The 138,535-nt window shown below is 40.1% G+C and overlaps 4 protein-coding genes across 4 annotated transcripts; 1 reads left to right on the plus strand and 3 right to left on the minus strand.

Annotated features, from left to right (window-relative positions):
- Positions 1–8,995: 8,995 nt before the first annotated feature.
- On the minus strand, positions 8,996–35,511 carry fndc1 (fibronectin type III domain containing 1; the record flags this gene model as incomplete). The annotated part of the gene is made up of 22 exons (XM_079180697.1): positions 8,996–9,773; positions 10,333–10,455; positions 10,543–10,704; positions 11,495–11,524; positions 11,798–11,877; positions 14,587–14,695; positions 17,362–17,598; positions 20,794–20,931; positions 21,918–21,974; positions 23,390–23,743; positions 23,916–24,027; positions 24,593–24,708; positions 24,890–26,677; positions 26,777–26,965; positions 27,337–27,444; positions 28,035–28,222; positions 28,340–28,457; positions 28,712–28,810; positions 29,025–29,270; positions 32,446–32,514; positions 33,844–34,035; positions 35,505–35,511. The coding sequence occupies 22 exons, from the start codon at positions 35,509–35,511 to the stop codon at positions 9,658–9,660; spliced, it is 4,638 nt and encodes a 1,545-aa protein (XP_079036823.1). The 3' UTR covers positions 8,996–9,657.
- An 8,120-nt stretch (positions 35,512–43,631) lies between these two features.
- Positions 43,632–109,112, plus strand: otofa (otoferlin a; the record flags this gene model as incomplete). The annotated part of the gene is made up of 46 exons (XM_079180494.1): positions 43,632–43,710; positions 49,793–49,851; positions 65,224–65,312; positions 71,210–71,309; positions 72,608–72,807; positions 81,987–82,060; positions 82,464–82,590; positions 82,858–82,912; positions 83,641–83,772; positions 85,371–85,433; positions 86,596–86,680; positions 86,843–87,002; positions 87,377–87,563; positions 88,598–88,784; positions 89,614–89,837; positions 90,870–90,978; positions 91,113–91,299; positions 91,410–91,530; positions 92,406–92,506; positions 92,848–92,938; positions 93,518–93,634; positions 93,783–93,935; positions 94,378–94,570; positions 94,825–94,949; positions 95,190–95,324; positions 96,024–96,185; positions 97,873–97,992; positions 98,064–98,225; positions 98,446–98,608; positions 99,264–99,334; positions 99,519–99,548; positions 99,671–99,808; positions 99,921–99,996; positions 101,272–101,417; positions 101,513–101,647; positions 101,738–101,875; positions 101,975–102,102; positions 102,295–102,465; positions 102,759–102,919; positions 103,412–103,554; positions 103,639–103,727; positions 103,967–104,065; positions 106,387–106,628; positions 106,733–106,911; positions 107,264–107,364; positions 108,932–109,112. 46 exons carry the CDS (start codon positions 43,632–43,634, stop codon positions 109,110–109,112), a joined length of 5,988 nt encoding a protein of 1,995 aa, XP_079036620.1.
- Positions 109,113–112,724: 3,612 nt separating this feature from the next.
- Positions 112,725–118,583, minus strand: drc1 (dynein regulatory complex subunit 1 homolog (Chlamydomonas); the record flags this gene model as incomplete). Its single annotated transcript, XM_079180698.1, has 16 exons — positions 112,725–112,765; positions 112,964–113,025; positions 113,564–113,650; positions 113,745–113,894; positions 114,094–114,239; positions 114,331–114,435; positions 114,524–114,613; positions 114,922–115,354; positions 115,451–115,585; positions 115,698–115,825; positions 116,023–116,145; positions 117,058–117,195; positions 117,361–117,544; positions 117,730–117,857; positions 118,255–118,333; positions 118,507–118,583. The coding sequence occupies 16 exons, from the start codon at positions 118,581–118,583 to the stop codon at positions 112,725–112,727; spliced, it is 2,106 nt and encodes a 701-aa protein (XP_079036824.1).
- Positions 118,584–125,248: 6,665 nt separating this feature from the next.
- ostm1 (osteoclastogenesis associated transmembrane protein 1) lies at positions 125,249–129,367 on the minus strand. The gene is made up of 6 exons (XM_079180545.1): positions 128,901–129,367; positions 128,529–128,643; positions 127,680–127,777; positions 127,484–127,594; positions 126,903–127,068; positions 125,249–125,627 (listed from the first exon to the last, which is right to left on the minus strand). Exons 1-6 carry the CDS (start codon positions 129,297–129,299, stop codon positions 125,572–125,574), a joined length of 945 nt encoding a protein of 314 aa, XP_079036671.1. The 5' UTR covers positions 129,300–129,367; the 3' UTR covers positions 125,249–125,571.
- Positions 129,368–138,535: the final 9,168 nt, after the last annotated feature.

The following is a 138,535-nucleotide window of genomic DNA, read 5'->3' on the forward strand; positions in this document are numbered from 1 at the left end:
CTCAATGTAGTCAGTTAAACTGTGAGGTCATTCTGCAAAGTCAAATTATTTTTAATTTAATTTATTACAATTTGAGTCTTATTTATGTGGTTTCGTCCTTCATGTCAATCATTGATGATTACATTGTAACTGCTGACTGGTAAATACACCCATAAAGTGGGTAATAAATAAAGCTTGGTGTGCACATAACCATGGAAACAATGGTGGGTCCAGATGTACCAGGAAGTGGGTCTGTAAACTGTTACTGGATGTTTACAACAGTAAACATCCATCAACAATAAACATCCATCCGGCAGTTTGGATAAGAATTTCATCATTTGAACTTTGTGGGGGTTTATTTCAACCTTTATGATCTGACTGCTTTCTTGCCACGTCAGACTACTTATGATGGTGCCACACTCCAAATAAAGTCGGTAAGCGCCCACGAACACGACTCCGAAAACGAGATAATATAGGTTTTACGAAAGGGAAAGTTGCCTGATATTCTGTCTTTCATTTTGTCGAGCGACAACAGGCAGGCAATCAAGCATAAATTAAACTTCATGTTCCCTCTCTCAAAGAGTCTGGCTATTAGTAACGTACAGCTTCAGTTCTGTTTCCCTTCCTTTAATTACTCACCTCCTCCGTACTGAAGACCAAACAATGTTCCCTTTTTAGTGAAGTCAGCTTCTCAATACGTCACCTCAAACCAATGATTTATTTACAAGCCCTTAACTCTCATCATCTGCTAAAATGCACAATTTTTTTCTGTCGCTGTAATAGAACTGGATTTTCTAAGTCCAAGACAGAAGAAACTACTGCATCTAAAGTCCCTCTCGTTGCTGGTTGTGAGGAGGTTTGGAGCCTCATTAATCAATCATAGTGTCTAACATTGACTTCATTAAGGGTTTAACAAGAACTGTAAAGACACCACAACTCAGTCGAGCTCTTTCACTGTCTGCTTATCAGATCTATATAAGCCAATCATGCCAGGTAGGATGACATAATGTTTTAGTTAGCCAAGAAAAGCCATGGAAACAATTTCCCATAATCCTAACCACTATCTTTGTGGATTATGGGCCAGTATAAAATCATTTCTAGTTGCTGGATGAGGGATTTGCTCATATATCTTGAGTAAACTGAAGTGTCATGAAGATGTGCATGTGTGTGCTATGTATTGACACAAGTGCAGTTGTTTATGAGCAGCATATGAGCAGTCGGTATGTGTAGTTGCATATGACTCGCAGGGCATGTTAAATGCACCTCAGACCTCACACACAATCAACGTCAGGGCTTAAGTGTGAGTAAATACCCTGCTCTCCCAGAGTCAATGATGTTTAAAATCTTCTTTTTTTTAAAGCTTGTTTCCCTCACATGGTGTAATTTAAACATCCATGTCATAAAATGAGTTACTGAAATATGCTGCAGCACTTTCTCAGCCTGACCTGATTACCTGGAAATTAGTTTGCCTTAAAAAAAAGTTAGGCTGTCCTTATTTGACTGCCTTATATTGTGGTATGCCTTGTGTGTGCCCAACACCTAAAACAACAGGTCTTTCATAATCCACTGTGTTTCCTTTTTAAAGTTGAATGAATGTTGGCAACATTTTCTGGGTAACAGGAGCTGAATTTAAATACTTCCACAGTTTTTCACGACATAAATAGTACCTCTAATTTCTAAGCTCCCTGTCACCATATTATGTTTTTTTACTCATGCATCTCTCATGACAGAAAATGAGACACTGACATATACATACAGTATATTGTTATATTTCAGACTCTCACTTCTTCTGTGTAACCTTTTAAGAAATAAAGTCTAACCACCGATAATCTGAAAAGATAATGGTGGGCTTTGACTCCCGTACGATCGCCTCTCAATTCCCCCTGCAGAGTTTCTTCGGTCTATGCGTGACCTATTCACGTGCCAAAAGAATGATATAATTGCAAGGTACCACAGGCTGAGTTCCTAACTGACTTTGACAATGAGCTCAGAGTAGTAGAACAAAAAAGAACCCTAACTTTGGTCCAAACCCCATTAAAAGAACAGTAAGCTCAGAGCACAACAACAGAGTCTCTGTCACTGCAGCCTGCCTGTTATGTCATCTTGGTGTTCGGTAAATATTTTGTCTCTGAGCAATTAAGAATTCCCAGATCTTGCATTTTGATTAGACCTTTTTTTCTTCATGAAAAGTTTGTTTAGAGGGACAGACCATTTTCCCCGTCTCTCCATTGTTTATGGCTCCAATCATTCCAACGGATACTGCTGATGATACTTGATATTCCCCTGGATTCTCTGCCTATCCCCTCTTTCAATGCATGTAACATTTATTTTAATATAACCTTACAGAGCTGAAACCTTACAACTGTATTGTCTAAGGGTTTTACAACCTCCTTGTCCATCATGAGTAGTATTTACTGTGACAGATTCAGGTCCTTAATAAAACAAAACTGCTCAAAATTGAACTCTTTGAACCAAAAATCTATGTTATGTTTTACCAAAATCCACAGAAAAAATAAAGTAAACAGGAAAAATGAAGGCTTTTGGATACATGCCTCATAGTTTTACTTATAGTATATTTGAAACGGATGTAACAAAAGGAAAACACTTCTATTAAGTATCGCTTGTCTAAACATTTCTGAACACAACTAAAATTCTTAATTTTGAGTACCTGTTTCTATTTCCCGTCTCTTTTGCTTTTCTCTCTTCAACCTTCAACTGATTCATCTTGCGATGATTTCAGCTCTCTAGAATGAAGTCTAACTTTTTCCAGCCCAAACAGCGTGTGACCCACTTCTATCAAAAAGCAACAAAAAAAAGCAACATGTGGAAAACAGTTAGAAGACCTGCATTCCTTCACACCCACACATTTCTTTCACAAATGATTTTAATGTTCCTGTAATTAAGCATTTTTGCGGTGTGTTCAAATAGATGGAAATTAGCTTTTTTCTAAATCAATACAATGACAGGAGGAGCTTACTGGCATTGAGCAGCCGGTTTAAAAAAGTATTTATAATGTAAGATCCACGTGGGGGAAAGTCAGCTGAGCCTGGACTCAATCAAGCAAGCGTGGCCTTTTGCCCCTTTTTATATAAAGGATCTGCAGTTTGCTCTGTGCGCAGACGCTGACAGAGGATCTGATAATAGCTGACACATGATGTTTTAGTGCCGCATCATTATGGATGGATGTCTTGGTGTTAGCTTGGCTGAAAAGAAGCACAATTCCAACAACTTTGGGCAAATGTTTGTGTTTATGTGTACATGAAGTCGATGTTGATGTCGGTAACCATTTCGTCTTTCTGTCTTCTGATGTCAGGTTTTGGCATCTTGATCAAAGCAGATGGAACAAATCTAAATCCAATTTTTAATCAAGTAAAAGTTTGATGCATGAAGAATGAAATTAAATGAAAATGACAATAACATCAGCGATCCTACATTTGATTAGCCAAACTCTGTCTTTATGTGTGAAGTACATTTTACCCTGAGGACCACCCTGCCTAGAAAAACACAGACTCCACCTAATAGAGTGCATACATGATGTAATTGGTCTTAAATAGGCTTTTATCAGAATGAGATTCACTGTTGTGGATTAGAGCTCAGGGGCCATATTCGTAAAGCTTCCTAGTGCAAATAATTGCTCCTAGTGATATAATTCAAAGACATTTTTTTAAGTATGATGTTTTTTAAGAATTTCCCCTTAACGTTAAGACAAGATCCTAGTCAAGATACAAGTTATTCACAAAGCATCTTGGCCCCCTAGAGCTCCTAAGGTGAAAAACTGTAAGGAGAAAGGAGGAGGACTTTCAAGAGGCTTAAGAGTTTCTTAAGTAAAGGAGAAAATGGCTCAAAGACAAAGAGGAAAATAAAGCAACAGAGTTCAGTGGTTTATAGATTTACATGCCAACCAACGGCACTACTTATATAGACCTATATCCCGACCTCCAAAGTCTCTAAGTCTAATTGACGAGCGTGCGGATTGTCACTAAAATGACAATAGCTGGTTCACCCTAAAAGCCTGTACAGGGGCTAAGCCCCACAATCAGCAGGTGGCAAGCAAGACACGGGAGTTGTAGCATTTATTCACTGACAAGTAGCCAAAACTGTACACACACTGCACTGCTATGCTCACAGCTACTCTGTTACTGATAAATTCATATTCTCTCTGTCTCTGCAGTTGTCTAGCTGTCCGACTCTGCATCCACACACACCTCATTACAGAAGTAGCAGCCGTTGCTCTACAAAAAGCCAGAGTTCAAAATGTGTCTCTCTTTCTCTTAATATCAGTGTTGATTATCATCTGCTCACAAATTTGCTGGTTTCCACTCCACATCAACTTATAAATGGAACAATGACAGAAAAGCGATGTCAGCAGAAGCAGACAGAAGGGTCTTCAGGCCAACGCACAACGTTTAATCATGACTAGCGCAAAATCCACAAAAACAGCTTGAACATGAAGAAAATGTGAAACGATTGCATGAGAGTCTGTGGAGCAGAGCTGTAGTTGTCTGTATTGACCAATGCTACGCTATTATTGATCAGTCTGCGTTTGAGGGGCGGCAATTAAAGAAAGGTCAGTTTAACACTAAATTGTGATTTATGTTGGCCGCATCCGCGAATGTCGCAATAAAGTTTCAGACAATTCGTGATCCATTGAACAGCGACTGGTGCGTTGCAAAAACAGTTGCATACCGAACGTCCTGTAAACGATTCAATACAAATATAGGTATTGTTACACCCCTACTGCGATCTATAGGCTTTAGCTTCCATGGTCGCTCTGACAGCTTGACGGAGTAGCAGCGAAGCTTGCCGAAGGGTAAATTAAAATGCTCTCAAAAGCTTGAGTGTTTCAGCTTTTCAAGCTTTTTTTACACTCTCTTTTTCCCATTTTCTTCCCCTCTTCACGGCACACAATCACAGCAAGTTGAAAATCACTGACAGGTGTAATTAAGTAGCTAGCTGTGGGGTGTATAGCAAATCAAAAAGACATGGTTCCTCTGTAGTTAGTGCACCAAAACGATGACATAGAAAGCTGAACTTGCCTTTGACAGTAATGAGGATGAGACACTGTATAATATGCCTAACATGATGCCCATTGCTAACATGTAAGCTGGAAAAAAATCTTATCTGATCTGATATATTGGTGTTGCAGTCAAAACTTGAATAAAACAGCACTTATACCAAGTGACATTGAAACCCTTCAGTGTGTCAATCATATTTTTACATCTTGTCTCCATAACTGTTCTAAAAGCAATGTGATCTTTTCCCAGAAATCTATGAAACATCAATATTCGTTAGTGTGAGGGCTGTTTTTAGTTTCTCGAGTTCAAAACTCTTGTTTAAAGCATTGGTTTGCATTTTACAAGGATAAAAAGGCTGTTAAAAGGCCTTAATTAGGAGCTTCAGCATCACATTCTCTAAATGTTGTGTTTCAGGTATTTCCAAGAAGCAATGTCTGTGGGAAAAGCAGTTTAAGTCTTGGACCACCCTCCTGTTTCCTTCTTTGTAGATCTGCTTCATCCTGTTGTATTGGTTACGGTTTATCTATTTTTCTTCACCCCCTGACAGCAGTCATCATTTCTGACCAGGACATACACGCACACATACAAGGGTAAGTGTGACTATATTCTCTCTAACATCTGTAGCAGATGTGGTAGCCCTCCGAACGTCTTAAAGCGTGTTGGTCCTTCTTTTCCCTGTTTCTCTTTTCTTTTGTCGCTTTGTTCCTCTGGTCTTTTTCTAAAGCACAAAAATCTTCGAGAGATAAATATTCACGTTTTGTATTTTTAGAATGGTGGTTCCACATAGTGAATTGTATTGTGTTATTCACTGCTCAGGTCAAATGGCAGTGCAACTTGCAGCCAATGAAAATATTTTGGGGCAAAGAGAGGCTCATCATTCACTTAAAACAGGTGATAGCAGAGGCTTTCATCCACACACTGCATACCTGGAAAATATGTTTGAAAATGAGAACCATAACACAAAGTGTTAAGAAATTGTTCAGTTATATCTCCAAAAACAACCACGTTGGAGCCAACCTCAACAAACTACTGCCCGTGCTCCTCACATAAGGGGTTGCAGGTTAGACCTTTGATCCTGTAAGTTAAAATAAGGGAAGTAAGAGCTGCATTAACTCTGCTCAATGTAATGGAATTAAAGTAATGTTTTTGGAGAAATCCTGCACTTCTATAGCCAGTATAGCGATTTGTTAATCTTTAACGAGGAGGAGGACGTGGTTCGTTTCGTTCACGGCTATATTTCTTGCACTAACCATAGTTGACTTCTAGCCCCATTCTTGGCTTGAATACGAACAGAGTAAATGTATAATTAGGTGTCGTACTGATAGATGTACTACAGCATATTGATAAAGTTGATTGCCCCTTCTGGGTTATAAATATCCAATTTCATTCTTGGAGGACTGATGGGGTTTAATAGGAGTTATACATTGGGTTTTGCTATGAGGCAGAATTGTGAAGTATGTGTTGAAAACGAGTAGTGCTGCTACTGGATATAACACATTTTTCTCACTGAGTCAAGACTGACAGTAATACATTTTAGGCAAACACTGAAAAGGGCAGCACCGGCTCTGCTGTTGGGCTTTACAGAAAGAGCAATCAATTTTGAAAATGATTGTGAAAATCCCACGACTGGAGTAATGATTAATGGCAACCCATAGAAAAAAGAACCTCTCCATTCATTAAGCCTCATCTGTTTTCCATATGGTTTGCTGTGGTGCTGACCCAGTTATGATTGTACGTTTTCTTTTCTTTGTCAGTTATTTTACACAGATGGACAATAATTTGTGTTCAAACAACACATTAAAGTCTGAGCACCATAATTGGCTATCAGCATGGAAATGAAATTCCATGTGAAAGATGTCATCTGCAGTTAGCAACAACGCAGCAAATTCTTACTCGTCCGCCATGCAGACGGGAAGAAGCTGCTCATGTGGTGTGAGGTCTTGGTCCTGATGGACCTCAGCCTCCTGCCAGATGGAAAGGGCACGAACAGTTTTTGTCCAGCTGACCCCTCTCACCCTGGACAAAAACTGTTCACGCCCTTTCCATCTGGCAGGAGGCTGAGGTCCATCAGGACCAAGACCTCACACCACATGAGCAGCTTCTTCCCGTCTGTAGTCGGGCTCATTAACAGAGCCCGGGTCCCCCACTGACTCTGTCATCCCCAGGACATTTCCTTCTGGTCACTCCCCTGCACATCCCTGTTTCTTTATTTAAACACTCGACACTTTTAACATTTCACTTACATTAACTTGTCTTACAGTCCTGTATCTGTTTTGTTGCGTACTTTATTTTATTGTAAATTTCAAAGAATTGCACTGTGTTGACTGTTTTTGATTGTTTAATGTTTCTGTTTATTGTTAAATGTTACGCACCACCCGCCACGACAAATTCCTTGTTGGCGCAAACTTCCTTGGCAATAAACGGTTCTGATTCTGATTCTGATTCCGGTAATCAGTTTAATACTCAGTTTCAAATGATCCAGGATATACAAGTGATAATTGGTTCAACAAATGTGTGCGGTAGGCCTTTCCAAATCTAACACAGCAGATGAAGATACTATTTCAAGCAGAGGTGGATGAAGTATTCAGAACCTAAACTTGAGTAAATATAACAATGTAAAAATACTCCAGTACAAGTAAAAATCCTGCCTTCAAAATCCTGCTTGAGTTACAGAAGTATTATTGGCAAAATGTACTTTTAATCAAAATCGCCATGTTCTGAGCCGTGTGGACGCAATCCTTCAATCACTGATATGTGATGACTTTGAAGTTTAGCACCGTATGTACAAATTTGAGGTACAAACTTCTACTTGCAACTTTAACCTTCTACTCCATTACAGTGTATCGATACATACATATTTTACTTTAGACGCCACTATTATTTGAATAGTTACTAGTCACATTGCAGATAACACAAATTTTAGACACAAAACACATGATGATTTTATCAAATATTCTTATATATTATACTATCTGAAATCTCACTGCCAGAGGCAACTAAATCCTACACACTGGTCCTTTTAAGTATTGCAATAAATACATTTAAAGTTACTATGAGGAGCTTTCATTTTGGTGGTCCCTGTTGATGAAATTGGTAATTCTTCCGAGCACCAGAGTCCCTTAGAAAAACACGTTTTGCAGCAGGGTCTGACAATCTGCTGCGCAGTCCTGACTCTGGTTTTCCCATGCCTCCCTTTTCTGCAGCGGGCCCAGCAATACGGTCTGGGTCTCCAGCAGCGTGGTGTCAGTGTTGGCTCCCAGCGGGGACCGACGGAATAGCGAGGCAAAGCTCCATCCCTAGCCGAAGAAGGGGACGATAATGCCAGGCGCTGAGCTCTCCTCCTCCCACAAAAGCTTTCGACTGCAGGTTGAAGGCAGCAGCATATCGGATCTGGGTCTGACCCTGCTGGAGTCTGAGCTGAAAGAGTTTCTGGTGAACGTGCTTGATTTTGTCTGATTTTGTGCCGAATCCGACCTGGTGGCGCAGATGACCAACAATGAGAATAAATATATAAAAATAGCCAATCTTCTCGCTGATTTCTTCTTGTTTACTTATGTAGGTCATATAGAGGCATCAGTAACTGAGACTGTTTCACAACCAGTTAAAGGTTTGTCACAGTAATTTGAAGGACAGTACTTGAGTAAATTGAATCTGTTCCACCACTGACTTCAAGGTAAATCTTATCACGGTACAAAAGGTATGCATTAAAAGAACTATTTGGATATTTATGGGGCAGTGTGTTAATACGCCCCTAAACCGGTATTCTCTCTTTCCCCCTCACCTGATTCTGTCTACAAGATGTCAACAATATGTTGTTTATGACATTTCATCAGATTTTAACGAATGCTGTTCCAGCTGGCTCGACCAAACTTTCTCTGTTACTCAAATCTTTCATTAGGTTGATTAAGGAGATCTGGTTCATGTTTGGAAGCTTTTACGAGAAAAGAATGTGTCAGCAGGAGAATACGATATGATTCATGTTTTTGGATTGCTGTGGTTTCCATAACCGTTTATTCAGTCTCTCACAATTCCTGAGCAAATATTTGGTCTTTTATTCTTTGTCTGTATACATACAAAACTTACACAGTAACTTTTAATGAATTCTGGTGAATTCAAAAAGGATGTAAAAAACAGTATGATGGTTTAAGAACACAAATAAACAAAACAAAAAGTAGCTGTCAGAAGCCATTACATTATGAAATACAAATCTCACGATTGAAAATTAACAGACCGATACACACCTTAAGTGCCCATTCTTACAGTTTGCTTTGCAGCTTGTGCTTTGGTCCAATGTCACTGGTTTGACTGTGCGAGTGCATTATTGATGAGATAAATAACACTGGGTGAGGACCTGTCTTTAGGATAGTTGGAAATAGTACAAGGACACTTTAAGGCTAGAGTTACACTAAGCAAAAGCACACATGCTTATTTTTTCCCCTCATATACAGACTGCTTTATATAAAAAAGTGCATTGTAATGATATACATTGAGTTGTTTAAAAAGTACTATATTCTCTTTCTGTGATGCTGTTATGAATTCGTAGTGGTGTCATTTCATTGTGGAAGGCAAAAGTCTGTTTTTACTTTTGGCAGGACCAGAGACGGTAAGAGCCTGCGGCAGGATACAGAAGCCCATGGTAACAATGTCTCCTACTCCTCCTGTTTTACCACTTCCCGGGGATGGGCACCCCGCATTCATACCAGCCCACGAATGGATGGGGTGTGCGTCGACCAATAACTCCAAATGAAACCGGCTCCTGTCTGTAGGCGCGATAAAATCCTGCAAGAGAAATAAATGATAATGCTGTTCATAGCCATTTACAGAAATGTATCGAGAGCAAAGAAGAGTGAGCATGTCTTGATATCATCCGTATTGAGCACTTGTAGAGGAAGGGAGGCGGTTAGCAATTACAACGAACACAGCAACAAGAGAAGGTTTTCATAACTACTTAACCTTATTAGGCCAATGGGACTTTGATAGAAAAATAAAGCCAACTACCAGCAAATGATGCTCAAGTTTCAAATATTCACATTGTGTACTGATATGACCTGAAACAAATAATGGCCAGGAAGCTATGACATTAATTTAAGAAGTTACGGTATAATGAGGAAAATGGTCTGCAGTAATGAAAAGCAGGTGACATTTGGGCTAACACATGCTAAACCCTTTAAGGTCCTTTTTAAAAAGTATTCATTTGAACAATACAATACATCTGTATTCTCCATAGATACGATCAATGCATCTGGTCCACTAAGGAGCCAGAGAGCCAGACTGCATGGAAAAGAAACATAAAAGGTTAGCTCTAAATATCAAGACCACAAATGTGCAACTTGTTTACCTTGTGCTGAAGGCAGACTATTTGAGAGGTACTCCGGACCTGTCCTTCCGTCCCTGTAGGAATCCACAAACTGGCAATGGTCTTCTCCTTGGCCAAATGTATCCCCTATACTGTAAAAGGGCTCTGTCAATAGAAAAAGGGAAGTGGGTAACATCATTCGGAAAAGTACTGACCATAACAGGTTTAAATATAGGTGATGTCATACGTTACCTCTAAGACCATCTCCCATGAAGATCTTGTATCGCAGAGAGTTACACAAAACCACACCCACAAACTTCCTGTACCATGTCCGCTTGACGTACTGGCTGCCCTTACAGCTACTGTGGGCTGAGTTATACTTGAAGGTAAAGGGAATCCAGATTGGTTCTCCACCTGAGGAGCAGAGGAGGAGATGCATCATGCTGTGGCAAAGAATATGCATCCTATGAATAGACACATCATGAATACACTGAGGAGGATGAGACGATAGAGAGAATAAAATATTTTTTGTCTGTAAAGCTGAACATTGAAGATCATATTTAACAGTATATCAAACTTAATCAAAAACAGTCGTTACTCTTATGGTCAGATATTAGATGGCGAGGTCCTAAGGTGTTTTATACATAGAGCTAAATTATGCATATCTCAGATCGTCTGGGGATCATTGGTTCACTGTCTCCAGAGGCAAAACTAAACATATTTAAAACAAACTCTAGAGAAAACTTCAGGTTAGCTTCAACTCTCAGTTCTTTAAAATCAAGGTTTAAAACTTTTCTGTTTGGCAATATACTTTTTTTTTTAAATTTGGGATAATTTATTGATATCTTGCACTGCACTGTAATTTCTATTATCCTTCCATTTATATCTTGTCTTAATGTATTTTCATATCTCATGTGTCTTTAAGGAAGATTCAGAGAGGGAAGCAGATGAGGTTATGCAGTTGGTTGAGTTTTGTCTTGTTTTTTTGTTTTGTATGCAGTTTGAGTGATTATGTGTACGTTATAAAAAAAACGGAGAAAATACAGATGTCTCACACTATAACATTTAGCAGTAAATATCAATATCCAAATCCTATTACAAATTAAACTTTACAAAGTATACCAATACAAAGTAACAATACTGCTCACTAGGATATGGCTTGTTGACCTTAAACTAGAGATGTGCAGTCGGTGTATGGACTTACCAGGTGGTCTTTCAATGAGAAGAGGATCGTCTGAAAGAAAGAATGCGATCATTTCACAAGGGAGGAAAAGCAAACAGGCAGCACTGCAGGTTTAATGCATTCTCCTGATACTGAGAATGAAATACCCTTTTATGCTTTTACTGCAAGGATATCTTGCATTGCAATACAATGAATGTCACCATAACATTGTCGTTGTATGCTGCAGTACAGCGGAAGATCTAAAGCTAGTTCGAGTGCGTGTTGAACTCTACTCAATGAGGCATCTCTAAGTGTTATCTTTGCAGGCGTTGACAGGTTACACACCTGATTCGGTGACATAGGTGAGTGTATTGCTGACGGGTCCCAAACCAAACACATTCTTGGCCTGCACTTTGAAGTAGTACCTGAATAAATAAAAAAAAACACGACATAAGGATTTACATGAGAGAGTTAAAGTGTAATTCTCCCTGTGTTGTTGTGACTGTGTGAAAGTGGGAAAAATGTTAATGACCATAGCAGAAGACTGGGCATGCTTCAGTCTGGCTGATTTAAGAGTAGTCTGTTTTTTATTCGTACGAATCCAAAGTGAGCGCAGCACAATAAAATGGCTATTTGGCTTGTGTTGAAGGGAGAAGGAGGGAAAGGCGCTGAGGGGAAAAAGAGACATCTAGACAAGTGGAGATTAACAGATAGAAGATACAAATGAAAGACAGAAGAAAGGAGGGATATGGAACAAGTAAAGCATAGGAATATATATATATATATATATATATATATGCTGAAAGAAAATGAATAAATGTCAGGAGGTTGAAAGAGATGAAGAATCCTTAAAAGAGACATTCATTCAGAGAGCTCACTTAGTCTCCGGGTGGTGGAGGAATAATTAAATCCTATCAGATTAAAAACTACCAGTGACAGAGAGTTTGCAAACGTTTCCACTGTAGCTGGCTGGTGTGTTTGGGCAAGTGCGTGTTCATTAATGCAGTATATGTGCTCCCTTTCACTTGGCAAGGTCGCATACAGTAAGTTCACGGTCAGTCAATTCCTAGAAAAAAACCTTCAGGACGTACAGCCCCGAGGCCTGGATCCAATCACCATAGCCACGTGACAACAGTGACCAAAATATATATCGCCAGAGAGAGAGAGAGAGACGGCTGCCAGGCAGCTGCAGAGAGATGATGTAATGAAAGAAGAAATTGGAGAAGGTAAAAAAAAACGTGAGTCATAATGTAAAAACAGAGAATGGACCACGAAATTCTACATTGAGCCAAGCTAGCCATTTGAAACGTGCGATACAGAGGGCTCTCAGCTTCCTTCAGAGCATCGATCTTTGTCTTCGCTTCAGATGAAACTCTATGTGGCATATTATATGCTCCTCAGTATACAATATATGATAGTTCAGCCACAAAAACTATAGCAAGCTTGTACGCTCGTCGATATTCAATGAAAACTGTTCTAAGACACACAAAAACAAGCATGAACCAATGTTTCAAATTAGCTATGTATATATTTAATCAGAGGTTTAGATCGATTTCGCAAGAGAAACCTGAATACAGCAACAACTAAATGATTATCTTCATCATCGATGAGACCTCATCTGGTGAATATGTACTGAAGGATTCTTTTTGGTCAATAAAACACCAAAAACAAACGTTGATGACATCAAACGCCTTGTTTTGTGTGACCAACAAAGAAGAGAATCAATTTTACTAACGCAGCAAATTCTCTCACAAGCTGGAATCATTAAAAACAAAGTCATTTGTAATTCACTCCATTTATCAGCAGGAAAACTTGTGGATCCAATTTGTCCACATGTGAATCTACATACGTGCGCTGAGGCCTAGTGCAGCTCAGCAGGCAGAAGGAGCCTGCAGCATAGGAAATACCAACACTGTCGCATAAGCCATCCCAGGATCAACCATGACCACGCGAGACACACTATCATGAATACAAACTGGTTGCCAGGGAGGGAATCCCTCTTTGCAGACTCTTGGAAAACTTTACCCATTGCACACAACTCTGTTTGTGTTCAGCAGCAGGTGTTTGCTTTTCTAAGGCCCAAGATGAGACACATATCATAACACCTCAAGCAAATTTGTGCCTCCACTGGGTGAGAGGATACTTCTATCCCTGATGAACTCACACATCTGAAACTGTTTTTCCACCAGATTCTTGAGTGACATACAGCTTGCAAGTTCTGAGCTAGTACTAGAAGACAATTTATAACTTGCTTCATACGTTGACTAAAAAACAGTACATTTGCAAAGAAGCTAGAGGATTTTAAACCATCATTTACATGCACAACTTGCAAGCGAAAGGTGCTTAATGCACAGCTATAAATGAAACAAGAATTTGGGCGGTTTGGAGTAACAACTCTCCCTTCCTCTCATGGGCCCAAGTGCTAAACGCTGTTTCCATGCATTTATTTTGAAAACCGTAACCCGTGTCTCATAAAACAGGGTTTTGAAAACACGCTCTAATAATTGAAACAGACCCAGGTGACTGTATACTGTGTGGAAGTGTCAGATAGTGTGTGCTGTATTTATGTTCAATTGAATTTCCAAGATCTCTACAGAGTTTTATAGCATGTCACATTCAAATGTTTTTGTACCTGCTTCCATTGAGCCAAACGGATTAACTTCACTCTGAGGGTTTTTACAAAACCTTATATCAGTATCCAACTCATACTCTGCTGTGATCAGTGTCAGTCCGGTTCAATATCACAATTGGAAACATGTTCCCATATAAACATGGAATAACACCAACAGACACATGCATACATGAAGTCACATACAAGACATCCAGACAGAATGCATGTCCTGTGCATTGTGTGATGACAGTTTAATGATATAAACACACAGCCAAGCACCTGCACCCGAGGCAGCAACCTCATCGTAAATATTACATGCAGGTCAGGATAAGGGGGCTCACAACAAAGCATATCTTTGTTTCTAAGTTCAGTATCCCTTTTTGTATGACTCCCATGTGTGAAACGATACTGTGAATCATTGAACATGACAGCGTGATGTACGTGCTAACATCAACCGCCCTCTAAGCATTGTAACCATGCATACACAATGATATAAACACACACCGGGTGGGTTATGTGTTACCTAGAGTTTGGTTTGAGATTCTCCAAAGCCAGGTGGGTCCCGCTGGAGGCTTTAGAGGACCACCTATTGTTGAGGACATCATCGTAAGAAGCGCTGTGGACCATGTAGCCTGCAGGGAACAATACAGAATAAACGGGCAGCGCTTATTAGGTGTTAGAAAAAAACTGAAAAAGAAATCACTGTTGCGGACGATAAGTTAGGAAGACATTGTTTACGTTTGTATCAATTTTAATGTGAAACAAAACAATACCCTGAGGTTCACCATTAACGGAACACTTTCACATTTTGAGACTTAGACACTTACACGTACACTTACCAATGAGACAGTCGACAGCACTCTCTATAAAGTAAATATGAGGCTAAAGCCAGCGGATGGTATGGTTGGCTTAGCACAAGTGGGGAAACAGCTACTCTGGCTCTGTCCAAATGTAACAAACCCAGGACCTCTAAAGCCTGTGCAACGCTTTTGCATGATCAACCTTGGCCTCACATGACCTAAGTATGAACATTCATTTTATGCTTTCAACTATTTTGTGAGAGTAGGTGGTCCGCCATATACATTTAACTAAAGAAAAACGGTTGCCCTGGCAAGTCATGCTGACTCTCCTCCAACCTGGCAGTGTGTTTTCTTCTTCTCAGAGTAATCCTTTAGAATCCGGAAAGCAACCTCAAGTCACGCAGCTGTCAATCACTGACTTTAAAACTGTGGATAACAGCTCTGCCGCACATCAAACTGTTTCTATTGGACTTTTGAGTCTGAGTTTTTATTTTTACTGGAGCCATACCAACACAGCTGGCCGCTGACAGGAGAGGAGGGAAATACTTGCTACTTTGTTTTTCTTCTTTTGGTTTTTTATTCATTCACCGTTCTACATTGTTAAACTGAGGTTCCATAGAGTAGTATGTAGACTCTTGCCTACTCTTCTTTCTCTGCTTTAGGTGTACACGTGTTAAGTGTTTCCAAAGGAGTTGGACCTTTGAGCCAAGTGCAACACTAATTATACTCAGTGAATAATTAGCACGTCTCGCCCAAAACCTTCAAGCAAAAGGTCGTCGATGCATCAGAGTTAATGGAACCAGAAGTTGGGTTTAGGTTAAAAAAAAAAAAGTATGCCAATGTCCCTCGTCTCTTGAGTCCACTTGCTAATAGCTGTTTCCATCCACTTGTTTTGAAAGCTGTGACCCATAACTCCTACTGTAAGACACGGTTGTGCAAACACGCCCTAATAACTAAAACAGCACCTTGTGATTGTGCATGTGTGAACTGTACCTGCAGATGATTTCAGCTGTATTTACAGTGCTTATCTTTGCAATACACAATACTTACATTCACGTAAAAGTTAGTATGACTGAAACTGTTTTATCACACATAAAAGCATAGAAACCAACCGCACATCATGACACTTCAAATAAATAAATTAGTTTATCTAATGTATTTTAAATGGGAGAAAATAGTGATGGCGCAAATAATTTCCAGACAAATTAAGTGCAAAAATGCATTAAAGTTATGCAGAAAGCGTCAAGATAGTGTGTGTGTGTGTGTGTGTGTGTGTGTGTGTGAGCAGAGAGGATACACCAGGGAGAGCAGATGGAAAGAAAGTGGGGAAGAAAACAGCAGTGGTGGTAAAGACCAACTATCTGTTTTACACATCTGTGGACAGACCAGCCCAAAGCATGACCAGGAGCTAGTGTTTTCCTGCCAAAGAAAACGTACTGCCTCTGTAGCTGGCCAGGCTGCTACCTTTGATAGCCCACCACGTCTCATACGCTATGCTGTTATCTTCAGTCTCTGCTCTGTCCCAGAACACCTCCCCCCCCCCCCCCCCCCCCCCCCCCTCCTTATTTTTAGGTCAAAGGAATTTTGGTTTTCCCTGAGAAACTCTGCAGGAGCTTAAGAGCCCTATTCCCTGTGTTCAATGCGACCGTTTCCTGATTTATTCACAACAAACTGCTGGAATAAGATGCTAAAATCTGACTCAGGAGGGATGTTGGTAACATGTTAACATGAAAGGTTGATGAAACGGAGCCAAATACCAGTGGCAGACAAAAGGTACGTGTTTACTGCAACGTTCCTCCAATAAATACCATGAAACAAACAATAATGCCATATTTACTTCACAATTTTATCAATTAAAGCTCTCTTCTTTTACAATGGTTTAATGGCATATGACTGGCGCGCAATCACAGCAGAGAACTATAAAAGTTAACAACTTAATACATTCTTGACGACAAAAAAACACCAAGAATGTACTGTGCTTGCAATAATTTCTCAGCATAAATGGTTCAACTTTCAAGTATAGATGAAGGGGAAATCAATATGAGTTTGTCACATCACAGAAAAATGTGTTGTTAACCACAGCTCTCTTACGGTTAAGCCCTATAATAACTTGAATGGGATGCTCTTCTAGACTTTCAATATGTTATCTGACCGAATTGATTAAATTCTGATTGTGAAACAAGTCATTTCATGTGGGTTGCAACGCTCAAAACAATTCCTCCACTGATAAACATCCGCAAACAGTAACAGCGGAGTATAGGTTACGCTGGAGACTATGACGAAAGCACAAGTTTAACTGGAACACGCATGCAGCATGCTCTCATGTGCACCCCATATGACAGGAACACAGAGAGGGCCAGACGGCTGGTAAAATCTTTATGGATTTTGTGACGGTGCACTGGCCCACCAATGCAGCGGCCCACATGTATAATGTGTTTAGAAACACATCTTAGAATTTACTTTACCTGGACTTTAAGTTATGACAAAACATCTCCTACCTGACACCATATCACCCCTCAGTGGGCGACCCCAGTCCAGGATGATAAATGAGTGGCAGCCCTCCATGGCGACCACAGTGAGGTTATGAGGCTTGTTTTTGGGAGGCTGATTCTGATTGGCTGCCAGGCTGTCCTTCTTCATCAGGTCTTCCAGGACGTCAACCTGAAGATACTCCAGAGCCTCCGTCAAGGAGCAAGGAGAAGCCGGGTCCTTCTGGATGTAGTTCACATAGGGAGCTGATGTCAAGAAAAATGAAATGGAAAGTTATTTATTATAACTACATCATTTTTTCATATAGGCAATATATGGTAATAATAAATACCAATATTTATCTTGCATTATTTATTAAAATCGTTGATTTTAATGTCATTAACTTTTGTATGTAACAGAATTTAAAAGGTGTTAATACTTTTCTAGGTCATACTATTTAAAATTTTCAGTCCCATTCAGCCTAATTTGAGGTTTGTTCGTAGTATTTGGGTGGGAACCTGCCTCATGTGAATACCCACAATCTTTCCTTTGTTTCCTCCCCAGCGCCTTTTGTCTTTTTTTGTTCATTTTCAAAGAACTCTGGAAAAAGCCAGCTGGACTTACAGCGGTGAATACTTCAGTTATCCCACTCTTCCTAGTGTGACTGTGATTTAAAGGGAGCCACTGAAGCCTGGAGTCGCTCTACCTCCCCAGATGATTGTCCCTTTGCACACGCCAAGAGTGTAACACATGTCAGTAGCCTATCCACACAACAACACACAGTCTGGAAGGCTGTATGGGTCTAGGCTTTCACAAGCTCCTACTGTATGTGTTTACGCAATCATATGGCTTATGTATTATGCACTCATACACTGAAATACATGATCTGTCGTCAAGGTAAGCAGATTTATGTGTCTGTCTATACACAAGGTGCTTGTAAGGCTGCATTTCTGAACAGCATCCACATGTCAAGGATCAGTGCAGGCTCATACACACAGAAGATCCAGATGTGTATTTGTCATTCTGTCTGTCTTATTCTGCTTGTTTAAAAGCCAAATCCAAAAACACAGACAAAAACTGTCGCGTGTGAGCCAGACATGGATCAAATGACACTGGGAAACAGCATCAGGACAGTTCACATAATGTCAATTCTAATATCAATCAAGTAAGGCATAAATAGCATTTTATTTGTCCAAACATCCTGGTACTGATTTTCTAGTCCACTGTGGCTACGTTCACACATCTGGATCTAACTGTAAAGCAGATTCATGCAACTGCTAATAATTATTATCTCAAGCAGCACAATCATATAAGTGAGTGATTGAGAGTGATACAAATCATGTCAGTCGACTGGCAGAATGCTGAAGTGAATTTAAACTATATTAAACTAATACATATGAAAGTGGATGAGCCAACAAATGCTTCTCTCAGTGCTGAGCTCAGCACCCTTAACTTTTTTGATTTCGACTGCTCTTTTTCTTTTTTTTTTATAAAACAGCTTTCAGATGGCTCTATGTGAGGGAATCACAAGGCAGTCATTGTTTACCAAGAAAGATGGTGTCCAGAGTAAGCCATGTTATTGGCCCACTGTTGCATCTGGAGCAGATGATACTGATAGCTCTGACATTGCACTGGTAAAGACACAGCCATACATCTACCCATATAAAAGGTTGCACACTAAGATCCTTACAACTGTGACAGTAACAAGTTGCATCTAATCCTTCAATGTATGATGGTGACGCCGTTACTAAAGGTTTTATCCACTTTGTTTGACTAGTAACAGGCTTGGCACTCATTTGCATCCAGAATGATAACCACTGATTCTGATTGGTCAGAATGTGTGCATTACTTTACACTCCGTCAATTTTTAATGTCAAAGTCCAAATACTTGCTATGGGATGTGTTACACAGCTTGTGAAGTCTGCCATGGCTCTGGAACGATCTTTGTCGAGTCTGAAAAAAATCATTGATGCGTCATCTGTCATGCATCTTGGCCTGAGTTGCATTATGGGAAGTGTAGGTAGGATCCAGCATTTCTGGAACATGACCAATCCTAAGGACCAAAAGCCATTATATCTTGGTTTTTACTGCGTCGATAAACTTCCAAAGCTATATAGTGAGTGCTTACTGGTATTTGTCTAAATATGTACTATTAAAGTCTGTGGTTGCACTGCAAGATACTGCAACCATTGCAGTATCTTTACAATTGTTATTTCAACAGCTGAAACACAACAAAAAGTGCAGCCATTAAACATAGCACTATTGAAAGGACCTCTGACATTATGTCTTTTTTTTAAGGTTGGAATCGAGTAGATGCTGTCTTTCTTTCTGTCATGAGAATAATGTGGACTGTTTGTGCAACCAGATGAGGTGATATGGTATGAGAGGCCAATGTAACCACGTAGGAACAGTAAAAAGAAAGCAGGGGGCCGAAGTTTACTGAGATCACGTCTGGAGAATCTGAACAGTGTGTCCTCAGGGAACTTTGGTATTTTGATCTAATTACAGATGGATGGAACCAATTTGAATCAAATATTCAAGATACGCTTATTACCCGTTTCCATTAAGTTATATATGGATGTATAAATCAGTGGTTGATTGCTTAGCTGCAATGATCTACATTATGATATGGAAGAGGAAATAATAAGTTAGATCTAAGATTTTTTTCTTATTTTGGGCCGATGGTTACTGTAAAGTAAGAGGGTCATATATTTATCAGGTATTGCTGAGAAAGCCAAGTTAAAGGTCCAAATGTATTACTACCCCACGAAAAAAAACAGAACTGTCATCAACCTATCATTACAGCAAACGAGACAATTATCACACACACTCACACTCACAAATGGGGACAAAAAAACAACTGCGTAATACTCAGAAGCGAGCATATATTATTAATCATGCTCTATGACTTTCTTAGCAAGAGACGTATGCAATTTATTGTTCTGTCTGGTAAAGATAATATGTGCCTTTCTCTGGCATTATGAGTCAAAACTCATTGGCACAAATAAATAAATAAATATATATATTTATTTGTATATGCTCCTGGTTTCTGGGAGAGGATGGTTTGTCATACATCAGGTCAAAGTATAACTTACTTTATATTAGAGGGGGTTAGGTTCCTTCTTAAATCTAAAATCTGGATTTGAAGCTACACGCATACTCAAAGCTTACTCAAACTGTACAATCTTGCTCCTTTAGATGAAGGATATTCTTCACACATTAGGTGAAAGTATGACTTACTGTATATCTGTCTGAGGGTGTTAAGTTCCCTTTAAAAAAAGATAGAAATGTGATATTAAACCTGAAATTTAATGTATAAGCCGCACAACAACCTTAAGGTTAAACTCTGAAAGAGATTACATTTAGTTGTGCACGAAACAGTGAAAGAGGGGAGAGAGAGAGCAAATATACATGAGAATACCCTTGTTGATTGACACACACTCATTTCAGTCTTTGAGTACCTGTGAATCGCTTCTTCCCACTGAGGTCAAACTCCGATGATGGACCATGGTTGGACGGTCTGGTGTCTGGCTCTGGAGTCGGGATCTCTGTCGTGGTGGTGGTTGTTGGGGGCAAGGTGGTGTGGATAAAAAGCTCATCTAGCAACAACACATGTGTCAGTGAGCTTTTGATTCAAATACATTTATATTATCTACATCCAAATTCTATAGCATGCTGCTGTGTTTCATTAATCCTTTGTAATTGGCACCATGATCTGTGGAATAAGAGTGTCAAATAGATTTAATGAACTGTGTGCAGATGTGTGAGCTCACTTTGAAATAACCCCTTCTCCCCCGAACACCCAAAGATGTATTCCTATGTAATGATTTGCTGCCCATATTTTCCATATGAGGGGGGCTTGACGACAACGGCCATTTCACAAGTCTCCAAGACGGACAAATGGGGGATATCCAATTAGTTTCTTCTGCTTTCATCGCTGTTTTTTCCCCCTGTGCCGCATCAGTGGGCCTTGGCATTACATCATGGTCCACACACATGCAACCAGCTTTGAGCCATGGCAGGGAAACGCTAAGAAAATATTGTAATGCTCAAGGTGTCTTCTCGAGCAAAACCCCCAAAAGAAAGCAAATATCAAATGCTGCTCACATGCAACATAATCATTGATAGATCCTAACACATGTAGGGAAATTAGAACAATGGCTCACATCAACCAAATGCTGCAGTTTTCCACTCAGCTGGTGTTCAGCTGAAGCTGAGGTTCATCTATCACATTACAAAGCAACATTAACAACAGCAAATACATTGCATTCGAACATAAGCCAGGGCATTCTCTTCAGCTTAGTAATGCAGTTCACATGGTCTAGTTTTTGGAATAAATGTGATTAAAAGCAGACCATAATGGAAAAATATCCAAAAACCCCAGCTGTGAACCGAGACCAGGCCAAACAAACATACAAGCAGAGAAACAAAGTGAAGACCACTGGCAAGGCAAAGAGGAAGAGACAGGATGACACATAAACAGACAACAAACAAACAGTGCAGTAAACAGTCAACAAACAATGAGCATGTAGTGTAGTTAAGCCCAGTAGCGGTAAGACGGTCCGAAGCCAAACTCAGCCAATACCTTTCTTAAGAACTAAAGCATCAGGCATGTAGTCCATTTCCATTCCTGAGGATTCCTCTGTCAGAGAAGTAGAACAAGCTGTTGCATCAATCTCACATGACCATGTATATATTTCTGAGCTAGCATACATACATTGACATGTACACCCAAGCTTCCATATAGACAAACCTACTTGAATACATGCTGTAGGTACAATCACTAATACACATGTTGACACTAATGTAACTCTGGCTAGATTTCAGTGAACTTAATTGTGTGATGAGTTATTTTAGACTTCAGCTGTATCAGTTTGCAGTATAATAAGCATTTTTCGGATTTTATCATTTGTTATAACAACAACAAACAAGAAGAATATCCCAGAAACTACACTGCAGATATAAATCATCATAACTTAGTTTCTTTCTCAAATAGAAAACAGTGCTTGCAGGATCCACACACTAGAAATCTATGTATTGCTTGGCAAGATTTTCTTGTGTGTTAGTCCCAAACCAAATACTTCCTTAAAATGTCAACATCCAGTTCCTCACTATAGCTGCAGCTTCACTTCTTTTCTGTTTATAATTCAAAACCTAAAACTAATATGGATTATGGGTTATAATTTGTACATTTACAAATTCTATTAAGTTCATAATGAAACACAAATAACAATGGAAGCTCTGTGCTCACATAGTGAGATTTGTTTTGGTGTATGTATGGGGTGCTTTTATGTTTTAAATACTTTTGAGTGTTTTTGCTTTTTTGCAAATCTAAAATTCTGACATTACAGGCTTGGTTCAGTTCAGATATTTTCAAATGTTCCACCATGTGTAGTGTAATAACTTTAAAACCCATGGTTCGTGTGTCCATGCATGTGTTTTAAGTACATTTCATTCATTGTCTTTGTACAATAACACAAATGGCAATGTGCAACTGACAGCTCGTAGTATGTTTAAACCAGCAGTACTCTGACCACATTGAGCCACCAGATGTGGAGTCTTGGATGTGGTTTCTGTGGTGTCACATCTACACACACAGAAACACACACACACACACACACACACACACACACACACACACACACACACACACACACACACACACACACACACACACACACCTGCACACACACACACACACACACACACACACACACACACGCACACACACACTGTCCACAGTTAAGGCACACACAGTTGTAAAGTTATAGGACTCTGTAGGCACAGACAGGAAACACTCATGGCCTTGGCCTGGATGGATATGACAAACAATACAACCAAACAATTTAGTGAAGTCACTATTCTGGCTCTAAAATGATTCACTGAACTTGAATTCAGTTATGTGGAAAATCTATTTACTAAGCTATGTTGCAAGTTGGGGCACTGCCGTATTTTGTTTCATTCCTTTAGCATGAATCTCTTTCTAGAATAATCTTTTAAAATGCTGTCTGCAGTGCATTATAATGACTTTCAGGCATGTCTTTCTCAAAGTCTCACCTTCTGGATAACAGTCCAATATTCCTTTTGCATCCAGTGCTGCATACCCGTATTCATCTGTTTTGGAGAAGGTTCCAGGTGGACAGGTTGGGAATGCCGGTGTAGTGGTAGACTCCTCTACGATCCAGTCAGTGGTGGTGGGTTCAGGTGTGGTTGTAGGAGCCCTGGTGGTGGTGGTGGTGGTGGTAGGAGCCCTAGTGGTGGTGGTTCTGAGGTGAGGAAGGTCCAAGCCAAGTACAGGTTTCCCTCCAACCATGAGGACCTTGTCTTTGGGATTGACCACAGGCAGGCTTTCTCGGCCGTGGCCAAACAGAGCTATACCTTCCTGGTTTAACAGAGGACTACCCATGTGGTCTGGTGGAGTGGAGAAGCAAAGAGTTGGGTCAACATAAAATGTATTCTTGCAGCTTACTTTTGTTGTTAACAGTAAGCGAATAATGAGAACGATTCAAGCTATTTGTTTTCATATATTCAAGCTGTATACTGTTTGTTTAAATGTCGTGCAAGATTGACAGAAGCTTATCACCAAAAATTGTGCGTCCGTCTTCTCCAATCACCACTCTCTTAGGCCTGCCCTGGGAGTCCTGGAGAACTTGACCATCCTGGTTCATAAGAACCCCCTGTTCCAAGTCTACTACCTGGAGAGAAAAAAAACGTTTGCCAAATCTATACAGCAATTCATATAGATACAATTGTAATAACTGCCTCATCCTGACTGTGAAATTTAGTGAAGTTCACAGAAGTTCGCTATTTAGTATAAACAGATTCAGTCAACCATTACAATGGGAAATATAGATCTGTGACATTTTAAAGACATTAGTTCAACGTTTTGGTTTCGTTAGATGAGTAGACCAGCAGCCAAAAAACTATCTCAGCACAAAAAACTGGAAACAGCCTCTGTCTACCAGGGGAGACTATCCTTTGACAGATCCATGCCTGCTGTTTCCCCATTTCCAGTCCTTATGCTAAGCTAAGCTAATCATCTGATGGATGTAGCTTCATATTTACTGCACAGATATTAGAGTGGCACTCTTTAAATCAAACTCGGCAAAATACTGAACAAGTGCATTTCCCAAAATGTTGAACTGTTCCTTAAAATGATAAATTAAATCAGTATTTCATGCTACTCCAGAAGAAAATACTCCAGAACCATATGCATCTTACATCTATTGTTACAATCCCTAAACCATTAAACATAGTTACCCATTTGGTTCCATCAGGTCCTGTGATAAACTTTTGACCAACGGCCTTGCTGGTTCCACGAGAGGAAGAGGAATCTTTATCATTTGTTGCTGTCAGGTTTGGTCGTCCATTTTTACCTAACAATTATACGATTCAAGAAAAGTTATTTTGTTGCTAAATAATTAACTGATTATTGTACCATAACATCTACAAATGATTGCTCAGTTATCTTTTTGCCCAAGCAAATCCTTGCACCTTTTGAGTAATACAGTAGCAGGCAGTGGCACTGGCAGCAACTTTAAATCACATGCACTTTACCATTTTGTTGTCCTCCATTAGTTGGTTTCCCTCTGGCAATGGGATTGCGAGGCCTACCTCCCTGGCCCCTGGATGATGATGAAGATGCTGAGGATGACGATGTAGACTGGGAGTTGCCTCCAATTAATCCCCCTGTCTTTGTCACAGTAGTACCACTACCAACATCACGATCTGAGGTCAAAACTGGCCGTGGCAAATTTGAAGAAGAAGAGTCAGATGATGATGAGGAGGAGCCGGACGTTGAAGAACCCATCCTCTGTGCTGGTTGTGGTCTCATGGGAAGCCGAGAGTGTACCCTACCAGCACGACGATAAGTGCCTCCAGACGGTGATCCAGGTCTTGTCCTGGAAAACGTTTCCCTTGTATCCACACTGTCATTGTCCTCTACATGTCTGTTAGGGTCAGCTGAATTTATAGCAACTTTATCATTTTTTCCACTGATTTCTCTACTCTTTTCATCGAGATAATCCTCATTATGATCATTTTTATTGTTATTAGAGGTTTCTCTAGGGACTGGCTCATTTGAGGTAGTTGGGTTTATAGCAACACTAGAGACTGTATTTATATTGGTCAAAGAAGGCTTTACTGAACCCACCCCATTCTTTAATGAATCATGAGTCCTCAGATCGTCACTAGTTTCCTGTACCGTGGATACACCTGCAGCACCTGAGGCCCCTGACACCCTAGTGGGTGTCCCCCTCAAGACAGGTCTACCAGCCCCCATGGAGGATGATGTCCTGGTCAAGGAGGTCCTACCATCCTGCCTGGGTGATGAAGCTCTCGATGAAGCTCTAATTCTGGTACGAGAAACCACAGGTTTTTCATTACTGCTCTCCTCCCCTCTCTCCTCCTCTGTGGGTTGTGGTTTAGAGTTTGAAGTAGGCTCTTCAACTTTGATTACTTCTGCGTCTGTGTCTTTGTTATTGCGGTCATAATTTCCCTCCATGTGTGTTGTATCTCGCTCAGGTGATGTCCTGTCTGGTAAAGTGGACTGTGATGTTGCTGAGCTATGTGTGTTTGAAGTTGATTGGTTTGGAGTTCTGCTTGGTAAATTCAACTGTGAGGTAACGGCAGGTTTGTAACCATTCAGCATTCGAGTTGAATTCCCTCTAAACACATATCCAGGTCTTCGACTGTAACCATATCTAGGCCCCTTGGTGCGCCCCGCTGAAACCGAACCTCTTCCAACAGATGTAGCCTCTGTCTGCTGTGAATTAGTCTCCTTTGAAATGGGGGAGGTGACAGAAGATGAGGAAGCAGCTTTGGATCCTGGCTTTTGATGGACCCTGACCTGAATGGGCCTCCTGGGCAGAGGATTGGGATGGGGTTTAATTGGGGAGAGAGTCGAAACCTTGAGGCTGGGGCGCTCAGTAGTCAGAGGCCCTTCATCATATCCCGCTTCATCTTCAAATTCAGGGGAAACATCATTGTCCGGTTCTTTTGTCTCCGGTACAACCTCCATGGTTGTCGTCTCTTCTACTGGAGATGCCGTTGTGTATATATTCTCTTCTTCTTCCTCCTCATCCTCTCTATCTTGAGCTCTTCCTCTGGATGACCCTCTGTTCACTGTGTTCCTGACTGAGCCGTGATTGGAGTGTGACTGGGAAACTGGGCGTACACGCCTATTGACAGGTGCACCAGAGCGTGGCTGAGGGGGTGTGTTTGGTTCTTCTGTCACCTTTCTTGACTGGAGGTCAGGTTCATCATGGTCGGTATCCTGTTTGGAAGGAGTGTGGATAGTCCTGTGGCTGTCCTTGGTTTTTGAGAACGACGAGGCAGCGCTGCTGGCTGACAGTAGACAAAAATTGTCATGAATACAGGATTAATCACATTTTGAAGCATAGGGCTACAGGCCCACACATACTGTTTATAGTGAAATGGGCTTACATCCTGGCATGACAACACTGAGGATCTTGCTCTGTGGTCCCTGACCCCTCCTGTTGGTGGCTCTAATCTTGAAGATGTACCGATCTCCCGGTGTGAGACCATCTACGGTGGCTGTGCTGCTGCTGGCACGGTACGTCACACTTTTCATTCCAAATGGCTTCATAGCAGGAGCATAAGACAGGATGTACTCTGTGTGTAGGTAGAGCATACATTACTGTTGTGAAGAGAGGTAGTGTGACCATTCAGGAAAAAAACTTAAATTCAAAAGCATACAAAAATTGTTGCCCTTTTCCCAACAAACCCATATAACAATGGGTACGCATCAAGTAATCATGTGACCTCAGCTTACTGTACATTACCCAGATGTTTAGTATTTAGTATTTACATTATTGCATGTGCCAATCAATTACAGTACCAACATTGTCCGTGGGAACCAAATATTTATGACCACTGGCAAACTTTAATTTTGGGGGCACTATCACGGCAAAAAATAAATATCAAGGATATATTTATAGTTATGTCATTGCAAAAGTGAATTAACTTATTCTTCCCGGCCTAACCTCTTATCCTCCCATTGGGTTCTTCAGGTGGATCCCATGTTGCTATGACAGCAGTTCCTTTTCCACGTAGTGGCTTGACCTCAAAGTTCTCTGGTGGCCCAGATGGTGCTAGCAAGTGAGGAAAACAAGTGAATGTGAAGACAGCAGTGAAAGGAGGAGCAGCAGGACAGAAACCAGAAGCAGAATAGAGGGAATAGGGTGAGGAAATTGCTGATTAAAGAATGTAAAAACAGTGAGCGTGTGCCAGGAGGCTTCAACTGAGAGAAGTACTGTTGCCATACGTTGGGAGGAAACCTTCCTTTGAGATTATGAATGGAACTACAGATTGATATCTAAGCTGCCAAGCAGTAAATGCTGACATTCCAATGAACCGCAGCTCAGGATCTGCTATGACATGTTTAAAAGCTGCAATCATGACAGAGCTGCAGCCAAAGCTGGAATCAAATATCAAATAGGCATTGAACGCGATGAAGTGTGGCATTGAGGACATAAGTAGACAAGAGCTAACTGACAGAGTTTTGCAACATTTCAATTTTTTCCACAATAATTAATTCTCTTTTTATATTCTAGGGAAAATGCTGGGCTTTGGCTTTCTATAGCTTTTCCTCTTGACTCACAACTCTTCACTTTTCCTAAGTTGACCTACAAAATGATATTCTATAAGCAGTTCTCGGCAGGCAGTGGCTGCATGTGCGTACCTGACTCAGGGGTCCTTTGAAAGACAGAGACGCTCCACTTTCCGTGATTTTCTCCCTGAGAGATTCGGACAGAAAACTCATACATGCCGTCAGCAGACAGGGTGTCTATCATCATCCTCCTCTGGTTGCTGTCCTTGTACTCCCAGCGTGCTGACTCGCCCTTCTCCCTGTACTTAATTGTGTAGGATCTGGGTGAAGAAAAAAAAGTATGTTTTACTCCAGTGGAAGGTCAAGTGCTCTCTCTTACTCAGTCAATCTTTTTTATGAATTCACTTTCTTTCACACACACGTCAACAGATTCCCACCTGATTACCCCAGGGCCGACCTTTCCCATCTCAACAGCAGGATCAAGCCAGGACATGAGGACTGACTGAGGAGACATGACCCTGACAGTGATGTCCTGGGCCTCGTACTCCGGTGGCTCTGGACAACAGACATAGACACACAGAAAGACGTAAAGAAAAAAATGTCTAGCTCCAAACCAATATTAAAATCACCCCTAAGGTCATTAAATTTGGTTATTGGACGGCCTGTGGTTCTCACATTTATGCCAATGTGACAAACAAAAATCATGCACCTACATAGATATTGATGAGGTATTTTGAGATATTTATAATGCAAATAAGACAGATACATGTGTAGAGGAATGCAGTGATTCTCTGTAAACCGGCAAGTACCTGGTGTAGTTGTTTTGGTTGCGATTGCTCTGTTGGCGGCTGCTCTCTGGCCCGGGGCTTTCTGTGCCTGCAGTGACACCACATGAACGGACTCAGATGCTATGAATAGAAAGGGATACCAGGCACGGCCAGGGTTTACACTATGGACACTAAAGATTTATACATTTAGCTAATTTTCATAGAAAATGTAATGACAACATCTGCAAAATGTAGTTTGGAATCTGCCGGTCTTTTTCAGCCTCATATTTTACTTGAACTGAAAGCTTTGCTCTTCAATCTGGTGGTTAAGGGTGTAGACTGTGAGTCCTCTTACTTAGTTTTGGTGTGTTTCGGTTTCTCTGGTCAGATTGAGGCTTGGTGTGGTGTTGGCGTCTCCTTTCCAGCGGGGGAGCTCCTGGCAAAGCTCTCTCAGGCTGCCTGGGACCTGAGGAAGACTGAGGGGCCCTCCTGTGTGTCCTGGTATTTGACACTTTCAATGGGTGGGTTGTTCTGTTCACCCTGGTGGCCCGCTGTAATGGAAGCTGATTTCTGGCAGCAGTTTGTGGAGCCCTGGCTTGACCTGTTGGTGGACGATAATGGAGGGCAAAAGTCAGAGGGCACCAGAGTTCATGTTACCTTTATGACCCCGTATTTCAATCATAATCTGTTCTGTGCTGGATTTGTCTTTGGGGTCTTGTTGAAACTAACTGCCATGGAAAAATTCATTGAATATAATTGCTCCACTCAAGACACATCCGCAAAGCGATAAACACATAATTACATTTCACTTTCATCCAACAGTGTCAGTTTACATGCCCAGTTGTCACACAAGAGACATGCCGCAGAACTGCACCATGTCCCCTGTTATCTGCTCCAACTTGTCCTGCTTCCTGCTTAAATTCCACCCTATTAGTGACTCCATCTTGAATAACGACTCGGACATTGACTCAGACAGCCAGACAATCTCCCTCATCTGGCTGCAGTGTTGAGCGATAGCATTGGCATAAAACAATAAAAAGTCTTCTTTCTTTCCTCTCCTCCCTCCATCCCTCATTCATCTGTTTCTCATAATCACTGTCAGATGAGAAGGATCTGCCCAGTTTCCCACCAGAATAGCTGCATGCACAGCCTCGGTAAGTACTGCTAGGTCAGCTCATGTAAGAAAATGGATTTGACAAAATTCTAAATGGTTATAAGGACAAAAATGCTTTGATGTGTTTTTCCTTTGCCAGACAGAAAGAAAGAGAACAAACAGGTAGGGTGGGCCAACTGTGAAAAGTTTTCCAACATAGGCCACCACACCCAAAAAGTTTTCTTCAGCTATGGCTTAAAAAGGGAGAGAGGTGGAGTTTTAGTGTTGGTGGACTTCCACCACAACACCGTGTATGTGGGGGATACAAACATGACACAAAGAGGATGTGAAGATGTGGATTTAACCTTAGTTAATTCAATTTACCTTCATTTTGGGGGCCAGTTAAACTTCAACTTCAACTTAACAGGATCAAGCCATTCTTGTTGCCAGTTTTATTTCATTTACTACAAATCACATAGACATACTGTAATGTTTTGCTTGCATGCTTGCTTGCTTTTAAATCTTAATTTCTTAAAATTCAATTGTGTATTTCCAGTCTGCAATTTTTTTCCAATCATTTTAAAATGACCTGGAAATAAATTTAGGAACTCAAGATTTTAGGAACTCAAGATTCAGGTACTTGAAACTTGCAAACTTTGTGTTTATTATATGATCAGTTCAAGACATGTTTGACTGCTACTGAGGCAACACTGTAAAAGCAATACAATGGGCCAATCCTCTTTCTCATATCCACTGTGCCTCTTTGACCGTCTCTCCTTGTACTAGCTGACTTAAATAAGAAAACATTTGGTTTTAATCAGCCTAAATCTCCTTTTCCTTATTTTCTTCTTCCTCTTTTTCTCTCTCTGGAAAGCTGTCACAGTGCATAGTTTGGCCCCGGTGACCATGCCGCAGACCACTAAACCATTGACTCCACAGAGCTCACACTTGCCAAATCCTTTCATTCTTTTCCTGGAAGCTCGATGGTCGGAGGTGCTGTGAGGCTGGCCTCAGACAGACAGACATACCACTGCTATACCGGAGACCCACCTCAGTGTGTTCAGGCGGATGCTAAAGAATGTGTGTGCTTACAGCTGAAGAAAGCAAGGTTTTTATCCACCATCTTTGACATTTCACCAGCTTCAAAAGCAAACATAAATTACTGGGATTGGTTACATTGCTCAGTTTAGCCACAGTTTAATTATTACAAACAACTTGCAGTGGCCGAAAGTCATTGGAGGCAGGAATAAGTCTCATCTGACTAAGACAGTTAGTTAGCTAACTGGCAAACCAATGGCAATGTTTTAAGTTGTTCACTGACTATATATATACGTATGTGTGTATATGTATACGTATATATAATACATGAATATATATATACATATGTATATATATATTTGCTAGTCTGACGATAAACGTTAACAGGGATTAACATTAGCCAGTAGCTTGCTAGATAATTTAAGCTAATGTGCTAGCAAGGCTTCATGACACGCTATCTTCTTTTGCCCTTTCCTTTTCACTGGGCGTTATTCTAGAATTTCTTTGCCAGAAACACAGTGGGTCTTTGGCTCCATTCACTGAGGTTAAACTCAACAAATATGATTAGCTGTGTCTCCAGAGCGGCTCTGCCTCAAACAAATAACAAATAACTGAAAATCCAGAGTGGCACGGTGGTTCAGTGGTTACCACTGTCGCCTCACAGCAAGAAGGTCCTGGGTTCAATTGCTGGTCCTGATGCTTTCAGTTTGGAATCTGATGGGTTTTCTCCATTTTCCCCACCGCCGCCCAAAAATTTGCCAATTCAAGTGGTTTGGAGAGACTTAATTGTCCATGTGCAAGACTAAATTATCCATGTGGAACAGTACGACCACGAGTGTTTATTTGTGTCATCCTGTGATAGACTAGTAAGTGTTTACATGACATATGGTTATATGTCCAAATTACTATGTCCATTAAACCACACAGAAATAAACAAATTACATCATATTGTATTGACTAAATGTCAAGTATGAAGCTTAGGTTCAGCTTAGCTTCATTTAGTGTGTTTCACTTCAATAACAATACTTTTTAATTTCCTCTAAAAAGCGCAAGTTATTATTATTATAAGTTATTCAATTTATAACGATATAAAACGGAAACAAATTAAAACAATTTCCACAGTTGAAAACTTGCTTGGTGGTTAATTTTCTATTGCTTGATTAATTAAATGAATTGACTGTTCACATGTGCACAAAAATATGTGAACACCCTACACTTCACTATATGGATAATCAGGGTACAAGCAATTTTGTCTGCTACTAATTTCTCTGCATTTTACAGTCTGTTTGAAAGCAGTGACCATGACTATGTGATAATTAAAATTACCTTCAATACTAAAGGCAAAAAAAAGAAGTAAAAGTAAAGTAAGAAGTAAAATTTGGATCACCAACAAGAAAAACGGACCTAGCTCAATAGATGGGTATTTATGAGTCATTGGCAAGGGAGTGTATAGAACAAGTGAACCCCACGACATTGCATTGTGAATAATCATCCCATTAGATTCGGCGGTTGCTTTTATACAGCAGATCATATCAACAAACCACTTTTAATGGATTTAACTACATCATTTAAAATGTACGGCTGTTAACTGAGACAAACCACTCCAATGTAATGTTGGTAAAGAGGGCTTGAGATCAAAGTTTACCTGCTGATGAGTTCCTGACAGGTGCACCGCCCAACACAGCGAAGCCATCCAGGTTAACCCATTCAGGGTCTAAAAAATAAAACAAAAAAAATGTTAAATGATGTTGTCAATAGAAACTTGGTAAGCAAGCCGTACATTATACAAATTTAAAAAGAAACTCAGATTTAAAGAATAATTTCAACCTGATGAAGAAGTATTCAAGTGAACATTTTATTTTTATTTTTTGTGGTCAACTTTAAATATTTGTGATTAGTTTTTTCACCCTTATCAGTGAGAAAAGTTTGTTGTTCCTGGTAAGTCATCTCTCCATTTTGTTGTTTTACTGTAACGGCGGATGGCCAGTCACATTAATGATATGGAGGCAAAACAGCATGGTGTTATTTATGAATACTGATGCTGCTCTCAAGCTGCTGAGGGAACAACATTCGATCTGCAAGGAATTTCTGGAAAGGCAACACAGAGACGCTGCTGCTCGGTCGCAAGAGCATTATGGCAAAACTGCGCCAAAGATGGAGAGACCACAAGGCCGCCACAGCACACAAACACACACACACACACACACTCTCACATAAACACAAAAGTATCAAGATGCTTATTTGACCGTACAAGACAATGCATGAGTCAACACTTCCACCCTATCCTCTACCACAATCACCACCAAACATACTCATGTCGAAGCACACAGCGAGTGACCACAACAGAGGGGATTGGTTTAAAGGAGCTGAGCTGGGTTTGGATGTGGAAAAGAAGGGTTGACTGCAGACTGCTCTGAGCTGCTGATGAAGTATGGCTTTAAGATGCCAAGGACAGAGGAAAATGGAATAATGACAAATGCAGGCTAGACTGTGTCAACACTGCAAACTGTATAGAAACAACTGTTTTACAAGGCAGGATTAGGAATAAAGGAGCTGTTAAGACCTAAAAATAATGTCCTTCTTAAGCTTAAAATAACCGCTGTCTGCAGAGCCGGAATGACGATCGCCCATCACGCACACCACCACCCCCAAGTGCTCTTTCTTTCTGTCTGGCAAATTTGGATGACAACACATCCAATGATGATGTAATCCTGTAATAAAAATCAATATGCACATGCGTGCGTGTGCGTACTCTTTACCTCCCGGCATCTCTGCCTTGTACACAGCTTTGCTCATCCCCCCCCTTAGTCTTGGCACTTGTCTTGAGAAAGTGCAGAACTATTCTGAACAATTACTCCATAGTTTAAGCCAAACCTCATTTTCTTGCTCTCCAAGCATTTGTTTTCCTCTTAATTACTTTTTGGGTTTGCAGTACGACATCATAGTCATCAGCTTGTCTCTCATCCTTGTCTCTCATCCTTGTCTCTCATCGTTGCCTTGCTCTCACCCTGTCTTTTTAACTTTCTCTATGTTTCTGCCTTACCTACATCCTCCAGTAGATGCGAGCGACTGTCCTTTCCTTTAGTGAAGCGGTGAGTCCTCGTGGGTTTGTTGGAGCTGATGACGAAGCGGTCCACAGGTCTTCCATCTAGATGAATTGAAGGCTCCCACCTCTCCCTCAGGCCCTTATCCACAGATGTCTGTTTCCCATTTTGTGACCGCAGGGGCTTCTCTGCTGCAAAACAAATGACGTCAGGATATATTGAGCCTGTAGAAAGTTTATTTTACCAGTCCTCCGTCTTTATCCCTTATCGTAAAGGCTTGCAGCCCCAACACATTGTAGCAGCAGGTGGTTTTATGTTCAAGCTCAGTAAGCTATAATAAACCTCTTCTTTCATGCCACCATTACAATTTCCTATGTAGTCATTATACTTGGCATTTAAAGTAACTCTGATTCTGATGAAGCAGAAACTTACATGTAAAGCGGCCCTGAAAAATACAAACTATTTTGATGGTTAAATAAATATATTAAAATAAATAAAACTCAACACATAGTAAGAAAAGTGCTTAATACTTGTTTACAACCCTGACCCACATAATACCCATTATTAATGTATGTGAATTTCATTGTCTTGCTCTCTTCAAAGTCAAAGAATTGATCATTTTTAGCAGATGGTTATACAATTAGAGACGGTGTTATAATGATTCTGCTGGGAGATCTAATTAATAGCATTAATTAATAGCACAAGAACGAGGTTAGGGTGGTGCAGGGAGCTGCGGCAGCAAATAGTGTTGGTGTAACAGTAACCATGATTAAGTGACAGATAATATTGACTGTACATCAGCATGAATCTGATTGGTCGATGCCAATCAGCCAGTACAAGACAGATTTTATAGTTCATGTTTAATTTACGGCAGCATGTTAGAAAATCGTTGTCTATTAACATATATAATGGCAAATACGGGTAATATTGGCAATCATTTAGAGCCTTTTTTCTGTCCTCCTGATGGAAGTAAATCCAATATTTGCCTTCATTTAGCTCTGCTTTCTTGGTCTCCACTGACTCCTGGGGGAAACATTTCTGTTCCAGCTAAACATAACATTACGTCTAAAAGCAAACTGCTAATTTATGTTCCTGTTAGCTTTTTTTGTGCTGGGCAGGTAGCGTACGGTCGGTTTATCAGAGCTTTTTTTTGCTGAAAATAGCAGCTGAAAAGGTGCTAATGAGAGCGTTGAAGGTATTGTTTTGGACCAAAAAGGATGAAATTAATAATACTTAAGTGCTCCAAACAGCTGAGGGGAAGAGCAGATACTTGTGATCATGTAGTTCAGGGTTTATTGGCAAGCTGGTCATTTATCGCTGTCACAAATAATTGTAAGTGTTGTCTGGCCGCATCATAAACAGCTGGTCTTTTGTGACTGTCTGTCGATGCTCTCCAAATGTTTATAGCAGCCGTTTCAGTTTAGCGTCATCACAAAATGACTTTATTGCTTTTAATTCTTGTTGTCTGCAGGTGTGTGCCCAGCTTTAATTTTTCAATTTTAGAAATAATTGTCTCGCTCAGGCCTCCTGTGCTGCAGCTTACAGATGGTCGCTGCTCTTCAGAGACCTACATTGTTTTCTCTTTATCAAGTGCGGAAAGATCGCCTCCTTGCTGTTTCTGCTGACTGCAGTTAGCACGGCCCCTGAGATACAGACTTACATCGCATTGTGCCAGAGTGCATAAAGGTGTGTGAGAGGGCTTCCCAAAACCAAACACAATATCTCCTTATTATATCCTCATTAATGCCGGGTTATAGTGGGGTCAATTTTATCAGCTGTTAGCAGCAGACTCCATAGACACAAGCCTGGACAAACTTCAATCACTCCGAGCCTGTTTCCAATAAGAACATGTATTACGTAGGAAGGGCTCTGCTCCTCTGTCCAGACATCATTCTGTGATTTGGCCTCTCTGGAAATGTATGATCCAAGGGCAAAACAGATATTTCTGATTAAATCAAGACTCCTTCGAGCACAGCAGATGCATGATTGCCGTCCAAGAATAAACAGTTTGGGAAGCAGTTAAGCAACTGAGCTGTTGTAACATCATAATCTTACGGAGGGAGGCTTGGTTTCAGAGTGTTGCCATGGGAAACTTGAGCAATAATATAACATTAAAAGATGGACAGAGTGTGTTTGAGTTAGACATTGGAAAGTATTAAGTATGTAAAGAATCAGGGCAGGGCCTGAGGGTCATTGTCTTTTTTAAAAATAAAAAAATAGTGTTAAAAAGAGAGTCAGACAGACAGACAGACAGACACACATGTATGTGCATGTGTAGTTTGGTACAAGTAGCATATGCAGGTAAGCCCCGAGGTGAAAGGACTCCACAAAATACTTGTGCGCGTGCACCTGCAATGTGCTCCACTTTTACAAGAGAACCCTCTCACCTCGCACACAGACTCTGACCCCCGGCTCAACCGTAATGTGTTTTAACATTAACTCCTAATAAGTGTCTTCTTTCACAAACTACCATCAGGATCGGCAGTGAAGCTGTGTGTGTGTTGAAGGAGGTATGTGTGGATGTCAAGCTAAGACGGTCCATTCTGTAAGTTCTGAGAAACAACACCGAAGTCACCAGGGATCAACAAAAGTCTTATATTGTATTATAAGTGGCTGGTTCACCCAAATTATGTATTTATTTATATTGTGGTGCTCACGTCTTGAAAACATTCAGAAGCAAAGTGTCTTTTCCCGAAAAAATATTACTCTGGACAATTCACTGACTTCACTGTCAACAGTTTTCACTGGAAATACAACAAACATTCTTTATAAAAAGCCTATTCTGTAGATTATCTTGAGTGGATGTGACAGTATCTAGGTTGACGGTCTAGTGATTGATGTGCCAGTGTGCCTATGGTCATGGTCTCAGTCTGGTGTGTCGGCTTTATGACTATATTGATCACTGGGAAGAGTTTACTGAAGGTCAGAGGTCAGAGGGAGGCTGACAGAGGTGCTATAAAGAACTCTGCAGCCTCTGGTAAGCTCGAGACACCAAGCCCCCCCCCCCCCCCCCCCCCCCCCCCCCCCCCCCGTCAAACTAGATACTCTGATTTTGATATTGGGAGTTAAGCCTTTTTTAAAAAGGAAATGTGACTGAGAACATATTGTATTTGAAGCAACAACCTGAAGTGAGTAATTGTTTAACTTGGGAGGGTTACATGCATACAAAGACGACATGACATGTGACATTTACCAACAGAAGCCGACCAGAACAACAACAGTCTAAAAACATACCTTGCGTTTCAGTGTTGGTGGTCAAAAGCTTGAACCAACAAGTCTGTTGGTTCAAGCTTTTGTCCAAACGTTTCAAATGTTCCGTCTCTGATGAGGACTGACATCTTACACTGTTGGTTTAAGCTATATCGTCCTTAAAAACTCTTGGTATGCTGACATCTAGTGTGCCGTGACAGGTGTGCTCATGGCCCAGGTGGTACTTGTTTAAACAACTGGAACCGCACTAGAGATGACATCATGACACGAGACACGCCATCACTGGCAGGTTTGACAGGCAGCCAAGTTGCAGGTGGGTGGGGGGTACTGGGTCAGGCCATGTCAGGTGATCAGACAGTATTGTGGAAAATATGAGGACTATTTGATCTGCGTCATATTTTCCCAACGCAAAGTTATGAAGTTCCTGATCCTAAATGTTTTCTGTAAGATCTGACACCGGGAGCTCCTGCAGAATTCCAGCATGTTAAGTGAAGCAGAAAAATTAAATTCCACTGGCCTGCAAAGACATGATTCCCTCTTTTCCCTTCACTCTCAGTCCCAATTACTCTCTACACTCAGACGTTGATGGACTGTGGCTGCATGGAAGAAGTGACATTATTTATTCGCCAAATAAACTATGTTTCTTTTCTCTCTATTTGCACTGTTGCCGCCTAGGTGTCCAGATATCCCCAAGTACCCAATTGCATCCACTTTTGTAAAGAATTTTAGACTGACAAGCTGCTGACATGTAAGTGGAGAAAGTTAATGAGTAACACTCTCCTCTCCCTTGACTACTGTCAAAACACCCGAGAGGAAGACATTTAACAGCAAAACTGCTCAGTGGCCCGCAGCAGTGAACGGTGTTTGTATAGAGTAGCTCCCAGGTGTATGTAAGTGAAGGAATGAGAAGCAGGGTGTTGCGGAAAAAGTGCATGACCGCTCTGAAAATGCTTCCTAAAAGATGGAAAAGAAAACGACGCAGAGGGAAAGACCACAACAAAAAGCAGCATGCCTATATTTAGAGAAAGGGTCATGCACCAAGTACTTAGAGTTGAGAAGGAGACATATAGAAAACGTACAGATCAACTGACAATATATGTGGACTGAGTATGTTGAAGAAAAGAGGGAGAAAAAAAATGAAAGGCTGGCTGAAACGTGGCTTTTAAACTCGGTTGGCTCTCTGCCCTCTAAAACTGATCAGGCCGTATGGCACTTTTGACTGTTTTGACTGTCTGGAGGATGTGGGTGACTTCTCCTGAAAATTGATTTTACAAACAGTACTTAAGAAACTTTAAAACATGTGTGCTGCGGTCTCTGTGCTTTTTTTTTTTGCGGGTAAAATAACTTTGAATCATTTTGTTATCAGGAAAATGTCACGCTCCTTTCTAATAGCTGCTGATTAATATGCAACTCTGTCCAGAGGACCTGTGACAGAAAGAAAACTTAAGCATCCACACTTCTACTCTCCCATGAAAATGAATTTTACAGGCAGGTTATTTATCAGCCACACATTTGGCATGATACCCCTCAGCAGAAAGCAAAATGATGCAGCCTGATATTTATCATGATTTTCTAATTGTTGATCACAGCTCCTCCAGCACGTGCCTACAGTATGAGGTAAGGACTTGTTCCATGACTGCTGCTAAGAGGCCAGCTGCCAGCATCATATTTTCCCCCCATTAAGAAACAACAGTGAAAAAACTGTCAAAGTCCTCATTTGCTAAAGTTGCTCACTCAAACTAACTCTTTCACAACTGTAAATGATAAATCAAAAACTCTAAATAAAATAGGTCAATGCATTCTAAATGGAAACACTCAAACTATTTCGTTGTTTTTAATTGCATTTGCAGCAACTGGGAAAAGGTTTATGCCCCACGCACACAGAAATGGATGTGCACGCGCGCACTTAAATAACAGCATTATTCTGAGTTTGAAAAAAGTCATTACATTTTAACTTAATGCACTAAAACTCGCAGATTGCAGCTAAAACTGGTCAATGGCAAACGTCAGCTGTAAGATCAATCAAATTTGAACATTTAACCACACAAGGAGAAAGCAACATTGCCTCAGCAGTGATCAAACTGAATAACATATCAGTGCAAAACATGCACTTGTTATTTTGTTTTTTAAGTATACAAATCTGTTACCTGCCCATCCGCATCCTGGTGCGCAAAACGTAACGATTAGCGCCAAAAGCGTCCTGCTTGCGGCTAAAGCCATATTGAGAGTGGCGCGCTACTGCTGCGGAGCGACGCACCAGCTGGATGCAGAGGGCTGGGACACTCCAGCGCTCCCTCCCCTCCCCTCATCCGATGCGGCGGCAGCTTCTCACCGTGAACTCTCGGCTGTTCTATTTCAGCAAAAAGCTTTTCAAAAAAAGTATAAGAGAAACAGCGTGAATGAAGACACATGTTCTCATGATTTTATTTAATGCAAATACAATGTTTTATTCCGTAACAATTCTTTTCAGATCTTCATGCAATCAAAGACACTTTTTAATAAAATGTCTCCCTCTTCAGGGAGCACCACTGGTTATATTCCAAAACCACTAATTAGTGCCAGAGTTATTCAGATCTGAGGATTATGAACATTATATCTCCACTATAGTGCTCTTTTCATTTCTCAGCTCAAACCACCTTTTCCTGATAATGTTTAGGAATGTGTGTTTTTCTTTTTTTTAAACTACAGGATTTTTTAAAGGTAGGTGCAGTATTGATGCTTATATAAAAACCTTTATGCAAGCAGTCCAGTTGCACCTGTCCTGTTCCAGCCTCATTCTTGCAGACCCGAACCACTGCAGGATCAAACATTTCCATGACATCATCGCTTCACCAGGTGTTAGAACAGGACTGTGGGCCAAGACTTCATCACATTATCGAATCTGTGTGTGTGCACAATTACATTCCAAATAAGTCACTCAACCACCAGATGGAGCAACAAGACACGTTTTTTTTAAATATTGGCTTTGGTACAGCCGGTGTGCAATGAAGGTAAGATTGTGATTAGAATTAGTGATATTCAGCAGCAGCAGAGTTGAAGTTTCATCTCAAATGTCCTCGGTTAAAATGACTGAACAGTAATTGTAAAGGATAGTCAACTTGTGTATTACTTGTTTGTGCTCAGATGGAAGGAAGAACAATGTGGCATAGATAATGCACATGATGTTTTGCTTCTGTTAAAGATAAACATCTGTGATGTGCCCGATTTACAGCTGTACGGTGGTGATAATTATGCATTCTAATTTACTATCACACTAAAGTCAAGAGTGTTCCGCCTCACTGGACACCATTGTAGCACCTTCTGCATGTCAGAGCTCTTAATGTTTACAATACATTCCCTGGACTTTGCTGTAAAACCTCTTGACGTTTTCTTTTATAACTGCAAACGACCAGCAGCAAATTTACAGAAGGGCAATTATTTAATGTATTATTTTTTCACAGTGTCTCATAGCCCAGGGGTTAATCTATCAGGAATTCATACTGACATCATTTGCATGAATATGCTAAGTAATCGTCTTTTTATTGTTGATGATCTATCTATCAAAGTTAGTGTATGGGCTCATCACGCAACATCAAGTGACAAAAGACAACTCTGATCGCTTGTCTGTTGGTGGCTTTAATCCAGACCAACATCTCCCTCTGTTGGTTAGAGCCTTTATCTACACTGGGGAAAAGAAGTCAACGGTCACTTATCCATTGCCTCTAAAGCCAGATTCTGTGGAGGTCAGACAGGAAATCGGGGCTTAATTATAGCAGCAGGTTTTCACCACTAGCTGCTCTGTAAAAACTACTGGAGACTACTCAATCTCTTCAGGCTGCTTTGTATTTGTTACAGAGAAAAGGGGCCAGAATTGCCACAAAATCAATACAAGTGTCAGTTCGCATCTCTAGGGCCCCCAGGGGCCAGTAAATTAACTGTACTTCGTCTTTTTTATGTTGTCTCTGCCCTCTAAACAACAACATCATAAACTAATTACTAAAGGTGCTGATTGAGTCTCTTGAAGCAACCCTCTCTCTCTCTCCCTCTCTCTCTCTCTCTCTCTCTCTCTCTCTCTTTCTCTCTCTCTCTCTCTCTCTCTCTCTCTCTCTCTCTCTCTCTCTCTCTCTCTCTCTCTCTCTGACACAAACACACACTACTGCAGCAGCTTGCAATAGTGCATGAGTCAGCACAAAATGGAATACATTTTTAAACTGAAAAAAAAATTGTATCGAAGTAGATAATTGTCTCTTTCACTCCCTCCTATAGCAAACCTGCTAAATGCGCACAGACACTGTCATTCATTCATTCACACACACACACACACACACACACACACACACACACACACACACACACACACACACACACACACACAGAGGGGGGGGGGGGGGGGGGGGGGGGGGGCTCCTCAGGCTTCAGTCGGCACAGTATACAAAGTACAAGGTGTCCAATCTTGTTATATGCATGCCTGAGGTTATTTATGTCAAGTCCTAATTCCCCCAAGTGAGTTGACATGATGCTTGTGATGAAATGGTTCATCTCTGCTGATATACTGTATTAAGTTGGACTGCATGTCTAGCTGAGTTATATGAATAGAGTGTTGTGTTCCAGTTCTATCAGCTCTTTTGTCATTTGTGTATACCAAAAGTGTTACATTAGGCAGTTAGTCTAACCATTCTCCTACATGTCTGTCACATGTGTTGGTTCTACTATAACAGTAATGCATTGTTGGCTATATATTGTTTTAAGCTGATTGCAGCACTATTGCCCAAGCAAAGTTTCCCCCTTGGAGACAGCAAAGTATATTTGATCTTATCTTACTCCTTTGGAGTATCTCATATACAGAGATGATTAATTGCTGAATCCCCTTCCCATTCCACAATTGTTTTGTATGTTTCCCTTGTTTCCTAGAAGAGTTGAGAGAAAGAAAAAAACATCTAATTAGACAGTAACTAAAAATAGAGGTTCAGTAGCACCGAGCTTTGGGGGAAAACTGCATCTTAACGTTCTTTAGATGAGCACTCGGTATCCACCTAGCTCAAACGAATGTTTGTGGTGCTGTTGAGCTGTATTGTGTTATACTGAACTGTTATTTTCTGTTATTTTGTCCACCCCATTTATGTCAAAGAGGAGGTGCAAAATAATGGAAACCCCAATGACACACTTGTGGAATAAACATGCCAAAGTGATAGACTACAGACACGGTATATGCAGTTTTGTGTGAGCAGATAATTTGATTTATATCTGACAGTTCCATATCTTGTCAGGACCAACAAGCGGTGTTGATAGCCTGGTTTTGTCCCTTCGTCTGCTGGGAAATCACATTTCTGTCAGAAGGGCTTCTGCTGCCACTAGTGCAACTATATACTCCTAATAGTGGCAATTCTAAATAAAGCCCCTGCACAGTTTAGCATTTTATACTTGCCATATGCTGTGAGGTGAAATTCTGTATTACTCGAGGATTTGCATACTGTTTTTTCTCACACTAAACATGTTGCAAATTTTAAAAAGGGCAGGTGTTCATGTTAAGTACTACCACACATGGAAAATACAAATGCCACAGTGCTCTGGGAGGGCGTTGGTATTTCAAATGTCTTTTAAGTTGTAGCATCTGGTGAACCAGTGGCCATTTTCTACCTGGGGAACCCTCTCAGGACCCACCGGGTACCTGGACTCCGTTTTGAAAACTCTTGGCACAGCTGCCTACCTGCTGGTCTTTGTAACAGATACATGAATTACAGCCAGCAGGTATACAACATGGCAACATGGCCCAGCATCAGACAAGGACCAACTGGCCAAGCTCATGTGACCCTGCCCTTAATTTATCCATAAAAAGGGGGGAAAGATGTTGCCTGGCAACTGTATTTTACAACGGTCCTAAAGAATAACATTGTATCCTACAAAACAGGAAGTTTATGAAAGCTAATGATCATTTTAAAAGAAGTCTTTACAGCAATATTAAATGAGACATGTCATTATTTATGAGAAGCAGAATGCCATTACTATCCAAGCTATTTAGTACCACATAAAACCTTTGAATACATTTTCTGTAAGACGATGGAAATTACACTCTGGGTCTTGCTGGAATAGTCTATTGTTATAAATATCTAAATCAATTCAAGAGTCTTTTCTAACTAGTCTGCAGAGAAGATATTAAATCTGGTATAATGACTAGAGAAGACTTTTACTCCCAGAAAAAAAGGAAGCAGTGGATTTTCCTCAAATCTCAGAGCTGGACCTTTTACAATTAGAGCATCCACCATTCATGCCCACGCTGAAGCTTAAGCACACCCCCACCCTTTCTGCACGACGAGCAGAGTAAAACCAAGTGGCAGCGCGGAGATGCGCGACAGACCCAGAGCACGGAGCGAGAGGAAATGTTAACAGGAGCATATCATTAATTCGCTATTTTTGCTTCTGTTTGTTTAAAAAAAACACAATATTCTACATGCTGCCCGTGTGGAAAACGATTAATGTGTCCAGGCGCAAGGAGAGGATCACCTAAAGATCGTTATAACACAGATTGCACCAAACCGGATCAAGTTGTTTTTTTTCCCGTGTGGGGTAAAATTACTCCTATGACCAGTGTGGACTAATGATGGCTCTCATGGTTCACCTGAAGACGGCAGCTCACCTTCGGGGGAAAGGTGACAGGATCGCCAAAGTTACATTCAGAGGTAGGACAACGTTTCTGAGTTGTAGCCTGTATGTTGTGGAATTGATACAGCCTGTGTGGTGTGGCCAGATTTTTTATTTTTGTTTGACGATGTGATGGGGGATAATCAGCGGTCCCGGTTGCCTGAAAAGTTGGGGAAACCCCTTCTGGATAGGTGGTCATCGGAGCCGCGCTGCGCTCTGATTCATCTGTGCCATTCATGCGCTTCCAAAGATGGAAACTGGACTGATCTTAAAATTAGGAAAGAAAGAGAGTAGGCTACAGCAATCCGAAAAACTAACTCATTATGCGATTTGAAAGGATATCCCCCAAATCCAACCCCTACGTTTATTTCATTATTTGGCACTTGTTATATAATAATGTGGTGTACTCCCCTCTCATATTTAGATCCTAAATGCTTAAAAGTACTATAGAAATAAACTGCATTTGACATACGATATTTACACTCCTGTTAATGGTAATTCATTTCATCACAGCTATTATATCCAGTTTTTTCCTAACTGTCAGGACATGGACTTCTCTTATGAATTATTAAAATATAAATTATTCATTATAGCCACAAAAAGCAAAAGCAATGTGTAACTGTCTGTACATCCCTGGGAATATCGTGTTATTACAGGGATTCATGTGTATAGGTAATTTTACACCTAAACCAATAAGGGCGAGAAGCCAGCACTGTAGATAACAATTAACTATGTTGGTGGCATTGATTACTGAAGATGTTGGAGGTCTTTTCTTCATACCTTCGGATAATTTCCAATCCACTTGTCCTTTGGCGTTTTCTAACTCCTGCGGGGTCAACACCTGATCTGTTCTGCCTCTCCTATACTGTTCAGAGGAGAGAGGGATCACTGTAGGATAGGAGGGGAATTTGGAGGGAGTTCAGTGGATTTATTCATCATTCATCAAAGGTTTCTTTGCCTGTGAGAGAGAAACAGAGTCAGGAAGAGAGAGAGGTGTGTGTTTCAGCACCTTGGATGGATCAGTCCACTATCTGACAGATGACAAGTGTTCAATCCCACCTGATCTCTGATCAGACTCCTGCTGAGAGCATCAGTTTTGTGTGGGGTGTTACAAGACCACCACCCCATCTTCCTCTCTCCACTGCTATGTGTGTGCGTGTGTGTGTGCATGGCTGTGTGGCTGCATAGAAGATGGCTTTCAGTGTTGTGCTACAGAAAATTCACCAGGGTCTTGATATTAAATGAACCGTGTCATCCAAGTCAAGGATTAGGTCGCGCAGCTCTTCCCCCGTAGGGCAAACTGTCAGCACAGCAGCTGCATCTCATCTGTTTTCTAAATTGTTAGCCAAAGCAACGATGTGTGTTTGTGTGGCTTTTCTTTACCCCATTGTCTGCCCTATTGTATCTTATTCAGTCAATGCTAAAATTCTGCCAATAACACACATGTGACTTTCATTGATTTCCACTTAGGCCTGTCAAGAAAAAGCAGTAATCTCCTTTGCAAACAGTGGTTATCATTAAAGGTGTAAATACCGAGTAGATGCACAATAGGCTGCATGCCTGTTTAGTTAAACCGGACAGGGCTACACATTTTGATAGTCGTTAACCAGAAAAAAATGTGGCCCCTATAAATCCACATAGCCTATTAGTTATGGAGAGAAACACAGCTTTTAATAGCCGTGATAGTGCGGACCTTAGTGCCTATACTCGTTTGCACTTTGGTCTTTTTCATCCTTCAAAAAGATATTAGATCAAACTGTATGACCCCATCTAGCTAAGTATTCAGTCAATGTTGTTTGGCAACAGCTATCGAAACATAATGTGACACAAATTGTGATAAAATCGTAAAACCATAGAACAAAATAGTTGATATTCCCATATAGGGTCAGATAATCTGATGCGGGTCACAGATTCGCCGTACCTGCTGATTTTGGCTAGTTGGGGGCTGCAGAAACAAGTTATGAACACGAGAGTGACATATCACGTGTTAGCAATCAACAGTTTATTTACACATCCAACAATAATCCAGCAACACTGTCACTCATTTGGTGTCGTGTATTCTGGCCACGCAGTAAATGTAAGTCACAACACTCATTTGAAGCAACTCTTATATATCCGGGTCTTTAGCTGCCATGTTCACCAGATAACGTTAGCTAGCTAGTTGCTAGTTGTGTATTAGCTTAATAACCATGCTGAATTACATCCGGTTCATCAGTTCGGTTTCTCCGGAAGTTGAAACAGGCGATATTTGAAGAACCCAGAAGCTATAGTATAACACATTTACCATTGTTACCACAGACAGTGTTTTAAGAGTCAACAAAAACTCTTCATACAAACTGGATGAAAAAAGATCCTTTCTGATTAAAAATATATATTCGTTTCCCAAATTACCAGTCTGTTTCACCTGTTACACCGACTGGCTTCCGCCTTTGTTTTGATTGGGAAACAGTCTCAATTTTGGAAACGGATTAAAAATCTTTTTTTATAATTCAGCTGATAGAATATTTTGTAAGATGTTTTGGGATTCTGGAAACAGCTTCAGCTTTTTTTCGCAGATTGAGGTAATAATTGTCAGCAGGTTAATCACTACGAGCCACCCCTTTCACATTGTCATATTTCTTTTGTCTCTGATATTTGATGTGACAGCATGGTGAACTTCTATTCATTGAGAAGTTGGCCCTTCTGTTTCTAATCACATCCTGTTATTAAATTATATGAAAACACTTAATCTGACTATGAAACATAGATGAGACTCGTAAAAGTGTAATCCCATTATTGCATCTCATATACGCACGTTTACGTCTCTGTGCTGTATTCCTATAGCTGTGGCTCCTCTCCTCTGCTCTGCCACAAGGTCCTGTAGGGCCTCATAAATATATATCATTGAATTGCTCTGTCACATTGTTATCTTCAGGCATTGTCCTTTGTCCGGTCAAATAATATCTTCTTTCCACATCCGCAAAGTAGGGGCTCTATGTTCCATGTTGGCCCGACTGTGATATCTATGTTACATCATATTTTAAGGCATCATGAAAGCGCTTCTTTATTTAGCAAATTGTAGGTAAAAACTTTTTGGTGGAGGGTTGAGATTTAATTAGAAAAGGAAAGGAATGAATCACTTCATCTGAGTGGTCAGATGTTAAGTGTGTGTTATTCATTTAGAATATTGTGGGTGACTAGATAAGAGAGTGCAGAGAATCACAGGAAAGATGGATGAGTGAGAGCAGTGCAACAACAGATAAGAGCTGGGATCAAACCCATTGCACACTGAATCACCACGCTGCCCACCATTTAATGATTTCATTAAAACAAATACTGGTTCATCTTTTTTATTGAGTAATTGCTCAGTATTTTGCTACACACTAGGAGAATGTATCTTCAAGTCACTGTATCTCTTTCTTCTTCCCTCAAAGACTTTCATTCATTGAAGACATAATAATCTATATATAATGCTCCGATCCCAATGCTGATTCACATTGCATGTCAGTTCTTCTTCTACTTACAGTATTTGTATCAGTCTTGCGTCCCCAGTCTCTTGAATTGTAGTGGGTTTTTGAGTGTTTTCAGACTGTTAGCCTGTCAGTCGCGCTTCCTGAGTGCTTTCACCTCAAACAACTTCCTGTCTGGAGAGGAAGAGGTCTGGCAGGAATTCCCAGCCCCCGCTGAACTTATCAAACCATATATGACCCCTTGAAAGGCTGGTGGAGCGATGTTATGTAAGGCAGAAAATAAAAGACATAACTCAGTAAATCGATACCATTCAATGTGTAATACAAAGATAGCAATAAAAAAGACTGTAGAGTTCCCCGTCCGGTCAGGCTCAAAATGGTTCATTATTATCTCTTACCATGGGCTATGAAGTCTGCTTCAAAGGGGAGGCATGAAAACTTAATTGATTTTGTGGCAAGTCTTTGATGGATCCTTGCTGTTATCTGTAGCTCTTGGATTTATCAAAGAATGACACTCCAGCTCGTGTTGCTTATTGGCTGATTCTCTGCACAGTAGCCTGCAGGATCACACACACACACACGCACACACACATCAGCGTTATCTTAGAAATTAAAGCTTCATTTCCACTCTTATGATATTCCACTACAGCTTGCTTCTTTCATCCCAACACTTTCTTTTTGTTTGTCATCCTTTTAACTCTAAATCTTTAATATTTTCTGGGCTGAAACAAAGCTTTGTGGTATCTGCGGTATCTTACACACATCATTAAATTCCCTTTCTTCTCCATAGCACACTGAAACTCTTTTCTTTATGTCCTTTGCTGGAGCAGATATTTACCTTGTCTTAAGTTTGAGTTGTGATACTTATTTAGTATGGTTGCTGTATGGTATGTATGGTATAGTATGGTTACAATGTGTTTGTTCTGTTTACCCTATATCCATCTTTCACAGTGTTTTGCATCCTTCTCTTTTAATCTTTTCATCCCCATCTGTCTGCTCGATAATCAAAGTGTACACTCCATTTCCTTTCTTTCTTCCACAACAGGTCGGTTCTTTCAGTGCCCTTCTGTTTCTATTTCTCACTGTTTCCACCAAGGCCAAACGGCACCCTGATTAGCAGAATTTAGTTTTTTAGTTTGGTGTGGAGCACCTTACATAAGCCTCTACTTTTCTAAACCCACGTCTCGGTTAGATTAAAACACAGTTCTAACAGTGATGCTTCTGTTTTGAATAATGTAGGAGGAATATTGTCTCTTTCCCTCTCTCACATATATGAGTGGTGTTTATTTTCTCAAAGATATTTCATAGGAAAGGGGTTTTGTAAGGATGTAGAGCGTGGGGTGTGATGGAAAAGAGAGATTATGTGGTTATGAATTCGAGTCGAAATGGACTCTAAGCATAATATACTTTAAGTTTTGCTTTTGCATGTCCGCGTGTCTTTTCTTCTCCAACTAAACTCAGAGGTTGTTTGCTCTGTGAATGAGTGAAAAGAATCAATCAGCACAAACGACAATAACGCATCGTAGGAGCCAGAAAGAATCATTTTTTTATTTCTATTCAAAATTACAATTCCAGCCAAACAGGCGTAACAGGCTGTAATCAGCTTTGTAGGTTCCTGTGCGTGTGTGACTATATGTAGATATGTATGAATGTGTGATCTGTACAAATCAGCTGTCCACATGCACCCAAACAAACACCCACACAAAGCCTCTGATACACAAAGCAAACTACCGCAACAAAGCAGAATGCGAGCAGTCCGGCACCATTCATGAGCATCACAAAGCAACCAGGTGAAAACGGGCTGCAGCACGCATGAGTGAATGGCTCTCTGCCTTGTGTATAACCTTAAATACACACTGCACCAAGAACATTCTTTTTTTCACCATAATTAAATCTTGTGGAAAGTATTTATGATTGGCAATAATCTCACTTCTATGTTATTTCTGTTCAGCTGAAGTCTTTTTCCCTCCGTTTGTTTTTATTCTGTCGCATAATGAGTCATAATGTAGCCATTCAATTGCCTGCTTTTCTTTTCTGTCTCCTGTGGCTCCACACAGTCTCATTTGAGTGTTTATCAGATACTTAAGGCATTCATTTGTCTTTTCACTTGTCTTTTATGCAAACCAATTTTTGACAGGGATGTTGATAAATATCTCTCACCAAATTGATCCTTATCTTTAATAGAAGTACCAAAACGACAGTGTTAAAATACTCTATTACAAGTAATAATCCTGCATTTAAAGTCTTACTTTTATTATTTTGGTTCATTTTTATATTTTATTTCTATTGTAAACATGACCCTATAAAACATAGAAGACAAGTGATTATCATACATACAGAGAAGTAAAGAAAAAAAAATCAGAAGTACTAAATGTAGTAGAAGCAAAGTAGCACAAAATGGAAATACTCACGCAAAGCACAATTTTCTTCAAAATGTTCAAACTGTTTCCGGCCAAAACTTTGTATTCATTTATTTATTACACTGTGACTGACAACCTACCTGACACAGTCTCATTATGCAAGCAGATAAAAAGAAAATACCAAGATAGATAGATTTTGCATACATTGCCCATGATGTGTGTGCTGTCTCAAACTGAAATGACAACAAATGCAATGCTATGAATGAACCATTTATCTGTTTTTAACCTTTACATTCCCCCTCACTTTCCAGGTCTGTCCTTCTACAGCCGTGTGGCAGAGAACTGTGAGGAGGTGGCCCACTTTAATGAGGTCAGTGTCTTCATTTCTCCTTTCATACACCTTGATAATGACTGATAAGCAATTAGCCCTCAACTTAATGGAAATTATCCCCAACCTTCCAATCTTCACTGCAGATAACAATATGCTGATTTCACTGACTGCAGGTTTTCTTAATGAACCTTTTAAGTCAATAAGTAGGAGACATATCGGTAATGGAGTCTATTTTTACTTTTATCTCCTTGAGCCCGATGGACCCGGTACCGAGTCTACCGCTGTGTTGTAGTTACAAAATGCTGCGGTGAAGGATGGTCTATTTATAGAAGGTATTCATGTTATACTGTTTTGAAATCATGGAGTCTTCAGCTGTCTGAATCTGTAAACCAACTTTATGTTTTTCAAACTATGTAAAGGAATGAGTCCTAAAACCTGAAAATGAGTCAGTATTTTTGCACAGCTGGTTCCCTCGTCTAGGAGTCGATAGGTTTTTTGAATGGGGTTATTTGTTAGATATCTGAAATAAAGTCTGTGATTAACACAAGCTTAAGAGATTTTAAAGTTTTGCTCTACAACATAACATACGTCAGTAAATACCCCTCTCGTGAATTTTGCAGTGTTTACCTGTTAAAAGGGCGGTAACTAAGAAGTGGCTAAATGAGTCTACTGAACGTCATTACGCTGAAAACCAGTCCGCCTGAAGCTTAGTAGTGGTGACGTGGTGTCACGCGACCGAGGTGTAGTTCATTTATAGCCTAATTTGAGCTTTTTACTTCTGGTGATTGCATTTATGCTTAAAAAAATAATTGAACTAGTCTTCATTTGGGAAGAGTATCTTGTAATGGCAAAGGAAAGAGGTTTATTTACAATGGATTCATATTCCTCAGTTTCTTAACTTTCAAAAGAGACCATATGCTTGAGGAACTAATCCTGTTTCCATTGGGGTATTTCTTAAAACAGTTATTAGATTTAAGTGATGACATTAATGCAGCTAAAACCTAGTTAGACATCATTAGACATTAATGAGAACAGGAACATTTCACATTTATGCCTACACGGTCAGGACTCAAATGCTGTAACTGCTACAAAGGAGGCATTTCATAATTTGATTGCTATTGACTAAACAGTTAATTTGAATAGGTTTTGCAAAATCAAATTTCCACCAGGTTTCAGTTCTTGGTATTTAATAATTGAAAATTGCTTCTTTGGAAAATAACATTAATGCAAAAGTACATAACATTACGAATAAAGAACATCAGATGAAGTGATCAGATGATGTGAAATCTAACTATCGATGTTAATCTTTCTACATCTTTGTGGAGGATAGGTTCCATCCATTGATCAATTTTGATCGACCCTATCCCAGCATGCATTGCGTTAGAAGCAGGGTAGATCCTGGACAGATGAACATTCACATCTTAGAGCAATTTACATCTAATAGCAATTTGAAGTTACCAGCTAACCTAAACTTCTTGTCTTTGGACTGTGGGAGGAAACTAAAGCTTGACATGCTACACGCCCATCCACTTCCTTAACTTCCACTCTCTTTACTTCTGGTTTGCTACATACAGGGCACCCTTCTTCCTGCGTTGGCACTTGAAATTGGCATTGCATGTAAAAAGCAAGGTGCTGAATTCTCCAATGCGGATGTACTAACCAGGATACTTGACTGCACATATATAGACACAGGGAGAAACATACAATAAGAACTGCACACGAGCGTTCACGCTGTCAGGGGACAGTGCTAAACAATGAGCCAGCCAAGGATTACGTATAATCACCTTAATGTTCCTACTGAAAATCTAACTTATTCTCACTTGTAAATGGACAATGTCCTACCAAATGTCTTCTAATGACCATTTCCTGTGCACTGACATTCTTCAGGTTCTGAGAGGCAAGGCAGAGGTAGTGGTCTCCATTCATGCATGACATTAAACACTTGCTCTGTTTTAATTAAACTAGACACTTCAATGCTGTAGAGAAATAGAGCTGGTCCCCTAAGTAGCTCTTCATCCAGAACTTCTATTTCTTTTAGCTTGAACAGTAAGTTAAATAGATATGAACACTGACCTGAGGATGCCTCTCAGAACCTGAAGAATGTCACTGCAGCCCAACTGGTTCGGGGTTGGTACATCTCATGTAGCTGCTGTGGTATTCTGGGAAATATTCCCCATAGGATTCCTGCAGGGTCCTGTCACACTGAGAGACCAGCGGTATGAAGGATTTAAATGCAAAGAGTCCTATAAGAGATGAGGGTTGGAGGATCAAGGCAGAAGTGCTGGAGGACATCCTTTCAGAGTGAAAGCAAAAGAGACAGAACAGAGGTAGGGGATATTAAATCAGAAAAATAAAAGAAAGAGGGCCTCAAACACATATAGTACATTCCCAGAGGAGTTTTTTTTTTCCTCTTTAAGCTGCCTGCTTTTACAGAGAAAAACATTTTTCCTTTGATGGGCTCACAGGCAGAACGCTGCTTCCTTTGCTGATAACAAGGGCTTTTGTTTTGTTGTTTTCAGTCTAATCAGGAAAAAGGCTTAATGAGTACACATTTTTAGTAACTTGCATAAACACATACATAGCCTACATATTTTATTTCACGGTCACTGCAGAAATATTTTAGTTTTTGTAGCATGGTGAAAATTTAAGAGACACAAGTAAGCAAAAGTGAGAAAGGTGTCAGAAATATCTATACAGGTGCATTATATTATTCTTGTGGCCTGATTAGAGTAACTGTTACAGGACCGAGTGGCTGGCACTGATGTGTGATCTCTTGTGATTCGCATCACCCGATGCTCTCGTCTCGGTCCTGTTGTGCTGGCGAGGTCGTTAGCATCACTCAGCATCAATGAAACTGCCAGGCTTCCCTTGGGACGACTTGTGCTTCCAGTAGTTCCCGTGTCGGATTTGTGTGTGTGTGTGTGTGTGTGTGTGTGTGAGTGAGAGAGAGCGTGCGGGGGGGGGGGGGGGGGGGGGGGGGGGGGGTTACATGCTGCTGGTGCCTGAGCATTCATGTACTGTTTTCTTAGCCACCACCAACCCCCACCCCACAAACTCTTGAGCAACTCCTCATCACACCCTCCTCATCTGACATCTTCATCCTCAGCACTGGGACATTTGCATGGCTCAGTAAGCTCTGTCCAGCCCCCAAAGTTGAGGACCATTAGCATAGAGTTGTGTGTCTTGTTGCTTCATGCATGGACTAGCAGGATGCCTTTGAACTAGTTTGCAGATAGACTGGATGGGTATTCTGTATTCATTATTTATACCATGGTGGGACTTGGCTTTTAGCTGCAGTGCACCAGGACTTCCCCCTCACTAGTTAGACATAACTGGAGCAAAGAACAGAAAGCCTTGCAAGTGCTGTGTGTGATCACAGGGTACATTCGATGGGCCTGTAGATATAGCTACTGTACATGTGTGTGTGTCTATGGCAATGTGTCTGGATGAATTTGATCAGGAATGTGGTTGTTTGGTTTTCAGACAAGATGTCAAGAGATTTGAAGCATGCAAACATAATGAGTGCAGGAATATTCCCTCTCCTCTGGCCCGAAGCTGCTACATTCCTACAGTGTGCTAAGTGCACAGTCTGACTTTTTAATGACAAACTTGGGATTACGTAATGCTGAATTTAGGATTTTTCAGGCCATTCTATACTTACTATTTTTAGCCCTGTCTCCTGCAAATTATGTTTGCAACTTGGGAGCCGCCCAGATTACATTATTTATCGCTGTAATGAGGAATCATTGAAGGAGTACTGCAACAATGTAGCATTACTTCCATAACATTGTCAAAGAAATTGTTAAAAAAGTATAAACATTGAGGTAGATAATGATTTTATTAAAGTTAAGAGTTATTAAACCATTAACCATACAGAAAAATACAGTAAAAAATGGAGAATGTCTCAGCGGTTTACTCACTACAAGGGAACCAGTGAACACACCTCTCTGAGCATGAGGTTGAGTGATTTCGTTAAGTGCTGAGCTCATGAAACTCACAGAGTGTGCTCATATGTATTGTAATTTGTCTGTTACAGCATGTGAGGTGTATATATAAACAAACACAGACATTTTCTCTTAAATATGCAGTAAAGCTCTAGTGAGACTGTCATGATTTCAGGAGGGTGGATGTGGATATTGGGGCTGTGGAAAGAAACATTGTATGAACACTATTTAAACATTCATCTTTTAATTAATTATCCGAGAAAAAACACAGAATTTCCAAGGTTAAAAATTCAAGTTTCCGAGAAAACACTTGAGGAAAAAGAAATGGTGGTAACGCCAGGATGACCTCTGAGCACGGCTTAGGTCCTGAAAGATACGTTCGCTTTTTTTTGTGTGTTATTTTATGAACATATACATAATAAAAGACAATGGTATTTATTGTACGTTATGCTTTTGTACATTTTATTTTGCCATTCAGGTTATCAGATAAATGCTTAAGATTGCTATATGAGTATGAGTAGCAATTCGGGGTGTGTATATGCTATTTGTCAGTGAATAACACATTTTCAAGACCCAAGCCAAGTTCCTGTGTCTTCTTTGCCAACTGTCGATTAAAATGAAAGAGGTTAGCCCTGAAGTAAGTGACAACTGAACCCTCAGGTGGGCTGATGATTAAAGTGGGCCATATATTCTTGCCAAAAAAATGTCCAAGTTCTTTTCCTGTAAATTTACTACTTACTATTCATCTCCGAAATTCATTTTTTCTTTTCTAAAACCTAGCAGAACCAGAGATACTGTCTTTTATAGTCCACATTCTTCTTCCAGTCAAAACCTACATTACCCACAGTATTCCCTCATAGCATCTAAAGCATTGATTCCATCTTTTCATGGTTAATGTTTAATATCAACATCAACAGCTACTTGAAGCAGGGGGTTGGTACTTTATTAACATGTAACTGAACCTGGATCGTCCGCTAATCTTAGACAAAGTGCTTCTGTTGCCTAGATGTAACCACATAAGGGACTCAGGATTTGAACCCTCGCCTAGAGCGCCAGAAACCTGTGGTATGTGTACCAACCACCCACCCCAAACACACTTCGTATGACTTGCACACAGACACATTGCCTGACTGACTGAACTGACCTAACCGTAACCCTTTAGGTTAGTAGTGTAAAAACTATTTATAGGGGACAGGGTTGCTGTTTTACTATTCGCTGTGTCACTGTTAATGCTGTTGCAGTACTTCACCACTGAACGCCTCATTAGTTTGATCAGGACTCTGAACTCCGGGGCGTGCTGCGGCAGACCAAAGAGAGTAGGAAGAGACCACAGCGAGGTCACTTCCCCTAAACTTCCCCGACTGCCTCTGTAATCAGGTTTGGGAAGTTAGTGGGCTCAAGGAAGGCGTGTCTGTTATATGAGAACATACCACCATCGGGGTTAGGTTTTTAAACTAATATAGATTACACCCAGCAGTACAGGATTCACATCCAGCGAGCCACTGGAGAATAAAAGAACATAACTTCATGCATTAGGGCGATCCACCTCTGGAGGTCATATTTCATCTGATACTTTATTTACCACTTTACTGATACTCCGACCACTTGACCACAATTAAGAAGAAGAGGAGTAGAAGTTGCCTCCGGACAAGACACAAGCTGGAATATTGCTGGTGCTAAAAACAGTTTATGAACTTCACCAGTTTTTAAGATTCAGGGCTGCTCGAGGGAGGTGATTTCCCATCTCTGCATATACTGAATAAATGATGACGTGATCAGAATATTTTCTTTGCCCGCTTAGAGTTTGGGGGAAGCTGAAAACTGAAATATGAGGAACCAAAATGAGCACAGTAGAACCTACAGCTGCTGTACTTACTGTATGTAAACTATTCTAATGACTTTTTTGTTTTTAGGCTGATTTACATATATCAGTGTTGTGGATTTAGAATGACAAAACAGAAGAATTAAACAAGTGTGCTGATATGCACACAGTGTTAACAAAAACATCATTTCTGTAGGGAATGTTGTATTTTTACTTTGTTGTGTGAGCCCTTAGGAGAAGATAAATATATAAGCTCGCTTTTGCTGTTTCTGTGTGTGCCCATGTGCATCAGCTTGTAACTCCTCTGCCTTAATGAGTCTCTCTGAAGAGTGACAGTGCCAAACACACACAAGTACACAAAGCAATCCACTTACTGTAAAAGTTCCCAAAACTATGAAATATGATCTGGTATTATAAAAACAAAATACACCCAAAACTGGAATATCTCAAATTCAAAAGTTGATTAACAGATTTCTTGTTAAGTCGGTGTTTTTTGCTTTGTGAAGTTTTTTGCTAACATGTTGATGTTTACCAGGTAGAATGTCTACCATGCTCCCCACCTTGGTTTAGCATGTAAGCATGCTAATATCTGCAAATTGAATTTTTCGGACAGTATCGCACAGCCACCGGCTCCTCACAGCTCCAAAAACGTTGATGTAAATTTCCAAATAGCTGTTATTTGGATAAACTGACAACATATTGGGAATGTATGTGGTTCATTTCTTGTCTGAAAAGTTATTAAAACTTAACAGATTTTTTGAAAGGTTAAAAATCAGATTTTTTTGGCAAGTAAAGGATGATAAAGGTGGCGATGCTAATCAAAGTAATCACACTTACACTCTAAAACAGAAGTAATATTACAAAATGAAGTCAAAGAATAAGGTGAATAGCTGTAAGCCTCGGGGGCACTGCACTGTATATCTATAAGAGGGTAGTGCTATATTACTGTGAATAGCTTATGATTGTTTAAAGCTTTGTGTCGGCGCAGCTCAGCTCTAACAATAACTGTTATCATCGTGTTCACAGATTTTCTTGTCCTCCTTAAATACTTGCTTTTTAATTAATAAATACAATAAATTCTCCCCCAGCTTTGGCTATTGTTTAGCCATTTGTAACTTTGCAAAGTTGGAAAAATAGGCACAGAATAAACAGAAGGAAGAGGTTATGTAGTTGGAGGAAAAGCATCCACCTCAGCGGGGGCGACTGTGGCTTAGTATAGAGCAGGGTCGTCCTTCAATGAAAGGGTTCGTGCCTACGGTTTGTGTGTAGTATGAATGTTAGTCCTGATGGGCAGGTGGCACCTTGCATGTGTACGAATGGGTGTGAATGGGTGAAATATGACTAGAAAAATGCTATACAAGTACAAAACATTTACATTTACCATTTAGCAGAAACGTTTTTAATTGAGGGATGAGTGCTATCACCCAGCACAACACTGTCTATTCAAGGAGTTGTGAAGCAGCTTACTGGACAAATGTGTTGTTCTTTATCTCTTCACCATCTGGTTTTTCACAGCAGAAACTGGTGAGCTAATTGCTGTTGTATTTTAGAGTCCAGCTTGCAACCAAATGGGATTTCATTTAATTACCTGGATACAAACTCTTATTCCCGCACTGTTTCTCAATTTCAAGAGAGGAAAAAGAGTTAATTCCATATTGAGATATCTACCATTTGGTTTAACTGCTACCCTGCTTTTATAAAAAAAAGTAAAACCCACTTTTTAATGGATTAAACTATATGTAGCAGTGGTTTCCCAAACATTCAGTAGGGATGTAACGGTTTCATGATAAGCTATGGTAAAATTCCTGATAGTTAGTATTACCATTTCAGAGAGACCGCGAGAGAGAGGCTGATCAAAGTGAAAGGAGTAAACCTTGAATTTAACGGTTAATTTAGCCTTCAGTTTCATTTAAGGTGGACCAGCTATTCTGCAACGTGGGTTGACTCCTTATCAAGAGTCCTCGAGTCCTTGCTGGGTGCAATTACTTAAATGCAAATAATATTTGTCACTTTAATCTTGACATGATAATTTCATACTGTTTCGTAATTGTTCGTATCAAACTGTTGTCAACGGTTGATCTTGCATAGCACCAATGCAGTAAGGATTAATAACGTGGAAAACAGGGCTTGGAGCTGCTCCAGTCATTGATAAATTGCTTTCTGGGTGAATGACAGTTTCTGACTGGATTAATGTCAATATGTCTGCACCCATGGCATTTAATTTGACACATATTGTAAATGAGACTGAGATGACTTCAGAAACATTGCTGCATGTAGCCTCGATGAGCTGACATCCGAGGAAACAGAGCGGGGGTGGAAATGAAAACACGGATGGACAGTCCAATTGGGAAAAATAAATTGAGACTGGGTTGGTGTGGTGGTGGGCATGCAGCGATGTCAGTGAACTGAATAAGATAGAGTTTCTCAGCAGACCCATCTTATTAGAGATGCTGTTTGATGACATACATACACATCTAGTTTATGTGTTGCAATGGTGGAATAGATCCTTTACTCAAGTAAAACTGGCAATACTACAATACTAAAAAATATATCCTTAATCCACAACACTAATGCGTCAATGAATTAATTTCTATACAGCAAGTATGTCTACTGTAAATTCTAATGTGCTAATTTTTGTTGCACAAATTTCAGTTTTCAGCCACCCTTCAACTCTAAACGGGAAAAGTAAATATTCTGCTTGGACTATAATTTATTCAGTATGCTTAGAGATGGGAAATCCCCTCCCTGGAACAGACCTGAATCTTATAAACTGGTGCTGTTCATAAAATACTTTTAACACCCTTGGCTCGGAGAATAAAAGGCTCTGGAGAATGAGACACAAAAAAAACGACTACAGTGACAAAAAACGATCACAATAAGAAGCATTTTAATGTTGTAACTGGGTCAAAGTGATGCTCATTTTAAGTGATGTCAGTATAGTTCTATTGGGCAGTTTAATCTGTAACAATGCATCCTGTTTTATGAATTGATCATATGTTTTGATTGTAAAATTTAAATCTATGGAGTAAAAAATACAATTTGTTTTTGAAGACATCTCTACTTGATTGAGTCTTAGCAGTCATGTCGTGTCTTTCCCAGTTTCATCATGCCCCATCATGACCTTTTTCCGGAAGAACAGAAACAACAGAAACAGCCTTGATTACTGATCGACTACCAGTACTTAATTCAACATGGATAACTCATTACACCGTTGCTGACCTTGTTGTCTATACTCGCAGCTGTTGTGCAGTTAAATTCAGCATTTTATAATTCTGCTACTGCTGACATGCGGAGGAAGCAGCTGTTATTAGGGTGATCAGCGAGCGGTGTGTCAAGCAGCATTATCGGCCATATGGAGCAGACGTCTGAAGCCACGGTTTGCGGTTTTGAGGAGGGAAATGGACAGAAAACGGAGGACTTTCCTTTTTTTAATAATGCTTGTTGTGTTCTGCACAACTATTGTGAAGTCCACACAGAAACTGTAAACGAACAAAAGCATTAATCGCTCTCCAGTACGACACGGACTTCAGACACCCGGTAGAGCTATGAGTGTAAGAACAGAGTAAGATGGACACAGTACCCCTCCTCTGTATATTCTCAGTATGTTAAAAGAAAGGAAGAATAGGAAAAAGTGGTGCAGTTTCAAATATTTGAGCTCAGTGTCATTAAATGTTCTGAAGCAGGATTTTTTTAGAAGATTAACAACAAAATGAGTGGCTTAAGGGTTTCACAACAAAACTGCTAGGTAGTTAAAGCCAAACTCACATTGGTCAAAAAACGAGAGAAAATGTGATTTAAAGAAGCAGAATAAAGATAGGTTACTGTATGTAGGCGAGTGAAGTTTCAGCAATGAATAATTTACTGTTGCAGAGATGGACTCTATCTTTTATCATCTTGTTCAGCAAATTCAGAGAAAACCCAGAAACCCTTTTCTCACCATCCTAAATATTACATAGCATTTTTCAGTGTGCTGGTAAAGCCAAGATGTAATGAAAACGGGGCTTATATGGCCTCTTTCTTCAGTCTATCCGTATCTTTTTTATCCTTTAAGTAAACATCTAAGCCTGCACAATCAAAGTGCAGAAGACTGCACCACCAGAAAAGATCACAACAAGCCTGTAAACTCAACACAACGACTGCTGCATAAAGAATGCTCCTGTAAATATAACATATTTCTCCCTTGCTGTGAGTGAATATGAAAGATGGAGCATATTGTTCATAATTAAGCATAGAGGTGTTTTAATCCTCCGTGTCCATGGCAACAGTCATGAGATATGATGCGCCGGGGCAACTGAGGACGGCGTGGTCAGTGCTCCAGCGTGGGATCACAGCAGTAATAGCTGCTCTTCAGTTGAGCATTTAGCCCCTCTTATTGGCCACTGTGGCCTCGAGGCTTCTGGTTTGTGAGATCATACCTGTCACTTTGAATGTTCGGCCTCACGCCGCCAATTAGGCTTTGTGTACAGTAGAGAGGGTTGGAGGGGGTGAGCTTGGAATAGTAATGTGTGGTATTCAGACAGGCTTCAGTACTGGAGAGGAGAATCTTATATTTATTTCGGATTACTGTTGCAGATTTCTATAGCCACATAATCTGTGATACATTTTTATGAAGTCTGATTGAATTTCAGAGTAGGCGCATTGCAGCGGTTTTACGTCAGTCAGTGTTCGAGGCACAGTGACCACTTGACAGCTTCAAGTCTGATCTGTGCAGAGCTACACACTGTACAAAACAGAACAACAACACAGTGAAACCCATATTTTAGTTTTTTTATAGAAAGCCCTGCACACTTTCACTGGTGTTTTCACATATTGTTGATGGTTCGACCTCTGCTTAGATTGAGGTTGGGTGCTTAGCGAGAGAGAGTGGGCCAGTTCACTGGCCGCAGGTGGATGAAATAATAGATTTCCTACTGGCGAGTATATGAGTATGAATGTCTGTGTAGACATGTTTATCATAGCTTTTCATTATGAATAAGAACACGCGGTTTTTATCTCATAAACATTTAATTTATATAAGACACAAGAAATGGAATAAAGTCTCTAAATAGTTTTTGCAACTACTGACTTTGTTACATTTGTACCATTCTGATATAACATGCTTCATCAGCTATAAACACTATTTCCTGTAGCCTAATGCTCCATTCACATGGAATCAGGCAGACAACAGACGGCAAACCAGATCTCGTTTTACTGGACGACAACAGGACGGTAAAATTAGGTGAGTCCAACATGGGTAACAGTAAATGACATTGCCGTCCAAAGTTAAAATATTAAATTATACTTTTTTGCCGTCCTCCGCAAGAGAATTTACAACTCGAGGTTATGTAACTTCCTCACAAAAGGAGAAAATTGTTTAATTTTGCAATAAAATATTAAGGAGAGCTGCATTGTATAGCTAAATGCATTACTGAACTAATTAAATTATATATTAGACACAAAATAGTTGTATTCAATAAACTTATTTCCATCATCATAGCAAACATATCGTCATTTGTCACGTTTGTTTTTCCGTTACCGTCCAGAAGGTGTTTGTCCGTCTGCCTGGATCCATGTAAATACAGCATTAAGGTTGTACCACTTTTAAAGATGGGTTACCATCTCTGGGATCTTTATCAAAGTTAATTTTTCACGAGTAGCCTTTTGGTCTTATGTATTTGTATGTCCACGATTGTCAGCTGACTGTAGCTGTCCCATAAAGTTTTTTGGGGGTACCGTAGCGACACTGAATCAAATGACGGTCCATACATTTAATTCGGTGTGTTTCATCCCTTTGCCTGCAGGCTGAAATAGCATTACAATGTGCTCAGCAGGTTGAAATTAGACATTTGGCTAAACTATTCATGTATATTGTACCTAAATAATTAAATAGAGCTGAGGAAAGAATATTTTGGCTGGCTGTGCTTTCTACCTGGGAAAATAGTCCTTTTTAAATCTTTAAACTTGGCTTTTAGATAACTCTATTTCAGAAAGCAAGGAAAAACAAGCGTATTGGAGAACTTCTTAGCTTGACAAATGTGTATATTTTGCAGCTTAATGTTGCGTAGCACTATCTGAAATTGCTTTCTTCTGAGAAAAATTGCATCTTTTAAAAAATGCAGTAGTCAATATTGAGTGTTGTATTTTGATTTTTGTAACACTGCAGCCAAATTCCATTTGATTGTTTAAAACCTGTGCACAGCTAAACCTTTCCACTTTCTCACCTTAATGGATTCTCTGCTGTCATTTTATTCGTGTGCACTGTGAGGGTATTTAAACCAGTCTAAGCACTCTGGTCCGTCATGGTGGCTGTGAAGGCATTAGGCAACATAAACGACTTACTTCTTCAAGTTGTGGAATCCTGCATGTGTTATTTCAGAGATAAGCAGTCTTGTACAGCAGAGAATGAAGACAAGCAAAGCTTAACGTTTGTGCGTCTGTGTTTGTGCATGTAGTAAAGTGGAATTGTGTACCTGCAGCAACACATAAATGTACCACAGAGATGATTAAAGTGAGTAGTTTTCTTACTCTGGGGAAATTAATGTGGCTTCCCTGAGTCACTGGTGTTGGATAAAGAAAACATAGCAACGTTTGCAGTCGTGTTTGTATATATAATTTTAGCTACAGTGTGAGTTATCCTCTGGTATGTATATTAGGCATCATTTGCTCCATTAGCAGTGTGAGCTGTCATCCGTGCATTAAAACCATGCTGAGGCCTCATTCTCTTCCCTCTCTCGACTATTCAAACACATCGGAGGAGATTTAGATGTAAATGAGATGTGGCACGGCTGTGTTAGCCATAATCGTAGCAAACCACCATCACTCTGATGGTGTTTGCAGGCGGAATGTTGCCAGTGACATGCAGCTAAGAAAGAGGCAGGAGCACTGGTCATGCCTGGCTTAAGCTTGAGAAGAGAGAACAGAGACTGCAGGGCCTCAGGGCGGAGAGCTCAGAGTTACGGTTCAATGCGGCGCGCACATGCAAACACACAAGTCCACAGATCCTTGAAGGCAGGTCCACCGGTAGCAGGTGGGAACCCCAGGATTCGGTAATGGGACAATCCTGATGGATCGCTGGCCTGATAGCACGCAGTGTTCTCCTGAATGAGAAGCCAACATCAGCAGGGGGTGAATGAGTTTTAAATCACCTGTGCAACCCTCCTGCCCGTACAGCCTCTTATTCAAGATACTAAAGTACAGATAAGAAGGCTCTGGGGTGATGCAACAAAGTAATTCATCTAGTCTCTCACCTTATTAATAAATGTTGTTGTTCTGTACTTCATTTTGCTACCTTGTCAGAGTTAATCAACCCATGAGAGATGGCAAACTGCACTGCTGTGCATGTTAATGCCTGTAGTGGCACTTCGATGCTTTTAAGACAACTATCACATCCGTTTCTCATAGATTACTTGATATTTCAGAATTTTCTATAGCCAAATTATAGCCCAAGGGAAGTCCTTTTAAAGTGTCTATCTTAATTAAACTGATTCATGGTGCATGAACTATTCTGTCTGTCAATGTAAAGCAAGTACCAACAAACCTGAAGGGAGTCCTGAATATATTTCCATGATCATTTTAGCTTTAATTAGACATCTAAGAGGGTTGTTTATGTGTGTTTTAATTTTCTTTAACTGTGGACCATTTCCAGAAATATTGAAATTGTCATTTAGTATATAAATTGTTCTGAAACTGTTTGGGATAAAAGTAAAATTGAGTACAGACAGACAACAAAACAGTACAGTAGAAAACAATGTCACTTAGATATTTATGATATAATATTTCTGCCATACTAATGTCAACAGGTTCTGATTATACATTTCATATTTGACCTTTCACTTATTTTAAAACATCATTTTGTATTTTTTATTTATTATTTATTTTCACAGAAGCATACGTGATTTGTGTCGTTTTAATATCCACCACACCATTAATATGCAGTTTGTTTCTGCTGATGATGCAGACAAAGTTGATGACATTATTAGATAATACAGTTTCAATGACACTCACGGGAACAGTTGGGCTAAATTAGATTTACAATTCACTCACAAAGCTTGGGTGAGTGAGGCAGGTACCGAGTTATATCACAGTCATTTAATCCCACAGGATCCATTTTAAAGTTAATAGGAGAAGTATAAAAAACTTTAATTCAACTTGAAGATTTTAGGCTTTGAGTGTTGCGTTTCACCCTTTATGAAGACGGTACTTGTTTTGAATTATAAATGACTTGTTTCTATAGCTGATCTTGAAGAGAGATGTACTGTGTGCTTACTGGTGTGAAAAAACAAGGAAAGTACCATCCTGAGTGTCCGATCTGCCTGACAAAGCCCATTAGCAAATACATTAGAGATTTGTGCTGAAAAGAATTTGAAACAAAGTCATCTAAAGATGCTTGAAATTAGCCACCTGAAATCTATTTAAACGCTAATTTCTGACTCTAATTTATATGAAAATGCCAAAGAAGGGTTATCCTTCAAAGCTGTTTGTCTCACAACCTGGGCTTTTTCTCAAGGATTTCCAAGACATAGTCAAGACATTCATTAGCACACAGTTGTGTTTGTTGGTTGCTTTTTCTTTCTTTCCTTTATTACCTTTATAGCTAAAAAGCTAATCAATATTCTCAGTCCGTGCTATAGAGCCTGGAGACGTTTATGGTGATAAATAAAACATTTTAGTCCCTCAAGAAGAGCTCCTCTGTTGCTGGAAGGGATTATTTTAATCTCAAGGACACCTCAGAGGAACATGTGTATGCTGACATAAAGAACACGAGACCTTTTGTTTGTGGACTCTGATCGACTTGCACCAACAAGGTTCTAACTTTTAAACCTCATTTAATCATGGTTTGACTCAATATCATGTTGCACCAAACTTTAGAACTATCTTAAATTCTGAAAGGTTAAATGCAAGCCTCTCTTTAAAGGTCAGTTTTTCTCTGAACCTAAATTGAATTTAATTCTGTTGCACCAAAATCTTAAACTCTACATTTTAATGTGATCCAGTATTAACTTTAAACTTAAACTTGAGGAGCTTTAACTTTTAAAATGGCTTTTTGAGATGGATTAATCAAAAATAATAAAATGATTCAAAGAAGGTTAAGGGACAGACTCCATAGTGTATACGCCATAGTGAGCGGTAGTTGGAGATTTCAGACACTTACTAATCAGCATCATTTTGCATCATGACCGCTAAATGGTGTAAAGTAGAACAACAGTTATTCTCATCTTTAAAATATGCAGCATTGCATTGCAGAATTGTAAGCAGAAAGTAGCTTAAATGCCATGGACTTTGTTGGTTCCATTGATGGCTAAATATATTAATTTGGAAGAATTTGGACACTTGGACAATTTGCAAATGGCAGATGGTAAATATTGTGAACTTTATAGTACATTAGGTTAGATTGCGCAGCCTGACTATGGTCACCGGCTGAGACACAATTACTTTGTATTAACTGACAACTAAAAACAGGATGCATAATGTTTTGTTTATGATTAATCATAAAGGAAAAATGTCCAACTTCTTCTGGTTCCAGCCTCTCAAATGTGATTGTTTTTGCTTTTCTCTGTTATATATCTTTGTAAATGGATTATCTTTGGGTGATTCACTGTTGGTTGGATAAAAAAAGACTTTGAATAAAAACAAAAATTGATTCATGGTCTATCTTTTCTTTCCCAGATATTTCGGTGGCCCATTGCCAGCAGGCTGGATGGAAACGAGATGCTGGAGATCCAAGTGTGCAATTACAGCAAAGTCTTTTCCAACAGGTAAGGTTGCACTGCTGCCCACAACTGGTCCTTAAAACAGCATTTCAAAGTAAACTGTTTGTGGCCCCAGTGCCCTTTCTTTCCTCCTGTCACAGCCTGTGACCAACTCAGACCGACACACGGTGCGTGTTTTTAGGATGAAGGAGAATGAGCTCGTATTCCCAGAGAGCTTGTTCTAAATTGACTCAATTGTGTGTGTAACAGACTGCAAACCACAGAGCTGGCCATGAATGAGTTTCACGTCAGGAGGGAATGAAACTATTAGATCTTCAGTAATGGGCCTATTTGTCACTTTACACTCACAAAAACACACAGGGTGTTTTAGTGCAAATTGTCGAGTTCGTTTTATGTTGGTATTATTCAAAGTGTGTTTTTGATATAATACTGGTTAATGAAATATTTGCAATTCAGACACATTTTGCTGTCATTGTTTGTCTGATTTTACAAAAAAATCCAAAGCTGAGGAGAAAGTATTCCAGTTATTCAGTTATTTACAGTTGTTAAATTAACGACCAAAGGGCGCTTGAGCAATGCAATGATACTCAAACCTTAAGCATCTGCAAAGCACTCCAATTAAAGAAATCATTTGTGCCGAGTCGATGGTTGAAACTGGCTAATTCCCCTTTTGCTCCTCCTCATCTTCTTTTATTTCTTGTTTTTCTACATCTTAGTTTCCCCTGTAGTGTGTTTTTCTCTGGTGTTTCCAGATCTGATAAGACGTGGGCTGGTTGTGCCAGGAAGTCTGGCCATATCTTGTGTCCGTAACAAATCCAATCAGATCATTACAGCTGCTGCATCTAACTAACTGGCTCACTGGTTGATGTGTCCAGACTGAGGACACATTATGTCGCCCACACAGTCATTAAAACTTCCCATGGTTGTCTCTGCGTGTTTGTGGGTGGATGTGTACTCTCTGTGTGTACCACGACCTTTGTATTTTATCTGTATGGCCTTATCTTGTCAGCCATGTATGAATGTAGTTGTGTGGGAATGTGTCTACTGTAGGTGGAGACACATTTATCAATGTGCGTCACATGTTTCTTAGAGCTAAAAGAAACATGTTAACTCTTAACTGTAACCACCATTTCTTTCTGGTACCATTGTGTGGAAGAGGAAAACAGAAACAGGACAGCCACACATAACAATTCAAAGAGGGTCAGAAAGTAAAGGATAGCTCAACATCTTCAACTCAAGTAGCCTGATAATCAGACTGAATTGCCATTTCTCTTCATTATTCTTCATTGTGTTCATATTAGCACATTTTCTGTTAAAGCTAGCGTGGCTCTCAGGATGGAAATGTGGGTCGGTCTGTCCGTCAGTCCAGCACTTTGTCCAAACCTCAACAACTATTAGATTGACTATCTTATCATTTTGTGCGAACATTCAGGTCCTCGGTAGGTTTATCGTAATGACTCTGTCAATATCCTCATTCTTTTATCAACGCCACCATCAGGTCAAAGTTTTCACTTATCCTGTGAAATGTCTGTAATAGATGGATTGGCCAAATATTTTTGCAAAGATATACGTGGTCCCAAGGGGATAAATCCTGCCAAATTTGGCCAGCGCCACCATGAGGTTCACGTTTGGGGTCATTAGTGAAATATCTCGACGACTATTGGATGGATTGTCATGGAATTGTCTACATGCATTCATGTCCTTTATCTTTCTTCAGTTCAAAATATCAATCTGTCCAATGCTTGTATTTATGACCAAACACCTGCAAAACGTATGACATTCGACATTCTCGTTTCTCTCATTCCAGAGAGAAAATAAGCACAAAAAAAAGAAAAGTTTTACTTTTTTTGCTGGCATTTGACATGCTCTCACTGCTTGATAACAGCACAATCTCAATGCACATGCAAGTGCACAAGCACAATATATGCTAAAACAAACGTGTGCACACAAACAAGTAAAGTTGCATTCAAAGACCCTTACCCACACACACACACACACCTGGCACTCATTGAAGTGGGTAAATAATTCAAGATGAGTCATAGCTTGTGTTGTTCTCACACCTGCTCCTTATGTCCACACGCAGCATCATTACCAGGGTAACTGATCTGCTTCATCACTGCCTGCACCAACACACTGTAAGGCCAGTTTGTCACACTCTGCGACCGTACTTGCGATCTTATTACCACAACAAATAGAGAAAGCCATGATGCGGGATGGTCTCTGTGCTGTCGAGGCATATAGACCATGTTTTATGATCGGTTCTCCCCTGTGGCAGATAGATATGCTTTTATATTCTGCATGCTGTGGAGTACACTGGGTGTGAGTCTGAGCACTTATATGATTGTATATTCAAGGACTTCAACCTGATGCACCTCATCAACAATTTCAATCAGTTTTTTTATCTTTGAAATTTTTATTCTGGTGTTGTACAAGCGCTGTATTCTCCTTTGAAAAACATGGGAAATGGCAACACTTTTGAACTACTTTCTTGTTTTGTTTTGAGAGTGAATATGTTAGACTTATTGACATTTTATTACCAGAGACTTTCTCATTGTCACGCCTCAATTTTCAGGAGAACCTTGAGGCACATAAAGAAAAATTGTACAAATTGAAAGGGAAGGGAGCTCTGAATTATAAAGCAGATGAAAGTAAATTGTTTGCAAAACCTCGATCAATAATGAATGCACCCTTTGAAGTGCTAAAAAGGTGAGCCAGAACATGATAGGCCCTGCTAAGTTCAATTATTCAGCACTTGTACACACGCTACAATTGCGAAAAGGAAATGACCGACCAATTGCTGGACATATTGAGCACCACTGTCTGGGGGTAGGAATGAGTATCATACTGGGTTAGTATTTTCAGTGATGTTGCTCAGAGGTGCAGACGTTTCTACTCCTCTTCACAGAAAACGTTGACTGCAGAAAAAAAAACATGAATATCCTAACAAACTCTCTTGAGTCACGTCAAGCCTGGAGAGTTGAGCATGGAGTGATTCAGTGGTAAGCCTGGCAGTCATGCACCTTCACAGAGAAAGCCTCTGCCAACGCCGTAAGGGAAGCACACGTTTTTTTATCTTCTTTTTTTTCATAACTGAGATTCAAAGTGAAGTCAAATTGTGGAATTCTAAATGTACCTCGTTATTAAGTTTTGAGGCACTGCTGACAAATGTAGCCTCACTTTCAACTGTGAGTTCAATTCATCACCACCAACTCCAGAGGAAGGACATAATATAGGAGCGCACAGAGATGGAGATAAAGACAGAGGCAGATGGACAAGAAAATACATTTACTGAAGAAAATGGATGTCAGATCTGGCAAGATCTCTGGACACTGCATCTGTATTCACTGGAGGAAAAAGACAGTGTAATTGCTGACAGCTTAAGAATATCAAGAACACGTGAGAAAATGTGAAAGTTATATGTTCTCTGGCTTTACAGCGACTCAAACTTACAGTGCTTGTTCAGCAAGGTGCCTGCTGTACCGAGGGAGCTAACGCCTGAGACGGAGCTGAAAGCTCTTGTGGGAATTTCATCCAATCAACAAATTTCAATTATCAGAGCAGTGCTGTGAAGACCACTGCTCTTAGAATGGATGCAACTCATGACCTTTATGACCTCACACAGGATCCTGATTAGGCAAACACAGCTAGCCACTGAGCAGACGGGCATCCCAGAAAAACACACATTGTCTTGAGGAGAAATTAATCCACAAAATGTTGCCGCAAGAGCAATTGAGCATTACAAATCCTTTCCGTACAGTTTATGTATGGAGAGAGGTAGAATAATAGCAGGGGATAAACGGTGTGCTTGTTATTTGATCACTGATAATTAACTTCTGCCTTTGTTATTTTTCTTTGGTTCTAAATTTAATAATATGGTATATGGAATATGGTTTTATGTATTGAGGTGTGTTTGTGTACACTCTATGTTTGTGTTTCCTGTACTCATTCACTCTCATCTGACTGTCGATGCCCTGTTTGGAATCTCACATCATTAGCAGCCATCCCTGCAGATTTCTTCTGTGTGTGTGTGTGTGTGTGTGTGTGTGTGTGTGTGTGTGTGTGTGTGTGTGTGTGTGTGTGTGTGTGTGTGTGTGTGTGTGTGTGTGTGTGTGTGTGAGCGTGAGCATGCCAAGTGGTAAGCTATTGATTGTATGCTCTTGTTTTATGTTATTACTCTCCGTGGACTCATCAAGCCTTGTAATTGTGTGTCTGCTATTTCCAATGACTGTCCTGTTGCTCCATTTTATTCAAGTAGTTTATTATCCTGTCTGTCACTTATAGATTGAAATTAAAAACACCGCTGGATTTTCAGTCCATGTGTATGTGTGTAAGCTAGTGACCATTAAAGTACAGTAGCAATAACACATGGCTGAGTACAGGCTGCGCTGCATGCTTTTTGTGTGTGGCTGATTGCTCTCCGGACAACACACAGTTTTGGGGGGAAACTCATTCAATTATTCACCAGCTCTAATTGGCTAGCTGAATGGGGACTGTACCAGGTTTCTTCCCACTGTTATGTCCTGTGACGGATTCTTTGGCAGCATAGAAATGTTAATTAATATTAATTCAGTCATGAGGTTTTACTCAAAGAAAAAAAAATGCTGATTGATAGACATTTAGTTAATATAGTCATCTAATTTTGTAAAATTGTTTCCTTTTAATGCCAATTAGAAGAAAAAACGTTAACAGTTAAATGCAAAATGTGACGCACTTAAATCTAAAGGTCTCTGTAGCCTTCAGCTTTTAAATGAAAGCAAACGGAGAGAGAACTTCTTCTTCTTGTCATTAAATGGCAACTTTATAAAATAGAAGCAACGGATAACATTTTCATTCAGTGTGCTGGGTGAATGAATGGTGTTGCAAGTCTTTATCCAGTTATTTGCTTGTCCTTGGGGGCATCAGATTAATTGGCTGATAAATTGCTGCCTGGAGCTGAAATGTGTTGAAAGCTTTTGAGAAATAGGTGTCTGAAATGTTTGAAAAATTGAGTCGCAAAGTAGAAGCTTCTGGAATACAGCATATGTTTTAGCGTTTACTTAAATGTGACACCAGATAGGTGGCATTTACAAATCAAGATAATTAGATACAATAACAATTGTGCTAATTGTCACACCAACGTTTTCAAATGTGTTCTTAATGGTGCTTATTGTATATTATAAGGAAATAGCACGGAATGCAACTTTGTGTGGGAGGTAGTTTACAATCAGTTGGTCTGAGCTGGGTGCAGCTGCCCATGGTTTTATACAGGCAGGTCATTGAGCCCAGTATGGAGGCAGCCGTACGGAGCAGCAAAACCAAACCAGTAAGATGAAAGCAGCTAAAGCTACAGAGCAGATTAGATTATCAGTGGCATAAGTAGTATATAAGCACGGTATTAAAAATGTCCACACTACAGCGAGTTTTTAAATGAAGAGTAAATATGTGTTCCAGACGACCTGTGGAGTTTTCTTCTAATCAAACACAAGTTATGTTTACCTTCAGTACGTCTTACCACACTTCTCACAAGGAAGATTGATCGACAATATATGTGTGTGTGTGTGTTTGTCTAATTGAGCTGCTACCTACTTTCTTTAAAATGCTTTGAGGACTGACATACTGCAGTAGGCTGACGGCAAAAGCAGTATGGCATTTTCTCAATGACAGTCACATCACATATCCCTCACCACCCACCACACAGCAGTCTGTTCATGACTATCACTGACACACACTTAACTGCACACTATGACACTGAGTGGTGGAGACCCGATGCTTTTGGTGAATAAAAAAGTACTATTTGTCAGTATTTATTGTGTAACTGAAGTAACAATAACGAAAATAACGCTAGGGAAACAGATGGGCAGCGGAGGTTAAACAAAGGACACCGTGAACTGATGTAATGCCTTGTATTGATCTCACAGATTTATTTGTACGATGTGTGACTCTCTTCTGGTGTTTCCCTGCAGACTGGTGGGGACTTTCTGTATGGTACTTCAGAAGGTGGCTGAGGAGGGACACGTAGAGCTGACCGACACCCTCATCGACGATAACAACACTTCAATAAAGGTAAAGGTCGTTGCATTGGTGGCCAACAAATAATCAGTTAATGCAGGTTTACAGCTGCCAGGACATCCAAAATGAGGAGAAAACACCATGTACATGTTGGGATGAGATGTGTGGAAATCTAGAATACTTGCATATGGGCCATCCATAAAAAATATGGTTTGGACTTTAAATGTTGTAATTGTATAGCTTCAGTGAAGAGCTGATACAAAATATATTTAATAGGTAAAATTATAGTCCAAAAATAGTTTTAAAATGCTGAAATCAAACAGTTTATATTAGTAAAATTGTACTCTGATTGCATAGTAGAATTGAAATGAAATGTCATTAGTCAACAAAATGCATTTTCAAGCAATCAGGGGAACATTAAATGGATAAATAAATCTAAAGACGTCGGCGTTTAAGTTCTGCTCATCATCAAGGATCTGAGCCACATCAGCACAATAGGACACTTGCCATTAACCTTAATCCAGATATTCTCTATCGATTAGAACATATTGTGTTTAGAACAGCTGAACTGGGAGCAGCTCAGTGGTGATGATGAGTGTGAGGAGGATTTGAGGTGTTTAAAGCACCCCGGGGTGCAGAATTGTGTTAGTGGAGCTGGCAGTGCTGATGTGATGTTTCTAACACACAGCATGGAAGTGCTTTAGGGCTTACACACACACACACACACACACACAATTAAGAGAATTTCAGTACATTTACGTCCCTGTAGGAAGAAACTAAATCCAACATAGCCTGAGAGACAACACTTTATGTACAGCTGCACTGGTGTGGTTGCCATAGTGACAATATGCTCGTACTACTCGGAGCAATCTGCTCCTCGTGGACTACAGGGATTGTCTTGAGAGGTTGTAAGAACGAGAGCGACATCGAGAGAGAAAGGGGAACGAGAGCCCCTCATCTGTCTTTGTCAGTAGAATAAATTGGGCGCTCTATAATAAAGTTGCAGTCATTGTCAGGAGGATATTTGTTCAAACACGACTTCCCAGAAGACATCAAAGACAAACTCCAGAGTCACCGATATATCTGGCCCGGATGAAACTAACGCTCGCTGTCAGTCTGAACTGACAAACAAACTAGATCAGTTTCAGGGACATTATTCAGAGTTCCTAGGTTTGACGTGTCAGATAGTCGTTTTAGATTTTGGTGCAGAGATAATTCATCAGAAGCAGCTAATGTCATCTGCTGAACAGGTGGCTTTAGATGCGTTGGCACATTTTATTAGTATACACCGTGACCTTTGTGGAGGTGTCAGCGTCTTAATCATCCTTTTGCTCATTGTCATCTGTTTTCAGACCAGCGTAACCATAGAGATCAGATACCAGTCGATGGATGGAGCAGTGGGAGTGTGGAGCGACGGGGAGTTCCTCGATGTTCCCGACGACCGTGACGGGATGTTTGCCTTTGAAACGGACAGTTTACTGTCAGGACAAAGCCACGTGTCGGGGACGCCTCCTGGACGATCCTTGCAGGGATCCATACCGACCTTCAGGAAGTGAGTCAAACACAAGCTATCTCCATGAGAACTCGACTTCCTGATGTAACACTGAATCAAGCTGTGAAATGCTGATGATTTGCCTCTGAATATTTAATGAGCCTCCACAACAGCAACAAACATGTGTCGTTTTAATTGTGTACTTTAGTTTTTAAGAGCTCATTAACAGTAACAGTGCTCACACATGGGGCAGACAATATCTTGAATGCATTGAAGTTGACAGATGGATACAACATTCGTACATTAAAAGGGGGCTTCATGCTGTCCAGCTGATGTAACATCTGTCACTGTTATGGTGGAGAACATGTAGGGGTCTAAAGGGATAGTTCTGGTCCTTGGAAGTGGGGTTGTATGAGGTACTTACCCCGACTCAGCAGTAGTGTATTATGACCTACAAAGGATGGGTCGCCAAGCCCCCGCCTGGAGAAGCAGACAAGGGTTACTGTGACTGCGGACGTCAGCAAAAGGTTTTTTTAGCCACAAAAAAGAAAGAAGTCAAAATCAGTTTAAGTGTGCGCTATATTTAGAATATATTCATCTGTTTATTTTGCCACAAGACAACAGTTTCCATCTGGGCTCTTGTCATAGCCACCAGACACTATTTAAAAAAACAGATCAAGATCACAAGGGGTTGCTTTTCTATCGCTGCCTTCATCGCTTAGTTTGTTTGTGTAATTGTGTGACTCTGTTAGTTCGGATTCACCAAAGTCACACCAAAAAAACAAACAAACTGATATGTTAGCTCATAATAATAGACAAGTAGTCCCAAGCTGTACAGGGCTTTATAGATTTAATATGAAAAACTGTCAGAGCCTCTGACCCACAGCGCTGCACTGTTAGCTTGTCTTCTGTGGTTTGCTTGTCGTGTTTTTGCTGAATAGAATATGAAATTATTCGTGGGTGGTATTGATTTCCACTGAGAGTATCTGCACCACCAGACCTTTAAATCCTTCCTTACACTGCATGTTGAATGGACGCGTGGAGACTTGTGTATGTGTGAGGCTGAATGTTTGGCTGCATGCTTTTCTTGGCAAAGTTACATTGTCTTTCAGCATAAAGTTGTTCAGAGTCTGCCGCTGTGACACTTGAACAAGCCTGAGGTCATTTTGACTAATCTAAGTTTTAGAGCGTCCCACGGGTGTTATGTAACAGATACAGTGTTTGGATTTTGTCAACAAAGAAAATGAAGTACAGCTATGGAGAGATACTGTATAAGTGGGATGAAATTAGTCACTAAACTCGTGAAGCTAAAGCTTTATATCAAATTGCATTACATTTCCTCACCTTTCTGCAGGTGGAAAAGCCTTCTCTCCTTGCTGCTTGACAAGGGCACCTGTCATCTAGTTGCAGTGGTTGCACAGAGCTGTCAGTCAGACTTTGTAATGGCTACCGTGGGGCTTTCAGGCGAAAAAAAAGGTTCAGAGCTGCTGAGAAAAATACCAACTAGCTTCCAGCCTAGCCAACAAATCCACTTTTAATCTGCCTCACACTGGCATTGGACAGACTGATGGGCTTGTAAAAAAAGTTTTAATAGCTTTGCCATTTCTCGCCCAAACTCCCTTAAATCCTGAAATTTCCAGCCACTCACTTTATATCTGCTTGAGAGGTTTTCAGAATTAAACTTTGTAAAAATGTTTCACTGTGTCCTGAATTCTGACACTATGCAGTCAGTGTCTATTGTTTTTTTTCAGGTAATTAGGGGTTAATGGGCAGGAGATGATGACTCTCCCATTCCTCTTGGGAAGAGGAGGGGGAGGAGGAGAATGTCATAAAGAGTTTAGCTTCAAGGTATATTTCCTACATCCTTCCTGTCTGCCAGATTTTCACATTTTTGTCTTTCTCTTTTCTCAGCAATGTCACCTCCACAATCTTTTTATTCTTTAAGCCAAAAACATCTGACGACGTCGTGGAGAATTAAGTGTCTCTCTCAGGTGTTATTATGATCATAAAACTTCTAAAAGTATTTTCATCAGTTGTCTGAAGTCTTTCTGAGTCTTTAACTTTGAGAGAACAGGACTTATATTATATTTGTAAAACTCTTCAGAGACGATCTCCTCTATTATTAATTATTCCCACGCAGTATGTTAACTGTTCTGAGGTAACGCATGAATTCAGAGTGGAAGAACAAACAGAAGAACTGTATCTAGATGGTACTAGGAGCTCCACCTACTGCTGTCTATTTCTGTTGTAGCCTAAAGGTCATGCATGCTGCTTACATGAGTTTGTGCTCTTTGCCATTTTCATGGGAATTCCATTTCATTTTAACTGTATGACTGCAAGCAAGTGTAGGTGGCTTGTTTGGGAGTATTTGGTTCCTCCTCCCCTTAATTGAGTGAAATTGCATCCGAAGTTGACCATCCCACTGCTTCCACCTCTCCTTTCTGCAGCTTTTACGTTGTCTCTGGTCCTGCAGGATGATTTATGGCGGTGCCTGTGAAGCATTTTGTGCTATCTACGATACCACGATGAGCCGGCTTTGCAGGGGTTTTATTATTCCTAATAAATAAATCACCCCCTATGTGGTTTCACTGCCAGTGAAGCCGTGCATGCAGAAGAGCAAATGAGCCAGACATGAAGAGAAAGGATTTAAGACTCCAATTGTCATGTGGACATCAAATACTGTGGAAAAAAAGACAAACAATGAGATGAAATGTGGTTGCACGTTGGAGTGTGATCATACTTTAACACTGGTGCAACAGGCTAACAGAACAGGATTTATATATAAAAACATTCATGAATTATTTTAGCTTTGCCTCACTAAGACATATTGCTGTAAATAGTCATTGTGTTTATTCAAACCTTTTTAATATGCATGATTAATTTGCATAACATCAAATAGGCACTCAAAGGAGACAACTCGGCTCGGGCAAAGCTTCTGTTGAAAGGATCGTTTACTGAAACAAGTGTTCATTTATTTATTATGATTTGTTGCCAAGTGTGTGATTCATTTGTCCACCAGTGTAAATAGCTGTGTCTTCAAAGACAGCTCTGGCATCACTTGTGGATGATGTACCTTCACTCGGCGCTACGGTGCAGATGTTGCCAGGCCTTTTATCTCACTCGCCTTTGTCTCAGTGAGTCTGCGCACTGCAGCACTGACTCCCTGTGGAAACATTCATAACAACAGATGTGTCAGCTAGTACAGAAGCATGCCATTCTGATACAGTATGAAAATATTCATTTTAAACAGAGATTTTGTGTGCTTATTATTTGGATAGCTGTCAGCTTTCAAATGTACAGCACAGTACGCCCTTGTCAGCAAATTAAAGATCTTAAGATCAGTGAGTCGACACAGATGCTGACACAGATGAAGCTTTACAGAATCCATTTCTGCTCAGGCAATATATATGGCATGAAAAGATAATTCTTATCATCCATACAATCAAATAGAAATGTAATTTTACATTATCAATCCTTCATGCTAGGTTTTGAATTAGCTAAAGGATGCATTGGTCATGTGTTCTTCTGCTTAGTTTCCTTCTGCAGAGGCAGGGTTGAAGCAGATGTCTTTTGAGTGTTTGACATTCCTTGTCTCTTCTCGTGTAGCTGTATTCTCTTGAGAGGCTGCTCTGTGTCTGTCGGCTCCTCTCTTGTGTTTTGCTGTGGTTGTCATTCTCAGCTCGCATGATAGTACGGTGTGTAAATTTGAGCACAGCAAACGAGTGTGTAAGCTCCTCTCTTGTTATTTTTCTGTTTCCAAGCCCTGATGTGGGAGCAGTCGATGACGACATGAGGACATGCCTCTTGGGGTAAATCCCAGTTTCTGCATCACCTGTGTTTTTTGCAGATGCGAGTTAGGAGCTTAACTTCTTATAAGAGATGATTATTTATGAGATTACATAAAAGGAAATGTCTTTGGAATCCCTAACCTTCCACACAAATGCACCATAAAATAATGTGGTTTATTTATGTGCGCATACACAAAATCAAAATCAGCCTAAAGACTTCTTCAAATGTTTTATTGGCACTATGTAGGCCATGAAGGCTCAAAGCACTCTTATTTGTAGGTGTGAGAGCATTAAACCTGCATTAGCTCCTAACTATGTGACAGTAATGAGGGTAAAGTGATGAGCATTCATTTGCAAGATCACAGGCAAGAATATCAATTGCTGTATCAGGAAACCTTTTTTGTTGGCAAATTAAGCATCTACACAAAACCACTCGAGAAGAGATGCCAATATAACGATATATAATATTGATGTTCCATTTTATCTGTTGTGGTCACGTAGAAGTTGTCGACGTGGAAAGTTAGAAAAACATTACTTGATGCCTTGAGCAGCAGAGGAAGAAATCTGCCAATGAAGTAAAGTACTGAGAGTGAGAGCGAGAGGACTGCAGAGCATTCGATAAGGTTTCACCACAGAGGGTTCTGGTTTAGTCAATGTTTTTATGCCCCAACTGTGTTATCAGGTAAAACCGATCTTTCTCTGGCTCCAGTCCAGAGATATATGCATCCAATCTAATGTCTATGAGAGGGAGACAACGAACAGAATGACTATGTGTTGGATATCCCACTGAGCTCCATTAAGCAGAGCCCCTAGAGCAGAACGCACAGACAGTATATGACAATGAATTATTGATCGCTGGTGGGTTATATTTTATCTTCCATACTTATGAAAACGCATGCAAAAGGACAAAACACAAGCAAGCTAAGAGAACTGCTTCACCACTTTGACAATACATACTATGTATCACATTTAGAATAACATTGTAGGTATAAATAAAACACAGGTACATTTTGAAACACATTCAACAATTTGACAGCATTGAACATATAATTCAAAAATATGAGCTACCATTCAAACGAGTTAAACCAGAAGTATTTTAACAAGAAACAAAACAACTGGATTCATAACTCTCAAGTTATCGTACCTCATTACAAGAAACAGAGAACAACCAGTGAAAGAAAAACATAAATTCTTCATAGAAAGTACAACACATTCATTTTTCTAGTAAAGATACACAGGCTACATGATTACAAGTTCAAATAACAATTTAATACGTAACAGTAATAATGCTATAATATTATATAATGCAGAGTACACGTCATAAGAATCAACAGAGTCTCCTGAGTTCTGCTGGATCTGAGACGTTACGGAAAGAAACCATTGGCAAAGCCACCATTCCTGGCAGTTACATCTAAATATATTCCAATATTAGTCCAATAGTAATGGAATAGATTCTGTTAATATACAATCTCGAGAGCTATGCACTTTTTGTTTACTCCAAATATGTAACAAAAAAAGGTAGATAATTAAGGCTGTTTAAATGTTGTGGCTACCAGGCTAACAGTGGGGTAACCATCTGGGAATAATAAGTGAATATTCCCAAGTCGGAATAACAATAGGTTTTCCTGTCTTCCTACTCTGTTGTTCTGATGTTGTCTAAATGCAGCATGAGCATAAAAGTCACAAAATCAATATTTGTTCTGTTACAGCAGTGGCAAATGGTGGATGTGACCATGTCAGCTAAAGAGCAGGTGTTGTATAACATTCAGCTGAAACCAACTGACGATGGCAGAACAGTGACCTCTTGTAAAAGTGCCCACCCAACAGTTCTCCACACATACAGACATGTCCATGTTTGACCATATTCTTGCAGCAAGTTCAAAGCCAGGTCTGTGGAGTTAACTGCAATTTACACACCCATCATGTACTCCATACCCCACTGCTCGACATGCACATTAGAAATGAATTCATAACTGTGGGGAATATGTTTCATGCTCAGTTTTATGGAGGAGATGGAAATGAAGTTGCCAGGTACTGGAGAATATCCTTGGGAGTAAATCTGCTTCAGTTTGATAATTCATCTATGCGATTTACACGTGTAATCAGGCAATGTATTCGTGATCTCGTAGGTTATTGATTCTCGCACAATCCCCCCCCCCCCCCCCAGATGCAGTACACTTCATTGTCAGCTTTAAGCACAAATGTGCATATGTTGCCTGAGATTTATTTTAAATATGCAATAGCTGGCTTTGCATACAATAGCGAGCTTATTATCTCTAGATCTGCTGTACAAAGCTTGAATGATCTTAACGTCTCATTCAAGGTGAAGTGTGTGTGTGTTTGGTTAATGTGCAGCGCTGAGATGTTGCAGTTAATGAGATAGTCACTGATGCATTTATGGTTTTTATTTCAGATCAAAGGAAAAGAAGGAAAGAGAAAACAATAGGTATAAGAACCTCTTTAAGTCTCTACTTTAGCTTCTCATCAAGTTGACTTTTCTCTATATTTTCTTTCAAAGGTTGACATTTTGTGACTTTTACCCGCAAACTTGTGTGAATTTGCATATTTCCGTTACTCTAATTGGAAACCCCACTTTTGAACTCTCTTTGCCTTCTCACTGACATTTTGAAAGTTTTTGTCATTGAATCAAAGAGGGAGGAAGAAAAAAAACTTTTAAGGTACATCTCATTTTAAACTCGTCTGATGTTTGTCCTTGTATTCACTCTTAATTTGGCTCAGCAAAGTGAAGGAAAAGAAAGTGAAGAAAGAAAAGTAAGTAAAACATTGGATGGCTTTTACTTTGAATTTTCTTATGAATCTCTTCTCTCTTTTTGGTTGAAAGTCACTGTTCTTTTGCCAAAGAGGTACTTATTACTGCTGGCAGAAACTGTCTTTACCTGCCATAACTTCATGGCCTTCTGCCGACAACTGTTCACAAAACAATCAATGTTCACACTTTCCTGACATCTTACTGTGGTGGTTAATCCACCTCAGAAGCAAAGGCAGAGGTAACATGACATTTTTACAGTGCAAAAAACTTGAACTGTGACTGACTTTGACACAGAAGACAACCAAATAGCTCTAGTTATACAAACTTAACAATACTTCAAAGGCTCTGTGAAGTAACAGCTACCTGAGCAGAGACTGAGGCCTCACTGTGTGTTGTAGTTCGAGCATCGCTGTGCTTTGTTTACATGGCCGTGCATGCAGTCTCTGTTGTGCTGTTAGCACCTTTAGCTGCTACTCATTGGCTCAGCTGCTGCCATATTGAGAGCCCTATGGAGGCAAAAGATATGGATATGGAGCCCCTTTACAGTCATCCATCCGTCCAACCATTATACTTAACAGCTTATCCTGTTCAGGGTCGCAGGGAGGCTGCAGCCAATCCCAGCTGAGATTGGGCGATGAAGGCAGGATACACCCTGTACAGGTCACCAGACTATCGCAGCGCTGACACATAGAGACAAACAACGATTCATGCTCACATCTCCACCGACAGGCAATTAAGAGTGATCAATTAACCTAAGCTGCATGCCTTTGTACTGTGGGAGGAAGCCGGAAAACCCGGAGAGAACCCACGCTGACACAGGGAGAACATGCAAACTCAACACAGAAGGGACCTTTAAGATCAGAAAACATGAATTATTTTACTGAGGGTAATGTGGGTCTTTTTCGGTTAGTGTCAAGCATGTAGTTGTAATGTTATGTTTAGTAACCCTAAAAGGAATGTTTAGTAGAGTTGTACAAAATGAAATATTGTCTTTATATATGGATGCAGCAAAGTAAGATATTAACATTTCAGATTTGTTGTAAAACATATTTTTTCCCATTTGATCTAATTTAAAGGTAATTTTGTTCAACTCTGGTGTTACTCACCAAGGAAAGGAAGCACTCACATTTGCATATTTCCAAACACCGAGTTGGTGCCATTAAGATTCACAGTTTTTTTTAATCAGTTGACCAAACATTGTTGTTTTCAAAGTTCAATATAACATGAAGTTCAAGTGAGTTTGTTATGAACTCTATCTTCTTTGGTGGTAAATAGAGCCCAACCCACTCCATCCATCCTTCCCCTCTTCCTCCTCTTATCTCCAGCCATGTACCTCCATCTCTCTCTCTCTCTCTCTCTCTCTCTCTCTCTCTCTCTCTCTCTCTCTCTCTCTCTCGCTCTCTCTCTCTCGCTCTCTCTCTCTCTCTCTCTCTCTCTCTCTCTCTCTCTCTGTCCTTCCCTTTCTCTCTCTTGCATCATCCACTCATCTGGCGAACTGCTTCCTTGCCTGGCTGGTCTGGATGATCTGCACCTGACAGGTGAAGACTATGGAAATATAGTTCAGAATAGAAAAAAGCTCTGGAAGGAATTTTGTTTGGGCAGATTTATGGTGATCTGACTTCTTTGTGGAGTTGAGTAGGATCAGTGGTGTCCTTCATGTGGTATGTATTTCACACTTTGTCGCAGGTGTGTCTTTTGTTTTGGTAGTTTATTGCTGAATCATAGATTTGATTTGATAAGACAAGGAGTAGGGTTGTATTACTGAAACATCAGATTTTGCGATGAACCATGGCTGCAACTCACTATAATTAGATTATCTATAAATTGTTTTTCAATCAGTTAGTTTGATTGTCTATGAAATCAGAGTCCAACGCCCTTTTTTAATTGCTTTACATTTCTGTGGATTGACAAATGAATTATTTTACTGTTTCAGCGTTTCAGTTACAACAGATGTTACATCTCAAGGTATTTTTTTTATTCCCATTCACATGCCTCCAGGCTTTTTCTTTTAAAGAACTCTTGGCGCTCAGCCACATACCCAGCTAATGAGATGGAAAACCATCCAGTTGTCCTTATTCCATCAAATGAGGTTGAAGGAATTGCCTTTAGAATAACTGGGGAAAGATCAAAGCAGAAATTGAACTCCGATGCACTCGATTCTGAATGCTTGAGGAAACAAAAGGAAAGCCTTCCTATTCATTAATTTGTTGACATGTATCCATATCCGCAGCAGATTGAATGGTCACACTCATTTTTAATTATTAAGGCCCCTCATTTGTCGTCCCGCTGATGACATCACAAGCTCTTTGTTGTTGTGGTGACATTTAATCCAGATAATATCAATGTGGAGACACTGGATACTCTTGTTTTGTGATTGAGGGTTTGGTGGTGTGGCGCAAGGGAGGGGGATTAAATCCATTGGAATTAAGTGTGTAGCTGAGTTACATAGATGTCCATGATATAAGTTCTGGTGTTGGGTTGCAGTTTGATTATAGCTGCGAGCGAGCCTTGGAGTTTTCTGCTTAAGTCAAGTTCAGTAGTTATCAATTTCTCCAGTGGTTCTGAGTCTTCTGATGGAGAGTGAACTTCATGAGACAAGAATAAAAAAGTCTACTTTACAGATACAGTATAAATTCCCTTTTCCTTCTCGCCCCATCTGCTGTCTCTGTCTCCTCCACCAGAGCAGGGAAGGGCGTTTTCTCAGCCATGAAACTCGGCAAGATCAAGAGCTCGAGGGACGATCACAAGAAAGGAGGTAAAGCAACATCTATTTAACCCAAAATGAATCCTTTAACTTTTTGTTATACTGCAATCCAGCAAGTTAGTTGGAGGCAAAGTACATGTTGAAGCCCATTTGAAGTTATTAGTCATATAGTACATGGACTGTCCTAGTTAGGGCCAAAGCCAGGAATTACTGAGGTCATACGTCTGAGCCCCCCTCCCTGAGAAAATTAGGCCCGTGTAAAAAATAAAGTAGTGTAATATACAAACATAAGATAAAAAATACTGGAATCAGGCTATTATTATCCACCAAGTGTTTTAACTCCCCCCAACTTTCACAGAAAATAGCGCAGACTTGACCTAGTTACTGCTGGTGCTACCATCAAAACATGTGTGGTTGATTCTGGTGATGTCACGATTGTGATATTGTCATTCAGATGAGCCGGCGGTTCTGGAAATGGAGGACCTGGACAGGAAGGCGATGCGTCTTGCTGGAGCCCAGGACCCAGACACCATCTCTCTGGCCTCTGTCACCGCCGTCACCACCAACGTCTCCAATAAGAGGTCTCATTTTTGCATTGAGACATGCATGCACACACACGGTAGAGAAATCTGCCCCAGTCAGTACTGTACTTTGAAGCTGGTTGCACAGTGATCCCATTTAATGGCATATATTTTCAGGAATAAACTTATTCAACCTGGGAAGATGGAAGAATGAGAGCATTCCCAATTTAGGATTCAAACTTAGAATAGAGTTTTTAATGTGCCACCTCAATTTTCGATGTTGGAGCACAGGAGTATGTAATCCTTGATTGTGTTGTGTTTCTTAAGGTCAAAGCCAGATATTAAGATGGAGCCGAGCTCTGGACGCCCAGTGGATTATCAGGTGTGTATGCGTGTCTGGGTGTTTGTGCATGAACACATATCTGCACATAAAACTGTATGCAGGTTCATTGATGTGAGGTAAATCTTCCTCTCCACTTAAGTCTATTTCTAATGTGATATAGAATACACTTCTTTGCTTTCTTGCATAGACAAAGATGAGAATATTGAATCCATTTTCATATATATTTAGTGTTAAGTAGAGATGTAATAGGCATCTTTGTTTTCTTTTATTTATTCATCACAACACCAATGAAAAGAAGTAAAAGAATAATTGTGTACACAGTGTACCTGTCAACCAATGCTAGCAAACGGCCCATTTTGATAGCCTATTTAATTTAAGAACATGAATACATTTGTCCACCAGACTGAAATCCTCGAGTAATTGTTGGCTTTTGACGCTTCCCCGTTTCCTCTCTTTTCCTCCTCATTATCCAACGACTAATTAAACCAGTGGGATATTATTTGGACGTAGAGATTTTGAGCTCAGATCTAGTTCATCCATCCGATGCTACATTACTTTATCCAAGGGAGAAAAACGTGTAATCTGGCTGAAGCCCTCACTGACTGGAATCAGTATCACTATTTTGTGAAAGATCAATTGGTTTATTTTGTTTTTTTTGCCTTTGAATTGTCCTAAGGGTGATTACTGCATAGTTGCATGATTTATGGTGATGGGGTTGCTGCTGGTTAACTCACTGTTGGAGTAAATGTCAACCTGTCTACAATCAGATCAGCATCACAGTGATCGAGGCCCGGCAGCTGATAGGCCTCAACATGGACCCCGTAGTGTGTGTGGAGATTGGAGATGACAAAAAATACACGTCTATGAAGGAGTCAACCAACTGCCCGTACTACAACGAGGTGAGACTTTGTACGCTTTAAAAACTCACACTGGAGGAATGCAACTAGAAACTAAATATGAACTTCCTTTTTAACTCTTAATGCTTCACTCTGTCCCTACTATTCTTCACATTGTTTCCTCATACAGACACTTTCCAAGGCTGAACCAATTTCTCTATGCGGTATTCAAGTTATGCTTTTAATTTGACATAAACTACCCTAAATAACATTCTGGCCAACTTTGACGTTCGACTGAGATTTGTTGTTGAAGCAGGTTGAGATTAAATTCCAACTAACGATATCAATTACATATGACTTAACTTTAGAAAGATATAGCACTGCTACAGTATATAAAATAGATTTTACTGTAAATACAGTACAGTGTCTGTATTGAAGATGATGTCGATATTTGAGAGCTTAACTCGTGGATGATGAGTCTTCTGTACATTATCTAAAGACAATTACATTCTCTGAGCTGCAACACAAACACACAACAAGGCTTAACTAATGCCAATAAAACAAGAATTGTCTACTGACTTTAAAACGCTACACATAAAGCTTTTAACTAGAGAGTTTTTGCCAACTCTGAGTGTTCCTGAACAGCAGATAATCTCTCTTGTTGGGACGTGTTGGTAGTGGTGAGGGTCACTTAGAGCTCAGCCTCTGGGTTGTATCCTGCAGGGACAGGATGTGACAGTGTGTCTGCTATCGATCCCTACTGTTTGTCTGAAAGTCTCCTGTGGACACACAAACTTGAAACCTGAGTGCTCAAGATAATAGTCTCGCCTCGTATCCAGACCCTCCAGTCTGTGCTGTTTCAGATAGGTGCACACTTTTCAGGACTCGTGATCTGAAATCATGCTCGCTGATAATATTGCAAAAACTACATCATCATGAGAAATGTACTGTAACCCCATTTCATCACCTTTTTCCTTGTCACTCTTGGTTTTCGTTTCGTAAATAAATATTTTATCCTGACTTAACAGCACAAACCTGGAGTTTTGACTTACCTGCAAAATACCAAATGCAATTGTGAGTGACGTGATAATATGTCCATGGCTGAGATGTCGCCTGAAGCAAAGTCAATGATGTACAGTTCTGTAGAGTCTGGCTATCCAGTGTTATTCTTTGTATCCACTGTGAACAAACACTAACAGCAGATGAAAATAACAAACAAAGAGGAACTACAAAGGGATCTCATGAGACAAATCTGAATTCTTGTGATGTCTGTGTACCCTGCATAGACGCTGCCTGTAGTAGAGTTGCATAGCTAGGCGACAGTATAGTTGTACCAATACACTGACACCTGAAGACATACAGAAAAGGTATGACAGATGTTTGATATTGAACTTATTTCTTTTCAAGCCGCCCATCTTTGCCTGTAAAGAACTGAAAGCTTGAGGGGTTAGAGCTTTGATGTGGCTACGATATGAGCTGAGCTGATGTTTCAGTTCATTCCCTCCGTTCCTTAGTTGAACTCTGCACTGAAATCCTCTGAACTTCAAAGTTACCTCGCACATTTTACTCCCAGAGCAAATCTGAAAGAAGACTTTGTTATCCAGCAGTATAAGGGAATGCATTTTTTTAATGGGCAAACCTTTGTTCTCTACTCTTTGCAGTATTTCGTCTTTGACTTCCACGTCCCTCCTGACGTCATGTTTGATAAGATCATCAAGCTCTCGGTAAGTAATGCCTACCCCAAAAGTGCACACTGCAATACTGCTAAACAAACCCATTTTTTTCCCCCCTAAAATTACTATTTGAATATCAATTGCTCACTGCGTGTTACCTTGAATTCTTGAAGACAACTTTGTTTGTCTCGCATCCTTCCAGGGAAAAGGAGAATCCGAAAGACTGAGAGAAGTCTCGATGAATTATAGTAAATGGAAGCCAGGTTTAACAACAGCAAAACTATATCAGACGATCATTGACAAACTCTCTATGCAGTGTCTCGTGCAGTATAATCCAAGTCTTGTTTATCCAGTTGCATGCTCACTACTCCCAAAACACGTGCATCTTTGCTAAAACCGTACTATTTAAAACACTCCCATCTTATGCTTTCGCATGCGCGCTACGAGCCTTCAAGAGTTCAAGGTAACATGTGGTGAATAATTGATACACAAATGGTCATTTAGGGGGTGAAGTATATTTACTGCACAGAGAAGAGAAGATATTACTGCTCTTTAGTATGTATAAATGAGTGTGAAGACATTAAAAGATATTGCCGGTTATTGCATCAGCATACTCACCCTCACCAGTAGGAAAAAGAAAGAAAATAAAGCTCCTGAAAATTGCCAACACATCTTTTAGAATAATTGGTCTCCCCACTCCCAATCTGCTACCCCTCATTGACACTGCCACCACTCTCGGAGCACCGTCCATGGCACACAACCCCTGCTTCACGCTCCTCCCCTCTGGACGTAGATACAGACAACCAATCTGCAAAAAAACAACATGCTTTAGAAAGAGTTTTGCGTCATCAGCAATAACTGCTTTAAACAGCCTGGGCACACTGTAATTATCTTGTGTTGTTGTTGTTCTTTTGTTTATACAGTACCTTGTTTTGAATGTTATTTTTTTTCTACGGACTGTGAAAACAAATTCTCTGTAAAGAGGACAATAACGACTTAATCTGAATCTGCATTCATTTGGATAATTGATGATCTGAGAGAGAAGCTTGTTTTTAATGGGAAATGGTGAAGACGCTATGCAGCCCCTTGTTAAACATTAAGTCCATAGCAAGCTGTTTCCCTTTAACGCTCACACTTTAAAATTATTTATTAACTTTTCCAATACTGTAGTGCTCTTTGTTTTAACATTTCATTCTCAATTCTGTCTGCGTAGGTTATTCATTCTAAAAATCTTCTTCGAAGTGGTACATTGGTGGGAACCTTCAAGATGGATGTAGGGACCGTTTACTCTCAGCCCGGTAAACTACAAAGCTGTAGCTCCAATATGAATCTAATAACTGATCATAACATACATGCATAGTCTAAAGTTGAAATCCATTCGTTCTTGTGTTGATTGTGAAGTGAGACTGGATTAAATAATAGCTGTGAGTTATTAACTAATTGATTTACATCTATCCTAGAACATCAGTTTTACCACAAGTGGGCCATCTTGTCTGATCCTGATGACATAACAGCGGGGTGTAAAGGGTATGTGAAGTGTGACATCGCCGTGGTCGGGAAGGGCGACAACATCAAGACCCCACACAAGGCCAACGAGACCGATGAAGACGACTTAGAGGGGTAATGAGCTGTTACTGGTGTGTTTCAGATTTCATTGATTTTGAAGTATGCTGAGTTCAATTAAAATTTCCGTGACGAATTTTAGTGGTGGAAAGTGGTAAAACAAATATAATAATATATGTGCAGATTATTCCATATAACAGACGTTTTAACAGGTTTGTTTGCCTCATTTTCTTTATTTCAAAGATTTGTTTTAGAGTATCTCTTACAGTATAATAAGTCAAATATTTGAGTACTTTGAGTTTGGTAAATAAGTATCCTAAAACCAAATGTTTATAAAGCTTATTCCACAATCTTTACCTTTCTTGCAATGTAAACATTAACTCCACAATCCTGTCTCTGAATGAGTTTTTTGTGCTGCTGTTTGTTTCCAGGAACCTCCTGCTCCCAGAGGGCATCCCAGCAGAGAGGCAGTGGGCCAGGTTTTATGTGAAGATCCATCGCGCTGAGGGACTTCCTAAAATGAACACCAGCATTATGGCGAACGTGAAGAAGGCTTTCATAGGAGAGAACAGAGACTTGGTGGATCCCTACGTTCAAGTGCAATTTGCCGGGCAGAAAGTAACTCCCTCCACATCCTGCAGTTTCCTATTCTTTGCTATAGCTTCTAGTGGGGTTATTACTCCCTGAGGGAACATTCTTGCTCCCCTAGAATATGTGGTTTTGATAATGCAACCATACATACACATACATACTGTATGTATATATATATATTATCATAAGGGAGCAGCATGTATGTTCAATTCAGCCTTAAGTACTATGCTTTGAGTGTTTGAGCTTGAGATGTACCATTACATCGTCCAGTCAGCATTTATGAGCTGGTGATTCAGTCTTTTTGCATCTGAAGAGTCTGAGGAAGCAGGCTTCAAGTAAGTAATGTAGAGAAAGCGTCTTGAAGGATTGGGTCACATTTTTGTTTAGTGTATCTTATTATCATAATTGCAACGTCCATGTGTACTTTGAAGGGGTTATTGGTTGCTCCTGTCCATATTTGCTGCAAAGAAATCCCGTCCCAAAGGGATTTCAATGTAAATGAGGACAAAATCCTTCTTTCCCTGCAAAAGATACTTCTTAAGTACAGACTGAAGCTAATATGAGGTTTCTGCCGCCTGAATTAGACAAATTAAAATGAGTATTTTGCTGCTTTACAGGCTTTTTAGTATGAAATTCCCTCTTTGTGTTTCAATGGATAGAGTTTTCTTATTGAGACATGGCAGAGGGACAGTAACACAAAGACACATTTTTGTACTTAAAGAACTGCAACTTTAAAAGATAGCCACTTGATTTGTCCCACTCAGACTGCTGAAGCCTCATATGAACTCTTAAATTGAAATTGCTTAAGAGGGTCTTGAAAAAATGTGAACCTATCTTTTAATTAAGCAATTCACATTTACTCCTGAACAAACGTTTTCCCAATGTTCTACTGGGCAGAGGGTACATATAGATGAAGTAGAATAGATCCTTTAAAGTTGTTAGTATTTAAACAACAGCATCATCTACTATAACATAAGGACTAGAGCCACATAACTGCTCACTACAAATGTGATTGTTTTTTAGACCGTGTAGTTCAGTGTTACTCCTTCATGTGTCTCCAGGGGAAGACTTCAGTCCAGAAGAGCAGTTATGAACCGATCTGGAACGAGCAGGTCGTCTTCACCGAGCTGTTCCCTCCACTCTGCAAACGCATGAAGGTCCAGATACGAGACTCGGATAAGGTCAATGACGTCGCCATAGGAACTCACTTTGTTGACCTACGCAAAATATCAAATGATGGTGATAAAGGTAGGTCAACACACACACAGTTGGTCTCATTAGCATTGATTAGCTGTCAGGTACGTTTATTAGTCAGTCTTAACTAGTTAATATTTTACTGTATGTGGTAATTAGCTGTGCTGTGTGAATCGAACTCCATGACCCACCTGACCCTTTGCTAATGGCTCTGTGAATTCAGGGGATGACATTCAAATTAACTTGCAATCAATACATACATTAGCATAAATCAAAGTGCAATATCCATTATGAAGAATTTTCGTAATTGCCTGGGGAAAATTCCCCACAAACCAGTAATACAGTCCCATTTCTAGCAGTGGCTGGAGTTTCATTTTATTCACAGAGGAAAAACTGTTGAGCATGTTTAGTGATTTCCACCATTACTGATCAGACAATCAAGCGTACAACCTTACAGAAACTCCACACATTATAAACGTATAATGCTAAAACACAGTAAACCGCACAGCAATGAGCTTAAAGCCAAATTCAAGCCAAAATCTCATTAAATTATTTTAAATCTGCCTTTAAGCAATGGCAGGCCAACAATTTGCTACGATAGAACTGGCTCTAGTTAAAAGTTCAACCAGATTTGAGGACAATTTTATGTTGTCCAGATAAAGATATGGACTCTAAACCCAAATGACTAAAACTGTCTTAGACGAATATGTGCTGTCTGGCTTTTTGTTTGTTTGTTTGCTTCTGTTTTGCTGGGCAGGGGTGGGAATAGCTAGTGTTTGATGCTAGGGATGTAGACACTTTGAAAGACCTTCTATGTAATTGTCAAAGGATTATTGTAGATTACCACGTCATTTCCTAGAGACATTTATTTTCCGTTTTCCAGGGTTCCTGCCCACCTTGGGTCCAGCTTGGGCCAACATGTACGGTTCCACGCGTCAGTACACTCTGATGGACGAGCACCAGGACCTCAATGAGGGTCTTGGAGAAGGCGTGTCCTTCAGAGCCCGTCTCCTGCTCTCCATCGCTGTGGAGATCCTTGACACCACTTCACCTGAGCTCATGAGCTCCACTGAGGTGCAGGTGGAGAGCGTCTCCAACATCTCAGAGGTGAGAAGACCTGACTGCACACACAGCGAAGTGGTTTTTGGATGGTCTTTTTGGTGTAAGTAATTCCAGGACATTGGTAGGAAAATGCACGAAAAAATAACAGTACATTTTTGTAAGATATCATATGAACCGTTGTATGAGGATACGTTGAAATGTCCCTCCAACATCATCACTTAAAACACAATGATCTTGCAAAACAGTTCCAGTATCCTGACTTGTGATCCATGAGAACAACATGCTGTTTGACCTCTCCTGACCTCCTGACCCTCCATAAACAGTGTAATGCTCCAATCCACTATAGCATGTGTAGTTACCTACTCATCAGTGAAATAAGAAACCTTAGATGCTTTGCCTCGGGGTAAGCTTGTTAGCTATTTTACCTATCTATAAATGTGTTCATCAATGGATTTGGATCATTTACATGGATGGAATGGAGTTGCCCATTTCACTTTGGATGTGAAACAAAAAAACGATATTGTCTATCTGGTCCAGATAATCGTGAGCTGGCTCCGGTCCATTTATGGTAGTCCAATTCAGTTTGGATTGGATTGTGCCATTGATTTCAGCTACATCTTTTCTGGGCTTGCCCTAAAGTTAAAACATTTTAGAGGTAGTATTTCATTCATTTAATGTAATTTGAGTTGTTCTGAAACTTCCCTTAAACGGCCTTATGAGACTGAGCAGGCTTTAATGTTTTGTATAGTTATTGCCAAAAGGGTTATTTTGAGGAAATGCAATTGTTTTAAGAAGTGGCTCAATGTTATGGTCTTTATTTGGAGGACACTAGGTACTTATCATACGAACATAATGTAAATGTGTTATGATTTGGGTAAAACGACTCTGCTGCAGCTAAGTAGTGTACGCCACGCTGTATTGGCTACTAATTCAGAGAGGAGGCCGGTAGAATGTATGTGTTAAGAGAACTACAGAAAAGAGAAGATTCAGTCATTCTTCCACAGACTCTACAATAAAATTAATGCATTTCAATCTAATCAAATGTTTTTTTTATTGCGCTTCTCCTCACTCCGTCAGAGCGCCACTGGGAAGATAGATGAGTTCTTCCTCTTTGGTTCCTGCCTGGAGGCCACCATGATAGACAGGAAGATTGGTGACAAAGCGATAAGTTTTGAAATCACAATAGGTAAATAAACCTTTCCTTCACCTTGTTAATATTGACCTGCACTCCACACTTTTACAATTTGTCAGAGAGACGTGACAAAGAAAAAAATCGATTTACACCGTAACCAAGCAAACTCCACTTCTGCCCGCTAACAGGTAACTATGGCAACCAGATAGATGGCATAAGCAAGCCTTCATCGACAAAGAAGAAGAAGAAAGACGGTGAGAACGAAGAAGAGGAGAATGAGCTCATACAGAACTCCAGTGAGGACGAGGCGGACGAGGACGGGGACCTGGTCTCTGTCTCCTCCACTCCTCCAATGAAGCCTGTCATCACCGACAGGTCAGGGGTCACAGGGGTCACAGGGGTCACGGTTCGAGGATGTTTAGAAAGCAATTGTAACAATTTAGGGTGTTGGACTGTGAACCAAGTCGTTTTTTGTACTTTTTTAGGAATTATTTCCATCTTCCCTACTTTCAAAAGAAGCCGTGTGTCTACATCAAAAGCTGGTGGCAGGACCAGAGAAGACGACTTTACAACTCCAACATGATGGACAAGATCGCTGACAAGCTGGTCAGTATACAGCTTTATTACCGATATGCAAAGGTTGGCTCAGATGGCAAGATTGACTTTACTTGCAGTAATAGCAGTAATAACAAAACTAAGAGTCTATAGTCCTGCTACAGTAGCAGCTTTTTGAGGAAGTATTCAGGCGCAGCGGTGCTTTGAATCATCAACATGCTTACATTCTCACAACGGCAATGTTAACAAAGTGAGGTTTCGGAGGTTTAGCGTGTTAGCATGGTGAAGCAGCTGAAGCTGATGGGAATGTGAGTGTTTCAGGTATGTAGTCATGAACCGAGGGATTGGGGAAATCTTGCGGGGATCATGAATGTCCATCTGATCCATCTGATAGCTATCAAAATAGTTCACTTAGAACCGCAAATGTCAACCTCATGGTGGCGCTAGAGGAAGAGTCAAAGGATAATTAAAGTCCATAGGATTTATCCTCTGGGCATAAATGTCTCTATAACATTTCATAGCAGGCCATTGAATAGTTGTTGAGATGTTTGAGACCATCTCATATTGTTATTCCCAGAACCATGTTGCTACAATGGCTAAAAAGATGGGAAATATAGGAAAATTTAGTACAAACAAATCTAGGGATAGAAATGTTAGAAATATAAGTTATATTGTCTCTATCATAGATAAATTATCCACTACACCATCTACAGTTGTGTTCCTTTCTCGTCAGCCATGTGTCTACATCAAAAGCTGGTTGCTTAATGTGCGTATGCCAATAATGTCAAAATGATACTATAGTAGTTAGTAGTATGTGTATGTTGATATGGGGCATTTTGCATTTGTAAAATATGTTTTGGATAAAAACCATATGAGTACTAACAACTTGTTTTGTCCTAAGCTCCAATATGTTTGTGTCCGGACAGGAAGAGGGTTTAAATGACGTTCAGGAGATCATTAAGACGGAGAAGGCTTTTCCAGAGCGCAGACTCAGGGGAGTGCTGGAGGAGCTCAGTGTCGGCTGCAGGCAAGATACTTAGAAATAATATTGTCATTGTGACTTAGTGGTCATCACAGATACAGAGTTTCTCCTGATTCTGAAAGCTGTACTGTAAGACCTAAAACTGTTTAGTGCTCATTAGCCAATTTTGCATGTAATGCTGTTCAATTTTTTTTCAAAATGCACATTAATGACTACAAGCAGCTTCATTAATGACCCGGACACAACTGACGACAGCAGCTCACTGCACTGAGACATTTTAAAACACAGTCATTGTGACTGTCATGGTGACAATCACAGAGCAATAAGATATATAGAGTCGAGTCACGTTCATGTTTTATTCTCTGTATTCTTGTGGTTATTTCCAGTCGGTTTGTGATTCTGGCTAACAAGGATGTGAACCAGGCAGGCCGAACCAAACTGGATCGAGAGCGGCTCAAGTCGTGCATGAGAGAGATGGTATGATTTATATTTTATCAAATAGAGAAAGCAGAGAAGCAGCGTGAGTGATAGAGGAGAAAATGAAGCAGTGATTAATCAATTTGGCTGCGTTTCAGTCTCAAATCCCAGCGCCTTAGTGAGTAAATAGTTTAGAGTCCCTGTAAAGGCCACACAGGGAAATTAATTTTTGTAACACATTCACTCCCTTGAATACTTCTTTGTCTACATTTGCATGCATTTGCAATACTGTCACATTCTTATAACTGTTTCATATTCTGATTCAAGTTTGTATTTGATTGCAAGTAGACTTTTGATTTGTTTCAAGAGGAAATGCAAAGGAATTACAAAGTGTTCTGTAAGGGTTAGGGTTAGGGTTAGGGTTAGGATGTAACCCTATGGATGTATAGAGACTCCATGAAAAAGCATTTAGAAATCAGCAAAATGTTTTTGGGTCGATACTTTCTGTTTAGTCTTAAAACAAGTTTCTTGGAACCACAACATTTTTCATATTTTTAAGATCCACTCATGCGGTTGTTTGAATTGAACCCAGCTATGATGTGTGCATGTGTGTACATTATGTATATATGTATTCTGCAGGACAGCATGGGCCAGCAGGCCAAGCAGATCCGAACTCAGGTGAAGAAAAACACAGTCAGAGACAAACTCAAGCTGGTGCAGAACTTCCTGCAGAAGCTCCGTTTCCTTGCAGACGAGGTACTGTACCGAACCCTAACCCCGTACTTCAGGTACAGAACTGACACAGCATGAGTGCATAGAACTATTAATGCAGACACAATACACAGTAAATAAGCATTGTACATTGATCCCCTATCAATCGATCCTATCTATTTATCTTGTCCAGCCTCAGCACAGCATCCCAGATGTTTTCATCTGGATGATGAGCAACAACAAGCGCATCGCCTACGCCCGGATTCCTTCCAAAGACATCCTCTACTCCATAGTGGATGAGGAGACGGGAAAAGACTGCGGCAAAGTCAAAGCTGTCTTCCTCAAGGTGCAATCATCTCCTCCTGCTCCTCTCTTGGTCAAACACTGTTAGTCATTAAAACACACTTTGCTAATTTGTAACCTTCGTAAATTAATGACTGCTCGTCATTCTCATGGCCAGTTAAAGCGGAAAACTTGTAAGATAAAGTTGTACTTTGCTGCTGGGTGCACTGTGAGATGATTAGTAGTGCTGAACAGTCAATATACAAGATACAGTATTGACAAGTATTATTGTGAATAGGCTTGTAAATCTATGACAGCTGCCGAGAGAGAAGCTCGAAAAATCAATGAGGTGGCGTCCTCATATTTATGGGTTGGGCCATGTTGCAACATTGTCTGCATAATGCTTAATGATTGAGTCGCCGTAATGATACCAAAGAAAGGTTGTGCTGTAATATGGACTTTCCTGTGTTCATTCAGTCCACTGTTGTTGTAATCTGTGCCCACAGCTGCCTGGTAAGAAGGGGTTTGGTCCTGCCGGCTGGACAGTTCAGGCTAAGCTGGAGTTTTATCTGTGGCTCGGCCTCAACAAGCAGAGGAAGGACTTTCTCAATGGTCTGCCTAATGGTTTTGAAGAGATCAAATCTGCTAAAATGGACCACGGTCTTCACTCTGTCCCCCCCGTCAGCCTTGTCTACAACAGTAAGCTCTTGAGTATATAAGTTTAAATTCATTATTGTTGTTCAGTAGTTTTACTTTTCTTTATTGATCATTAAGTTTTAACTCTAAAATCAATTGGAGGCAAAACGCAGAAAAACAAACTCACTCAGAAGTCAACATTTGACTCCCATTGATCGCTTTTACTTTGTTTTTCACTTTTCTGACTTCTGTAGCAGATCGCTAACAAAGGGTTCTGATTGTCAATTAATGTGATGTAACGTTTGTACGTCCATCAGTGAAGCAGGTGTTTCAGCTGAGAGCACACATGTACCAGGCTCGCAGTCTGTTCGCTGCTGACAACAGTGGCCTGTCAGATCCCTTCGCCCGGGTCTTCTTCTCCACACACAGCCAGGTTACTGAGGTAGGACCATGAATGAGTGTGTAAGTAAACATACATACATAGTTTGTGTGTATGTGTGAACTGAACGAGTGTTTGTATTGAAGCTCAGTCCACGGGGACTTGGCACTTGGACCAAGTACTGAGCGTGGAATGGTAGCTGGAGAGGTGCCAGTTCAACTCCTGGGCACTGCCGAGGTTTTGTGCTGTGATGTGTACATGTGTGTCAATACAAGTTGATTTGATTTGATGTGTGTGCTGCAGATCCTGAGCGAGACTCTTTGCCCTACATGGGACCAGCTGCTGGTGTTTGACGATGTGGAGCTGTTCGGGGAGGCCAGTGAGCTGAGAGATGACCCTCCAATCATTGTCATTGAAATCTATGACCAGGACACTGTGGTAGGATCTTGCTCCATGTGAATGAACGGATGCATCATTGAGACACCGATTAATAGACGTGTCAATGCTTGTTAAGCAGTTTTAAAGCATTTACTTTGCGCAGAGAAGTCTAAAAGTGCTTTGCTTCTCCTTCCCTCATGTGCTGACTGTCTGTACACCTTTGTTTCATTCCACCCCACCCATCACCTTATCTCTGGCCTTGCTCATGCTGTGCTGGCTAAATAGAGTGTGAAAGCATTACTGCTGTAAAGACCGTGTTGAATTAGATGTTCTAATAGCTACCGGATGCTGTTAGCTGATATAGCATGAATTGTCAGGTTCATCTAGCTGCTGATGAGCTCTGGAACAAACTTGCATGTACCTCCTCCATTTCCCCTCTCTCACTTTATAACAGCAGTAGCTGCAGGAGCATTAATGCCTCGTAATACTCAACTACAAAATATAGATACAAAAAATGCTGATGTAGGTATCTATTTAATGAGTACGCCTTTGTCAGTGAGTGTGTTTGTGTTATATAAGACTGAGTTTTTGCTGCAAGCTTTCCCTCTCAAATTTCACATTTTTTAAGCCTTCCGCCACTTTGACTAATACTGACACCAAGTGGCTGCCATAGGAACTGCACTTCCCTCACCCGTGCTTAACTCCCTTCCCTTGTCCCCTGACTGTCTCGACTGCCTGCTGTCACAATGTGGTCTTCAGGGCAAGGCGGAGTTCATAGGTCGCACGTTTGCGAAGCCCACCATCAAGATGTGTGAAGAATACTACGGCCCCCCGAGGTTCCCACCACAGCTGGAGTACTACCAGATCTACAGAGGGAACTGCAGCGCTGGGGAACTGCTGGCTGCCTTTGAGCTTCTGCAGGTAACAAGAAAACACACACAAATGAATGAATGCGTTGACATACGCATGCACACACATACATTAACACTTAGAAATGAATACATTATTTTTCATATACATGCACCCATACATGCAACTCCGTAGGGTCTTCTTGAGAGATTCATTGTCACTGCTAAACAGTTTGGTTTGGTTATAGTTAAGAGAGAAATGACAATTAAAAATTATCGATATGCTTGCACTATTCACCCAAAACAGGGACCCATCACAAAAGTACTTCTCCAGAGTACCACACAAACTCCACACGGTGCCTTTAATGATGTGGAGCATGTACAAAAGATAATTTCTCTCTGCCAAGCAGTCTGTACGTCTCTTATCTAGGGTTGCAAAGGGTCGATACATTTCTGGAAAATTTCCTGGACATTTCTGGATGTTTTCCAACGGAAGTCCAGCTCAAAAAATGTAGTAATTTTGCAGATTTTCAAAATAAAAATCATACCTTTTTAAGGTGCAGGATGTAGGATCTGGCGACATCTAGCAGTAAGGTTACAGATTGCAACCAACTGAGATTTCTCCCAATTACCAAGTATGTAGGAGACCTACAGTACAGTGGCCTTCTCTAGAACCAGTGTTTGGTTTTTCTGTTCTTGGCTACTGTAGAAACATGGCGCTGGCTCCACGAAGAGCACTCCATGTAGTTATAAACTGGTAATGAAAACACAAGGAGTCTTATTTTCAGGTGATTATACACTAAATAATTCATACTTATTATTTTTGTATGCCATCACTGCCAATAGATCCCCCTAAATGCTACACACTGTTTCTTTAATAGTTAACTTATTTGGGAGGAAAAAAGCAATTCTAAGTCTTATTGCGTTTTTTGGGCTAAACGTATACATATGTAATTGTAACCATGCATTGCAGTATGTAGCGCAGTCTTTCATCTCATGTACAGATCATTTGTCAGCATCCCATTAAATATGAATTTAGCTTGGAAAATGAAGATGAGACATTAGAGTTTGATATTAAATATATTTCAACTCAACTAAATTGTTGGGATTTTTTAAAATATCTATCATCTATTGTAAATACAGCCTGAGCAAGTAACTCATTGAAGTTATTTCACGTTGATTCCCATGGGAAGTTTCCATCACATACTCCTCTTACTTGTTTACTATTTTGATAATCACTCTGTATTACTTCATTCCTTTCCTTCTATAAATATTTGCTTCTCCATTTTTTCCATGTCACCTCCATTCCTTTCCACTAATATATTCATTGTTTCTCCTTTGAAATATCTATTTGCCTCTTTCTTCATTCCTGTGCCTCCTCCTGCTCCTTACAGATACCTTTCGATGTGGAGGCGATTAGGCGAGCTCTGATCGCTGTCCATAACTTTACTGTTCCTCAAATAAAGGTGCTCTTTTCTTGCATTCTCTCTTTTTCATCCCACTTTGTCTTACTCTTTGGTTACTCTGTTGTCAGTGTTTGTACTGCAAAAACTTTTATCTCTACCAACATTACATTAACCTCTGCCTTCTCTGCATTTACTCAAAGTTTTCACACTAAGAAAAGACAGAATTAATACAAATATTAGGACTGTACTAAAGAAAACTGGTATGGTTCTCATGCTGTATCACAATACAGAAATCACAGAAACATTGCATACTTTTACTGTAAGGTTTATTTCGGCTCTCTCCTCCTTTATTAGATTGGTCAAGGAGGGAGGGCCGATCTTCCTCCACTTGAAGGGCCGACAGACTCGGAGCGTGGACCCATTCTGCCTGTGCCATTGGGCATCCGACCCATCCTGAGTCGCTACCGCATAGAGGTGAGATTTTAACCACCAGATCTCTTATTTGAGCTCCCGTTCAGCCTAATGCTGTTTTTTTTCTGGTTCAGGTTTTGTTCTGGGGCTTAAGGGACCTGAAGAGGATTAACCTGGCTCAGGTGGATCGGCCTCGTGTGGACATAGAGTGCGCAGGTAGAGGTGTGCAGTCTGTCCTCATCCAGAACTACAAGAAAAACCCCAACTTCAGCACCCTGGTTAAATGGTTTGAAGTGGTAAGTACAGCTGTTGATTTTACATTTAGACCCCTACAGAGGTGGATCTTGGATTATAGCCAGTTCCTTTCAACGAACATGAAACTTGACTTGAAATTGGTCTTACTGCCTTCACTGAACAGAAATACATATTGTAACGTATTGCAGGAATAATGCAAACATCTCATCTTTCTTTTCATCATCTCATCTCATCAACTTAATGTCTTAATTTTATCCCCAGGACCTTCCAGAGAATGAGCTTCTCCACCCTCCTCTCAACATCCGGGTGGTGGACTGCCGGGCATTTGGCCGTTATACCCTGGTGGGGACCCATGCTGTAAGCAGCCTGAGACGTTTCATCTACAGCACCCCAGACAAGACCTCCAACAACTGGGCCACTGCAGGTGCTAACACTCAAGTGAAGGACTATGTTTCTGTTATTGTGATATATTGTATTACTTTTAGTGAGGAGCCTATTAACTGTGGGATTTTGTGTGTGTTAGGAGAAGCACTGTGTTTCTATTGCCAGGTTTCATTTCCTTTATACATTTTACACTCAGAGTCAATTCATTTGAACCACGTAGAAGACATTCTTTTGTTCACTTCTTTGTCATTTCTGTGTTTGTTTTCGTTCTTTTTTCTTTCTTTGTTTTAACCTTTTTGAAATACCAGTTGGACATGGCTCCTGCAACACTTAGACAATACCAGGATATTGTCCATGAAGGAAGGTTAAAATAAACTTCAAGAATTACATTTAAATATTTCTGATTCAGCTCTCTGGTCACTAAAGAATGAATGTTCATTCTTTGTTAACTTTTGCTGATGTCTTCGCTTGCTTTCTGCCCTGACCACTTTTCCTGCCTCTGTCCTCCCTCCATCTCTTATCTTTCTTCCTCTCTCGCGTGTCCTTGACTGTCCTGTCCTCCTGCCACCTGCTGTCTTTGCCCTTCGGCCTCACTCCAGCTAAGCTAATGAATGGCTACATGGTCCTTGCCAATGGCGGCTCCCATCCTCGCTCCTCACCCAGCCTTTCCTCCCGCACCCTCTCTCGCCCCGCAGGTGACATCACCGTCAACACGGACGCAGACCCTCTGGTCCGAAAGATGGACACGGTGGTCAAATTAGACGCTGTAAGAAGTTCATTCACTGTAGAGCATTGCCTTCTAATTTCTATTGTACAATGTGTGTGTTTATAAATGTAAATAGTAGCACTGCTTCATGTCCAGTCCTTTTTACCTGCCTAGTCTGTACATGTGCATCATCCATCGTGTGTATTAACCCTTGTGTTGTTTTATGTAACGCTCCCTATGATAGACGTCTGACGCTGTTGTAAAAGTTGACATGGTAAGTAATCGTTCTTATAGAAATTTGGCGATAAAAATATGTGCTGAAGTTAACTGGTGCTTCATTGTGCATTAAAACTGGGCTACTGATAGTCACTTAATGATTCTGAACTGTTTCAACAGACCGAGGAGGAGAGTGACAAAGACAAGAAGAAGAAGAAGAAGAAAAAGAAGGGAGGAGTGGAGGAAGAAGATGAGACGGATGAGCGAGTGCTGGACTGGTGGTCCAAATATTTTGCTTCAATAGAGACACTGAAGGAGGTTCGTCTATACTATTCTTGTATGTTCTATTTACATCGACACATGTGTCTGTTATTGCCCTGACAAGTGAAGTCCTATTAGACTCATAACGTTTTCTTGCCTGGTTTTTCAGACCCTCAGAGCCCAGGAGACCGCTCAGGCAGAGGCGGAGGAGAGAGAGGACCTGGAGATAGCTGCGGAGGCCGGAGGTATTGAACCCTAATCAGCTGGGCTGCCTGCCAGTGTGCTCAAATGTCTGCTGCTTTGATATCTTTTGAAGGGATATCTCACTGATTTCGGCTTCTACGTTCAGGATTCTACATTGACGTTTGAAAGAATAATTCTCAGTTGTTTATTCATTTTGAGTTGATAGCCCTTAGGATGAAGGAAATACAGTTCTGTCAACTGCACTGCCTGAGATAGCGTAGAGAAATTAGTTTTGTGCTTTACTCATGTCAGTCAAAGAAATGTACTATGGTTGATCCCTAAATCACTCCCTATTTACTGTAAATTATAGTGCACAATATTTATTATCCTTGATTATATTTGAGTGTCCCGTTGTGGAATTGATGCTCTTTATTTGTATGCCCCCGCGCGGAGGCAGCGTGTTTTCGGGTTTTCTGTCCATGTGGTTTATTCGCGTTTAACACATTTTTAAATACTAAAAACCTGCTAAGAATCTGTATGTCGTATAGATGTGCGACATCGCACAAGTTCTGTTTACAATCCCACAATGCAATGCAACACATGACGATGACTCGTAAATATCCAAAATACCAATTTACTCACTTGTAAAGGCAGTAGTGAATGAGGGACTGATTTCAGTCATAGCGTTTGTCTTGAGATGCAGTTTGAGCATAAAACGCACAGAAGAATTGTTATGTGCTTCCTGCTCTTCATCTCTTTGCTCCCATGGATTCATCCTTCATCCTTGCTTTGAACATGAGTCAAACATTATCATATTCATGACCATTTCCCACATCAGCATGACCTCCCAGCTCTGCTGCACACATGAAAGCTGGCTCGAACAGACCCACTGAATCAAACGATTACATAAATAATTACATAAATTATGTACCGTTATACGGCAATCCCTGCAGCGTAAAACTTCTTTAAAGGTGTAGGATGCAGTACAATAATTGATATAGTCAAATACAGCATCAAACTTTGATATTAACTGTAAACAATTGAGAAGATGGTGTTTGTGACAACAACTAAACTTAATATATTACCCATGAACCCATGATTTTCAGGTGGTAAGTTACTCTATAAGACAAAGTAATTTAATATTTTGTATTTTTGGTTCTTCGAGCCCATTTTAGCATTTGAACGTTTGACCTCGTTTACAACATGATTACTCACCTGATAAACACATCGGTCAGCTTTCATGTCGAGTGACACGTGTAGTGTGCAACCCTGCCACCCCTCTTCATGACTCCAACCCTACTTTGTCCACCTCCACTTTCACTCACCCCTCCAATCAGATATCAAACCTGATGACCTTCTTCTGAAAGGGTCCAAGACAAAGGACAAGTTCAAAGACAAGAAGAGCTCCAGGGACAAGAAGAAGGGTCAGGCTGCAGACGGCTCTGATAAACGACCGGTTAAATCAAAAGTTGATGAGCTGATGGTAAATATGTCATTCGCACGCTGACAAAAAATGAACCAGCACACATTAATAGACATGCAGAGACAAACACTTGATGTGTTCGTTTACCTATACAGGTGTACAACAAGGAACTGGAGAGTGAGTACGGAAACTTTGAAGACTGGCTTCACACTTTCAACTTGTACAGAGGAAAGGCTGGGGATGACGACGAACAAGCTATGGATGACGACAGGATTGTTGGCAGATTCAAGGTAGGAAAAAAACAAGTATTTTCCCAGCCTACATTAACTGACTGAAAATAAGTCTTGTCTTTTACCCTGATAATGTATTCTGTGACCCAGGGATCCTTATGCATGTACAAGCTACCTCTGTCTGAGGAAATCACAAGAGAGGCAGGATTCGATCCTAATATGGGCATGTTCCAGAGCATCCCACAAAACGATCCAATCAACGTCCTTGTCCGTGTCTATGTGGTCAGGGTGAGTGACCTCCTTATCATTTAAACCTAAAAAAAACTCACATCGTAATAAACAGAAACTGACAAATATTTCTCTTGATTTGGTCCGGTTTTCTTCTAGGCTGCAGATCTTCATCCTGCTGATATCAATGGGAAGGCTGATCCATATGTTGTCATCAAGCTGGGCAAGTCAGAGGTCAAGGACAAAGAGAACTACATCTCCAAACAGCTCAATCCTGTATTTGGCAAGTAAGTTGATAGATAGCTGCTCTTGATTTAGTTTCAGTTTATTTGTCATGTGTTGGTAGAGCAGGAGAAAAAAGTCTGGCTGTCATCAAAGAATGTTTTTGTGCAACAGCCTGAATCTGTTGCCCTTCTCACATTTGTTTTAACGCTTAATTCTTCTTCTCACCTGTTTGTCCTCTACTTGTTTGTGCTCAGATCGTTTGACATCGAGGCCACATTCCCCATGGAGTCCATGCTAACGGTGTCGGTGTACGACTGGGACCTGGTCGGCACTGACGACTTGATCGGAGAGACAAAGATTGACTTGGAGAATCGTTTCTACAGCAAATACAGAGCCACCTGTGGCATTTCATCCAACTATTCTGTGTGAGCCGCCTTGTCTTTTATCCTCTATATGTTTTTAGTTAATGGTTTAGTTACAGTGTCACCATATGAAACCCAAAACCTGTCTTTATTTAGTGTACTAAATAAAGGATAACATTTATAAATTATAGTAATAACAGAAATGTTGTAGTCACTCTCACATTATGTTTTTGTAGGCATCTCAAAAGCCTCAATTTATGCCCAATTAGCATAAATGTTGTCTTCTATATTTATGAAACGTATTGGCTTGAAGACTTCAGAAGTTCAATTACCTCTATGTTATCTATTGATGTCAGCCATGGATACAATGTTTGGCGGGACCCAATGAAGCCCAGTCAGATTCTGGCGAAGCTCTGTAAGGACGGCAAGATCGATGGACCTCATTATGGGCCGGGAGGCAAAGTCAAGGTGGCCAATCGAATATTTCTGGGACCTACAGAGATTGAGAATGAAAATGGTATGGCTGCATGTTGCTCCTAAAACGGTGATATCATATAAAAGTCCTACATCTGATTAAATGTCTTAAATAATTGTGGTACCAATGTAATACCATGTACAAGTGATTAGTAGTCTCTGATTTCAAAGTTGTGACGGTGATTTAATAGGAGTACAATATTTGGGGGGTTTTGTTGCAAAGAGATTGTTTTGTTTGATTGACTACTTTTATTCTTCCCTGTTACCGATAGGTACATAAAAAACCAACATCTCTTATATCATCAAACCGATTTCCCTTGATTTCAATGCTATAATCAAGGTAGAGTAGAAAAGAGTATTTGGTCTTCTATTGTGGATATGTTAATCCTACAAACGATGAAAGGGTCATCAGATGTTGCCAATAATCTAATGAATGATCTAATCACATTTGTTTACATTAACGTGAGGCTGTAAATGTCTGCATTGTTCAGATTTAAGTGTTTTGCGTTCCCTTTTGTTTGTGTCGATGTCTCAGGTCTGAAGAAGCAGACTGAGGAGCATTTGGCTCTGACGGTGCTGACCCACTGGGAGGAGATCCCGAGGGTGGGCTGTAAGCTCGTCCCTGAACACGTGGAGACCAGACCCCTTCTGAACCCCGACAAACCCGGCATCGAACAGGTAGGAAAGAGCCACGCTTGTCTGGAGTCGTGAAACAGATTGAAATGATGGTTGGACTGTATTTTGTTCTCTGTGCGTTCAAAGGGCCGTATTGAGATGTGGGTGGATATGTTTCCTATGGACATGCCTGCTCCTGGACCTGCGATTGACACAGCGCCACGGAAGCCAAAGAGGTAGGCCCGGGATGGAGAAAAAAAGACAAACATCACTAATAACTGTAAATCCAACGCAGATTTAATGGGAAAGATATTTGTTAATTGCATTTTTTGAAGTGTCTAAAGTTCAGTTTTTCCAACAGAATACGTAGTTTTATCCCCAGCTTAAGTTATGGTGAGTCTGTTTTACTAGTTAGCTCTCCATTTATTGTCAAATATAAGTCCAACTGTGTGCTCCTTCCTCCCCCCCTTACCAGATATGAGCTCAGGGTGATTATTTGGAATACAGACGAAGTAATACTGGAGGACGATGATTACTTCACTGGGGAAAAGTCCAGTGACATATTTGTCAGGGGGTAGGTACAGTGGGATGCGGCAACCAAGCCTCGTCCCGCGGGTGTGTGGATTTTTTTTTTTTTTGCAGTTAACCATTCTTTTTTTGTTTTGTTTCCATTTTGTTTTGTGCGTTTTTGTGTTGTTTGTGTTTGTGGTGTGTCTCCTGTCTGTCTGTCTGTCGTCCTCTCTCTCTCCTCTGGTCAATGCTCTGCTGCTGTCTAGCTTTGAGCTTCGTGTTGTTATTTGGAACACTGATGACGTAATTCTAGAGGACGATTCTTTCATGACAGGAGAGAAGATGTCTGACATCTATGTCAGGGGGTAAACACACGAATCCATCGCATGGCTCGTACAACTACCTCCCTTCCTTCCTCCTGGAGTCAATTATTTCTTCCCTTTCTCACTTCCTGTCTCAACCCTCCATCCAGCACGTAACCCTGCTTGTCTTAAACTCTCCAAATAGCACGCTTAAAACTTGCCAAATGAAAAATGAGTTCAGTCAGGATCAAACCACATAAACAACTTGTTGAGTACAAACATGATCATAGTCGTATATATGCCAAAATAATCCACAGATAAACTGAGATTGAAATAAATACATAAAGTGGTTAAAGTGGAAGAGAAATTGATATTCAACTGACATTATCATGACTAACTACAGTTTATTTATTTTTTATTTTATTTTATTTTGTTAAACTACAGTACAATTTCCTTTATTGTAAAACTTCTATTTTATTTACTTAAACTAAAATGTTTTGGTCAAACCTTTTATTTTGTCAAGCTAACATTTCGTTAACCTACTTGTTTCCCTTTTTTGTTAAACTATCATTATTTATTGTCAAACTACTATTTTATTTAATTTTATTTTATTAAACAATAATTTTATATTTTGTCAAACTAATATTTCCAAAGTCGTTTGTTTACGGTTTGGTCCTGTATTGTTGATTTTACTTGAAATTACTTTACATGCAGAGTATAAAGATGTTTGTGATTTCAATTTGATGGTGTTTGGAGCTTGTTGCATGTATATCAGTAAAGAATATGCACGGCAGTACGACAGAGCTCCAATGTGGACCCTTTTCATGGCAGACATTTTCACTTGTTTTAAGGTGCAGTTACATTAGTCTTCTGTCCAATGAATTTGCATGACATTGAACCCCCAAAAAATAAATAGGGAGTGTATGCCTTAATTCATTTATCATATGAACCTCCATTAAAGTGAATGGAAGACGCAGCAAATATTCACAGGCTTGCGACCATGTGACCATCGACGAATAATAGAAAAAGCAATGGGGTAACTAATAACATTAACAATTGTCCCAGTAAGCGACGTCAGTACAGAATGCACAATAATACCAGTCTACAGAACTGACACCTAAATGCAATGCAGACATTATTAATGACCTAAAAGGATATAAACTTAAACTCCGGTTTAAAGTTAGTAATGTCAGTGTTTTGAGGAGCCTCTTAAATCCTGCATCTATCTCTTAACAAAACTCATTTTCCCGTCAGCTGACTTGGTGCCACCCGTAGATGTGTCACCACAGGACTGCACTGTAACAAACTGGGTGCCATCCTCAAACAACCCTAAATACATGGAGGATAATAAGAGTATTCATGCAGTGTTGTAGAGTTAGTTGCCGACCAAACTGTCTGCATTGACAGTAAAGAAGGGAGGATGGGGTTGTTCCAGATGGATTTATGCGAGTGCATCTCAATTATCAAATCATAGCACTTGCCTTCACATTTTTCCGCTATTCACTGAGATGTTGCGCTTTGAGAACTGAGAGTACAGCTTCCCTCCTGTTCCCCCTCACTAATAAAGACTCACTCTACTGTGAATGAAAGCGCTCCAGTCGGCAGAGACTGACCTCATATCCAGATCCTCTGCTATCTGAACCCAGACACTAAAGATGAAAGTTTTTGTTTTTTAAGTAAAATTTCAGGTAAATTCCACTAATGGCATTTTTGCAAGCTTTGTGTATGCATGGCTTTGAAAATAGTGTGAAGCTCCAACATCAAATCAGGTTTTATGCATCATTCAACTTTTTTGTCATTATCTCACACACACATGAATCTGATTTGCTTTTGGGGAGCCACATTATGTGTTTTGATTATGACCTATTAGCATCATCTCTCTTGTTGGCACACTGGTACATTTAACCTGTCCTATGCTCTTGTTTAAATCAACACAATGAATATTCAGTAACTGACAGACAATTGCAATTCCCTTCTTAATATAACTTAGAAGTGCATGACTGACAAAATTAAACATCTATCCACTCATCCAAACCATGACGCTGTAGGTCAACCTAACTCTGATCTATCGTACTTCCTGCAGATGGCTGAAAGGGCAGCAGGAGGACAAGCAGGACACAGATGTGCACTACCACTCCCTGACTGGTGAAGGCAACTTCAACTGGCGCTTCGTCTATCCCTTCGATTACCTCATGGCCGAGGAGAAGATTGTAATCTCTAAGAAAGAGTCTATGTTCTCCTGGGATGAGACTGAATATAAGATCCCTCCTCGTCTCACGCTGCAGGTCTGGGACGCCGACCACTTCTCTGCCGATGACTTCCTGGGTGAGGCCTGATGGGAACAATTGCAGAACTTTCCATCTGATCTTCCACAACAAAAATGCTGAAGTGTCACCATCCTTTTTGTCTTTGACTATCACCACTCGCAGGTGCGATTGAGTTGGACCTGAACCGGTTCCCTCGTGGCGCCAAGACAGCCAAGCAGTGTTCCCTTGCTATGATCCGAAACGAGCATGAGCTGCCCACTATTTCCATCTTCAAACAAAAGAGGGTCAAGGGCTGGTGGCCGTTTGTAGCCCGCGATGAGAACGATGAGATGGAGCTAACGGTGAGTCAGTCATGAAATACTGAGCACATCAGCATGACCAAAGTCACGACTGCAGTTTGGCACCACATGTGAAATCATCATCTTGAAATTACTTTAAAAAATCATTTCAAAACAGCAGCTAGAACAAAGCAATAAACGCAATAACATTAAAGTACAAAGTACAGGAAAGTGTATGTCTAAACCTTTCCAAGAAAACACTATGTTCAATAAACTGGTGGTGGGTCCCAAGAAGATTGGAAACCTCTCCATTCATCTGACAGAACAGAGAACCAGATCGAAAGTATTAGTATACTCAAGGCATCGAGCTGATTGATTCATTTGGATATATCACATTATCATGTTGTCATTGCAGGGTAAGGTAGAAGCTGAGCTTCATCTGGTGACAGCGGAGGAGGCGGAGAAAAGTCCTGTAGGGCTGGGACGAAATGAGCCTGATCCACTGGAGAAACCAAAGTAAGATATTGACCTTTATTCAAAATATATATATATATGTATTTAAAACTCACAAACACACACACCTTTTTCACTATTCAAATTTGAGGATGGTTGTATGGTGCGGTCTCTTAAATCTCCTCCTCAAGGAAAACATCACAGTGCAAAAAGCAGTGAATCAAATGTTACAAATCACAATCAATCAGGACTTAATATTTGATAAACATGTGATTTGGGCTTTTTGCACTGTCAAAAGGCAGTTTCTCCTCCTACCATCTCTTCAACTGTCTCCCTCTGTCTCTCCCCTCCTTTCTGCGTGCGACTCCCCCTTTCTCCTTACCATTTCCTCCCGTTTTTGCCTCCATCCACATTCCTTCCTTCCTTACATCTTTCCTCCCTCTCTCTACCTCCTTCCGCAAAGTCGCCCGGACACCAGCCTTATGTGGTTTCTGGGCCCCCTGAAGGCCATTCGTTACTTCATCTGGCACAACTACCGCTGGCTGATCCTCAAGGTCCTGGGGCTGATACTGCTGCTGCTCATGCTGGGCGTCTTCCTCTACTCACTCCCTGGCTACCTGGTCAAGAAGATGCTGGGGGCCTGATGCGCTGGTAGCCTCCGCCCCCTCCTCCCTGTCTTTGCTTCTCTATTTAGACCCTTTGCATCCTGGATTTTCCTGTCCTAGCTCCTCCTCTCCTGTCCTGCCAAAACTCAGTCTCTTTGTTTTCTCTTGTTTACTCCTCTGTTGTCTCAGCAATAGAATAGTCTCTTTTTTTCTGCATCTTGTCTCAACTATTTGCTCAAGCCAGTGTCTTTTGCCACCAAGTGTCATTACACGTCTTAAGTGACCAACTGTTGGGTATAGAAACACACAGGGACGTTTTCTTAGGCATTGGAGAGCCAGGCAGCCACCACATGCCTCATGTACATATTCATCAAATAGGATGGATGGTAGAGGTGGGAAAGATTCACATGTTTCCAACTTGCAAGTTTTCACGATCATGGTTGATTATTAGAAATAATGTGCCTTGACAACACAACACAATACTCTTGAGTTTAATTACATTGAACGACAGGCAGCTATGTTTCTTTGGTTTTCTTTTGTTACAATGTGTTCAGGACAACTGCGCCTAAAAAAAGAGAATAATATAATGATCGCACAAGAATATGAATGAGTGTTTCAAGTGTTCTGTATCATATCCTTAATATGAATAAAATCAGGAGTTGAATTCAACTAAAATACAATAATATTATTGACAATGAAAGCATCAAACCCCTCAGAGGTACCAATGGTTGTCTGGTTAAAAAAAAAGACTGGAGCAACATCAGTGTTTGGAGTTGTTGGTCAGTCATCCATCCATTTTTATCAACATGTTATTAGGAATGTGAGCATGCTGTTGTAAAAAAAACATCTCCAAATAGATGCAACACGTCTTACTAACCACTAATGCCAGCTTTCTCTTTTACCCATGTTTCATCCCATTTCTCTCTCCCCTCACTCACCCTTCATTAACTCCTTCCTCCATCCACCTGCATGCCATCTTCACCAAATTCTTTACTTTCCTCATCCTAAAATCTCCATCCCTCTAGCCGCCCTGACACTACCTTCCTGTGGTTCCTGAGCCCACTGAAAGCCATCCGCTACCTGGTGTGCAACCGCTACAAGTGGCTGATCATCAAGATTGTGCTTGCCCTACTGCTGCTCATCATGCTGGGCCTCTTCCTCTACAGCATGCCGGGCTACCTTGTCAAGAAGCTGCTTGGGGCCTGAGAGGCTGCTGGGAGGACTGGGGGGGGGGGGGGTGGCCCGCCGGATAGATAGGGGAGCTCGTGGGCGCAAACCAGAAGGAAAGTACGAGGAGTCTCACCCACAGGAAGGGAGGCACAGGGAGGAGAAAGCGCTTTGGAAGTACGATTGCATTATTTTCTTCGCTCTATGGAGAGAGGCTGAAACCACCCAAAATTACTTTTTCCTCCAAGTCATGAGAAACACTAACTGTCTAATCCTCTATCCAACCTGCAGCAAGCCTAAAGAAACTAATGCTCAGTATCTGAACTCCTGACTACAAAGCAATCATTTTCTCTAGTGTTGTAACCCAGGATATTCTTCTTCCTTTCAAGCAATGTTACATGACAATGAATGTGTCTTTATCTGTTTATTCAACTTTTAATTTATTCATCAAGTGAAATCAGATTGCATGGACATTTATTTCAAGTGATGCTGTTGAATCTTAATCCCATTACTGCTACAATGTCTGCTGTTGTTTTAAGTTAATGGGCAACAAACGAACATTATGTTTGATAACGCTTTGCTTTAAACCCTCTTTTTAGCATTTATAAGCACTATATTCACATTTAATAAAGGGTTAACTGTATAACACACTATGAGTAGAAATAAGGACATTCAAGTGTTATTAATGTACAGTTATTGTCAACAATTCTAGGTTCTCCTGTGAAGACATTTTATATTATCACATCTGTATTTTACTATATTATCATTTATTATCTGTTTATACAACATCCTCCTTATGGGTGCCCACAGGAGGAGTTATAGTTGTTGACAAATACATTAATAAACACTTATACTGCTTATAAATGCTGAGTAGGGGGGATTAAAGCGAAGTGTTATAATGTTTATAAACTATTATAGCTCTTGCAGTCTTTGCACACTTCACTAATAATAATAATGTAGAAACAAAAATATAGATGTCTATTTTCCTAATTAAATCCAATGAGACATAGAACAAGATGACTCCAAACGGGATTTGACAGGGTTAAGTTCAACTTCAATGTTACAATGTTAAATCTCTTGGATCTAAGCAAACAAGCCAGACTTGGGCCAAATAGTATTTGCAAATAATTATTAAAAAATAAAATAAAACTAATTGTTTGCAAATAGAATTTGACTAAGTCTAGTTGAAACTTAAAAGCAACAAATACTTAAAGATTACTACTGTTTTCTACCAAAATGTAAACTTATATTGTCCATATGCATGCATCATTGTAATAATTGACCACAGAGGTCATGTGTGTTGGCATGACTGTCGCTCCAAATCACCAACCTTCCTATTTTTAACTTTACAGATAATGTAAAGATGATTTCATGGGAATAATATTGAAGTGCACTTGAGTGAAGTGGTAAAAAGGGGGTCTGGGGTTGATTCTCTAAACTCTGGCTCCATATCGTTTGGCATTGTTTGCAGTGTCTCTTACTCCCTTTCAAATTTGCCTGCGCCTGACGTCATCTGAAGTCTTTGTTTGTAATTCTGTCTGTCACTGATTACAGAGTTATTGATTGCACTAAACTTGTTGTTTTTACAATTTGTGTTTGTATATCTGGTGAAATGTGTGCGATATTTATTTTTTGTCTCTTTTGGCAATTTGAAATAAACTGAATTACATGGACAAGATTCCGATTGCCCTGAATATGACATAGCTTAAATATGACATGCGCACCCCAATAAGTGTCTGTCAGGTTAGTAATGACAACTGGTAGAAAGCCACAGGTTGCATGGCATGTAGGATAGTACGCCATAGTACAGTATGTCAGGAAAGGGTCGTATATAGCACAAAACATCATAGTATAATGTTTCATAAAAATAAAAATGTATAGTATACGTCATAAAACATTCCTAAAAAGCCATAGCAAAATAATGTCGCAAAAAGCATAGAATATATTATGAAAATGCCAAAAATGGCATAAAGGTGTCAAAAAGAGTCGTAACAGTATGTCATCAAAAAAACATGTCATGAAACTAAATGTGATGTAAAGACAATGTATATATGTCATCAAATGTCAATGAAAATGTAATAAAAAATCATTGTCCAGTATAAAATAAAATGTCGTAATAAAACTGGCTTAGTATAGTATGTCATAGATAAAATCATTAAAAAATGTCAGAATAGTACTCGCAGTGTGATGGGGGAGGAGGGGGCTAGTATGTTATGTCGTAAAAAAACACAATGTAGTATGTCACATTATGTACATTATGTTAAAAAAAAGACATAGTATAGTATGTCAAAAAGTGTGATAATATAGTCAAATGACAAAAGTCATAGTATAATATGTTGGAAAAAAGTGAGAACAATATTGTATTATGGTTGAAAATGAGTCTAGTATGTCATTAAAATTCCTTAAAAAATGATAGTACATTTCATAGTCAAAGTCATAGTATAGTCATAAAAACCTTGCAAAAACGGCACACATAGTATGCCATTAAAATGTAATGTGAGAATTGAATAAATAGTACACCATTAAAATGTCATAAATGTGACAGTATAGTGTGTCAAAATATGTAATAAAAAGATATATTATGCTATAAAAATGTCAATAATATCAAAATAAGTCATAGTATAGTATGCAATTAAAAAGGTCTTCAAAAGTTGTAATAATATGTTGTAAAATCTCAGACTATAATATGTCATAGACATGTAATTAAAAAAGTTATATTATATTAAAAAAAAATGTCATAGTATGGAATGTAATTAAAAGTACTAAAAAAGTAATTGTATAATATGACATAAATAAGTCATAAATACCATTTACTATACTATAGTTAAATTACATTGTAATCATCCGTGCTTCACTTCATTTACATTTAACACACCACTCGACTACTGCCTCACAATGCACCCCTTAACAAGCCTCTGTCAGGTTGACAATCACATCTCATATGCATGGTGGTGCTCTGCCACTGTCGCTGAAACTACGTTACACCGACTGGTACCTGATTTGCAGACTTAGTGGGAGATTCCCCCCCCCCCCCCCCCCCCCCCCAAATGAGCCGACAACAGTTCCACACTTGACAACAGACAATCCCCCCTCCCTTTCCTTAAACTTGAGAAAAAGAAAAAAAAGAATGACTTTGTTATCGTAATGAAAGGGTTCGTAATTTACTTCCACCAGCGTAATTATTCAGCCCACTGCTTTCCTTGGCTAGAGACCTACTCTGCGTGGCTGGTTGAGGCAGAGATGATTGGTTAAGACTAGGCATTGATCTTGAGGAGTTAGGGTATGACAGGCCATTGGGAAGGACATAGGACCCAAACAAATCTAATCGCCGGTACCTCGGTGAGCATGGACTCCTGGCCAATCCTTGAGCTTGAATGCTACGCAGGTCCGGTCTCGCCAAGCAAAGCAGTGGGATTCCTAATAACGCTTCCAACCCTGTGACATATTCTCCAGATCTTTGCATGGAAATAATGTATGAAGATGAGTGCTGTTTAATCTCAGAATCTCTCTGTGCAGTCGTCCCAGTACCAGCATGTCGTGGCTACTGAGCCCAGTGAGGACGATGTGTATCCTGGCCTGGAGGCACTACAGGCTTCCCTGTGCGGTGCTGCTGGCTGCTGTGCTGGGTCTGCTTTTCCTGGCTCTGCTCTTCTACTCTTTCCCCTCAGAGCTCAGCCATAAGCTGTTCAACACTGCTGGATAAAACCACCGTATTGCTCTATTTTGTATCCACTTTGTATCCCATATGAACTATTGGAGTTACTTGTTCCAACGATTTGTTTTTTATAAGACTGTAAAAATAAAAACTGCAACCTCACCATTATCTATTAGAGGCTTTATTTTACAGTGAATATAAATCCTTTTACACATACTCTAAAGATTCCTCACACTGTCCCAGTTCTGCTGATTCCAAGTTGAGTTTGGATTACGGCATCTCCGGCTCTGTGCTGACCTGTCAGAGAATCAAAGATGTCAGATGAATGATCTTAGAGGAGAGGCACATTCATTTCTGCCCGATATAGAGTATAGATTTAATTATTTGAATACACTAGGACTGACACTAACTATTATTTTCCTTATTGTTTAATCTGCCAATTATTTTCTTGATTAATTCATTGATCTTTTGGTTTATAACATGCCAGAAAAATGTACATAACAGGTTTCCACATTTGCTCGACCAAAAACCAAAATTATTCAATTTGCTACTCAAATGTGGCAAAGGAAAGCATTTTCAAATCATATTTACTTACTTTAATTTAGTTAGTCAATTGACTAAGCAATTAATCATTTTGCCGAATACAAGGTGTATAATTATAAAAAACACTACATCACTTTATAGTACCTTACTGCTTTTTTACTTTTTCCCATACTATAGCTAGGAAAGTTCCTCAATCCTCACTCTAATTGAATACCTGGAAAACAATGTGACGTATACAAGAAAACTATGACAGATACATGAACATGAACACACACATATTCAGTTCAAAGACTGTTGCAGCAACATCCGCAGCTCTGTGTTCTGCTGCTCCAGCCTCTGAGTCTCAGGGACGAGCTCAGCGATGTCTGTCAGGACGGCCCTGGAAACAAAAAAACACAAAACACGTGAGTACAGAGGGTGTTTGCTTTGTGCGTACGTGCGTGTGTGTGTGCGTGTGCATGGGTGTTACTGACCGGTACTGCTGTAGTGTGCTCTCTGCGGCGTCCCAGAGTTTCAGTTTGTCTTCAGAGATTACATTGCCCATACTCTCCCAGTAGGCTTCATCCTTTGAAGTATCCCAGGTTTTTATATGAAAACGCTGATTTGGGCTCGGTGAGCTCTCCCTTAGAAAGCACCAGGAAAACATAAGCATCACACATTTATAGAGAAAGACTGTGGTGTCATAATTTCATGTTCAAATCTCACAGACTGTACAATTGACGACCCTAATGCAGCCTCTGTTGGTATGGAGATACAGTAATGATGGAGAGTAATCTATTGCTCATGAATAAGTAGTTTAAATTAGTGCAAATGTGGTCTTACCTGGACCTCATGTGCTGCTCGAGGAAACTCTTTAGAGCAGGCAGAACATGTTTAGGATTGATGAGTTCAGAGGTCAAATGAGTCATAGCCTTGGTCTCCAAATCCTCTTCCTTGTTACTGGATTCACCCGACTCAACACAAACATCCTGCAAGCAGACAAAATAGTACTAATTACAATCCTCTTGTATGTCAAAGACTCAAGGCCATATTTCCCACAAGCATTAATCCAGAGCAAACCTCATCTCCGCCCCTCCTGACCTCAGTCTCATCTCTCTGCTGATGTTCGTACTTTAATAAGAATTCAGCCAACTTGGGCACATCCCCCTCTTCCATGCCAAAAGACTAGAAGAGAAAGCAATATGGCAGGTTGTTCAGTATTTAATCCATACAGTCCAACAGTACACTGATGCATTACACTACATGAACTCACGCAAAGCATAGAGCCCAGCTTCACCACAGTCTGTTCTTCCTTCTCCAGGGGAGCCAGTAGGTTTAGGAGTTTATCCTCCATCAGGAAGCCCTGAGATAGAAGGAAGGGACACTTCAACCAAAACCTGTTGTCTTGTCTCAGTGTGGCTAGAAGAGACTTAAACCATTTAAAGGATGGACAAGATATTATTAAGATAAATTATATTTATTTAACTAAAGTGTATTTCCTAAAATGTAGATTTCCTTTGATATATTGTATGCTTAAAGACACATGTTAGTACTCGTTGTTTTGATGTAAATATATTTGTCATTTGAAAAAAAAAGACTTCTTCTTGTCCGCTTCTGTACACACATCTGCTTAATCCAGTGATAAACATTAACAATGAACTTGTTTCTCACCGCCTCATCAGACAGCAGCTCCATCACTTTTTTCAGTGTCTCCAAAGACTGCTTCCCTTCCTCCACCTCTGCACCACTCTCACTCTGCACCGTTTTCCCTTCCTTGTAAATTTCCTTATCCATGCTCTCGGTGTCAGTCTCCGGCCTAGGCCCAACGGGGAGGTCCATCATCCTCTGACTACACTGTAAATTCTGCCCGGTGTGAAACAGCTGGGAGACAGCCTCGTGGACAGGCATCCTGGCCTGTTTCTGAGGCTGGATGGGACCAGAGAGCTCCATGAATTCCATGGGAGTTTGCTCCCAGGCTAAACCAAGGTGCTCCCTGCAGATCAGCGAGTCCATGAGCAAATACTTCTCCACTAGTTGCTTCACCTCCGCATCAATCATAAGCCACATCTCCTCAAATTGTCTGGCATCAGCAACTGCAAAGTCCCTGCATGAAGTGGATGGAGGTGTAAAGAAAAAAGAAAACATTCTGTCCTACAGCATGTCAGTGTTACATAAAACTGACAGGATGATTATGACTTACTTGATATTCTGCTGAATGTGTTCGTATTGCTGGATGTTGTGTTTGTATTCCTCAGGCCAACGCTGGCTCTTTTTTGGAACCGGTTTCTTCTCACTGGAATACTCAGTACTAAGGTTTCTAATCTCTATGAGCAGTCTGAAACACAAAACCAGCAGAAGAAACAGAGAGTGAATTAGATATACCAGTGTGTACGTGTGTGTGTGCATGCATTCGTACATACTGTACGTGCGAGAGAAAAATCTACTACCTGACGGCCCTTTTCTTCATACTGCTCAGATTCAATCTCTGTACTGGTACCTCAATGCTTGGCTTGTATAGATTTAGAGTCATGATTATTTCGCTGCCCATTTTCCTTTGAAAGTATCTCTCCGGAACCTGCAGAAGCAAAAATAGAATGTTAAGGCACTCAAATACTGGGCTTCTGTATGTCAAATGGTAACACATTTGAAACGTTTCTTCTTGGCAATGTAATCACAATCAGGAGCACTTACTTTTTATAAAATGGAGCGTATATCACAAAAGTTTCATTCAAAGGATAAGCAATTGGTGTCCATCTTGATATTTGTACAAACCTGAAACGCCGTATTATGTTTTGTCCTTAGATAGGCGTCGTCGTCAATGGTCTTCAAGATGCCATTTTGAAATATTGCATCATACTCCTCTACTTTTTTCTGCCACTGCGCCGCCCTCCCCAGCTATAAATAGATAAGATATGATTAAATACAGAGTTGATATACTGTATGTTAGATATAAGATATGAATTAAGATGAAAGCAGACTGAAGGTTGAATATGCATGTGTAGCCGTGCGTGTGTGTGTGTGTGTGTGTGGGGGGTTTATTTTAGTTCTCCTGACCTCTTCGTCACAAAGTTCCATAATGCGCTGTTCCCATTCAGTCTTTTCTTTTGTAAGTAAGACTTCACTTTCCAGGTGATAAACTCTCTACATACAAGGGCAACCATTAGTGGGAATGACAACAATGGCATAAACAAGACTAAAAAGAGTCTACAACCATGGTAGCAGCACAGCGGTGCTTTGAGCTAACTGCTAACTTTAACGTGATAACATGCTCACAATGCTAACACGCTGAGGTTAAGCACTTTAATGTTTATCATGTTGTCCATCTGAATTCTGCACGTTAGCAAGCATGCTAACCTTCTAAACACAAAGCACATCTGAGGCTGATAGAGTTTTGCAGGTTTGCAGGTATTTGGTATTATATCATAAACCAAGTGCTGGAAAAATATACAATTTTGATCTGATGATGCTAGATGGAAAGTCAGAGGACCAACAAAGTTATTATAAAAAGTCATGAGGAGGATATGAGTGTTCTGTACCAAATTTCGCGGAAATCCATCAAATATTTGTTGAGACATTCTACTCAAAATCACAATATGGGGGATCCTTGTCATTCATAGAGCCATGCGAGCCAGAAAGATAAAACAATCGTGCAAATTGAATCAAGACAATAAATTAATTCCCTGTTGCTCATAATAATAATAATAATAATAATAATAATAAGCCCCATCCATCTGATTACCCTTTGTAGATTAAAATGCAATCTACAAATTGTTTAAAGCTGCTTCTCAACTGAGATCTGGGTCCCACCGAAATCTGGGCCAGCTCCTCCCTGTAGGCCTCTGTCAGGGTTTTGATCTGGTTCTTCATCCTCTCTATAATCAGGTCTAGGTCCTCTTCCTGCTTCCTCAAGTCCTTAACAAAACGATCATCTCCAACTTTTATCTCCTGTTCAGACAACACACAGGAAATCAACTTATGAATGGACAAGGCCACTAGCTATGATGATAGATAGATAGATAGATAGATAGATAGATAGATAGATAGATAGATAGATAGATAGATAGATAGATAGATAGATAGATAGATAGATAGATAGATAGATAGGTGTACCTGTTGCAGGTCTTTTATAAATTTTTTATTGTCTTCTATGATAACAGCACATAACTGCTGCTGGTTGTTCAGGGCCTCCTGGAGATCCTGAGGGATCACCTTCTGCTTCGCTAGCGACCAGCCTTTGGTGATCTCCTGGAATATTTCCTGACTGGACTTGACTCCATTCTCCAGCCGCTCCAACCTGGACCAAGTTGGACAAACATGATGAAAAACAGGAGGAAAGAAAGACAAAAGAGTAAGCATGGTGTGGAGGATGTATATAAAGTAAGATTACCCCTTTGTTTTTTTGTATGTATGTATATATGGTGTTGGTTTAGGACACAGGTGTGGTAGTAGAATAAATAATGGTGAATTAAATGAAATTACCTAATTCTCCGAGCTTCCTCCAGCTCTGTCCTTCGCATGGACTCTTTGGCGTCAGCTGCAGTTTGGATGTCGGTTACTAATGTCGTCAAAACTCTCTGTATGTTCATCATCCTCTGCGGAGTGATTAGCTAACACAAAAATGGACAGTTTCTTTCTGAGCACATGTCAGGAAATTGCTCTCAAGTAAAATAGTAGGTCACTATATTAACAACATTATAACCAGTTGCTATTTTTGAAAAATACATAACTTAATTAATATCACCGCCCTTGTAATGTCAAATTAAGTGAACTAAAATGCAATAGGAGCTTGCTCAAATTGTGGCAGCTAGCACCCATATATATACAAACACACACACACACACACACACACACACACACACACACACACACACACACACACACACACACATATATATTTCATATTTACAATTTGCCTATATTAGCTTAGTTTAATCCAAACAATTAGCCATAATATTACAATTCGGCATTACTTTAGCCACAAAAGGCTTTGGAAACTAAACAAACCTTTTCACTTTTCTCAACCTCCTCCTCTGGAGACCGGCCCTCCATAGTGGGGTTTACTTCACTATCCTCTGTGGAGACCCTGAAGGTTGAATGCAAACGTAATGATATAAAAAATAGATCCCACATGATATAATTATTATAGCTATTACCATAACAAATAATCCATGCTGCATGACAACTATATTGTGATTAATACTTTATCACAGTTATTACGGTAACGTTAAACTAGTTAACGTTAACTGGCACACTTACGTGCTCTTAGCCTCTTCATTTTCGGACAACACAGAAGGTTCAGGCTCCTCTTCTTGATCCGCATCAACTTCTTCCATATTAAGAGTCTGCTGTATGGACGTTATTGGCATAAACTGTTAAATATTGTAATGATCGTAAAGATAACAAAGTAACAGGTCCGTGTCGCCGCAGTCTGTTTGGTAAACGTTGGTATGGCGACAGAGTGCAGAGTGGCGCGTGCTGCCTTCAAGTGTCCCTCGTAAGCTTTAAACTTCAAGATCACACTCTGCATATTTTGAATTTAGTTTCTTTATGTTTCACTTCCAACGCTCTCTGGCTCTGAGCCTTGCAGGTTTTCATTCAGCGTGTAGGTAGTTTTTTGTCTACAGAGTGTATTAACGTTTTATTTTTGCTTTGTATCTTAAATAAAAAAGTAATATAATTCAAAAAGTTTAAATGAAAAAATAATAATTCTGTGGCCCCAAGAAGCTCATGAGACAAAGCTTGGACGTCCGCTAGCAGATGCTGATCCACCAATAGAGAATAGAGACACAACAGGGACTATGCATCACAGTGATTCAATTTTGAATATGTGGATTATCACAAATATACAGCAAGATATAGATACATGTTTCACAGTATAGTATAGTAGAAGCAATGCCGGGAGAGTGCGCCACAGAGTCTGGCATAAAGCATAAGTGGCGTGGTGCTGCCATCTAGTGGCAGCATCATATTTCCAAATTTCTGTAATATACCTCAAGGCAAGTTTTAGACCATCTGCACCACACCAATATTGTCTGTTTGCTCCAAAAACAATATTTTTTCTGGAAAGCTTTGAATTCAGTTTTTGACACATGTTTTATTGGCAAGGCTCTATGGTGACCATTTAGGAAATTAAAATGAAAAGGCTCATTAACTCATAGCATTTTTACAGGAGAGGTATATGTTCAAAGACAACTTGAACTATATATACAACTGTTACGTTAGTATCAAATAGAACATGAACTTAACATTGAAATAACTTTATCACAATTATAAAACAACACTACTCCTATTAGGCTGAATCCTAACACCATTTGTCAGCTACAAATGAGGTCGGCCAGGCTACTCTTAAAGAACCATGCAGTTTTTTTATTCAATATTAGACAACAGCGCAAGACCAAAATGTCAGTGAAATGTGAAACATTTAAAAGGTGAACTTAGTGTCTACAAAAATCATCATAAGTTCTCTTTCACAATCAAAAACAAACAGGTGCATAATAGATGTACAATACATGGTATACAACTGGTTAATAAATGGTAATAATTTGCAAATATTGATTAAAAGCTTTGCAGTGAGGGAAAAGTGTCATTAAACATTAAACACTGCTACAAGTGAGGGCTTTAATGTTCACACAAATTGAGTCTTTCTTCATTTTAAGCAAAATGAAAAAAAGTGACATGAGCTGCAACTTCAATGTTATATTCAGAAGCTGACTGGAGGTGGCGCTACGGTCTTGTGATCAAAATTCCAATTAGGTTCCACAAACTAATATACTTGAAACGTTTCATTTTTGACAAGATGCATGTTTCAAACACATGCAGATTAAGCAGCACTCTCGTGTGCAAGGTTCAAAAACAAATCCAGTCACGTGCATGCTTAAAATTCAGACGTTCTAATTCACCCACACACTCCACACAAATGATAAATGTCGTCTCAAGCTGATGGCAAGATGGGCACTCTCTGGATGTTGACACAAACAAATCCACACATGGGTCAGATGTTCCTGCCCTGAGGAGTGCCCCCCTACCGTCCCTGCCCGTTGGCAGCTATCATGCTCCCCATCGCCCCCCCCCCCGGGGCACCTCGAGCGCTCTTTTGGCCTCAAGTGGCCTCAGTTGCTACTGAGCCAAAAGGGATGCAAGTCAGCCAGCAAAGGTTTCTGACATATGATCCAGCATCTGTGATGTCACCAACAGCTGACTTGTCATAAGACCTTTGTGAAAGGGGGGAAGTAAGGGATGAATGAGGAGAAGGCCTTATTTTCAACAGACCCTTAGCTGGAACGCTGAGTGCTTTTGCATCAAGCTTCAGAGATTACAAACTGAATGACTGCCATTAGAGAGTGATTCTATAATCTATTATAATACCATAAGCTAGGGATTGACAGACTTTGACCCCCACTCGCAGGTGTATAATAAGCCCCATTCACTCTGCATATGCTCCGTGAGAGAGGGTGCATGAGTGTGTGTCTGCTAATTCCAACCCCCAGGGGCATATGTTTACTCCTTCTTCAACAAAGCATCATATTCATTGCTCAGGGGTTGAGAGGTGCAAAATCTAAGCCTGACCTTCAGCCAGTTAACTAACTGACAGCTTAGAGTGTTGGTGGTGGAGAGGGGTTGCATAACAACTTAAGTCCTGACTAACCGTTTCTTAATATTGCAATAACGAAGGAGACGCTCGCTGCTCCGTGACACGGGGTGCACTGTAAAAGAATACGGAAGAGTGGAGGACGGCTGCAGAGGACAGCAGAGAATTCAAAGGCATTTAGTCTGGCGTAGGCCGTGACCTTCTCAAAGAACAAATCATTCATTTAACAAGAATTTGATTTAATAAACTAAAAGGGAAGGCCAGATTCAGGAACAACATGACGAGTCTCCTCCTACTCCTCCATCAAATATGAAATGTACTGGCCTTGTATCAAGGTAACTTGTGCAAAGAAAAGTATGTTTTGCCATCACCAGGAGCAACTATTGCAACCCAACATAACCATGTTGCCTCTAAATGTTCAGCTGCACGACTTTAACCTTCACATATAGAGGGATTCGGGGATTTGTTGCCCTCATAATTGTAGTAAATACAATTATATCAAGGTCTGTGTAGTGAAGCCCACTTGCCAGTCTCTTACAGTCCTCATTTCTTATCAGGCCTGGTCTGAGGAGAGGTTTGTGTTAAGCCCCTGAAACATCGACAATCAACATTTCTGCTTTATTCCCTCCTCAGCTATAAAAAAGTAAGCTAACGAGTTCAAACATTACAGTTACACAGAGCTAAAGAAAAGAACAAATTGTTGCACAATTTTATGGTCTGGATTTATAAAAATGACAATTGTTATTCTCCATCAGCATTCAAGAGAGATATTTTTCTTTTTTACTTTTGGTGAAAAAAAAATAAATTTACTGTTTTCTTCATCTAACATCGGCTCTATTTGAGGAGGTTTTTAAGATGACGACAAACTTGTTAACTTAAAAAAGTTTTATTTATTTAAACTGTCGGAGTCTAGTTCTGGAGTAATACTGGCGTTTTTATAGGATGTGTATTTGAGATAAAATACAGTGTGTATTACCAAATTACAATTATTACAGTTGGTTTTGGTACTAAAGGGACACAATGTTTGCATTAAAACGAAGCCATGCAAGGCACTACTATGCTACAATGTTAAATAAAGATGCATTTGTTACCATTTTGTATGTAAATCAATATGCAATAACTGCCATAGTCATTTCTTTTGCAAATTTCTACAAATACTCCATTCTAGTGGTCAAAAAAATTCTCCTTTTAATCCAGCAGAGAACTAGAGCAAGCAGTCAGGATCAAGACATTAGTCAGTTTACAAAATCATATTAATTTCTTCCAAATAAACTGTAACACTTTGTAACTTACAGTCATTTATTATTCTCACAGTCATTTGTTCTTATCAAAGCTCTTTGAGAGTGGATTAGGTGTGCAATAATTATGTGTGGCATTAGGCCATGATTACTAATGGATTGTGTTATTTTTGTTGCACTGCAGTCGGTTCAGTAAGAGAGTAAATCAGCTGCCTTTATCATTGCATTGTATCATAAACCGTGGTCAAGAAAACATACACAATGTAGCTCATTTAAAACAATTAATGAAGCTTTGGGGTTATTCAGGCGTGTAAAAGTGTGCACACTTCACACATCAGTTAAAATGAAAAATGTTCTTCTTTGTATCTCTTTTACACAGTGACAATAAAGACTCCAAAGCTGACCTATAATAAAAGATGTCCGCCTCTATCTCTCAAGGAGAAGTATGAGGGACCAAAGATTAGGAAATTAAATACTTAAAAACTTAAAAAAAATATTGTCTTTTTGTCGGATGTGGGGCCAACAACTAAATATCATAGATCTAAATCCAGAGTCCGAGATTTGCAGTGTACATGGGACAATTTCAAGAAATGCATTGATTTAAATGTGTTTATAGGAATAAATGCCACTGCATACAGAAGTCTGTCAGCTAATGATCCAAAGTAATTTGACAAAATGTGATGTAAAGCTATAAACCGTAGCTGAAAACAGTGATGGGGAGTAACTAAGTACATTTACTCAAGTACTGCACATCGCTATAGTTTGGTGGTACTTGAATTATATATACCACTACATTTCAGATGGAAAATGTGTTGGTAAATAAATATGTTTTAAGACATATTACATCTACTCATTCTCCTGCATAGTAAAATCCCAGTAAATATACAAATATTGCTATTTTTGAAATAAAGAAGAAAAGATCTCCCACTTTTCTCTTTCAAGTTTCCACACCACACTTCTGTAGGTTGCATATTGATCCATGATTGGCTTCTAACCAGTTGTTCACAAAAAGCACTTTCTCCTCTTCAGCAGATGAATGCAGGCTTCTGTGTCAAACTACACACACACATCATTCTGCAGAGAGAACTAATGTGCAAAAAAAAAAAAAAAAAACAAGTAAGAGGGGAGCGGGGGGTTAAAATGAGCTCCATCTACATTATTAAACATCTGCTTATAAGTTAAGGCATTTATAGCCTAATACTAATAATATAACATAGGATATAGTAGGCTAATGCACACCAAATGTAGACATAATGAGTACCTTTTTTCTGCCAAACTTGTGCTCTCTGAATGTAGGACTTTTCATTGTAAAGGAGTGTTTTGATTATTACTACTCTGAATAGTTGTTTCACCATTGACAGTAAATGACTCCACAGCTTTTTCCATCGGTTCTCTGATTCACGTGGCGGCCTCGGGTCCATTTCTCCGGGACTTTTCATGACTTTCAGGCCCGCTTAAGGACCCGGTGTGGTGCAGAAAAGCAACGAGGCTGAACGGGAATCAAAGCTGTCATTCTCGAGCTGCGGGCCGCGCCACACACGAGCCGCTCAACACACTCCACTGTGCGGGAGCGCGAATGACAAAAGCCCGTGTCTTTAGCCGCTCTGCTGGCCGCAACCGGATCATATGACTCGGCATATCCGTAATGCTCTTAGACCTGCTGATGGCCAGCAGTGGCTGCGCTCCACAAGACCAAAAAGCCAAAGGAGTTTAACGGATGTGTTGCTGCGATTATTTGGCCAAGTATCTTTATCCCACATCTAGATTAGCTGCTAATGACGGAGGAAAAACCTTGTTGCAAAAAACACACGCCATGCAACCCGAGAACAAGGGCCATTACTGTGTGAAGAAACAGGTTTAACCACAACACAACACGGGCTCTTTAGGCGTATAAATGCAGTCACAGTCATGGAGTATTTAGACCCTTTAAGTATCAACACAGCAACATAAATACTCCAAGTAACGGGGATGCATTCAAAGTAGAGAAGTAATAGCAAATGTACCTTAAAGTATACAAAGTAGAAGTACTAATTGTGCAGATCAGCCCCTTTCAGGATTATCATAATGGATATAAAAATAAATTAAAAATTTAAAAAAATCATTGAAGATAAATGTAAGCAGTATTTTAAAGTTGTAGATGGTTGGGGGTCATTTGAACTGAATATCGATTCAATTGCATTATATGTTTAGAGATTGTCATATATTTGAATGCACATGTTAATCTGAAATGTAACTGGCAGTGCAATGGTAGTAAAGTACAATAGTTCCATCTAAAATATAGTAAAAAGTAATAGTATAAAGCAATGGAAATACTTAGTAATCAAGTCCTGAGTAAATACACTTTACTTACTTTCCACCACTTTAATTAAACTAAACCATAGGCAGTGGTTAAATTACAGCACATGCATCTGCAGGTTTTTTGTGACGTAAAAATATTTATTTGGGCTTATGCATTCAAAATTAATCACTTCACAGTAAATACATTTCTAACAGGAAAATTAATCAATTCAACACTCATAAAAGGAGACATAAATGAGACTTCACTGTCATGAGCAGTCAGAAGCCCCTTAACAAATTAAGTTAAACATCTGTGGAAAACGACAACAAAGCACATTAAAAGCTTTGTGCAACCACAAAAAAACACTGACTGGAAAACAGGTAACATCACAGTGTGGTACTCTGGAGTGCTCTTACATTATGTCTTTATCTACTCCCCCCCCACCCCACTGATGTGCACCCCCCCCCTCTTCTTACAGCAGATGCATGTCACCACTAATGGACATCAAGTGCTTCCTTTTTTTTTTGCAGCTCTCTTCTGGACATACATTAGAGACAGAAAACCCATTTTTTTCAACCCATAAGTAGAGCTCATACACGCACACAAGCCACTCTTTCTAGTGACAGCGATGCGTATCAGGCTACAGGATGCACTGAAAAACGTGAAGATTGTTAACGAGTTGAAAGGAAGGAGAGGCCGGCATCTGTGCAGCAACATGAGGAATAATCTGATTAGTAGTTTATAAAGTTAGATGTTATTTGATTCAAACAGCCTGCTTAGATACAAAATGTCACTAATTAAAGCTCATCTCAAATGACGGCAGTAAGAGGCAGACTCAAACACAGTCCGTGTATCATCTATTTGTTTGTTTTACTGAAAAATGATGAAATATGAGTTCTCTATGCTTTTGTTTTATGTGTTTTAAACACCATTTATTACATTTTGAGACGAATATTTTGAGGATATGAAAGCAAATGTAAAGCAAAAGAAAGCGACAACAAAAAAAAAGCAACAGGTGCCCAAAGCATTTCATTCTCACATCTAGATTCTTGAAGTCCTCTGATCACAGTCTCTTGAAAATAAACAGGCAACGCTGTTGTTCACTCTGCTACATTCAAACCTCAGGCACAAGATGATGAGGAGTCCAATCTTCTCCCGGGTTGTAACTTCTAATAAAAGAGTGTTGTCCTCCATTTCAGTCCCCACCTGTCTCCTCTTCAGCTCAGTTTGTTCTGAATGTTCATCAGACTCGCGTAGGACTTTGCCCGTTTGGCTGGGAAGAGACAGAACTTGCATTACTTCACAGAAATGACAAAAAAAAATACATTTGACTTACTTTGAGCTATTCTAGTAATTAAAGTACAAGATGTTTGTTGAATTGTTTTTTTTAAACGTGCATTTATAATATTCAAATTCAAGCCGAGATGGTTGTGATACATGGACATTCTTGAGGGAAATAATGACGTTAAGAGGATTCCTGAAGGGCTGTAGATAAATCAACGGTCCTACTTTTATGAATCTCTCTATTAGCACAGACATCGCTCATAAATTAACATATAAATCTTCCGGTTCCGCTCCATTTGTGGGAAGATTTCATTTACAAATCAGGATTACAGCCTCGCGGTTGTTGTAGTTCACCTCTGTGTGTCCAAAATGTCATAATTTCATCCGAGTAGACATTTGTGTGGAATTGTCATAATTAGCATATGAAGTAGTGAGTTATGGCCAAAAACATTGAAGTTGGTGCCAAATTTGAAGAAATTCCCTCAAGGTGTTGCAAAGGTCCTGGAGATGTGAGAATATGCGTCTATAGTAGGTGATGTTACAGTCAGGTGCCATAGACGACGCTCCCCATAGGCTGGCTTCACAACAATATTTATATATATTACGTTTGTAGAGTCTTCATTTTGTTTTAGTCTAATGCAAGTAACAGTTTTTAAAAAACAGCTCCTGAAGATCAGCCTGTAAAGACCCCGAGAGAAAGGAAAAAACTGTGTCGAATCTAAACAATTGGCAAACCATAATGATGACATGATCAACAGAATATCAATATGGTTTTAGGTTTATGTTAGTTATTTATCGTTATTTCACTTCTTCCTGAAACACATTTAAACTCAGATTAGGAATTACAATTCTGGCAGTTCTGAAGAAAGTGAAAGTTTTGATAAAATTCCAACATGACAAGAACTTAAATTACTCGTACGTGCTACTTAAGAACAAATCTGTCCCTACAAGTGTTTCCCAAAACCCAAGTAAAAAAAGTTACCGGCCTCCTCAGTCTTTTGCTCTCTGATGCTTGAAGGCTGCCATCATCCACCAATACGCACACAAAAAAAAAATCCTCTAACCTCATGATCCTGAGGTTTGCAGGAGGCGACCCCACAATGCTATAAATCAACCTAGAACACTCCCTCCTTCCTCCATCTCCGCCAAACCCCAATATCACAGTCAGTCCACCACCCCCTCCTCCACAAAGACCCCGAACCCCTCAAAACCCTGTCAAAAAATCTCTGTGTGTGACAATGAGCGAATTAAGCTGGTTACTCACGGTGTATGAGCTTGCGTTTCTTTTGTTCAGAGTGAAGGAAGCTGCTCAAGTAGAAGATGATGGGCAGAAAGAGCATGAAGCTGGACACAGCGATGACAGGCACCGTCTCCTCACGGGGGAAGGAACAATTGAACTTCTTACTCCACAGTCTGCGAGTCATATTCATCTGAAACGAGGCAAAGTGCCAAACGCAACAGCAGCTTCAGTTGAGCACATAATTATAGGACACTATTAATTCGACTCTCAAATGTTTACTGTACTCGGGGATTCTACATCCTGCAGTTCTTATTTAAATTATAGAAGAGGATTCAGGAGCAAAATCCTGCAACCTCAACAAATAGCTTTCATTCATAAGGATAAGGATTAAGTTAGTTTTCAGATTTTTTTTTTATTTCTTGCATTTCTGATCACAGAGATATTGTAAGACCAAACTAAACCATTGAAAATAATATCTAATTTCATAATCAAGGCTAAAACATCAACTCCGACAGCAGAAAAGGTTAAAGAAAACAACACTTCCCGTCTCTTCACAAAACTGACTTCTATTCACCTTCATTTCTATAAATCCCTGACGTACATACCGCGTCCTCTATGTCGATACACATCGTCAGATTTGTCTCCATTCGGCTGTACAGCTCATTCAGGCCTTTGTACGAGGTCTTACAGTCTTTGCACAGGTCTGTTTGGTTCCCCTGTAAAGAACAGACATCGTCATCATCTTCTGCACACAAACGCGTAATAGACAGACCGGACATCATCTCTTAATTCATGGTGTACCTGTTGATACTTGTTAAAGCAGGTGATAGTTTGGTTGTGCGCGGTCAGGAAGTACAGCGTGTCATTGGTCAGGCTCTGGGATCCTTTAGTGATACATTCTACACGACAGGAAGTAAAAACATCATTAGGTCCATTTATTCAACAAAAGTTGTCAAATTAAATCAGATGCACAGTAATGCTTTGTGATGGTTTCACCTTCGTCGCATAAATGACTTTCCCCTATTTTATAAGTTTAGCATATACAATTGTTACATAAAGTCTTTGCTTACTGTTTAATGTCAGCAAAAAAGGTGTCTACAGAAACAAAAAATGTGTAAACCCTCATTTGTGAGGGTTTATTTCTTTGTTGCATGCGATAGTAAACTGAATACCTTTGTTTGTCATGTAAAACAGGCTATTTGATGACATCACCTAGGCTTTAGTAAAGTTAACAGGCATCTATCACTATGTTCTGACATTTTAAAAACCTATAAACCAATGGAATAATCAATAAATAATGAAAATAACTATTACAAACCACATACTCTTTCTGGTGATGCAATTATCTCATAAAGTCACGAGCTGCTATGGGTCATACTGGGTATCGTTTGGCTGAAAACGCTATAAAAATGAGTCACATGTTTGATCTGGGCTTCCACATCCGCTGCCCGCTCCAATTAAAACCTCCCGTGCAAATCACTGAACTGAAGTTGCCTCAGCTTGACCCTGCACTCTGACCTCTGTGGTCAAATGCATACCCATCAGTGTGTGAGTCAGAAGTTCAAACAAAAGGCCGAAGTTCCCAATTACACACGCGTCCAATCACAATAATCCAGATATATGTACTTTAAATGAATGCAGAGGACTCACTGTCACAGTCTGATTTCATCCAGATGTCTTTCACGTTGCTGTAGAGCAGGTAGACCAGCATCAGCCGATCACTGCGCAGGAGGCTGTCCCTGCAGCTTTCATTACCAGCACCCATCTGAGGACACACAGGCACAATTATCATGTCATTCACTCAGATGTTTTTATGACAGATCAGCTAAAAAAGAAAATATCTTCCTCAGCTTTCTGTTGACAGCAAGTGAAGCAGATGAATTCTTGTTTCCTCTAATTTGTCACCAGCAGCCAGTCACATCACGAGACTCGTGACTATTGACGCACAAACAAGGCTTGTCCTAGTTTTAGGGCAAACTGGAAAACCCCAGAAAAACGGGGACTTTGTTACCGAGCACACACCTGGTCTGACGAGATGTTCACATAGGTGTCAGTGAGGATGCCATAACTGGAGAAACACTTCTGGCACACTTGAACGGGTCGGGCAGCGGTCACCAAGCAGTTCACGTAGGTAGAATATCTCTGTCCGAATATTTTAAGCAGCTGGCTGCAGTATTCGCTGATCTCCGGGTCTTCTGGGAAGGACGAGAGTAGATTGAGGGAGAACAGGGAGTCCTCACCGGCTTTAAACACAGGCGAGTTAACCACAACAACAGCAGCTGCAGGGCTGAAAGACGAGGCTTGTCTCCTCGGGTCCGCTGAATCGGTCTCGTTGACGTTTACGTCGCCGCTAGACACGGGAGCATACATGTATAATAATGCTAACAAAACCAAAAACGAACTGTTTTTGTAAAGAGACATGGTCGAAAACGGAGATTAAATCATCTGTTCCGCTTCTTTCACCGCACACAACCCATGACTTCCTGGTTGTCTCCTAACGGGATCATGTGACTGCCTGGAATCTCGCGAGAGCAAATCAGCATTTCACGGCATCAGTTCTACTGTGACTTCACACATATATATATATATATATATAGGCCTATTTATATTATATATATGTATGCTTTCAATTTAAGTATATGTTCCCTCACACAGCCTTTTATTTATAGCACTTTTGCCACTTAGACTGGAAAAATAAAATGTATCCGATCAATAACAGTATCTCTTGTTCAGAAAAATGCACTTTCTATAAGAATAAGAATATTTATGCAGGCCTATAAAAATGATATAAACTATAGTATCTACGTATAAGTGAATCACAAAATACAAGTAAGAGTTGAAGCTATTTAGACTGCAGTGTAGGTCACTGTCTACAGTTTCTGTAAGGGGGTGTGCGTGCGTGCGAGCACGTGCGTGCGAGTTGGAAAGAGATAGCCGCTCCTCCTGGTCTCCTCATTATATAGGGGTTTTTGACACCATACAATTGTGCAATGTGCGCTCGGCTAGGAGAAAATAATCACGGAGTCAAGGTAAACGATTTGGGCTCCAATCCTGATTGTGATAATTGTCAAAAACCCCCTCGAATCAAGCAACCGCAGTCAATGGTCGTTAATGTGAAATTAGTGGCTCTTGATAACTTGCGGGCCGCATCAATTCCGCAGTCATCAGAGCCTAATGAAAATAAGGGGGGAGAGAATGCACGCGGCATTAGTGGCCTATTCTGATGCCTGCTCACAACTCGAGTGATAAATGTGGATTCTGGCCTCTAATGCTCCTCTCACTGCACATGGCACTATTAACTCTTCTTCTCCCCTGACCAGAGTTCACATAATTGTTCAGATGTTCCCCATTCCTTTATCAGCTATTTTCTAGTCTGGTTCTCAGAGAGAAGACATGATTACAACCGTAATGATCCTGCTTTTTTCTTATCTTTTTATATTTTTGTGGTCTTATGGACTTGGTTACACTTTAACTTTTGAAGATGTGTCACAAACACATCTTTCATAGTATTATTATTATTATTTGTTGTTGTTATTGTTATTATCGTCCTTATAATTATTACTATTATTATTAGCCTAATGCATACATGTGAATAAAATGTATAGGCTTTAGGTGAGTCTGCACTCATCACATTATTCACTAAGTTTTGGATGTCTCTCCTCTGCAGGCTAATCAGCAGAGCACCAAGTATAATCGGCATATCATTATTATTTGAGATGACCGTTATTGTCAGATGGCAGAAAATGCCTTCATTAGCATGTGATAGATAGAAAAAACCAAGAGGACAAAAATCACTAATTAGGCCCATAAATTAGACCATGGTGATGATGAGAGCCCTTCAGGAACGATGGCAGGACTCAGTCCAAGAGGCTCCTCGTGATTTTCTGCAGGATATACAGCATAACCATGCAATGAAGACACTGGTCAAAAGAAGGTATATCCTATCATTCAGAGAAAAAAGACCACAAACTAAAGCTGGACGGCCCTATATGTCTAAAGATCAACCCTTTAGGGCCTAAAGAAGAAGTACTCTGATCTTTTACTCAGCTAAAAGTACAAAAGAAACAATGGAAAAACAGTCCATTACAAGTTAAAGTATTGCATTAAAAATCACAAGTACAAGTATAAATGAAGAACTATAAGTGTAAATTCTGCAGAAAAAGCAGTCCCTGCTTTGTAAATGCCAAAGATGTTACAACTTAAATGTTTTCAAATCCTTAAAGCATTATTTACATAGGCCTGTACCTAGAGTAAGATATAGGCCTAAGCTAAGGTAAAGATTGTTTGCCCAATTTTGGGATCTGAGATTGTGATTTGAATCTTTTTTGTCCATGTGAAAGTCTCCAACTGGACAATTACAAAAGGGTTAACTCAAACCGATTCAGCCTTAAACTTGGCTCTTGGCGTGGGGAGAGAAAATAGGCTAGCTGTAAAGTTATGCAGAAGTTATTCTTCATCCTTCGGGCCGTCCCTAATCCGCCAAAAACCTCATTCTTTCATCGGAGAACTGTGCCTCCTTTCTTGTTCCCCCCTCTCTATACAACATAAAGTCAGACTGCATTTAATGGTTATGTCGGGATGGGAGAGGGGCTTTCTTCTTCCCCTTTTCTCCAGAATATTGCCCTTTTCGTCGTGTGAGTCTCCCAACCCGCAGGGACCCCCATATTATTCCCTCCGCGTCTGACTCGAATCACAAACTAACCCTGATTTTCACCACTTTGCTGGGAATTGCGGGGAGTGATAATAGAGATTTCGCTTTCATTTTATACGCTTGACTTGGTTATTGTTGCTTTTCTCCTCTCCCGTGATTCTCCCCTCTTCAGGGATTAGCCCTGACTTCGCCCGCTATACTGGCCGCCGAAGTGCCCCTGAGCCCTGGGATGACAATTGATGCAGATCAAGGCAGGCCTATTCTGCTCCTTTGAAAAGGACCGAGCTGAGCCGGGTTAAAATGAGGGAGTTTTAATGGAAGAATCGGATGCCCCTCAGTTTGCTTCCCACAAATTAATTGCTAGAGTTTTTGTGGGAAGATATTGACAAACATTTAGGCTAATATAATAAAGGCTATAGTTCATCTTCATCTTATGTAGACCACTGTAGGCGACACAGACCTTCAGACTGCATGACGATGATGATGGTTGGAGTGAGATGATGAAGCTGTTGATGATGGTGATGTCAGGGATGATAGGTGGACGGTAATGGTAAGTATGATATGTATGTGGAATGATGGAAGAAGATTACTGCGATCGGGTTACGCTTAGAATGACGGCGATGATGACAATGATGAGATTAAGTACAGAGATGCTGATGAAGATGATGATGACAATGATATGTATGGTGATTGGAGTGTTGGTGCTGCTGATGAGGTTGAGGAACTAAAAATGCAGAAAATGATGATGATTTTAATCAGTGAGGAAGATGAGGACGGTGATGCTGAAGATAAGATCAGAATAAGAAACGGCTTTATTGACCAAGTATGTTTACACAGTTAATTAGTTTAAGTAATGAACATATAGCTGTTATAGGTGCTGATGCTTATATATGAACAACAAATGGACAATTGTATTGATCAATCTATTGTTCATTGAAAATGCAACTGATTATAAAAGATAAACATTAATGAAACTTACTTTATATACATATGTAGTTTATGTAGAGTAACTTTATCCTCATCATATTTCAGAGAGAAATATTGTGCTGCATTTAGATGATTTAGTTACTAGTTACTGTTTAAGCTCAAACTATGGTGGTTCCCACCTTTTGGGCTTGTGACCCCTTACAAAAAAAAGTGTTGTCTGGTTGGGGCCCCCTTGTCATGTTTCAGATGTCTGTGAGTTTTTTGGCAGTTCCACCAAAGAGGGATTTCTCTTCTAAATGTCTCAGATGGTTTCAGTTAGAAAACTTTTTCCAAGTTTTCCCTCAAAGAGGTAAAACTCTACTATATTTCGCAAAATAAGCGAAGGTTAGAGATGAGTCTGAAACATTTGCATCGCAGAACTTAAATCTCCCATTAATCATCTCACAGCCCTTCAGATATAGCGTATGTCTCTTTAGACCAAAACACCTGCTAAAAGCATATAAAATCCTAAAACTGAATGGCGCTGAGTTCTCTTCCTCCCGCCAGAGCTTCCCGATCTGGGTCTGTCTGTGCCGGGCTGGTTGCTGCCGGAGGCCCCGCTGTTTGGGCTGAAGGAGTTTCTGGTGAACCTGCATGATTTCATGTGATTTTCGACCTGGTGACACCAATGACAAGCATTAAGAATAACTACAAATAGCCAATCTTCTCGCTGATGGTCTCGTTTACTTAGGTCATATAGAGGCATCAGTATTAAATTGAGACTGTTTCACACTGAGTTAAACGCTCCTCACAATAACTTTAAGAATTATTTTAAATGCATCACTTTTAAGAGTAAGAATGAAGAAGAGAAGAAGGATGGATGTGCTGGACTGCGGCTGTGTTACTGCAATCCATCAGCTCTACAGGTGTTGCTATCTTATCACTGCAACAGTTTGAAACAGTCTGACTGTGCAGATCTGCTCATCACTAGCACGTCACACAAGAAAAGGTTTCAGTATTTGCTGTGTCTCCCCCAATCAGGCATCTCTGCAGCACTGTGAGAAGTTAATCTTTGTTGACAGTGTGTTGTGCATTCTTCCGTGGGCCGGTTGGGTTGGGACCACTCCTGGAAAGCCTGGTCTGTGCTCATATAGAGGGGGATAATTACCAAACACGCAGCCGACAGCAGCGACACAAAAGCCGCTTTGACTTCCTCACTGCTGGTCGCCTCCAGGGGATGGTCCCGCTCCCTGCTCACCCTGCTCACCCAGACCACTTCTCATCACTCCTGAGAGGCAGAGACGTCTTGTTCCATAACAAGACATGAAACTGACTTCTTTCAGCTCCAGTGAACTGGACATAAACCCCGACTGACAACCTCCAGTGCCCAAACAGAACAGGGAGAGGACGGGTGGGCCGGGACAGAGGACAAGAGAGGGGTGGGGGCGGCACAGGGCGCACTAAATAAAGTTGTTATTCACTTTAATCTTACTTCTTGAGGGGAAAACCACACCAAAGCTACTGAAGTTCAAAACTAATGTAGGCTTATCGAGTTCCAAAATACCAACAGTGCGACAATTGCATTTTGACAGTTTTGGACCTCATTCACGGATGTTTGTCAACTTTTTATGAGTAAATTTATGATTTCTCTCCCCGGTCCTCTCAGAGCCATCTTTCTCTCTCAGAGCTCAGCGTGTTACAGCATTGAAAGCACGACGTGCTGTAAATGTAATGGGCCGGGAGTGATTGTTTCTGACAAGCAACAAAACACATCGTCCCTCCCCTCAAATTAGTCCCCCAGGAGGGGGTGGGGTGAGGGGTTCATGTCCCAGGAGACACATCGGCAGACAGCATGCCAGCATATAGTATAAGCATGCATGTGACTTCCAGCGTCTAACCCAGACCCACACTGGTGTATTGCTTTGCTGGGTCCAGTTATTCAGTGGGTTATTGCGACTGTAAACAAAGCCAAGTTGATTTATGTTTTCCCCCTTAAACATCTCTCTTATGCCAGTTTAGTATTTGCTATGAATTAATAGAATAAAGTTGGTTTAACAGCTTAAAGAAAAATCCTAACTAAAATATAATTATCATGACAACCATATATGATGCAGCCACTGCTAAAAATCTTATCTTCCAGTTAAATTACATTACTATTATTTTGAGATTTTCAAATTATTAATTGCACTGAAAGTAAACACAAAAAATTACTTTTTCTTTGAAAACTAAATTTATGAGGCAAGACTTTATTTATTTTATTTATTTATTTTGCTGAACCTTTCGAACATTAGTTTTAATGTTTGCCACAATATTTGCTTTTCAATTGTTAACAACTTTTGTTGAAATTACACTCAATACATAAAATTAAAGTTACCCTTTGGAGTTTAAATTGAGTTTTACGATCGTCAGTAAACTTGTGTTCTGCACGCTTGAGGCCGATAACAAACATGTCAAATCTATAAAACATTTCCGTTCAAAATAGGACTCCAGCATCGGCTTGTGCAGGTGGATGCTATAATTTATTGATACAATGTTCATGCCCTTTTTGTAAAATAATTAATATTAACTGGTCAACAATCATTTTTAATTTGTAAACAAATATAATAAACTATATTATGAATCTACTCTTTTGATTTGCAGAATATGATTTTACTGGGCAAACATTTTCTAAATATTTACATTTTCAGATGAAGGGTTTGATATCTGTAAATAATAAAATAATTGTTTAACTATAGCACATTTAGTCTTAAAGCTTTTTGGGCATTATCTATAGTAATATTAATGGTCCAAAATGATGTGAAATTGCTTAGTATTAGGTCACAATCCTTCAAATTTTCTTGGAGGAGGCCCCCCAAACCCTCCATCTCCTAGTATATGTTATTCACTGTGGGAATCAGAATGTAACAATGACTGCTGACCGCCAACACGTGAATAAAGGGATTTCTTGAACATGTTTTTTTTTCCACCTAAAGCACTGGAAATAAATAATCCAACAAAACCTCTCAGTAATTGAAAGTCAAATTCAAATATAGGTATACTTAAGGTAGGTATAATAAAAGTTTAGGGGGGAAAACTAAATGCAAAAGTGGAGCACCTGAGGCAGCACAGAAATCTATTGCTGTGGGCATGTGCATAAAAAGAGAAAGTGTTCAGCCAAAATAGAGCCCTCTGAAAATACGCTGGCACCACAAGGTATGAAGTTAAGGTAAAGTGATGTACAAGTTGCTGCTATATGTATCATTGAACATAGAATGAAATAAAAAGGCAACAACAAAACCTTGCACTAGAAATAGAGTGAATAGAGTTAAATCCTAGGTGGAAATCATTTTATTTTTTCAAAATCAAGGTATTGTCAAAAAGGGCTGTGTTGACATAAAATTAAAAGTTGTTTCTTAACTTCGTAAAAGCAGAGGAACCGCATTACAGCTCCAAGTTATCCAGTTATATTATTCATAGTGGGCCAGGGGATGAATAGGCAGTTAGACTGGGAAGAAAAGGCAGTTAGCTTGTCTGTTAGCAAGGGGTTAGCTTTAAAGCAAGCCCTGATTTGTGAACGAAGGAGTGGGAGGAGTGGTGGAGGGCTTGGCGTTCAGGAAAGCCTCTCCTGGGCCAGAAGAAAAGGATTTGGCCCAGATGCACGCAGCGATGTTAACTTTGAGTGGCCCCTGTGGCTCAAGCTCAGTACCCCCTCCTTCTTACTTCCCAAGCCCCCAGGTTGCCTTTGCATGACATCATCCCCAAACTATGCCCCCCATACCCATGTGAATCTGAGCTGTCACAATCGCCAGCCACCCCCACACACACACACATTAAACTGTACTGTGCCGCAAACCCATACGTTTCTTCCACCCCCCCCCTCCCCCCTTTTCCCTCTCTTCTTCTACCACCAATCTCCTCCCTTCTTCTTCTTTTTTAACCCCCAGAAAGGCATTGTTTGAGTCAGGGCTTGATCAAAAAACTGTTGCCCGCCAACCACAGGGCTTTCTGTAAATTCAATAAGGCCACCTTAAAGATTTTCCTAATTAATGGATGACATCTTTGGCTGGAGGAGAGGCTAGGCATTCTGCTCCAGCTCGCTCTTTGTTCGCCTCCTAATTAACTTTCCTAGGTCACTCAGGTCCCCGCAACCTGAGAGTGAAGAGCCCCCATTGAGGAGGGAGTTGTAAACTTACTTTTTTTGCCTCGGCACTTAAAAGGGGAAAGCAACTATAGGGAACAGAAAATATCCTATTTAAGTCCTTTGTGAGTGAACTGCTTGCACATGTTCCAATAAAGGAAGTCTTCTAAATAAGCTGCCATGTTGCTCTCCGCTCCCCCTCTTTCTCCCTTATCCCACCTCTTTCACTCCCAGCTCCACAGAAAGGTTATGAATGATAGCTCTGGGTTGAGGGGGGGTAAAGGGCCAAAGGACAGCATCTGGGCATTGTGGAATTGTGAGCATCTGAAACTTTGAGGGAATTTGAGGATGGGAAAGCACCGAGCTCCAGGGTGGTGGGGTGGATGATTGAGAAAATGTGGTGAATATGAGAAAAAAAAAACAAGTGCCTCTTTGCCCTCATCATTGTTTGGGTGTTTCTAAAGGACCACATGTCTCCCAGCCGCTTTCATCACTCTTCATCTTTATCTTTCAAAGTTAAAAGAAAAAACATAGTCCTACTGAAACACAGCTACATATGAAATAGCTTCACATAACACCGATTCTGTAACTGACCTTCATTCCTTAAAACCAGACACAGATAAGAGACAACATGCATTGTGTTGTCATATTTTGTTTTAAATATGTTTTCTTGTAATTTAATTGACATTAAAGAAGCATATTTGCGATGTCCTGGTAGCTATTTATGTGTGTGAATGGGAGCGACCTTAAATCACACATGTGAGAACGTTTGCAGCAACCTGGCTCCCTCATTACACCTGAAACTGTTCAATGAATAAACACTTTGTCCACAGTTTTGTAGTATATGTCATGCAGTTTTGTATTTGTATGAAGGCCCATCTAGGGGCGGGAATTGCAAACTAGCTCAGACTATAAGTGATTAAACATAGCATTTTAGGCAATAAATGAGAGGTAAATAAGAATATTAAAGAGATTAGACACAAAAAAAATGTATAAAATCAAATAAATAAGTAAATAAATAATGACAAAAAGGGGGAAAATGTATGATATGTTTGCACCACCATTACCTTTTAGACAATGTTCATCAATGAAGTGTTTACAAGTATATTGAGGGGGCCAAAGGTTGCATCACAAATTCTCATGTGATTAAAGCTTTCACTGTTTGTCGATGTGTGTTTGACCCTTAGGAAGACCAGTGTGCAGTCAACAGGCCCTGGTCTAGTGTGTAATCATGTAGCCATGAAAGCATAGCTTTTAAAACGTTGCACTGGCCTGATGAAGATCCTTGATCATAATGTTGTGTCTCCACTAAACTCAGCGCTGACAGTGTGCTGGAATTCAACATTTTCCTTCACATACTTTCAGTTTCCTATACACACTTCTACAATTAGAGCTTCTTCCATTGTTATTCATTCCACTTTAGAGTGCATTTGAATGTATACACTATCAGCCTCACATTTTATGAAAACTAATCTTCCTTGACTTCACACTGAAAACATCTTATAGCACAATCACAGCAAAATCCAATATTTTGTCAGGTTTAACTAAAGTGACCACAAATCTTACCGTGCCAATTATCCACTATAAGGGACTATATACAAAGTATATCCGTCACCAACCTACAAATACCACATGCTCATCAATATTCTCATCATGTCACCTGACACACACTTGTCCACTGACCTAGATCTGCTCTCCAAAGAGCCTCATCACACACATTACACCCCAGTCTGATTCTTTCTATGCACCACCGGTCCCCAGTGGGTCTGGGTGTGTATTAAGACCTATGAGGTGAGTGTGAGCCTCCTGATGACAGCTCCTGTGCTGCAGGGTCCCTGAGGGTTAATGACGAGTGGAAACTGTGACCCCAGACTGTGACCGTTGAACCTGACCTGTGGAGCCGGCGGGATAACATCAGGGGAAGCGGGGCAAAAGCAAGACTGACTGCTGAACAGAGCAGGATAAACAGCAGAAGGACTGTCA

This window comes from Pholis gunnellus (assembly GCF_910591455.1).
Source record: "Pholis gunnellus genome assembly, chromosome: 19".
In the NCBI taxonomy this organism is placed as follows: domain Eukaryota; kingdom Metazoa; phylum Chordata; class Actinopteri; order Perciformes; family Pholidae; genus Pholis; species Pholis gunnellus.

Coding starts and splice junctions, on each gene's coding strand:
- ostm1 (XM_079180545.1), bottom strand. CDS start 129,299: ATGTCTCTTTACAAAAACAGTTCGTTTTTGGTTTTGTTAGCATTATTA. Junction 127,778..128,528: donor GATGAAATCAGACTGTGACA/GTGAGTCCTCTG, acceptor CCTGTCGTGTAG/AATGTATCACTAAAGGATCC. Junction 127,595..127,679: donor GCTTTAACAAGTATCAACAG/GTACACCATGAA, acceptor TGTTCTTTACAG/GGGAACCAAACAGACCTGTG.